Source organism: Blennius ocellaris (assembly GCF_963422515.1).
Source record: "Blennius ocellaris genome assembly, chromosome: 11".
Lineage (NCBI taxonomy): Eukaryota > Metazoa > Chordata > Actinopteri > Blenniiformes > Blenniidae > Blennius > Blennius ocellaris.
Window position 1 is genome coordinate 16,386,794 of NC_137660.1, and position 144,179 is coordinate 16,530,972.

A 144,179-nucleotide genomic window follows, 5' to 3' on the forward strand; every position below is an offset into this window, starting at 1 on the left:
TTCACCATGACATATCCTGGAGGCAGATGAGTCATAATGTGATCTAACTGTGCAGGCTGTTACAATCAGCTCAAGGTGTTGTGCTCTCCTTAGCAGCAGTACATCTCACAGAGAGATTTATTTTGATGCCGAGGTAGGCATCACTGGTTCATAATCATAAAAATAAAAAAACCTCCTCTGGTTTCCCGGGCATGGGAGGAGAAAAACAACGTGAGACGGAGGCAGACTGACAAGCTGAAAGGAAAAATATGATAAAAGGACAACATGAAAAGATCCATGTTTTGGCTACCTATTTAAATAAGAGCCCACATTTTAAGATCCCCCTTTTACAAGTCTGCACTTTTAAAGCCTTGACAGCTAAGGGTAAATATTACAGACAATCACACCGCCTGTCATGTACAACCACAGAGAGATGACAAATATGACCTTGCTTCTGTCTTTCAAAGGTTGACGAGTCACAAGAAAGCATGGATGACAGCAACTGAAGGGAAAGAAAGGCTCCTGGCAGGGAAGAGGCTCAACTATGACACTTTCTGAGAAAATATGGGTTTTTTTTACATCTTCATGCAAGAACGTAAAACCTCAACAATAAAACTGTCGAAGCACTCACAGACACTCGGCCTCGGTAGAGCAAGAAAAAAGTCTTGGCTCTAAACCCTCGGGATGACACAAATATTCACTGAACATTTTGTAATTGTTTGTCCACTGTTTGCGCTGGCGACTTGTCTGAAACAACTTTTGTGATTTAAAAAAAAATCTGAATCACTTGTTTCTTTATCTTCGTCTAACAGGTGTTTCCAATGCAACATTGATAATGTTTGCCGTTTTATCACCATGAAATGAGTTACAATGTTTTGAGAACCGGAACACAGAAATGTTCAAAATTGATATGCATTCACCTTAAAAGATCTTTTCAAATCTAAATGTGACTCTTTTATGAAATCCGTTTTATTTGGATGTTTGTTTCGGTTGGTGTTTGTTTACTATCATTTTGCCAGTTACTTCCTACTGGCCTAAAAACTGTAGAAAGGATTGCCATCAGGCTTGAGGTCAGCTTACATAACAAGTTGTTTCAACCAATGAGCCTCCACTGCTCTGACATAATACAATGTGTGTGGAGAACCGTGGGGAATGTCTAGTAGTTTTCGGTGGATGGGTAAGCTGAGCTCCAGACTGTAAGCACGTCATCGCTTAGCATGTCGACAGTTAGTAAGAAAATATGTTTGTGAGGTAAAAAAAAAAAAAAAAAAGCCTCTGTGTAGCCAATGTGCTATATGCTGAGAGCAACACAAAGAAGGGGTAGGCGACAGTGTCTGCTTTGTTTCGGTTCACTCAAGAGCCGGAGGAGATCCAGCCCTCTGGCTTGACATCGGGGCTGACATCTCTGTCAGCATCCCTGCTGATAGCTATCAGACCCTCGATGAAGAGGAGGCACACACAGGTGTTTTTTTTCCTTTTACCTGGCTCACTTGGGGAGGATCAGGTTTTGACAGCCTGTGAAGCTTCAGTCATTACAAGATGCTGTAAGACTTGGGAGTTCTTCTCTCACCTCCACAGAGAGCGTTATTCGTAGCTCAGTGGCGGCTGTGTGCGGAGGCATCTCAAGAACTAACACCACTGAAATGTTTTCTCACTTATTTCTATTCACAATATATTTTAATGTATCTGTGTGTTTTATGGAAAAAATGTAATGTGTTGAGACTTTCTGTATTTTGGATTTTCATTATCTTATAAAGAAAAACAATATATTTAAAGAATAAAAGAAAAGAAGCATGACATGTTTTAACAAAGCATAAGGACGTTATAATGCTCAAATTTTAAGAGGAAGTGAACTCCTTGGTCTGATATATTTATACACATATAGTGCCCCTGATTAAAATTGATTCTTTAAAGCATCGAGGTGACCCTGTATGAGGCGATTATGTTAGATTGTCAACGGCAGTACCTTGGTGCCCAGCTGCACTTTGACCTGCACCCTCTGTTTCTTCTGCTCCAGGATGCTCAGCAGGTACTCCTGAAACACGCCTATCCTGGTGAAGAAATGCTCGTTATGCCAGCAGCCCTCCATGTTGTCAAAGTCCACCCCGAGTCCCAGCAGAAACTTGACGCTGCGGAGGTCCAGAGCGATCTGCTGGGGTCTGCAGAGCAGCGCGCTCCGGTACCTCTCGTCCAGCACGGTCAGCTTCAGCACCTTGCCCGAGCGGACAGCGACCAGCGCGGCCGTCAGTCCCACCGGACCCGAGCCCACGATGAGCACCGAGATCCTGGCACGCCACTGCCTGAAGCCGTCCAGGCTCACTTTGACCACCACGTACACGGCCACGGCCACCAGGGTGCTCAGGGCAGTGTCGTAGGCGAGGGCGCGATACTTTTCCTCCGCGTTTTCAGCGATGTCACCAACTCCGGCGCTGCCAGTCTGAAAGTCGTTCATGCCGACGGCTGAGTCGATCCGTGCGCACGACGCCCGGGGGCCGAATCCAGCTGCTCGTTAGGCAGCAGGACGCGAGCGCACCTTGTTTGTATTATTCACTGTGGAGCGACGGCAGGGCTCGCGTCCACGCGCACAGCTGAGACGTGCCACATGCGTCCTCTTCCACTCCCTCAACATAGACACCTCTCTCTCTCTCTCTCTCTCTCTCTCTCTCTCTCTCTCTCTCTCTCTCTCTCTCTCTCTCTCTCTCTCTCTCTCTCTGTGCAGACGCAGTGACACAGAACAACCACTTTCATACACACCAACGGTGTATTTCTCTGCATACTATTACTTTTACGCTCCATCATGAAACGTTTCTCATTACACTTGAGAAACTTTCTTTCCGTTATTAGACTCACTGATGCATCACAAGTCACATTTGAATTAGTTTTTGTTATGTACCAACATGTCCGAAGTAAACTAAACTTAAAAAAACACACACACAAAAACAACCACAATGGCCGATTAGTGAGTGTGGCGCATGAAACAGATGAGATGGATGGAAAGTTTCAGGTTTTTAAAAAAAAACTCTGATGAATACTATGTAGATCATAATGCATATTTAAAAAACATATGTTAACAGTATGTTACATCAATTGAAGTATTTGGTGTCACATCAATGTAAAACATGAAGCTGGGGTAAATGGATGCCCACAATAACTTATTCCTAGGGTTGTACTTAAATGTGACACATTATAGTTTATAAACATAATTTTGTGGCGCAACATATGTGAATCTATTTATTTATTCAGTCAAATCTGTTGAAAGACAGAAAAAAAGTCATTCAAAATGTAAATAACTGCGTTGTTAATCACCACATAATGCCAAATTTATTTAAGTTTTTCACAATAGCAAACATACAGACACATTCTGATATTGAAATCTAGGACATAATAAGTCAAATTTCCTAATTCAATGATGGGTGGCCTGTATAAGATGACATAATTTGAAACAAAAAGGTGGTCACTCATTTTGCAGGGCAAGGATGGTGAGCGCCTCTCCTATCCCTGTTGAAGCTCTGCTGGACAAACGATCAGATCAGCCTGTAAACGTTTCTGAACACGGAAGATTTCTGGTGCCAAAATTGTCAAACACTCAGCGGAAAATCTATACACACTAAATTGATCTCCCACTCCTGAATTCCACTGAATGCACAAGAAAAAAAAAAAACTTCAGGGGGAGGACTATGCACTTCGGTTTTACTGTGTGAGAAAGTATTGATTTGCTGTTGCTAAAACAAGAGAGGTCGATTCTCTCTCTCTCTCTCTCTCCCTCCCTTACACACAAGGCCACTACCCCAGCAAAGCTACTGTATAACCACAAAGGAGTGGCTGCAAAGTGTTTTGCTATTTCCCAACAATGCTCTAATCAGTGTGGGGAGACACGTGCTGTAAAAACCAGACGTAAATAAATCAAACGGACTGATGAGAGTCAGTGTAAAGTTGCTTGTTTAGGTTGTGGTTGCAGAGCAAATAATATCTGTTTGTTGGAAGCTTCACATCCTCTCTAATCTGCTTTTCATCACCGCGCGCCATGTATTTCCATGTTATTAGATTAATTAAAGAAGCATGTGAATCACCGGCTGAATCTAATGTTGTGTGCCTCCAATTTTGGTGTTGTTTTCCTTTTTATCTCATTTGCAAATCAAATGAAGCGACGACTGTGAATGGAGACATTTCACCATGGTGATGGTTGTTCGCTTTGACAAACAGGAGACATGTCTCACTGGTGTTAACTCGGACATAAACTTGGTGGGGAAACAAGCAAGCTGGGTGACAAAAACTGAAAATTTAACATCACTTGGTGTCATCTTCTCTCATTAAAATCATTTCTCCTTTCTTGCATACCTGAGCGAATCCAAAGTATCACATCCATCATGTGCTTCAGCATCTTACCTAAAGCTTTTGACCTTTAAGCCTCATTGGTAGCCCTGCTACTAAGAATCGCGACATTGATGCTGACAGTGACATAAATTTACCTGAGTGGCTCTCGATATGAGCCAAAACCTTTGCAGTAGATTGACAGGTGGGCTCATTTTGTTAAATGTGTGGATATTTGAGTGTGTCTGATAGAGCGTACATTTCTACATACGTGCATATTGCCTCAGGTCCAAGCGGGGGTGTCGGGAGATAGGCAAACATGCATATAGAGAGGAGAAAGAAGGAGGCATATTGGTGTGACACACTAAAGCTCCACCGGTAATTGGTTTCCAACCTCTACACAGGTGCCTGGCAACAATCACACTGCCCGGCCAGTCCACACGAAAAGCTCGAGCTTCAGTTTGAACCTACACGCTGGCAGGGCATTTCCCTGGAAATGCGTGAAGAGAGTGGTCAATCGGAAATGAACTGATGTGCTCATATTTTCTGTAACGGTGGAATAATGATCTCTTTATGCAACACAACAGGTGTCTTCAACTCTAGTGAAAACATTTAAAGAATAGCAAAATATCAAAATATTGTATAAAAACTCATGTTTCTTGATCATACTGCAAGCATTGATTGTTTATGGATGGATTTATTTATTTTTTTACCCATAATATTAGTGATGGTAATGTACTTTATCAAACATAAGAGCTTCCATACACAATGTCCTGTGCAATAAAGGGCTAGAAAACAATTAAGCATCCAAACATTTTTGCTTTGATTTCCACATTGGGATGCAAATATATGCAGTTACACAGGGTGATGGAGATAATCCTTCCACGAAGCCCGGGGATTTGAATGTGTTAATGACACAAAACAGATCCCTCACACGTCCCACTCTGACAACAGTCCTCCCCGTGAACAAAAGGAGCACACAGAGCAGGTTCTTTTCAGCTTTCCCACATCTTGTGGACAGTAATGGGGCTATGCATAGATTGGTGGTCATTAGACAATAAAACAAGTTTGTCCCCTCTATAGTGAATACAAACCCTCATTGTTCATCAGAGTTCAGACAGAACTGCAGCAGCATATCCTCCTGCAAACAACATGTGAAGAGGCCACCTATTGGTCTGCTGTCTTTTCAAACATGTTTGAATGGTTGCAGTGATCAAGATGATCAAGAGCCAAAGACAAAAAATACACAATATGATGATTCAGTGGGTCTTGTTTTGGTTCTACAAAGATGAATTCAGAAGGACGGAGGGACACTTGCTTTAAAGGAGTGGCATGCAATTACAAAGATTATCTTTCATATCATCTAAATTGGATTAAGGCAATTGGAGGATAGAACTATTATTAGTTGATTGTCAGTTTGATATGAAATATTTACTAAAAATAAATTTTACATGTCATTTATACTTGACATGACAGAGTATTCTTTGATATTCCCATTGCACAAATACATTTCTTGCTGTTTTCAGACATGAAAAGGCCCCACAGATAATATTATTTAGGACGTGATCTCAGTCTCTGGTGTAATGGTGCTCTAGTGAAACTGAATTGGTCATTCATACAATTCAAATATATACATTCATTCAGCCATTCATTTTCTTTGCTAATCTATCCTGGGGCTGATCCTGCCGACCAAAGATAGGGTTGGTTCTGTTAAAAAAAAATATATATTTCTGTGATGTAAATTGCCAGAGCATAAATTTGATCTTTAATGATAAGAATCCATCCTACACCAGACAAATTTGATCAAAAGTGTCATTTATATGTCTGTAATTCTAATCAACATGCATGCATTTGGTATTTATATATACAAATAAACACGGTAAGAGAGTTTAAGTCATTTCAATTAATAGCTGGCACAAATTCCCTCCAAAACCAATATATTTTAAATGCTTGTTAATTGGTCCACAGGTCGGTTGTTGACCTCGTGTGCATCAGAGTTAAAGATCCTTTAGTAAACCTGCAAATCAGTAACCCACTGTGAAAAATAAGCAGGTATGCAGTAGTTTCTGTTCCTACGACACAGCCAAAGGATGAAGCATAAAAAAGCTAAGTCATTTTTCGTTGACTTCAGTTACGTAGCCTTCCTGTATAATTTTGACCTCACTTGCTTTACAAGTCAAACATGTTGGCCTTATATCCCACTGTGTCAGCTGGTGTTTTGGACAGATCAGGTCAACATCTGCACACAATGTTTTTATTTTTTTTCCCCCCAGCAGACTCCACAGCGTGCAGTCGTGCTGGGGATTTAACTCTTGCAAAGTGTACAGTATGTGAATAATAATCTAATAATCTGTGTTTTCGCTGAGGCTTGACTATCATGTTAGCGGTCATTTTTCTGCGCGCTCGACCGAGGTTCCAAGGCCTTGGCAAACATCTCTGCCGACAGTGATGCATCAGATTACCTTGGATGGATTCCAAAATATTTGGCTTACTTCATCTCAAGGACTTGTAGATAAACCCTTTCAGGCAGAAGCAATTAAAATGACGTCGGGTCAAGGTTGCGTCTTGACTTCAAAGGTTTCTGCGTAACCCGAAAAAGGACTCACACTTCTTGACTGTACGGTTGGACTGCAATGTCCTGAAAGTAGTTTCAAAGAAAATCCAGCACCAGCAACCGTGTTCCTGCTGCCAACTGTCAACCCGCCCAGCTGAGGCCTCCACCCGTGACGTGCTTTGAGCCGACCGACTGAACCTGTGGTGACGCGCTTTCGGGCAGCCGAGAACATACTATCAACCGCGAGGAGATCACATCACCATGGTTACATGTGTAATAGGGTCAGCGTATGACGCTGGATGCTACCGTCTTATCAAGCTACTGGAGGGTTTCCATCAGCGTCAGACGCTGGTCTGATTTTAGAGTGCAGTCTCGTCATGCATCGTCGGCAGAAATGGGTACACTGCCAATGAATTTGTAACACAGTGGGCAACAAAAACCCTAGTGGGAGTCTTTTATTGGAGAAATAGATTCTCTGCAGATCTAAAAACAAAAAAACAAAAAACAAAAACATTCAGCAGTCCAGCTGCACATGGTGAGAGAAAGCTCAACAAAAGCAAATCAAAAAAATGGGCTAAAAGAAGAAAGGTTTGCTTTTTATACAGAATAAAAAAAAAAAAAAAAAACAATACCAAAGGTTAGAATTTAACTAGTCTTTATTTTCTCAAATGGATGTAACACAAGGATCGCTTTTAACAGGAAATTATGTGTATTTAGAGTTGATAAGATTTCCACTTCATTCTCTTTCCTTCTCAAATAATAGTTTGCAAGCCAACAGCGTGAAAATAATGAAGGTAACACAATACAAAAGAAATGTCTTTTCACAACCCAGAACAGGAGCGATAAGAGAAGCTCAAAATTCCCTCATTCGCGTTCTCAAAAGGCGTGGGGAGAGCCGTCAGTGTTAATGGTACAAGAGTATTTGGCCGCCATCCACGGGGAAAATGCTTGTCGGACTCGAGGGCTTCTGAGTGTTCTCTGCTCAAACCTGCACTATTATTATAACACCACTATGTACATATACGCATCCCTCCCCAGTCCTGTTTGAATAAAGCATTTTCTCAGACGCCACTTTCCCAAGAAATGCAACTCCACTTGAAGGCCCTCAGTGAATCATGACGGATGCGGGATTTCAACCACAGCATTTCCAACTTTAGATTGTGTTCAGAATGAAGCAGACGGGGCCTGGCATCAGCAAACATTAAGAAACAGGTTAGAGAGCGTTGTACTCCACACACTTTGATGGATCCGTTGTGAAATGTTTCTGGCAGATAGTCATCAACCTTTTCAGCCCCTGTAAAGAGAGAGGGGGGGGAAAATCATGTTATTTATATAAGTTTATGTGTATGTATTACTTTTAAATGTCTTTTTTTTTAATGTACTTTTAATGGCTGTGGAAATTTACAGCTGTTTACAAAGGGCAACACATGTTGTATGTTCAAATCATCTTAATAACATGTTTTCATTTAAAAAAAAAAAAAAAAGAAAGTCAACCATTCACAGTTGCATGTGTACCGTAACATGCTGACGTAATCCTGATTATGTGTGCCGAAGTTATAAGATCGTTGCTTTCCAGATTATCATGAGAAACGCCGTCCTGAACACAAATCCCACTGTTACAGGAAGTCAGATCCACTTCAGTGCGTTACCTGGATATATTTCCTCTGAGTCTCGTCGTTGAGAACGTGGGCCACGTGCTTGGAGAAGATCTTTTCTCGTCCGGTACGGGCGTGGATACCCACCATGGTCACACCGATAGGCCAGGGAGCGTTACCGATGGCCATCTGCAGATACGCGTCATTCGCCTAAAACACATGATACAGAGTTGTTGGAGCTTAAACTTAATGGGCACTCTGAGAGCCCAGGCCTCCACAAACGACAATGGGACACTGTTGATCAACACTTGCAGCTCCATGTGCCTGGATACAAAGTATTTCCAAAACAAATTATAATGACTTTCTCCCCAGCCTCCCGTGGACGTTATAATTTTTGTACAAGTGCACACGGTGTCAAAACTATCCAAGTTGAAATAATGTCTGGCGGAGAGTACTGTTAAAAAGTAGTAGTTTTAACCTCTATTGGCCTCCAATGGGCTGTGGATATGGTGGTAATGCAGGATGTTTTCAGTGGTTCATTTCCTGGCTCCTTCTTTATGTGTTGAAATGTCCCTTTTGAGACAATAAACATTAAGTTTCTCCCAAACCTGTGTGAGCCTGTTGTATGGCAGCCGTTACCATTGTGTGTGCTCAGTGGTGAATATGTCTAATAATCCCAAATTATATTCGACTGCTAAAAGTAGTGAAATCATATTATTATCGTAATATACGAAGCCAAACGCTATGATGACAATAGAAACTAAATATGAAACGGATCAAGAATCTTTCCTTCTCTTGGCTCTACACATGTTCACTAAGCTCAACAAAAACTTGATTATATTTTCCCAGTGCTGAAAATATTTCTATTTTCCTCACTGTGTCTTATTGAAAAGGCAAACTGAGGACTGGGCTGCTTGGCAAATAAAAAAAATGTTACAAAAATAAAATTAAAAATTATAAGTTGCACAAACAAACCTTAACATATTCTCTCTCCAACATGAATTTAATGATGTCTGTGATCGACTCCTTGATGTCAGCTGGTAAACTCTGGAAGAAAAAATAAAGAAATTGTACGACACATTAAATCCACACTACGTGAATCGTACATTAAAGTTTTATTACTTTCTCCACTAAAGTTACCTTCTTCCTGAGCTTCCTGAACAGAGGTTTGAGGTAAGACTCGGTCTGCGAGTGTGTTGCACTGGCCAGCTTGCCCTGAACACTGCGCTTCACGTGGTCTTCTCTGCGGTTCAGGTCTTTGGCCCACACGCCAAGAAGAAACTGCAATCCAACCGGGAAACGACGGTTAAAAACAACTGGGAATGAAAACCACTGGTGACAAAGTCTTTACAGTTTATGTCCATTTCCCTACCCTAAGCAGGTAGAAGAACCCTTAACATTACATTTCAACAGTACATTCAACTCCTATACATGAATAAAGAACAAGAACATTAAAAAGAAGCTCCAGTGGTGGTTTTTTTTTTTTTAATCCAACAGCTCCCTCTAGATCAGAGATAGAGAATAATGTTCTTGCCTTACCCTCAAAAACTTGTCAATAACGTCCTGATCGCCATCATCATCTCCTGTTCCCAGGGTGTTTCCGAGAGCCTGCAAGTTAATTTGTATCATAAAATCCAAAATCAAACACTGTATTGAAAGGTGATTGAAAAAAAACAAAAACAAAAAATGATTGAACAATTGGGGCTCATGGTCGATGGTACCTCAAGTTCCTCTATAGTGGTGTTTTCTTCGTGCACTTTCAGATCGTGCTGTGTGTCCACTTCCCCCGGCTCCGTTCCTCCAACGATCTCATTCAGATACTGCTGGTCGATCTTGTCCATCGCTGCTTTCAGGTCATTCCTTAATCCCTGACAACAGACACAACAGCAAATACAGCCAAGAGTTCATACATTTATATATATATATATACATATATATATATATATATTTTTATTTTTATTTTTTATTTTTTTTAATGAAAAACATTGGGTTGATCCTGTAAAGTAACAGTTGAAAGAAAGTTTGTATGGAATTGAAATAGTATTTCATTTCCAGGCTTCAGTATTTACATTCTTCTTGGCCTTGAAACCACATGTCGCATCCCACGCTTATATGAACTCAGTCCTACCTTGTTTACTTCGGGAGTCAGAATCTCTATTTTCCTGAGTCTCTGGAAGGCGTCGTAATCAGACTCGCCAAACAATCGAATCGGTTCGCCTCGCTCTCTGAGCCGTCGAATAACCTAACGCAGGCAGAACGACATGTAAGATGCAAACAGGCAAAGGTTGAGCTGGTGACATTGGGAGAAAGGTGTGTGAGAGATGCAGATGTGTGGCGACTCACCTCCTGCCGGGACAGTGTCATTGGCAGCTTCTCTTCAGTGAGCTCCAGCTCCAACACCGGATGAGCTGAAGTGGACGGTTCATCTTTTTCATCCTTGTCAATCTTTCAACAAAACAGAGACATGCTGACATTACTAGATTGATGTGGAGCATCAGAATCGAATCAGATGGAATCACTGCTGTGCAAACAGGGCAAATGCAAAATCTCACGTTCAAGAGGCCATGTGATTAAAGACGGCGAGTGTCACTAAAATTATTTTAAAGACAAATCAAACTCCCCAATTAAAGCCTTGACATAAAGATATTCTTCAAAATGACAACAGTTAAGAAACCCATGATATCTAATACTTCATATTTTCATTTGACCGTCGATTGAAATACTCTAAGCCTCATCAGAGGGTGAATCCTTTTTTTTCTTCTTTTTTTTGAGACAAGAAAACTCAAAGTATGCCTCCCGATCATGCTCAAACGGGAACATGCATGCCAGCACTTTTAGAGTGTGCTTCACAAAGCGCACTCTAAAAGAAAATGAAACATAACAAAAAGGCTTTGAAACAATCAATGACTCTTGCTTAAATGAAAAAATAAAAAAAAAAAGAGAAAAAAAAAGAAAGAAATTATAAAGTGTCAGACTTCTGTACCAAAACAATAACTTAACAGGTTTGGTGATTAATGCTTTGAAAGGCAGTGCAGACTAGTGACACAAGACCAGGAAACATTCAAAGTTGGAGTAAATTTCAAAGCTTGTCACAAATTGCAAAAATAAGAAGCAGAGCTTGATTCCAAAAAGATGACACTTGATTTCCAATAAGAGTCCCATGCTGAAATCCACACTGCTGCTGTGTCCCACTTTGGCTTTGTAGTTTCCTTTTCTTGGTCCCTTCCTTTCAGATGACTGATTAAATCATAGCGCTGTGCAGATATTCTTTTAGTGATTGTTACATGTATACCGACAATGGTGGAGTGACTCAAGTACAACATTGTTGAGTAAATCACTGAATGCATATAATTTGAAAAATATGAATGCTTTAAAATGTAGGTTTTTTTTTTTGTTATGCTTGAATTCCAATTATTTATATATTGATTTTGTTTTTCTTTTAAATCAATTTGTTAAATATAGATTTCAACAAGCTTTGCATCCAGTTAATTTAGATTTATTCAATGACCTAATTGAGAATTTGGTTCAGAAACATCTTCTTTATAGCGTCGTTTCTTGACAACGCCAGCTGGAAAATCAAACCATGTCCACCGTGTCAGTCCTACTTTCGCCCTTCACTGAGTGAACTTTAAGGAGGGGTTCCAAGGAAACGGAAGCTTTAGGACACAGTGAGTTTTCCTTTAATCATGCATCCTGTTTGCTATTTTCACAGTGCAGTGCCATACCTGGCTCTCAGGAGGCTCTCGCTGCACCTACAGATGCAGGCAGCAAAGGCAGGTTGGGGAAAAACAGCACAGTAAACACAAATACAGACACTAATGTACACCTGAGCATCAATACCGGAACTTTCTTTCGGCTTTCTGGACGTTGAAGTGGAGTATTATTTAGGAGTCACACTAAAAATGAGGTAAACCTGAAGAAAGGCAGTGACTTATTCATGTCCAGATGCAAGAATAGAAAGAGAGAAAGAGAGAAAAGTGATGCTAACATCAACCTTATATCCACATCGTATGAAGTATTCTTCTTGTTCCTTGCGAGTGAGCTCAGATCTTTTGAAGTATTTTTTGGATTCCTGGAAAGAAGAAGAGTTCATTTGAAGTATAATCTTTTCCATTATGACAAACACATAATACTGGCAGGGAAGCCTACGTAATACAAACCATCATGTACTGTAAACTACATTATCAGCATGTGCACCTTGTTTTAATCTACAAAACTGTCAAACGATTTGTTTTCAATCAACAAATAGGTATGGTGTAAATGAAGTTAGAATAGCTTTTATTCACCCAAATAAAACCAATGTGGCTCAGTTCACAATATGGTTTCTGTTTACATTTCCTCACAAAGAAAAACAACATGCATTTGATCTTTACATTATTTAATAACACTTATATATATAGATATATAGAGATAGATATATGTGTGTGTGTGTGTGTGTGTGTGTGTGTGTGTGTGTGTGTGTGTGTGTGTGTGTGTGTGTGTGTGTGTGTGTGTGTGTGTGTGTGTGTGTGGTTGTGATCAGCTTTGTTGCTTCAACCTTATGTTAATGTCTGCTACTACGACGTATAAATATAACATTACTAAGAAGAAGAGAGGTCGCAAAACATACAATTAGAGCCTATTAGCACGTATATTTTAGTGAGAACTATTTATGACTTAGCTTTCACAGATAAAAAGATATTAGATAGCCAGATTAATTTATTTTATAAACTAGTTATGAACCGTTATTTATACAGGATGACCCGTTGAGATACGGTGTCATTTATGGATCGTTTTAGAAAGACAAAGTAGATTAAAAATGAACAATTTAATACGGACTTCCGTGAGAAACACGTTAGAATCGACGCTAGCTGAGAAGCTAACAATAATAAGAGACTTCGTCAGACACTCACGTCAACGAGATTTTGCTCCTCAAGGAGTTTCCTCTTTCTCGCAATTTCAGCTTTGAGTATGTCCATTTCAAACTCCTGAAACTGGGGATAAAGCGTTGATTGTTGCAAAAAAACACATATGCAGCGCAGATGGTAGCTAAAATGCTAACATGCAACAGGAAGTTATCCACACAAGTCGCCCGGAAGTCGGAGCTTCACTCCAAGAGTACTCCTCTACTTTTCAAAATAAGAGTAGAAACAAAAACATGAGCCGTTTGATATTATTTCCACTGAAGCACACTGGTTATGCCATTATTTTCATTTGATTTCCATTTGAAATCTTTTAATCTAATTTCCTGCCATGAAGAATAATTCCATGGCGATGGCGATGATTCATTCCTCTTTCTTTTATTTAAACATGGCATGTGGGTATTTTTTATTTAAATGTTTGGGGGATGGGATATTCAACAATTTACAATGAGCAAAATATAAAGGATGAATATTTTATGCTTCCCTTAAGTCTTTTACTGATCAGATTGATCAAAATTCGAAATTTGTCTTTGGAAGAAATTTACACATCACACACAAACTAGAACACATTCCCAAAACAGTATTGATCTTCTAATGCTGCAGATTTTTATGGACTGGTATTCTGAGAAGAAGGACTAATAAACAATGTCTCTCCCAAAACTCTTTTGAGATGTCACATTCAAAATCACAGTCGTAAATGCGTTTCTTTCAAGTTGGATAGAAGAGATAGAAGATTCAATTCAATTCAACTTTATTTATATAGCACCACATACAACACAGTGGATTCTTGGCGCTTTTAACAGAGAGAAACACAACAAGATGAATGGATGGACATCAGGCCTCACTGTTGGACAGTGTCCAGCTCTCTCTTATGTCTTGATGAAAAAAACAAACAAAAAACAATTACAAGGTACTCTTGTTCTGTATTACTTTCTGTCAGACTCTTTCCTTTTCTGAAAATCATGATTATTATTTGTTTTCTAAAGTGCTGTTTGTGAACGAGCTTGATACAACCGATATTGTAATAATGGCCGAGGGCCAGTCAAATAGAGCCTGAAGGGCCACATCAGGCCTGGGGGGCCTATGATGCCAGATCTGGTATAGAAGGTGGATGGCTTGACGTTTACATCTTCATAGTCTGAAATTAATCCTTCAATGCACTCTTGCCAGTTTCAGGTGGATATCTACTTCAGGTGTAAAGTTATGAGCTGTTTGCTACTCGCCTCATACAAATGGTTGTGGTCTCTTCTATTAGACTAGAACAGGCACCTGATGGAGTGCATCCCTCCGCCAATACCACATTTGTTTGTGGAACCAAGTTAGCATAATTGGCATGATAGCTGTTAGCTCATATTGATGGTAACTAGGTAGGACAGGTAGCTGCATCCCTGTGTGAAACACTGAGCAGGGAGCGTCGCCATGGCAACAGACGCTGATCTCTGGACCCTCTGAGGAAGGCTGCTGCTGTTGCCGAAACATTTCAGCAATGTAAAAATATTTCCCTGCATTCAAAAAGAATTCAAAGAGGTGCAGATCCTTGGATCTCCTTTGATTTATTCCACCAGATGCCTATCTCATGCTCTTTGTATGGGAAATTTTTGGTAATTTTTGTGGGATTTCTTCGGAAACAGTTGGCCATTCATGTTCCAAAAGCTAATCTGGTCTTGGATGATAGCAAATCATACCTAAACATTTATTGCAATTTGTGTGTTTTTTGCGAAAAGTTGGTCAAGTACATACACACACACACACACATACATACATACAAGTTTCGTTGGCCAAGGATGCAATCAAGTAACTCCAGGGCTCAAGTGAGAAACAATAAAAAGAAAAGTTCATGTGCTCTGTCTGAGAGATATTCTCATTACTGCTCCAGTTCAAATCCCAGTTCATTGTCTGGACAGCAAATGTGTGGCTCGACCTTTCAGATGGGAACATACCATCAGGTGGCGCAAAGGGATATGTGACGAATTTTTTAATATTAAAGTCATTAATTTATTTAGCCTACATGGAGAAAGGGAAGAACCGGGCTCCTGTTGGGGGAGAGCGCGGATAACACAGCAGCATTTATCAGATCCTTTTCAGCTCCACACGGTGAAAAGCAGCCGATGACAGGATCTGTAGTGCAGCCTGAGGAGAAATTTAACTGATTAATATTAAGGCAGACGGACAGTCATTCATTTTGTCTCTCAGGAGAGACCGGTTTTTTTTTTTCCCTTCTTCTTCTTCTTCTTCCCGGCAGCACGATTTAGTGGATAATCCCTGTGAAGATGGAGTTTGGTGAAAGGAAGAGGAGAAGGAAGTCGCAGAGCTTTAAACTGGTCACGGATGAAGGTAGGCAGCAGAGACCTTGCGAGACGCGCGTCTGTGTGTGTCTGGATGTTTGTCTGGCGCTGTGTGCCCGCAGCTCAGACGACTCTGTAAACAAAAGCGATGGCCACGACACTGCCCGGGCTCTGCCTCCATTCTTTTAATCATTCAAGTATAACATCTAAAAAAAAAAAAAAAAAGCCTTTCAGGACACGAGTGCACCCGTGGCTTATTGTAATTAGATTTTCTTTCATGCATTAAGTCAGCAAACAGTACAAATGTGGGTGAATTAGGAAAAAAAAAATGTTGCGCAGTCTGATCGTGTCACATGTAGAATTAACTGTTCACTTTTGGCTGGTATAGTGAAAGCGGCGGATCACCTCTCGTCACTACACTACTTCATACTACCTACAGGTGGTGGATTCTGCATGGGATGGGAGGGGGTTGTGCTTTGTTTGACATCACAGCTCATCACCTTGCACAAGCTTCAGTATTATAGAAACAAAGGCCGCAACATCGTTCTGTAACATCTGCCACAGTTTTTTTTTCCTGTGTGTTTTTTCTCTGTCTTTTTTTTTTTAGTCTGTTCTTTTTTTTTTGCAGATTTTGATGCTTCGTACATGATAAACTCCAGCTGTAAGGATGGCGATGGTGAACCTAAAGACGCAGCTGTACCTGATGGTATGTGTCATCTTAATGACGAAGTCCTTTAACAAATCACTGCAGAATTCACTAATTATGTCCACGTTCTTCTGCAGTTTGGCTGGAGGATGAGGGCATGGAGATCAAAAGGCAAATCACAGGAATGATGAGGCTTCTGAGCGATAAGGGCAGCAGGGTATATCACCGGGTTGGAACGGAGCAGGATGGCATAACGGTGGAGCCTCGGGAGAGACATCTGAACTGGACACATCAGCCGGCACTATTATCTCTTGTGTCAGAGGACCAGCAGAGCAACAGCTGGAACTCTGCAGGTGGCCTCGGTCCCGCGCCTTCATCTGTGTCCTCTTCTATCCTGAACGGTCCAGGCGGTGGCCAGTACAGCACCCGAGCCCAAGACTTCAGGATCCTTAACAACACAAAGGATTTAATCAAAGTGAATGAAGCTAATGGTACGTCCCCAGTGTTTGTTCAATAAGAGGGAAAACTACTGCACACTACACGGATTGTCTGTACCTGATGTTATGTAATAGAGAGCAAATTCTGGCAGACCCTGACGGATGTTAAAACATGCACACAGACACACTCCTGTTGTCAGAAGTATAGTTTTTGAAAGCAAATTGTGCTCATATAAGCATGCATGCATGAGTGAACTATTACTAACCAGCACCACCGGGTTTCCAGTGGATGTCATCCCTCCTGCTGTGCCAGAGCTCCCTTGCTGTATGTGCAACTGTAAGGGCACCTTGCAGGCTATTTTGCAGGAACTGCGCGCCATGAGGAGACTGATGCACACCCAAAAAGGTCAGTGAGTTACCAAATACACACTGTGTGACCGAAAGGGGGAAACAAAATACAATGTGTGGTGTGTCTTTCCCAGTATCTTTAGAGCGGCAGGAACAGGCAGCATCCTCCTGCCAACCTCGTCTTGGTCCGGGCCCAACCCCTTGCCGTAGGCCCCGAAAGAGGAGGCCAGTCTATAAGGTCACCCCGCTGGCAACATGCAGCACTAGAATGGCCTCTACCCCCCCGGAGGCATCATCCCATAAAACTGTACTGTCACAATCTGGAAATCAGGAGAAATGTGAAAAACAAGACTCGTCCTCCCCAAACATTCATCCAGTTGCCTCCGATGTTTCTGTGCCTCAAAAAGATCCGGTCCCTGCACCCAACACTCCAAATAATCTCCTAAGCCAACAAAGGGAATGTCAAACTTTAGAGGTAACATGTTTTCTCGCGTATGCTTACTGATGTGGGCATATTTTTACGATGCTTTCTTTTTTTTTTTTTATTATCTCTAATTTATTATTCAAGTCGACTTACCATAATAATAGTTTCTGTCATTTTAAAATGGAGTGAAAGTTTATATTTCTCATACAGTATGTGATAAATATAAATGTAGGTATAAAAACCTTTTTATGAAACAACAAAGTTCTGTCTTTGATGTCTTGAAATCTTAAAGAACATTTAAAAACCATTAGCCTCATTTGCCTTCACTAAATATCACCTTTAATGTCAACTGCCATGCTTTGAGTCTCAGGGGAAGTGTGAGACCCCGGGAGGCTGTTATGTTTTGTATATACTTCTTCATTTTAAAGTCTACAACCACCAAATCTTCATATAAAGCGAGACCTGGTGACAATGGCTTCATGCAATACTTAACACTGTGTTGTGATTATTTCACAGTCCGAGGTGCGTCTTGCAGAGGATTACGACGTGTTTATTTCAAAGGCACAGCTGGACTCCATTCTGGTCAACTATACACGCTCAGGCAGTCTGCTCTTCAGAAAACTGGTGCGTATTTATAGTTTTAAGACCAAGTTTGATATATATACTCTTGATGATAATTAATAGTTTCATATCTAATTAAAAAAGGATATCATATTTTCTAATTAAAATTTGAAGAACACATAATTGTGAGTTTTAACACAGACGGTCTATGCAAACTGGTTGATTTAGGTGTGTGCCTTCTTTGATGATACCACCCTGGCCAGCTCTTTGCCCAATGGTAAAAGGAAGAGAGGCCTCAATGATAACCGGAAGGGCTTGGACCAGAATATTGTGGGTGCCATTAAGGGTAAGGTGAAGAAAGGTGCTAAAGAGTTATAAGCAGTCCCATCTGGGACAAAGCACAACAAATACAGTCACAGTCTGTGTGGAAAGGTAATGATTGACAGTGTTCATTGTGTGTAGTGTTTACAGAGAAATACTGCACAGAGCACAGAATAGAGAAGCTGCCTGGGCCGCGAGACTGGGTTCAGATACTTCAAGATCAGATCAAACTTGCCAGGAGAAGGCTGAAAAGAGGTTTGCTGCTTACTTCGTTTATTTTTAAATGTAGTAAGACTTCAGTGTAAATAGAGCATGTATATTTTGTTTAACACAATAATCGGTTCGTAGCCGTGTCGAAAAGATAGGAGGTGTTTTTAATTTTTGCGTTTAACTACATTGTTTTGCTTGGTTCCGCAGACGCTACAGAAGCAGAAACCTCAAATGGACTCTCAATGAGTATGGCATCATAGCAGACAGGCGCGCGCACACACACACACACACACACACACACACACACACACACACACACACACACACACACACGCACACACACACACAACAAAAACCCAAGGCATTTATGAAGTTGTCTGCTTTAACTGCTCTCTGGCTGCACCTTTCTCTTCACATCAGCGCTCCAACTTACGTCTTCCCATCAGCCCCCCTCTGAGCGCACAATGGCTTTACCTCTCTTCAATTCATTGTCGCAACACACACATTCACATCAGTCGGTGTGTGCGTGTGTGTGTGTGTGCGTTGTGAAATTTTGTGTTGCGGGCTCGCTCATTGGCTCATAGGTCTTTGTCATGCTGTCACGGTGACATTTGACATTTTCACGCAGCTTCCCAAAATGTCAGCTAATTATCTTCACACCATGCACCATATCCCCTCTCTCACCTCTATATTTCACCCTGGTTGTCACAATGTGAGTTCCCGTTCTGCTGTATACAAATCAGTTACGTATTTTAAGTTTTTAATACTTTTTTTCCCCCCCACCTTATAGATGTCTTAAATGTTGTCGTTCTTTTTCATGTATTTTGTTCTTTACAGGTTGCGAATATAACAAGCCTGGGGGTGTGGAGCAGACAGTGATGAATACAAGTGGATGAATCAGCAGCTGCCACGATCATCATTCAGTGGATGGATTGATTCCCCCCCCCCCTCCAACTTGACACATGGCCACTTGTTTCTTTTACTTGACTGCTATATGCAAACTATTGTAACGGGTAAATTACAGTAACAAAGGAACCAGAAGCTTAATGACACTGCCCTGTTCCTTATATACACACATACACACTCTATATTTGTGATCTTTAAGAGTTGGATTAACATTAAAACAATGGGATGATGAACTGCACAGCTCATATGTAATAGAATAAGTCAATGACTATTGACACAATAGGCATAAGCCTTAAAAAAAAAAAAAATTCAGTTTTTGTTCAATTTATGTGAAAGGTCACAAAGCTTAAAGGAGACATAGTACTGTAACAATATAGTATTCATATATTTTGCATAAATTCCATTATACAGAGAGGTTTCCATTGTGGATTGTGCCTTTTAAGTGCCCTGTATTTCAGTGGGTTGTATGGTGCATTATTCAACTTAAAACATCACTTAAAAAGTAAAATATGTAATGCATTGCTGCAAATAATGAATTGATAGCATCCAGCTCATTGGAAATATCAAATATACAATATTTATTGATTTTTTTTTCTATTTTGTTTTGTCATTATTAGAATCCTTACGCTATGCATATCACTGCTGTTGTTATCAACTATGTCATTGGATTAAGTATATCCATTTATTTTCTGCTCGTAGTGCACATGGAATTAATAGTTGTCTCCCTAAATAAATCCAGTTTCTTGACAACTGAGCTTTTGTGTTGTTGTTATTATTATGCCATCCCAGCGGTGACCAAAGTGGCCTGTTGGACTTGTGCTGAAAATAGTGGCGAGTTCAAACAACATAATTAGAAAATATTAGTTATTTACTTTAGCAAAGAAATTACACAAATATATCCATACAAATATGTAACAGTCTGATTAAGAAAAATAACTTTGACTTCGACTTGCATGGTGGCGCACGGGTAAGCCTCAGTGTGAGAATGCTGCACGTCCAAATACTGGTCTCTCTGTGTGTGGGTACAGCATGTGAGCTCAAAAGGTGACTCTAAATTACCCATAGATGTGAGTGTGTCTGGTTGTCTGTCAGTGTGTTTTCCATACGATGGACTGGCTATTTGTCCAGGTTGCACCTGCCAGTTATCTGAGACTGGCTCCAGCACCCCACAACCCTGCACAGAACAAAGCGGTTTAGAGTATAGATGGATGGATGAACTGACTTCTAAATTTTGATCTTGAAATGTGACACAAAATTAGATGAACTCATACAATTTTGCAAGTGTTTTGAAATGACGAGTCACAGTTTTTGACTGTTAAATACTTAATTTGATTGTAAGAGTGAACAGTACTACTGTAACTCCTCAGAAAGTTTGTAAATATTAGTCTCTTGTAATACACAGTTCCTCTGAAGTAAATCTCAATTTGAAAAAGCTATGCTGAACAGACTTAACAAGACCAATACTAGTAACTTCCAGGTTACACTATTTCCTTAAATAACATTAAAAAATTGGAGGACTCTATTGGGAAACAACAGTTTCAATATATCTCCATATGTTATGCAAAGTTTATAAATAATTGGTAATAAACCTCGACCTGTTGTGGTTAATTTGTAGGGCAACAGTAAATTAAAAGTATGTCTGTTGTGATTTTGTAAGGAAACGGTATGCGCGTTGCATTTGGAGGTGCATTTGTAGGCTGAATTTTGTTACTGTAGGTGCATTTGGAGAGAAACAGTAAATAACAGATATGCAAATTGTTTAGTAGGTGCACTTGCAAACTGCATGATGTGTTCCTGTAGATACACTAAAGAGGGATCAAGTAAATTAAATATTTGCATGTTGTGGGTGTGTATGCGCACTTGCAGGCTGCATGTTGTTTATGTGGGTGCATTTGGAGGCTGCATATTGTGTTTTTGTTGGTACACTTTGGAGGGAAAGAACAGATTAAAGGAATGCACGTTGTTCCTGTATCTGCTCTTGCAGGCTGTATATTATGTTTGTAGATGCAAGTGTAGGGGGACAGTAAATTAAAGGTAGGCACATTATGTGTTTCAAGGTGCGCTTCCAGACTGCCTGCTGTGTGTTTGTAGGTGCAGTTGGAGGGAAACAGTAAATTAAAGGTACACTCCATTGTACGGATTTTGTTGCCAGACCTTGCAGCGCATTAAAGGGGATGTTGAAGCCGCCACTGTGCGGAGAAAGGACCCTTTGAGGTTTGCTCACTTTCCTCGTTGCATTATAAACTTCCTTTTGCTTTTAAAAAACTGAGATGTAACTGAATAACCAAGCCTATTGAATCGCATTTAGATCCACACAGGCGCTTTGGTTTTAGGGCTTCCAGTTCGGAGTTAAAAGAGACAAGCTTGTGCTTTTTGGTCAGGCAATATCCACGGACGCCAGTTTGTGGCCGCGGTGCATTGTGGCTCGGTCCCCACTCTTCTGTCTGGATCCGCCGCTAACGTGAAGCTGGTAAGGAGAAACTACTTAAAGGGGAAATGTAGCACGAATATAACTCCGCTTTGGTCCTAAAATCTCATCTGGGGCCGTTGTAAACACGCGTATTGCTCCGTATCAGCACAGACTTTGCACATGTGGCCAACGCGGCGTTATTTTATTGGTACTAACTCTGATGTTGCACACATCGCATGGCGAAGGGCAGGAAGGGGTTAATTTTTTCCGCCGCCGACATTTTTGTTCGGCGCTCGATTGCAACTTTTTAACTTTACGCGTGAGACCGGCCGACGCTCCGTCCGGCGGAGACGAGGCCGTGTTCGCTCGTTATGTGCACGGTGCGCGCCCGGAAGGCGCCCCGCGGGCGGCCGCCTCGGAGACTCCCGGCTCTTTGTTGCGTGGAGCCGCTTGTGCTCCTCATGTGTGGATCGGCGGCTGTTAGCCAGAGCTAGCCACTCAGCACCAAACTGCCTTTTCCACCAAAACAAACCGACCCGAGGAGGTGTAGCTGTCAGTATCGGCACATTACACATCGCAGTGGCGCTCTGAGTGGAGTGATATGCTGTACATGTTTACATCGGGTCATCACTGATGACGAGCGAGTGCCTGAGGGTTGAATGAACTTGGGATCGTTTTTCTGTCCTGAACACTACCTGGACTAAAAAACACCCCCACTCCTCTGAAAGCTCTCACCAGTTAAAACACTCATTGTTGAGCAATAAGACCCCCTGCTTCTGTCAGGTGGTGGAGCTTTTCTCGTGATGAACTTGAGCTATGAGATCAGTTCACAGCTGCCACTGAAGTGATGTGTTGCCGCTGAGAATCAAGTAGTCCCGCCCACATGTTTGCAAATAAAACTGGCTCTGTGTGCCAAATGCTTTGAGTTACAAAAAACCAAACAAAAAACACAACCTAAAACGAAATAAACCAGCTGTACATGAACTAAAATGCATTTGATCTACATGTCATAGCAGCAAGTGGTAATTTAATGTTACTGTATGAGAAGTTGTCTTGTTTAACCCTCCTGGTTTTTATAGCTCTTATTTGTTGTGTGTCGTCTTCTGTAGAAGTGCAGCTAATATGCCAACTGTTGTTGGTTTAATTTAATTTTGTGTGGAGGTCTGAAGGTGTTTCTGCCATTGCACAATGGTTAGTCAAATTATTTGACCAGATTAGCTACAGTAAATTTATATTCACATTTCCCCGGATCATCATACATATTAAAACTGGGTTGGATAGAAATAATGCCTATGCTCTTTAAATAATACCTTTACCTCTGCACAAAGTTTGCAGATATCTTTATATTGTGAATAGTAAGTAGGTACATCCTGGGAGATACACTCAGATACAAAGCAACAGCTTTATACTGTTTATAATGTTGGTTATACATAGATAAATGCAATTGTGATTAGTTCCTTGAGATTATGGGGTTTTTGTGTTACAGATGCTGTACTAATGGATTCATTGTTGTGATGTACAGCTCAGCACATATGTGTATAATGTTGTAAAACATTTCCACGCAAGTCAAATAATAGACTTCTCCATGGATCCCTTAACATGTTTCTATGTTTCTCATCACATTCCTTTGCTTTGTCCCGGTCCTTCCTGTGGCTCCAGTGGTGACGACCCAGAGTTTTTCCAGACATGTCTGTGAGGGAGTCTTTTAACCCTGAAAGCTATGAGTTGGACAAAAACTTCAGGCTCACCCGCTTCGCAGAGCTCAAGGGCACAGGCTGCAAGGTTGGTTGTGCATCTCAACACGTGCATTGCTTGCCTGATCAAACATGTTCAATAAAGACATTGTGATATTTTGTGACGACAGGTCCCTCAAGAAGTGTTGCAGAAGCTTCTAGAAACCCTACAGGAGAACCACTATCAGGAGGATGAACAGTTTCTTGGGGCAGTGATGCCTCGATTAGGTAATTATGATCTTCGTGTAGCACTATGGCAGGTGTTCATTGTTGATTTAATAACATTAACCAAGTTATGGACTACTTAAAAGACAAAAATGAGCTTGAGATAATTTTTTACTGCTTTATTAAAGCACACACGAAAAAGTAAAATCTACAACTTGTGTTTAAAATGTTTTTCTTGCATCTTGCATTTTTCTTTTTTTCCATTTTAAGGCATCGGCATGGACACATGTGTGATCCCCCTCAGACATGGAGGCCTTTCTCTTGTCCAGACAACAGATTACATCTATCCCATTGTAGATGACCCCTACATGATGGTATGGTGTCCTTCTATTCCTTGTACTTTACGTTGTTTCTCTTAATTCTCTGTGCTTGTCAGAAGGGGAAGAACAGAACTGTTGAATGACTTATCTGTGCATTTTAATTTAGGCACCATTGATACTTCCCATGAATAACATTTGGTGTTTCTATTCCGTAGGGAAGAATTGCTTGTGCCAACGTTTTAAGTGACCTGTATGCAATGGGAGTGACGGAGTGCGACAACATGTTGATGCTTTTGGGTGTCAGCAACAAAATGTCAGAGAAAGTAAGGGACATATCACTTCCATTTTCATTACTATCGACTGAGAGAGCAATTTTAATTCTGATCGGTTCTTTTACCACCTCACTGCCAGGGGATTTTTAGTTTTGCCTTCTTTTTAACCTCTCTGCCACGTATAAAGAATGTTTAAAAAAAAAAAAAAACAGCAACAAACAAACAAGATATTGAAAGAAAATAAAACGATTAAAGTGCTGACAAGGCACGTTTAATAATAATCTATCGTATTGATTCATGATTTCTATTTTTAAACATAAGTGATAAAGAAAATCAATATCATCCACTTCTAAAACCAAGGCCTCTGTTGTCCTGAAATTAAAAGGTGATGCTGCTGAGACACACTGTTATGTTGCATTATAGAAATATATGGGCTTTGTGGTTCATTCACACACATCTTCTGTGGCATATTACAAGGCTTTAAAAAAAACAAAACATATATGTATAACCAACACTTTTTTCTTAGTTATATTTTGTTCACTGAGAGTTTATCACATCACTGAAAATAATGATCAGTGCATCAATGCTGGCTCAATTCAGTGTTCAGTGCTTATTTTCATTGAGACAGAACCGAATGAAAAGAGAACTGACAAATATGTGTGCAAATGTTATTTATATGGGTCTTCTCACAGGTACGAATGACAAAGTGCTTCACAATAAGATGCAATACGACTTGTAAGCTAATTAAATCCTTCTCTTTATACAGTTCAGCTGCTTTTTATGAGTCAAATCAGTTTGTGTGTTTACAAAATTCAAAAGCTTTGAAAGAGCAATATATCTGGATGGCGTCAGCATAGAGAGGATAAGAACTGGCTTTGTTAACTTCTAGTAATTTGGCCAAGAGGGAATATGTACAGAAGGGAGAGAATCAGACCCAGGACAGATCCCTGGGGTACCCCACAGGGCAGGTCTGCCTAATCAGACATCACTTCATTTCGATAAACACCGAAATAGCTCCCAAATAGACAGGATGTAAATCATTAAAAAACAATACCAGTAATCCCACTCTGATACTTAAGCCTGTTCATCATGATATTGTGATCGATGGAATCAAAGGTAGGAAGATCCAGTAGAAGCAGAACTGTCTACGTTCCAGAATTGTCATTTAAAGTTTCTCGTGACTCGAAACTTAAAGTGAAGCAGTTTCAATGACATGCTTGGATTGTTCGATCCGGCTTTTATTAAGGAGAATACAGCAACACTTGTAGGATGAGGACACAAGCTTTTTTATTTGAGATCTTTTTTTGAAACAAATATAAAATATGTCTGACATTACAACTTTTTCTTTTTAACAGGAAAGGGACAAAGTCATGCCACTCGTCATCCAGGGGTTTAAAGACGCGTCGGAGGAGGCGGGCACATCTGTCACCGGAGGACAGACGGTATTAAATCCCTGGGTAGTGATGGGAGGAGTCGCCACAACGGTCTGCCAACCCAACGAGTTCATCATGTAGGATCGAGCTTCTGGATCACATTCCTCTCATTCGAGTGTTCGTCCATTTAACCGACACAATTTCTGACACTTCCCAGGCCAGACAACGCCGTGCCAGGCGACGTGTTAGTGTTAACCAAACCTCTCGGAACGCAAGTAGCTGTGGCGGTACACCAGTGGTTAGACATCGTAAGTGTGTCTGTACACTCGCGAGTGCATTGAGGCTTGCAGTTGTAATTTGATGACGCCTTCTAATGCCATTTGTTGTTAACCGCTCTCTGTGACTGGTCAGCCTGAGAAGTGGAACAAGATTAAGCTGGTGGTAACACAAGAAGACGTAGAGCTGGCCTACCACGAAGCCATGATGAACATGGCCCGGCTCAACAGGACAGGTAACAACATTACCGGCGTGTATGAATACAGATACACTTTCATAACTAAGCCGCATGGGTTTTTTTTTTTTTAATTTAGATTCCCTGTTAACTTTGGTAGGATGCTTCATCTTCAGCTGTTTTTAGAGTGGCGCCCTCTGCTGCAGCAAAGAAGAATTCAGCACCATTTGTGGCTGAATTCCTTCTCATAAAATTGCTGGTCTATAAAAAAACAAATTCTAATAATAATCCGGAGATGGGGTTCAAAGTGTTACTTAAATGAGTTGAAGCATTGTTTCGTAAGTGCCATTGATTTGCCTTGTTGTTTGAAGAGGCTGTTTCTTTGTGCAAATGTAGAAATCTTTATACGTTTGACTTAACGTCACCCTTGAACACACACCGGAACCAAACACCGTCCACGTCCACGCGTAAGTTTCTATTGTCTCCTTGTGTGTCTCCGTGTAGCTGCCGGTCTCATGCACACCTTCAACGCTCACGCAGCCACCGACATCACGGGGTTCGGCATCCTCGGCCACGCTCAGACGCTGGCACGACAACAGCGGAGCGAAGTGTCGTTCGTCATCCACAACCTTCCAGTACTCGCCAAAATGGCCGCCGTGTCGAAGGCCTGTGGGAACATGTTTGGACTCATGCACGGCACCTGCCCGGAAACATCCGGTATAATGTGCTCCCGCCGTTTGTCTGTTTTGCATGCAGTGGTATTCACGGTGTTTAAGGGCCGTCATACAGGCGAGCCAAATGCTCAACAGTGATACAATTAAAGCACTTGTGATTTATGAGGAAAGAAAGCGATGCAGGATGGAAATGGTTTCAAGGACAGTTCACTGTGCCGGTGATCCACCATCTCATTGTGTAGGATGAGTCTCACTCAGCTCAGTAGCGTCAGTTGAAATGAGAAACGTGATTCTTTTAGCCTTCCCCTAGTCTGGGGTTGGAAAGAAAAGAAAACACTAGAGAAAGAGAACTGAGAATTCACCAGTACTGTCACACATTTAAAAAAAAAAATCACAAGTGAAGATTCATTCACACAAACTTGTTTCATTTATTTACAGGAGGCCTGCTGATCTGTTTGCCCCGGGAGCAAGCGGCCCGCTTCTGCGCAGAGATCAAATCCCCAAAATACGGCGAGGGCCATCAAGCGTGGATCATCGGGATTGTGGAGAAAGGAAACCGCAGCGCTCGCATCATAGACAAGCCTCGAATCATAGAGGTGGCGCCGCAGGCGGCCACGCAGAACGTCAACCCAACACCCGGCGCGACTTCCTAGTGCTCCAGTGGGGCGTCACAGATCAGGAAATTAAAGCTCTACTGAGAGATTTTAGACACATAAACATCAAAACCATCCTAGAGTGTTGAAATATATACACAAAATACTATGTACACAGAAAAAAGACTGGGTTGGCGCTTTGTTCATGGAATAAAACAAACGAAATGAAAAAAAAAAAAAAAAGCCCTCCTCAGTGGCTAAGCGGGCATGTCGCCACCCAGTGGACTCAACTTGCAGTATCTCCATGATAATTGGTAAGAACTAGAGAACTCAAATTCCATTTGCCTTTGGTGTCCGTTGTATTCTGTTTTGTTAAGTGTGCTTGACTGGCAGGCAGCTTCTGATAAGAGAGTGACCTCAAGACAATAACCTGATAGTTTTGATTCATTTTGAGTCTCAGGACGTCTGGAGTCTGTTGCCTCCTCAGCTCTTTTAAAAAGAAAATTGCTCTTATCCCGCAAGCAGACGACGTATGGTGTTTTTGTTTGTTGTCTATTCACTTTGTACAGTTATAAAGCTTAGTTTTAGTTCATTACCGTAACTGATGCCTTGAAAGAAACCGAGTGTGACCAGAATGGCTTGTTTTTTTGTATTACTTTGAATTTTGTATTGTTTCCACCCAAACTAATAAATACTGAAATAGGAGAAGGTTTTGTTTTCAGTGCTTTTGAGCTGCAATTGTTTCAAAAATACTGAATCGTATTGGATATCGATTTGAACAACTTTCTAGGAGTCCTTTTAACTAGCATTAGTCATAAATCAAGGGTAACCCTCATAACACACGAATCTTAAACTATCTATTCCCAATGTGTTTAATATTTGAGGTCAAATAAAGATCAGAAAGATTGAATAATTGCATGAACATTGAGTTAGTAGCGCTCAGCAAGCTTGTTATCGGTTGCCTCTGTTGAAGACCTGATGTATTTGATTTTCATTGAATGACACCAGAGGGTGTACTGAGTAGTCTGACATGCAGCAATGAATCGTGAGAATTTAGCTCTGTGTGTGTGTGGATCCCGATAACTGGGAGGAACCTGCAAATGTTCAGAAACAAGAATCTTGTTTATCCCACCTCTTACAATAAACTTCTCTTATGATACCGTTGTTCGTGTCTGATGTATTAAAAGCATCCATTCATCTTCTATTGAACCTGGATTGGTCTTTCCCAATCACTAAATTGTGACAGAAAATCATTGTATCCTCTGACCTTCATTTCGAATGACTGGTATTCTTTAATCAGATATGGTAAACAGCCATAGATTAATGATTTCACAAGTATAATAAAGCCTTTGAAACATATAACAGAATTGTCCAAATACATATATTTACAAATTGTTTAATTCACAAACCATAAATCTCAAGTCTTTGGATTTGCTTATTTACATTTACATGTTTGTTTTTTTTCAATATGTGTCTCTGACACACACACACACACACACACACACACACACACACACACACACACACACACACACACACACACACACGCTGTCAAACAGCTTCAAAAGAAGAAAACAGAACTAAATAAAAAGAGTAATAGCTATGTGTTCTGCCTGACTAGAGAATGCCAGCTTCTGAAATATAAACAACACCCTCTTCATAGGTTCAACCTCTCATTTGCCTTTTATTCTAAACGAATACGACGTACTTCTTCCTTACAGCTCGAAAACAATGAAACCGTCTCACACCGTTGGTCATATGTGCTTCTTCCCATTTTCCACTGGCACAATCTTGACATGTTCTACTGTCTTCTTGTCATTTTCAGGCTTGAAAAGTGCTTGGATATCAAGCATGGCCTTTCGAATGTGCTGACCGAACCGGTATGAGTCCTGCGGGTCGCAAAGAGAAGCAGTTAGCGGAGACAGAAATATGAAAGAGTTTAGAAAGGCAGCATGTGCAAAGCACAGCTAGATCTTTAATGTGTGATGCTTCATCTGAAGTTCTCACAGTGTCCGGGCAGGAGAATTTGCTGGAGATGTGGAATGTGATCAGGTTTTCACCCACAATGATGTAAGACACACCGTAGCCATCGTCTGCCACCTACAGAAAAATACGGGACAACTTCATATATCGTCCCCTTGGATCGGGACAGCACAGCCTCACACCGCTAACGTGACGTGACAACAACTCACAGGGCCAAATCCACCTCCAGCACCCACGTATTTGGGGAACTTGTTGGTGTCCACCAAATTGAGCTGCTGCTGTGGCGTCTGGCTGGTGGACAGCTTCCAAGGCTCTGAGAGCACCTGATGAAGAAGAAGAGACCGGGGGGGTGGTGTCGTGAAGGAACCAGTAACTTAGAGAAGGCAACATAAGTGGGATAAGATTGTCATACTGACCTTCTTGAGAAACGGTGAATCGACACCAAGATATTTGGAGACAATGTAGAGACAGAAAAGGTGGCGGTCGATGCCGGAACCAGTCATGGCCAAACGATACATGTTTTGATGTTTATCCGAGGCCTTCCGAAACAGTGCGAGCCGCTGCGCAGTCTGGTCACACAGAACAACCAGCAAAGGGTCAGTCGCATTTCACTTATTATTGCTGAAAAAGCACAGAAGAAAGGTGTTTATGTGACATTAACATCATATCAGCATTGCTACTTTTCACACAAACGTCTCTTCCGTCACACCCGAACGCCAGATAGTTCAACGTCCAGGACAGCGTGACTGTCACACAGTCACGCTGCCTTAAGGTTGCGGTGACCAAGACCTGATCTGCACAAGGTGACCGTTCATAAAGTTAATGTGTACCATGTCTCTCGGGTTAGAAGCTTGATAGGACGCACGTTGAACAACGTACTTTTAACGAGGGTCAAATTATTATGTCAGAAAAACACTTTTTTTTTCTTTGATGCTTATTTCTTTATCCGTAGTTCAGCCTAGACAATTGTGAAAAAATAAGTTGTGTTTGTCACAAAGTCGCAGAACGTTTTTGTCAGCAGTATCTGATGGTTGCCATTTTCGCCTCACAGCGAGGGGAACCCGTGTTCAATTCCAGGCTTTTCTGTGTGTGTGTGTGTGTGTGTGTGTGTGTGTGTGTGTGTGTGTGTGTGTGTGCTCCAGTTTCCTCCAATGCAAATTATGTATTTAAATTTCCATGAAGTGTGAATGTCTTTGCCTTTTTTTTTGACCAGTGGTCAGCTGTGATCAGCCCCGACGCCACTGAATTGATGACCGAGTGTAAAAAATGAACGGATATCACGATGGACAGGAGAGTTACGTTGAACAATGTGATGGAAATGTGATATTTCTGCCTCTTGTTTGTTTTCCAGATCATTCCGGGCGTTTCTGTGATTCTGCTTACCGTCGCGCCTGCGTCTTCCATGGCTCTGACAAATGCAACAGCCTCAGAGGTGCAGGACCGCACCGTCTCCGTCCGCCCGTCTCTGAACATGCGAGTCATCGACGACTCGTACGTCAGACAGAACACACTCTGATCCTACGAAGCAGACGGTTTGTCACGGACGGACAGTGGATAACAGTGAGATGAGAATTGTGGGAAAGTGACGCGATTGTCGCCTCACTCTGAACTGCGCCAGCTGCAGTGCCAGCTGGATGAAGGCGTCGGGGCTCGTCCTGCACTTCTTGATCAGGCCTTTACCAAACTCAGCGAACAGGCAGCCATGGAAGTCAACGTCGTCGGCTATTCTCTTAGCTGATAGATAGGAAGTTTCGACGATGTCCTGGCACTAAAAGAGAGGGAAACGGTGAGTTACATAGACATTTAGAGACTTTAAAACCCGACAGGACAAATCCTATAGTCCCTGCTGGTATTGTTTTGGAGCTTGACCGCACCTCCTTTGGAATCTGCCACTGTAGTCGAGTAGGATGAGGAAGGCCTTTATTCACATCTCCTTTACAGTGTCCCTCCTCTGTGTAGCCAAGGTGGAAGCAGTCTGTGGCAAGAACATACTACCCAGACATAAAGTACAAATTTATATATATATATATATATATGAAAAACTTTGAACTGATATGTTGTCTCTCATGCAGGTTCATGACACATGTTATACCTCCCACATGTGTCCCACAATCGGTGCATCGGCCCATGAATGTTCAGCATTAACACCCATTTTTCCATTTGGATATGAGATTAAGGTGAACGATTTGTCAAACCACCTGTATGAAAAAAAAAAGAATGTTTTTGAGGGAGTCAAACACAAAACTAGGTGACTCCTGATCTTCTCAGTATACCTGTCATAACATTTTCCATGCAGGAGGGACTTGGCATAACCATCCAGTGAATTGATCTTTGTCAGGTCAAAACCCTGTGGCTCATCATCCAGAGCCAGAAAAAAAGCAGCAGACTCGATGACATCCAGGGACACTTTGTTCACTCCCTGGCAAAAATATTTGATACGTGCCCGGGCCCATGGAACTCTGAAAGTAAAAAAAACAACAACAAAAAAAACACACACACATCTAAGTAGAGGGTTTTTTTTTGTTTGTTTTTACAAGAGGAGGGTGAGTTTAGGTGTCATGGCTGTATCGTTCTTTGTCAAAACATGAAGGGGGAGGATTGCAAAGCAAGAGTGCTTAAAAAAATAATTGCACAGAGTAAATAAACAGGGGCAAGATATGTATTTCGTAACCTCCACTTATCTTCCAAACAGCTTTACATTTTTTCTCGAGTTACACTTGCTATGGTTCTTAGGGAAACTATGGAGATTACAAAATACTATCTTAACAGATTCCAGTCTGTTAAGATAGATCCTCTGTTCTTCTTCATCTCTCTTCTCCAGATAGCTCTTGATGATACGGACTGTATATTTGGGGCTTGTGTCCCTTGTTGCAGAATGAATTTGATTTGAAGCCTAACAGGGGTCTTAATGATAGTATTAATTGATGGAAAAGTGGCATTTTAACCCCACACCTGTCTGAGAGCTTTATAAAGTACTGCATGCTTGTTGTATATACTGTAGATACCTATTTCCTGCTGTCAGGGCAGCGAGTTTCAGCTCCCCTGGTTGGGGTTCTGATGTGTCATTTAGGATCCTTTGAAACTGTGTTTCAAGTTCGCTGGGTAGGAGGTGGCGTCCTCCCGTGTACAGCCACACTTGGAAGAAGCGACCCTTATGGTAGACGACCAGGTGCTTACGGTCAGTCAGGTGCTGCACAATATCTGAATGGATTATTCAAACAGACAGCAGAGTCAGACAGAGGAAACGTAAGTAGAAGAGCAGTCAGTACGGGCAGCGTGATAGTAAGTCAGTCGAGGAGAGATCTCAGTTGAAGCTGTAAAAGCTTTCAACAGCTGATGGTGAATATGTGGGATGCCTCAGCTCAATGTGACTGAGCATCAGTTTTCTCCCCTTTCTCTGTTAATTCATGAGCAATCGCTGACCTGTTTCAATGCCGGGGATGCGGGTGGTATTAAACATCCTTTCCATCTGTGTGGAACACATGGGGACGGTTCCTAAAGCCCTTAGCTGGGAGGAAGCAATAAAGTGAAGTCATGGAAAAACCAAACAAAGCCAATGAGTACTTCAAACAAACAAAAAAAATGAAATGCCGCAGTAAAGACAAACTACCGGCGCATGTTCCCCACGTTCCAGTTTGCGTCTGTACTGCAGCATGGCATGGACCACATTTCCTGCCCGTGCAGACTGGCGGTGTGTTGGGGTCACGTACAGGAGGTCCTTCAAAAGAACAAACCAAATCAATCACAAAAAAGTAAAAGTATCATCACAAAAGCCAACAGTCAATCCTAAACTCTTTTTTAACATTTAAAAATATTACAAACGTATATTTCTCTTGGAAATACCTTCACATTTGTGTTATACTTTCATTAATTGAAAGATACATTTTGTCTGGCTATAGCTAATAATACTAATGCATCACAACTCCACTGATGACATACAAAACAATCAAATCAATGTTTCTCACCATTATGTAGAAGTTGCTGTTCACCATGATAGGGCCCCGGCCCCGGAGGTAGATGTACTCCTCCCACCAGTCACTGACCTGGAAACAAACTACCTTTTATCTTTCTAATTCATGAGCATTTCAACTGTGTGTCAAATGCAAAACACTACTCACATAATTAGTCGCCCACCAGGACTTCAGGACGAGGTATCTCTGCAGCTGAGCTGCTTTGGAATCTTTGAAGTCATTGGCCAAAATCTCCATGTGGCTGTACTGCTTAGTGTCCAGCAGGGGGCGCACAGACTCAAGATACTGCAACAAGACATGTATCGTATCACAGGAACACATTGGATTCATTACTATAGCAACTGAAATTCACAAACATAATTAATAGGTCTGCAGCTGAGAAGGCATTCCAGATTTCTTTAAAACAAGTTATTTTAAAAAGGTGCAGGAAGACAAATCAAGTTGTACAGGTGATATTCTCAAAACTGTGGAATATTTTTAATACAAAATTAACCATATTGATTAAATTATTAAATGGATTTTAAGCCATATTTCTGTAAATGCCACAAATACACAATGGAAAGGACATTAAGATATCCACCACGGGTCTCCATGTTACTTATTCCTCTAAAATAATGCTTCTCCAATGTGTTGTGTGTTTCTGCGCGTGGGGTCGACACACACCCTGTGGATCGTATCGTCCACACTGGGTACAGGCAGTCTGGGTAAGGAAGCCTGGAAACTGTAAAGCAGTGGTCTGCGTCCAGATAACATCTTCACCAGGCTCTTGAGAGGGGGAACACACAATAAACGATGCACTGAAATATGTTTACAAACAGCTGACTGATATACAAGTCATAAGGGACGATGACAAAATGAGTGAAAGACAAAAAAACATACCAGCCACATTTTGGTGGATGTGCTCATTTTCCCATGGGATTCGAAAATCCATCCATGGTATGACAGCAGTGCTTTGAGTGTATATCTCAAGAGGTAGATGAGGAATAGCCACAGTGCGGTGGCAAACAGGATGGCACTCAGCACGGCTCGGGTCTGCACTGACATATAGTCTCTGCTCAGAAGAGGCACGGGTATATAACAGGTTAAAGCACGAAGTTTAAAATAGGTTGTCTTTAAATAATTACTACAAAAAAAGATTATTTTGCAGATTCAAAGATGCAGACGAATATTTGAGAATGGATGAAAATGACTCAGCGGCTCAGGGCTTTCAGGGATCACTGACCTGTGCGGCAGGTTTTCTTTCATGGCGCCGATCATTCCTAAAGAGGGATCTATGTGTGTGTACAAGGAGCTCATCATGGCGATCACAACTATCAACCAACTGAAGGGACTGGCAGGATACACCCCAGCCAAGAAGCCGTTCTGTGAGTTAAAAAAATATATATATCAAGATTCAACTAAATCCCTCATTATGATTTCTCTTGTGCTCATACAGAAAAGTAAACGTCCATAAAAGCTGTTTAACACCCGCAAAATGTGTTTTTTTTTTCACTTTCTTGAGTGACTCCACATTTGATAATCAAACATAAGACAGGCTGTACCTTGAACTGAATGGCTCTTTTCTTCCATGCTGTCACGCCCGACAGGTAGATGTTTTTGATGACCTCCTGACTGAGTTTGAGGTCAACACCGTCTGGACGCACTGTGAACTGGAATCCCACTGCCTGATGGGCCTCAGCCATCTTTGGCGACCACTGATGTAAAGAACAAATGGGAGGATCTCAATCTCCTGCACAGAGGAATGATATCGTTGATGGAAATCTATATCAGTCACAAAGTGGGCTTGGATTTCTTGCAGGCCTTTCACATTTCACCTGAAATGCTTCTTTAGTTTGTTTAAGCAGTGGAACTCTTTATGTGGAACCTCTGGACACACAATGACCAGGAGAGTAAATCTCACAGAAGGAAGAAGAAGGAACAGAGTTCAGTTAGCTGAACATCTACATCTATAACTAGAATGGGCACTAACCCACTACCTGGGTTGGTAGCACTGTGTGAAACACTGAGCAGGGAGCATCTCCATGGCAACAGACATTTCTTTGCAATTTTGCAAACGGTTAGCCGATAACTTCCAAACTAATCTAATTATCTAATTAATTGGCTTTTGGATGATGACAAATCATCCCTGAGTATTAAAAGTTGTTGCAAAAAGTTGGCAAAATACATACATACAAACCAATAATTAAAATAAATACAAGCAGACGATAACGTAATCTTCTTGGCCAACTTCGTCGGTCGCTTAACTTTCATTGGCAAAGGTATTAAACACACTGAGTCAAAACATAACCTTCCCCCAATGTTCATTGGCAAAGGCAATAAATAAATACATAGATGTTACTGATTGCTTGACGTAACGTGGCCCTGCTGCTTTTGTTCCCTCATAATATGATAAGCTGCCTAAAGACACTGATGTGGAACTTACAGACATCTGTATGGGATACAAAAAGAAAAAAGTCTTAAAGTATAAAGGCTTCAGACATTTTCTGTGTGATGATGACTTAATAATACACTCCAATAAAAATATTTGGACTTCCCACATACCCCCTGCTCTGATACGTCTAGTATTTCTTTTTCCATGTCATATGACTGAAGAGTCACTAAGTGGGACAAAGTTCAATGGCCAGATATAGTGGTAGACCGGCTGAGCATGTGCACAGGCCTCCAGTCGGCATGAAAACATAAACACAGACTACAACATGCAAAGCAGTGCCAAACTCTGCCGTTACAGACTTTTAAGAGCATATTTCAGGAATGCAAAAGTCAGCAGTCATTGTTATTGAATATTTAGTAAATTTGACAGATACTCAAAGACCTGTAATTCAGCACTTTTCCTTTTCATTCAACTTCTCCATTGTGTTCCATATGTGGTTTAACAGAATTAAAAAACACACCTAAGGAATCAATACAGGTGCATTTTGTTTTTAAATCAGAAAAGTATTCAACATAAAAATCTGTTTAGATTTTATAAAATGCAAAAAAAAGAAAAAAAAGGAGCCAGATACTTTACCTCTATCAGACCAGAGTGAATGAGAGTAATCCTCTAAGACGAGAGGAAACTGTGGCTTTGTTTTGTGTCAAACTCAGTTGTCAGGCTTCAGTACTCTGTGCCCTTGAAGTGGTTTTTTCCTCAGGTAGTGATCGGAGCTCTGGCCTCTCCTGTGCTTCACCCGCTCTCCCCCTCTCCCCCTTCCTCAGTGCCCCCTCTCTCTCCCTCTCTCACCAACTGCCCTTCCTCTTTCCCCTGTGACGTGCTCCTCCTTGTAACTGGACACCAAACACAAGAGTCTAACCTCATGTGCTGTCAAGTCTCTGCTGGGTCATTTAATCTGCTGTGTGAGAAGGTGACTGAGAGCCCTGTGGCATTTCACCTACTGGGGGTTCATAGAGGCATTGCGTAATAGGTTTGGGCTAAATATCAGGATATATATTTATTTTAGAAAAGTGAAATGTCTTCATTGTGAATAGAACAATGGATGAACGTGGCCAAATCTGCTATTGAGTTTACATTTTAGGATGTAATCCCAGATAATCCCTTTCCACAGCGAGTGGAGTTCCAAACTCCTCAGAGAAGCTATTAATCAATCGGCACGTTTCACCCTTCATCAGGCAAGCAACTATGTCTTTGGAATTTGTGAATTTGATCTCAACCAAACGTGTGCTTCGTGTCCTATGGTTGGAAAAGGTGGGAAGCTACGGTATGGCATGGTTTGGATTCCTCCTTCATTTTTCTGTGTGTTGTCCTGAATATATTACTAACAAAAGGCACAATAGATCACAAAAAAACTTGTGAAATCATTTATTTAGTTCAAGAGTAATCTGTCATGAGACACAGTCTGAACCACTGGGCTGCATGGGAGTTAAAGCACAAAAGAGAGAAATGATTAAAGAATGATTCTCTTTTGGGAAATCATCATATTAAGTTGAAGGGTGGCTTTAAAAGTGTCAACAAACTTGGTTACGAAAAAAACCAAACAAAAAACATACAAATAAAAAGACTCAGAAGTATAGATACAAGGCAGAATCGTAGCAGGTGGAGACAGGGAGGGGAGGAAGAGATCTACGGGTGAAACTTTCGAGATCCATCTGTATAATAGAGTTATGCACAATACTTGGCATCAAGACCTGATTGTCCACAATTGTCCCCTGTCCAGCAAATGCCACTTTCTCAGTCCTGTGCACCTACAAAAAACAACAAAAAACAACAAACAAATAAACACAGTATTAGTCATTAATGTAAAGGACATATTTGTGATTCAGACACACACCGGACACATATTTTTCAGAAATAGACTTGTAGACAGATGCAATCATGGCATTCTCAGCTCTACAGGAAGAATCACACTAATGCTTCCGTGATCATGAGGGGACGCACACACATGCAATTGTTTATGAGTTTGCTTTGACCACAGATACTCACTTCTCCCCACTTCTGTGACTGCACACAATAGGAAGTCACCACATTTTCGGAGTTGTTCCCACCGATAACAAGCAGCCTGTCGGTGCCCCCCAAGAAGTAAAGAGTAGGGAGGTCCACGTCTGCTCTCGTAAGGGTGGGAGACAGCTCGGACCAAGCATCTAAAAGACAAGCGGGATAACGTCTTTATTCATGTGAACTCTGAACGGAAAAGAGGGCTTTGCAGGGTTTGCATACACCAGTATGAACTTTGTGAGGTTTCACCTTGCTTTGTGTCATACTGCAGCATCAATTTCTCTCCAGTCCTTTGGATGCTCCCCAACACATAAACGCAGTGTCCAAGGCTGGTAGCGAGGGGCACGTCCTGGGACAAGGACATGGTGAACTTGAAGTCAGTGAGTGGCAGCGACGAAACAAACCTAAAACAAAATATGTACAAACAAATGAAGCACGCCACTTTGAAGAGGTAAAGACGTCCGATGAAAATGTATTCAATGAAGCGATCATCTGCATCCTGTTTCTCACTAAACACAAACGGACGCACACACACCCCCACGAGTCTTCCCATGGATCATAGCGCTCCACAGCTGTGTAAAGAGCCGTGCTGGAGTCCGGAGTCACCAGAGAGTCCAAGTACCAGCCTCCCACAGCATAAATACAGCCTTCACAGGCCACTGCACTGAAGTGCCGTCTGTGCTGTGGAAGCAACAGATGGTGATGACTTTCAATAGAGTTACATCAACAATGGATGAAGACATGAGCAGATTTAATTAGGGGTCACACAGAAAAGAGGCCCAAATACAACGTGTCAAATCCTGCATTACCTTTATCAGAGGTGACGTGGCGGCCCACGTGCGAGTGAGGGGGTTGTACCTGAAGGAAGCCATGCTGAACTCCCAGCCTCTCTTCATCCGCTGCCTGTAGCCTCCTATGATGTACAGGTAGTTATAGAGCACCACTGTAGTAAAACACCATTTGTCAGCCCTGAAGGGGAATTCTGTGATCGAATGCCAGTCTCCATTGAGCTCTGATCCCTTCAGAGTGAATACATGTCGGGCACTTTCCGTCTCCGGGTCGCTCCAAGAAGCCAAGTTCTCTTTCCGCAGACTGCAGATGCCTCGCTGTCCTCGTATCCTGAGGTGGACGACGTCCTCTTTATCCTCCTCGTTCAGACGTCTGAGATGCAAAGCAGGCTCAGAGGCACAACACACACATATTTCGTAGGTTTTGTTCAGTCGGGGATTAAAACGCTGTATACCTGATGACACGTGGCAGCTCCAGCAGGTTTCTACTCAGGTAAGTCAGAACGGTGGCCTTCATCTCAGTGCAGCAGATGTCGTGAGCGAGACTCAGGTATGACAGGCAGTTTGACGGCGTGAGCTGTTCTTCCAGGACAGACAGACACTTCAGGAGGAATTCCTCAGCGAGGAGATAGCTGCTTAGCTCCAGAGTCAGAGAGCGGAATAAAGCAGAGAATGAGATTCTGTTTATAGACACGGGTGAAAAGTCACCAACATTCGATTTCCTGTATACCTGGATGTGTGCTCCCAAGTGCTGCAGAGGGATTTTAAAATGATTATGGAAGAAGAACTCAAGGAGATTGTAGAAGGTTGACGACGACACGTGATCCAGGTGAATCAGATTTTCTGAGGTTTCTCTCATTCTGGACTGGGACAAGGCTCGGAAGTACTCGCTGCACCTGGAAAGCCTTTGGATGTCCACCTGAGAAATTAATCATTCAACCAAGTTTTTCCATCAGATTTGACTGTTGCTGTTTGATGTGCGTCGTTGAGGGAACAACATCTTTACTCACATGGAAAGAGTGTGTGCTGGTTTGAACAGTAACCTTGGTTTGGTCTTCATCTCCTAGGCAGTATGTGCGGAGCGCCTCATTGGTCTTCCACTCCTCTGAGTCGGTCTCACATGAGTGAGTCACCGTAACACCTGGGGATACTATCCAATGTTTGGCTGCTGGAAAAACACCTAAAAGTATTCTGAGACCATATTTCAGCCATAAGCTTACCCAATCTAAGAAAATAAGGAAATACCATGTCAGAGGATTCATCTCAATGACTGAGCTTTAGTTTTAAATAGGTGGTGGTGTGCATTTGAACGTTTATAGGTTAGTATTTTTAAGGTCTGATTATATCTCAGATTAGTTCAATCACACAAGCACCAAGCCCTCTCTAAAAGGAGAGCCGGTCCCTCCAAAGAATTCAAACAATCATTGCATAATGGAAAGAAATAAGAGGATAGGTTAGTAGTCAACGTAATCCATGTACTGCTGGCCTCTGTCCTTTTCCCCTTTGTCACCTACTTTTTAAAACAAACACCAAAGTAGCAGTGGAAGATTTAAGACTACATGCCAGGAGCATCAGCGTGGTGGGAGAAAAAAAAAAGAGCTTAGAAGGTCTTCAGCTTTAAACTATCCAGTTCGTTTTGCAAAAGATTCAATAGATTGTAGACCGTCCGTTCTTTTTGCTGCGCAGTCCCTTCTGCTCTATTCTTGGCTCGTAGAGGCGGGACGACTGTCAGGCCTCTGCAATCCGACACAGCCTTCACTCTGTGCTGCACCTCATCACAAACCCCTCAGATTGCTCTGCATGTGTGATAACTTCATGTTTAACAAAGACTTACCAACAGAGGTTGGAAGATCACGCAAGTCGTCCTGACCTCAACCCAGTAAAACACCTTTGGGATGAATTGGAGCCAGGCCTTCTCATCCCACATCGCTGTCTGACTGCACAAATGCCCATCTGCAAGAATGCACCCAAAATTCCCATAAACACTCCGAAACCTTGTGAAAACAGGGGCTAGATTTCTTACAGTTGCAAAACGAGGACCGACATTAAATCATATGGTTAAGAATGGGATGGCACTAAACTTCATACGCCTGTGAAGGCAAGTGAGCGACTACATTTTTGGAAAAATAGTGTGCATGAGCACAAGTACAAACATTGTCACATTATTTAAATTACAAGTAATAGATCAGCTGTGAAGATACTCAAAAAATGATTTTAAACTCATTAAAGCTGGATCATCATTTAGAATCAAAAGTGGGAGGAAAGTCACGCTCGGGGAGAATAGGCAACCTCCCCACTGAAAGCCCCCGACCAGGACCACAACCAGATATCATGCTGTGAGTGTCAATCAGTGAAATCATATCCTACCATAGGCCAACTTTGACTTCACATTAAATGTCCATATGATGCGATCCATGTTCAATGCGCATTTTTGCAGCTAAATTAAAGGAGTTGTAAAAAAACAAAACAAAAACAAATACTATTGTAATTTCTGTTGAAAACATCTGAGTATAAAACCGGACTTGTCTTAAAGAAAAAAAATACTATTAGCTACAATAAGTCATTCTTTACTTCGACCCCTGCTTACCATCCCATTTGTTTTCTAAATAAATAAAGAAGAAAACTTACAGCCAAACAGTTTCAACTCATGTTTATTAACTTATGTTTTCTAGTGCAAAAAGGACCCAAAATAATAGAGACATATTCCAACATATTTAACCGAAACAATGGTACTTTGTTCACGCGAGTCAATTGTTTGTATCCCGATGCAGCAAAGTGCAAACCAAACATGAAGAATCCTTAAATAATATTAGTACATTCAGTATAATCAAGGAAGTTGAAATAATGAGAAACGATGAGAACTTGAACCGCTTCCAAAAAATAATAATAAAAAATAATAATTAATACAAACACCTCAATTTCAAAAGCCAAAAACATGATTTCTATTGGAGCGGGATTTATGAATTTGCTTCAAATTGAATATGAAGGGACACGATTTTGCATTTTTGTATATTCAAAGCTATTGGTGAAGATAAAACAAACAAAACTTACAATACAAATAAAGAAGAAGCTTTCATCAGACAGACACTGCCAGAGGCAAACATGTGACAGGAAGTGAAGCAATAATAATATTATAATATTGTTAACAACACAATGAAAAAAAAATAAACAAATAAACACCAATAACTTTGAAACTGCCATATTCAGTAAATTGACGAATGTATAAAGCAGCATTCTATTATTTTCATGTGAATAAAACTAGTTTATAGAAATAAAATCCTTCCTTTCCTCACATACAGTTACAGTCAGCTCTTCAGGAACCCGTGCAGGACAAACGCCACAAGGGGGGAAAAGTGAGGTAGAGTAACCCAGAACACTAAAGTAACAAGTTATACAAAAATCTTCCTTTTGTTGAAGTCATCAGTATTAGTTGAGCAAACCAAAACTACACATACAGAAAGAGATACAGTGTGAAATGACGACATTCCTTCAAGCAAACGAAGAAACTGGAGCACAACGACATGAATAACATTAATGTGGTCCACAGTAATGAAGTGCATCAAAAAAATGGCTGGTTTGACTGAAAATAACTTTCACTTGACTCGACAGCTTCATCAAGACTTTACACCGAGGACATTGGAGCTTCAGAAAGAAAAAAAAAAAATCTGATCCGTTTCAAGGCTTCATCTTTAAATGTTTTTTTTTTTTTTTTGCATTTCTGAGCTCGTCATAAACTGACCTGTATAATTTCAGTAGGAAGAATAGCTGGAAAAAAGTTCCCGATAGAAAGAGAAGATAAGCTTGGAGAGCAATAACGGCACATTCTGACGAATGTTTGTGGAATTCAGGCGAAGAGCTTCTTTTGCTTGAAGTAGGCGTCGAAGCGACACTGAGCGTAGTCCTGCGAGAGCAGAGCGCACACAGATGTTAGAAAGACGACAATGAATGTGTCACCTGGGGAGACGACCGAGATCTGCTGAACCTCCAGATTCAGCTGATTTGAAGGTGAATCCAGGCAGAGGCGACAGCACGTGTCATTTATTTTAAAATCAGTAAAGTTTCCATCAGATAAAAAAAATTATATGCAGAAAACTTTGGTTTTCAAACCTAATTTGATCCTGAAGCTTGTTCTGACAACAAATTTTTCTTTTTACAAAACTATAACTATCACTGATCAATAAATCTTTTCTTCTGTACCTCAAAATAAATAATTTAAAAACATTTTCTCTCTCTAAAATTTACTACAATATAATCTGGCATGGTAACATACCCACTGACTAAAGAACAAAGTTGTTCACAAGCTTGTCTTGACTCCCCGGTCGAATATGCAAGAAGATTTCACAAGAGATACCGACAACATCAGAGAGCAGTGGAGTGGGTGTGGCTTCACTGAGGAAGGCAACAACTGAGGCGCACAGGGACGTTAACAAGCAAACCTGTCTGCAGAACGAGTTTGTGAACGGCAACCGATACATTTATAACATTATACATCAGTTTTGACTCTTTTTATTTTTACACAAGATGCTTAAAATGAGCGTTTTTACAGCATTAACAAAAACAAAACATCTGCTTACCATGTATCCAAACTCAATTTTGGATAGTTTCGCTTGAATGATGGACCACAGGCCCCAGAGGAAGTGGGATGCTAACGCATATCTACAAAGTGAAACGAAGAAGTTCAGTATATTTGCTTGACGCTGGTAAAGATTCGGCAGTTTTGGTGGATTCTGTTACCTGTTCGCTTCAATGATCATGTCCTCTTCAATTTGTCTGCTGTCAGAGTCTTTTCTGCGTTCTGCCAAGTAGCTTCTGATAAAAAGAAGCTGAAACAAAAAGAATATCTTATTCTGCTGTGGCTTATCTGCTTGATTTAATTCAGTGGTTTCAAACTCAAATGAGCTGTTGGCCGCTGCAGAGACCTCCCTCTCATTGGACGGCCTCTAAGATGTGCAAAAAATTATTTTTCTTTTTTAAACTTTGAAGTGTCCCAATGAATATAGGTGTATTTTTTTTTTGTATTTGGTAGGCACAAATTTACTCTTCTATATACTTCTCAGTGAAAAGCTTCCGTGGCTGTAATGTCTAGGTTTCGCCATTAGATGGCACTGTCTCCCACACACTACAGATAGCCCTCAGCTGTGGCTTTCAAGTTTACATATTGACTTGTGTTCAATTATCCTGTGAAATAGAAATTGAGTGAGGGCAACAGGTTAATTGAATTTAGAATTTTTTTTTTAAATTTTTTTTTGATGTAAATATTAATTCCATGATCAAGTCAATATGATTAGTTACTGTGATTGTGTCAAGGCACGAGGATGTCGACATCATGTACTTAAGCGTTGAGGGTTATTGCATATCATATCGTTACAGCGGCATTAGTCAACACTTTTTACATATTTCCCTGAAACCGTAGAGTCCTACTGTCGTTATGCAAAGACTAAATGAAAAAAACAAAACAAAAACAAATCATGCCACATTCATTGTATTTTTTTCTGAATTTGAAAAGTATTTGTTTTTGTATTGTAACTTTGCCTAATCAGCATGACATTACTTTTGACTTTCAAAGTTTTAATATTTTTGACTTTTTTGATTCGAGTTATTATCTTATCATATTTAATCCCATATTTACATTGCCAAGTTTGCAGTGTATTCAAAGGTCTTTTGATATTGATGTGTGATCTGAACCTTGGCCGCTCAGTGGTGCAATTGTTTACAATTCTGCCTTACAGTGACAATGTTCATGGCTACTCTGTTTTTTTTTCTTCTTCCCCACAGTTCAAAACCGGGCATTACTGGAATTTCCCGTAGGTGTGTGGTGCCAATGTGTGTTTTCACTGTGGCGACACAGTTGTAACGTATCCAAGTTGCAACGTGCCTTTGCCCCCACGACAGCCCTGAGGTGGATAACACATTCTAGAAGACGAATAGAGACTCTGAACTGACCTGCTGTTCTCGGCTTGGATAATTCTCTGGCGTAGCTTTGAAGAAAGGCCACTCATTGTACGTGTAGTCATACATCCATTCACAGAAGTGGTTCCCAAAGTCAAAGCCCCTACACAAGGAAGATATATAATCATTTAGTGGGATGCAAAAAGGGCACAGCGTAAACCTAAATCAACAAAAAAAATAATAAAACATACATACCAATCATGTAACACTGCATCACAAACTCTTTTTTTACCTGTAGTTGTAGCTGCTGTATTCAAAGTCGATCAGCATGAGCCTTTCTGTCGGACTGTTGTCCCTTTTGTCCAGGATGAGAATATTTCCTAGAGAAGCCCAGCAAGAGGTGAGAAAATCGTTACGGTGGACCCCGACGATGCATCGGGTTGATAAGAGAGTTGAAGCCGGCTGCAGCCGCTGATTCCGTCCATGACAGAACCAACACACAGACTCAACGCTATCCCACACCCACAACCAGGCTTACGGCCGACTGAGAGTCACCTTTTCGCCTCAGGCTGACACCCATTTACTCAGAACTGGAATCATAGAATAGCTTTAGAAGCTCTTTTTTTTCCCACTTTCAGGGTGATGCAAATGAATTTGAGCTGTTCCTATTAATATACACCACCAAGCCTGCTTCTGACTGCTGACATGCTTCTGACATAATACACTGCTCTTCTAAGAAATGTGACAACATGGCCAGAGGGCGGACCGATCAGACCATAGGAGAGGCGCGAGTCCAGGGGGCGCTCTCAGGATGGTTCAAATATTTACCTTCTTGGACATCGTTGTGGCAAAACACCACTGGTGATGGAGTTGCTGCCAGCAGTGCACTGTTGTAGAGACCAAAGCCGGATCGTAAAAAGAAAAGGGACAGGAGAGTAAATGTGTGGAATACATGCACGAGACCTCATCATAATCCAAATGATTGGCAACAGAAAGCATTGTGGACAAGAGGAGATGAAATCCTGGCGACATCATTTTAACATTTAGCAATATTATCTGGAGCAGCAAGAATAACATACAAGTACAAAAATGTGAAATCTACCGTTTCACTGCACGAGTATTGATGTGGTTACCCCAAAAATTTCTTGGATGAGATGGAAAGCACCACAATGGACTATTAAAAAAAACCAAAAAACCAGCAAAAGCAGCTCTCTGTGCTCTCAATCCTCCACATGACTGTAATCCTGATCATTCGGATCCAACGATAAAGAGGCAAGTTTAGAAAATGGCAACTTGATTACATTTATGGACTCAGGAGACTGTAAAGGACACACACCAGGTGATTTGCTTGGCAGTATCACCGCATCACTGCGATAATGCGAGTGGCGTGTCATTGATAACATGTTCATAAGCACGCGGTGTGATCCTGTGTTGGATCTAAGGTCGCACTGCTGCGGTGACTGAGCCGTGGAGCTGTGGAGGCACTGGAACAAAGGTCAGCCAGTCCACACGAAACAAAATCACAGCCACTGCTGTCCCTAATAACAAGCTCAAGTGTGCAACAGGTTTTCAGCAATGACCCCCGACTCGTGTGCTAAACAACATTCTTTTATGTACAAACACACTTTTGGGTGATAATTATAATCGTCCGATGGTGGGGACATCTTGCTCAGGTTCACATTCTTGCTTAAATTCAATAAAAAAAGGACTTATCTTGACACCATAAATGCAAGTAATCTTTAAAAAAAGCCCCGTCAGCAGGACTGCGCTGTGATCAGTGAACAGAATGATCCCTCCCTTGCTGCTGATTATCATGATCGTTCACACCTTCTTGTTGATTTTGGTGACCAAACTATAACTCTGACTAAAGTCTAAAAGAGATTTGCAGCTGGTGACGTGACACGGCTCTGACACAGCATCTCGCCGGCACCGGATTCAAGACACAGGAGGCTGGATTATGCCGATTGTTCATCTTCAAACACGGAAGGAGCAAAACTTCAGATCGCACTTTTGTAGATACCGACAAGAAGAAGATTCATATTTGAATCCTCGCATTTATAGCAACGAATAGAGGCGTGATGAACACTTGAAAAAGGGGTATAGAACGTCTGTCCCGCCTGAGGGGCCAACTCACCGCAGCCTCTGAAGCTCGGCAGGCAGGTCCAACTTCATCAGCTTACTGTACTTCTTCACATGGGCGTCACGTGTGAAATTGATTTTCATCACTTGATCCATATATCTGCGGAAGAAAACAACACGTGTCAAACACGTGCACTGGGAGGAAGACGGTACAGCTTTGGTGGAGACAACAGATTTTGTGATATGCTCTCACTTATCGATGGTCCCAAACAGCCATTTCGGCTTTTTGTTGAAAGGCATGACCATTTCGTGGAAACGTGCCATCTTGGTCGCGATCTCAGCGGAGATGGCGGGCTCTGAAAGCTGATCGGTGCGCATGCGGGTATTCTGGGATGGAAGAGACATTGAGACACCGCCACTTTAGGACAGATCCCCGAAAAAAATTGTACAATGCAATTATTTGCGACTTCAACGGTGCTCCGGCGGTTATTAAAAGTGGACGACAATATAATGGCCCTTGTGGCACAACATTTTGTTAATAAACATCGTGGATACAGCAAATGGCGTTTCTTCCTCCTCTCTTATGTGCATCTCTTTATACTGCATAGGTGGTCCCTTCTTGTCTCCATGCACAAGAGGCAAAATAAAAACATTTAAACAATGAAAAAGTTAAAGCAATAAAAACAATCAGATGGTAAAACAATAAACAAAACATAAAAAGTTAAAACAATAAAAAAAAAAATGAAGGCACTAAAACCAGAGCAGTCTTACGCTGAGGTAAAAGCCAAAGAATAAAAATGGGTTTTAAGACGAGTTTTAAAAAGCTGAACTCAACGTGTGGCATGCGTGATTTGTCGTGCGTGTCATGCCAGGTGTGCATTACACGCAGCTTTCATTCTATAAGTTATACACGCAACATATTTTTTCATTAAATGAAATGGTACAATAAAAATCTGTTTTGCAGATTTTTGAACAAGAATGTTTTAATGTAGGCATTGAATTGTCACACGAGTGTGATTGCATGCATCAAAAGCGTTGATTTCAGGCTCAGGCAAAATACTGAGATATACATCTTGATATGGCCGAAGAATATCGAGATATTGGAAGAAAAAAAAAAGGCCATATCGCCCAGCCCTAAATGGAACTAAAGCATTTAACGCACCAATAAAAATAGCAGGGCTAAGCAGAAGAGATGCACGGTTGTGTACCACTGTGTGAGCGTGTCGCTGTATATCATACCGGCATGTACTGTTCCAAGCGTCCCTCTGGGAAAATGCCATACAGTTTTGGCCCCAACGTTCGCTCTGCCAGAATGGCAAACATGACACTCTCCAGCACCAGTGAGTCCACTCCCTAAGACACAGTCACACGTGGGTTTCATTCACATAAACAATGTGGCTGCTCCTCCAGACAAACTACAATAGCAAGACATCACTCTCATCTGGTAATGAGTCAAAATGCACAGCCACACAGTCCTGCAAAAATAGAATTTGATGCAAACTCTTTCGTGGGAAAACTAACCTGTAAGATCGCTCCGTAGACTCTTAAAAGCACCTGGCGAGGTTCCTCTCCCACATTGTGCACGTAATCAGGCAAACTGCACAGGTACAGTAGGTTGCTAAGGCCGCCGCTGTAAGGACAAAACATCACACCAGTGTTAGTAAAGGTCACAACATCATTGGAGCCTGACAGAAATAAACAGAAACACAAAAAGCGAATTATACTCTGACTGTGTTCTTGTTTATCCTCGTGGCATCCTGGAGGGCAATACCACACAACTTACTCCATTGTCTCTGAACAGTGTCTGGAAATTCGAGGGTAGTTGCTGACTGAGCTTGAATCTCATACAGAAATGTGAAATGCGGAAGGAAACTTGCACAATCTGAGACTAAAATCTCCCACTGACACTAAAACAAAGTTTACACTAACACAAATCCTAGTACCTTCAAAAAAAAAAAAAAAAAACACCAGTGCAAGCGAATAAACGAGCCTTTTAAAAACGCAAACGAGCTGGTAAAAAAAAAACGGAGCATCTCAATTTCTATGAAGACATCACGAGACAACGTCTGAAGGTCTCATCAGAGGGCTTTAAGAAAGATTTGAGTAACTTTACGACTATAAACTCTGAGTTGTAACCAAGGTAGGTTTTTATTTTGCATTTAAACCCCACCCAGTGAGCAGAGCTGATGAAAACAATAGTATATCAGGGTGTGTGTTGACCATTAATGGATGAGGGTTACACCTGACGATGCTGATTTGAAAGTCACGCTCTTGGAGGGTCTTCCACGACCCGGACAAGAAGTCTCGACACCAGGCATAGGCCCTGGATCTGGTGTCCCGGTCCACCTCCTCGCTTCTCCCATCCCGGAACGCCTCCGCCTCAGAGTCGTCATCACAGTTGGCGCCGAACAGAGGACTCGGCGTCCGCAGCCTCCTCTCGCTGATGACCAGCGCGCTTTCGACTCGTTTCTTCTCCGCCGGCGGTCCCGCATCTCCAGTGGCGATGGTGGGAATGCTGCCGCCGAAGAGTAGCGGCCCCGGTGGGACCACCGCTCCGCCCGGGTCCCGCTCGCCGTGACCGCTGTCGCCGCTGCTGCTGTAGGCTACATTTCGGACGGACTGCATCGTGAGTTTCCGGGTGAAAAGTGAGGGAGTACCGCTGTGAAACGTCGGTTTGAGTCGGCGGGAGGGGCTCGCTGACACACGCAGTTCTCCGGTAAAGCCGCTTAACCGGAAAAGCCAAACATAGCCGGGTGGTCTGCAACGCATTGGGAGGCGGCTGATGGTGACTATTAAAATATTCAGAAGACTTTACGCCCGTGACCGACACGGACCATTCTTCAGCCAATCACAATTGGGCATGGCGCTCGTACGCCAGTCTGATTGGCTGATTCTGGGTCAATATGTGCGTCAATATCCTGTTTCGAGAAGGTTTCTGGGAAATGAAGTGTTCACGGCCAAGGAGGCGTCAACGTGTGTTGGCAGAGAGGCGAAAAGCGTCTGTTTTGGAAGTGAGACCGGGAAAGTCCAGTTGCGAGAAGCCATTGTTTTTCTCACTATGAAGAAGTACATTAAAACATTTGGAGTGTCTGATAGAAAACCAAGATAACCATAGGGCCCTTTTGCTCTGAAGCTTTAAAAAATATGACGTAATATTTTTTATTTTTAAGAAACAATCATATTTACACATCAGTACATATTTCAGAAAACATTACAATTTTTGTAATATTTAAATGAACTTAAATGGTCAATTAGGTTTTCAGATTAATTGTCTAATGTGTTGCCGAGCCAAAAATGCGACGCAAGGACCTAAAACAAGTGAAATAGCTATAACACAATTAAAATTAATAAAATTAAAGGTCAAACCTAATAGCTAAACCTAATAAACCCCATTCACATTAAAACACCTATGTGTTAAAGAGGCAAAATTGCTTTAAAATGAAATTAAATAATTCATTACAAAAGGTTAAAATAGAAAAAATAAAAACAGCTAAAATGGCAAAAACTGATTTAAACAATGGCAGCCAAGTTTATTAATTGCAGTTACAAAACCTCAATGGAGGTCAATGTACAGTTTTTTTAAGAGTGGAAAAACTATTCATACATATATATAACATACATAACTGCCTGGCAGGGTTGACGATGGTTTTTGGCTCCAGAAAAATGTTATTTAGCACAAAATAACAAAAATAGCTCCTTTGATTAGATTGGTTCGATCCTGCAACAAAAATAAGGTAACTGATTTTGCACACAGGTATAAGCCAGGATCAGGTAGACCATCTCAAGGGAAACTCAGAAAGAGAGAGATCATCCACACTCATATTAGTCACCAATTAGTCTCAAATGAATTATATGGACTGTGGAAGTTCAAATATGCTGTTAATCTGCAAATACTTCACAAATGGCACAATATCCGCTACTTTTGAAGCTGACAAAGTGACAGTCTTTGGAAAGCGCCATAATTAACACGGATCACAGTCCATGAGGTTTTTCTAAGCCTACAGGCATATCCATCTGGAATTAGAAATTTGAAGGTGACTCGTCTTAAGACACAAGAAGCAGTCCTTAATTTGACCTATTTTGGAAAGGAAATGTCCCACATGTTGTTCAAAGCGGTTGCACATACCAATGAACAAAAAGGACAATCGTTTGATTCCCAAAGTACAGAATTAATGCTGAAATAGGATTGTGTTTGCATAAGATCTTGATTACCAGTTTCATTTGTAAAGGTATTTATTCTGGCTACACAAGTATGTATATGTGATGCAAAGGCTTTTCATACTGCATTCCTGCACGGTAACATGGTTTTTGTAGCCATAAAAAAGTTATTGAGGGTGTGGATTGACTTAGACCAGCACAAGTGAAAGTCTGGGTTTTGGAATTTGTGGCCCACCACTGCAGTTCACAGAAACAGGCTCATAACATCATTAAGGTTTCATCTTCATGGATAAAGCTGAACATGGCTGCAGTCAAATGTTTTAAAAACTAATTCTACTTTATTTAACTCTTTGGGAAAATTCCCTTATTTTCTTTTTTTTTTTTTCATTGACCCATCCTATTTCTGGGATGTGGAGGTGCAGCCACACTACGGTGGTCCATGGAGCTGATGGGGCTCCTTTTGTGAGTAGGGGGGGGGGGGGGGGAGAGTGGTCTGTTTACGCTGTGCCCTGCCACTCTGACCAACTGCTGCAAGATATTACTGTTGACTTCTCTACAGCTGAGGAACCAGGCTATGTTAATGTAGGTTAGGAGGCTCTCTACAGCTGACTGATAACTGACTGACTGACTGTTTATTAGCAGGGGATGAGGTGGGAAAGCCTGTTTCAGCTTCCCAGGGAATAGAAACTTCACTTTGATAGCTATTTTTTCCTTTATCCAGGGATGCACTTTTCCCCCCATCAGAAATACTGTTTCAAAGTATGCTATTGCCCACTCACATATCCTATTATTATTTATGTCCTTCATTATATAGTTATTAAGGCAATCTAAAGAATACTGAAGAAATTAGTTATTAAAAAATTAATAAAACACTTGGAGGGCAATTTGAGAAACACCAGTAGTTTCAAATATGCTCAACCGGCTTTAGCAGCTTTTCTTATCTTTTATTTAATTCATAAAGCTTTATTCTGTCCATGTCATTCCACCTTCCACTTTGTAGCTCTCTTTAGGTTTTTGCAATAATAATGGTTTACCTTCCATCAGCACAATTCAGCCTTTTTTATATTCACATCCTCCTAAACTTTTTGTTTTTAATTGGGATCATCTCAATAATGTCGTACACCAATATATATTTCATCACCCAAAAAAGCACATTTGTCAGAAATAATTTGGATTGTAGTGTAGTATAAAAAACAAAAAAATTACAACACAATTCGCAAATTGAAGTTTTACTTGAAGTTCAGATAGTATTGGGAAGCATCAGGAACATGTGTTTTATAAGAATATTCTGTTTGCATGTTTTCATGCAGCTTCTTCACCAGATATGACAATCAGCCCACTGCTGGCCACAGTTGTTTCTTGTCGATAGGTTTTCTTGAGAGAACCTGCAATTTCCCTCCCTGTGTGCAAAATATGGTCATGGTCAGTTGCAGTCACATATAGCCACAAGGGTGACAAAATGTACAAACTTAAAACAAATATTATGCTGATGGTGCTTGTGTTATCACTTTACTACTTACTCTGTCTGAAGCACCGAGGCTCACAGCTATTTTCAGAAGAAGGCACGCACACACTTGTTTCACAGTGGATATATATCTGGCAATAAAAAACAGAATTTCGTTTAAAAATATGATTATATAACTTGGGTAGAAAACAATACAAATCATATACTGAATGAGATTAGTTACATGTTGGTTGAGTGGAATCACTCCCTCTGGACCCATAGGTACCATCTTCTTGCCGGCATCGGATGGATTGTTTCCGGTAGATACAAAAGTGAACATCTTGAACATAAAACGTCTGTGATGGCTTGGGAACTGCAGTCCAAATGAGTTATCCACATGGATCAGGGTTGTCTGATAACGATCATCTTGGTAAGGGCACCTATTATCACAGGATAAGGTATACAGTATAGATTGAAAATAAAGGCAACAATTTCTGCAAGTTTCTAAATCAGACAACACTTACTCTTACCCATCAACCAGCAAGTCCCACTGAGGAACACTGTGAGCGAAGGAATCAGCAGTCGCCCAGCATCTTCCAAGAGTCAAGGCAATGTTGGGATCACTCCTCTCAGCCAAGTAGACATCAACATAAACAGGACTCCTGAGCACCTTCCTGACAGGGTAATCCCCTTCCGTGTAAAAGGAGTTGTAGACCACATCGGCTGTTCCAAAACAAAAATAAAAATCAGTTGGTGACACAGTTGACTCAAATGAGGCTCACCACAGAGATCATAACTGTCACGCAAACCTTCGACACAGCCTTTCAGGAGACACTGCCCGTTGGCTAGTCTGAGCTCCACGTTCAAGGGACCAACAACTGCTACTGGTTGTGGTGCAGGAATATCACCAATATTAATGAGAATAGCTTCAACTGAATCACCAGTATATCTGCACTGGACACTCAGGCTGAAACAAGACATAAAGATGATAGTAGTCAGTAACAAAGTTGTTTTATTTAAATTTGGTTTGTAAAATATGAGGACTGATCTGTTTGATGCACTGTTTTTGCGAATTTTCAAGTAAAGTCTTTAAGAAAATTGAACCATATACCTAAAGTAGGTGTCCCTGGTGATAGTTCCAGCAGGTCCACTCTGCACTTCGTAAGTGGAGGTCATCCTGTTTTCGTAGACAATAGTACCAGCCTCCGTCTACATAATTATAACAGTATTTTAATGTGTTCATATTTCAATAAAATGCATCAAAGTAAAACTGAGGAGTGACATGAGTCCCAGCTCTCACCGTTATCTCAGTGCCACAGGCAGTAACCGGGAACTGATAGACAGCAAAAGCTGAAGTGGAGCCGGCTGGACTGCAGGATTCACTTTGAAGGAAAGAAATGGTTTCCAAATCAATGTTGGGCAGGGTGACATCTCTGGAAAGCACCACAATGAACTGGCCATCCTTGGTGCACTGAAGAGTTACTAAGACAAACAAAATAGAAAAAATACCAGGCTAAAATCACTTTTACCACCAAATTTGAGCTGTATGCTAAAAATGATAAAAAGATAGTTGTAAAACTGAAATAAAGACTAGATACTTACCACCATTCCCATAGTAGCACATTTGCCCATCGAAGCAGCAATGTAGAGCGTCACATTCTGAATGGGACGTGCCTGCTGGGCCACACTGAATCTTGTACCTCTCAGTCACTTCACAGGTGTGAAAACTTTGTGTTACCTGCGGCATTGAAGGAGATTGTGGTTTCCCAGGAGGTGGAGGAAAAGGATTATTGGGGTTCTTCGGAGGTTTTTGATTATTTGGGCGGTGAGGTTGTTGATGCCTCTGAGGTGGCTGGGGGTTCGGAAGTGGCTGAGGCCTCTGGGGTGGTTGAGGGTTCGGAAGTGGCTGAGGCCTCTGGGGTGGCTGGGGGTTCGGAAGTGGCTGAGGCTTCTTAGGGTTCAAAGGTTTCTGAGGAATAATTTGGGGAACTCTAGGGAATTTTTGGTCGTTGTTCCATTGGGCATCAGCCAGGGGGCCTAACAGGCCAACTGCCAGAAGACAACAAACGAGATTCATTCTCATGTCCTCACAGCATAGAGTGATTCTGAAGAACACCAGATGCTGTGGGATTTGGGTTGCCAATAAGCAGCTTTTTATAAGGTACAGGGAACACTGACATGTTGAAATGCCAAGTTTTATTTGCTGCCAACAGATGCCAATCAAATGTTGCTGCTGCTGGTTGGTCAGTGGTGATGGCCTGAAGAGATCAAAACAATTCCAACGAGTAAACAGTTTATTATTTATCCTGACTGGATAAATTCTATCCTGTTTGAACTATTTCAGAACACAAACAGGGTCTTGGTGACCTACACCGTGGCAGTCACACTGTGAGCAAATACCTTTTCTTATCTTTGAATTTGGCATGGTTGCTGATTCACAGCAAAATGGAGTCTGGCTCTCTTTTCTCGTGATGAGAAAAAGCAGATAATTTGTTGCTGTATCAAAACAACAATATAATTATTTACTTCATCATCAGCGCCACACAGCAACTTTGTTTTGGACTCATTGTGACATAGGTTTATATTAGCCCGAAGTGCATTGTATCATTCTGGCTTGTGAAAATCACCAAATAATGTCGGAGGTCCAAAAACATTTAGATAGTGTTAGATTTAAAAAACAAACAAACTACCTTATCCAAAAATGTATATGTATTGACTCAGTATTAGACTGTTTGCCTTTACTGTTACAAGATTTCTGGACATTTGTTAGATTATACCAAAAAGTCACTTCTTGAAAAAAAAAAAAAGAAATGGATATGGCCCACAAAAAAAAAAAAAAAAAAATGGATAGAACTTGGTTCGAACTTATTTTGTTTCATATATTTTAATAACTGAACTAAAATTTGTGTTGAATTAATGGGGAAAAAAATTCTGTAAACCCACAAGCATAGCAAACAAACCCTAATGTATATTGGGATGTTCTACTCATTGTGTTCTGCTAATTACAGAAAGCCTTACCAATACCCGGGTAAAAATGTGCTCGATTGTCAACGGTTGCCATTAATTTCACACTGGGCTCACAATGTCCAAAGAAGAGAGATTTGAATCTGGGGAATACCTCATATGAAAGAAAAACTAACTAATGACTTCATATTTTGTATATTGTGATGGAAAATTGGCTATAATGATTTTCACTCAATTTGATATTCAGCAGCTGAATCTGATCACAGGTTTACATTACATTTTACAGGATAATAATATGAATATTGACAATAATGATATATAATCATCCAAATACCACCCTATTTACATAAATTGTGGCCCTAAACATTCTGCCCCAAATGTTTTTACATGAGGCAAGGAAACTGCATGACAATATTATCAGAGGCCAAGACATTAAATACAGAAATATAAACTATGATTAAGAGCATAAGATGGCTTTGAAAACAACACTAAGGTGCTTCTATTATATGGGCGGACACTTCGTTACAAGGCATCACAACAAAAAGCTGCCTCAACACACCTCAAAACCCAAAAAAAAAAAAAAAAAAAGACATTCCCATGCTACAAGGTTGAAAGAAATGCAGACAGAACTAGAAACCATGTACATTAGACTTATTTTATCGGGCGACCAGATGCTGCGGCTTTCACCAGGTTTATTTGGACGCATTAATCAGTAAATTCAACAATAGCAACAACTAAACAAAAACAAAACAAGAAGTGAAAATAAATGACCTAAACTCTTCCATCTGCCTTGTCATCAACTGCCTCATCCATAATGTAATTACCATATCTACTAAGTTGACCTTCTGCAGTGCATCACCATTTTCCTGCATGTCAAAATGACACATGCCCTTTGTTTGGGGGTTCAGAATTGCTGAAGCCATATTGATCTGCAGTCCTTCACAGAATGTACTTTGGCAAAATACTGAGTGTGGTTTATCATCCTGCTGTATCATCAGGTCATGTAAACCTAACCCAAGGTCAACATAACCTTTATGAGCCACTATTTTCTAAATGCATTTCTGAGCTGCTTGTACATGTTTTCAAAAAGCAGAAGAAAACAACACAAGTCATTTTTCTTTCAATTTATTCTTGTCGCAAGAACGTTTGATGCCAAAACAAATACAATCTAAATCGGGTAATGTGTTACCACAGGTTGTGGTCGAGAGATGCAGTCATTTTATTGGCTGATGTTTACGGTTATCAAGTCTTTGAATAAATGGCCAACTGAAGAGGTGGGGACTGTAGATTGAGTAAACAAGATTGCTGTGTTATAAAAGTAGGTGGACATTCGCATCGTCCTTACAGCATCTCGTGAACTGTGCAGATCACTTGCTGTTGTGAAGCCATGGTGTTGAAGTGTAGCACTATTTGCCTCGTGGCACTGGGCTTGCTCGGCAGCTTCTGCCAGGCTCAGTTTTTTCACCAGAAGCCTTCCCCCCCTGAGAAAAATCCACATGTCCCTCAGCAGGAAAAGCAGACATTTGAACAACCGCTTACATGGACTTACCCCGAAGAGCCCACACCTGAAGTCATAGCCGAGGGTCCTCATGAGCAGAGACATCCTGTTCCTGCTGCAACCGTTGCCGTTGAGTGCAGAGAGCAGGAAGCTCATGTGGAAGTCCAGAAGGATTTCTTTGCAAATGGTCAGTTCATCGATCCTAGTCAGCTTTCCCTTGGACAATGCGGGGTTACTGCAGAAGATCGTATGGCTCAGGTGTTGATTTTTGATGTTGCACTGCAGGACTGTGGGAGTCAATTGTCGGTAAGCACTATCCATACTATCAATCTCAGAGAAATTAAAAGTTGATAATATTGAGTGTTGAATTCAAGTAATGGAAGAGAATCTTATTTGTCTTCATATCTTTGTTAGATGTCAGATGTCGCTCTCATCTACACCTTCGTTCTGAGCTATAGTCCCCGGTCAATGGGCAATTTACCCGTGGTGAGAACTAACCAGGCAAATGTGATTGTGCAGTGCCACTACCCAAGGTGTGTAATGAAGATGTCTGTTGAAAGAAAATGAGCACAATGCTAACATATATTTTTTTTTCTAAATATGTTTGTACAATCTGTTGCGTTTCACCTAAGCACACCCAGTACCACTGACTGAATTTAATCAGGAAATACTTTATCCATTGGCACACATTTCTGAGTGTTACTAACCAGAGAAACTAAATCTATCAAAATATTCAGAAAGCACAACGTGAGCAGCCTTTCACTGGAGCCCTTCTGGGTTCCATACGCCTCAACTAAGGTGTCAGAGGAACTGTTGTACTTCAGACTGACAATCATGACTGGTGAGTTCAAAAACAATCATTTCACGTACTTGACGTTTAATGCAACTATGATACCTAATTTGTATTTGCCAACGTTGTTGAACTCTTTTGTCCCAATATGCAGATGACTTTATGTATGCAAGGCCAAACATACAGTTTTTCATCGGACAAGTCATTAATGTGGAGGCTTCCGTCCACCAGTACTTCCATGCACCCCTCCGTGTTTTTGTGGACAACTGTGTTGCTACAGTTTCAACTGACCCTTCCTCTTCACCCAGTTATAACTTCATATCTAAAGGGTAAAGCAGCTCAATGATTTAACAGAAGTAGTTACCCACAATGATGAGGGATGGTCACAAACATTGAAACATCTACTGTTATTTGTCTGTTTCTGATCGACACAGATGCATGCTTGATGGCCGGATGACTGGCTCCAGATCAAGCTTCCTACCCCGGCAAGTAGACAACAAACTTCAGTTTCAGCTGGAAGCATTCAAATTCCAGGATCATAATAGTGGAACGGTATGCATCTCTAAAACTGAGTAACTGAGTTTGGTATGCTTTAAGTTTCACAACTAATTTGACAAAAAGTATAAACACAAACTCTTCAACATTCTCACAGATCTACATTACCTGCCAGTTGAGAGCAGCGCTTGCTTCCACTCCCATTGATGCTAACCACAGAGCTTGTTCCTACAGCAGTGGGTCAGTCTGCATGTGTACACACGTATGAATGCTGACCGCAGATTGTGAATGCATGGTACTGACAAGCTTCCATGTCCCTTTCTTTCAAGGTGGATAGAGGCCAACGGATATAATTCCGCTTGTACTACTTGTGAGTCCAGTGAATTTAATTTGCCTATGAATCCAGGAGCAGGAGGAACTGGAACAGGAAGTGGTACCACAGGAAATATGGGTACCATCTGGAATCCTTCCTCAAAGCCTTCTACTAAACGTGTCAGGAACATGCGTGAAGCAGTCAAATCTGAAGGTATGTCATTTAAAATGGACTATTTATTTAAAATTAAAATGTACAAAAATCATAAAAATGATAAAGATACAATTCCAATGGAGGGATTTTTTTTCACTGTATGCTTGCCTGTGCTGAAAGCCGACCTCAGTGTCACCTGTTGTAACATGTGCTCTGCCTTCCTTTCTCAGTTTTCGAATGGCAAGGTGAGGTCAGACTGGGCCCCTTTCAGATCGAAGAGAAGGCTATTGCTTAACTTCAGTTTCTGCACTGACCATGGTCATCAGAATAAACTTTATCATTGGTTCATAACTGTCTGTATGCTATTCACTTCAGTCTTTGTGGGAGTTAAGCAACCAGGGAGTAAACCCTCATTAAATGACATGTAATTTAAATTAGAAATATCAAAAGCCAAATAAAAGCATTGAAACAAATTAATATATTCAAGAAGCCCATTTGTAAAAGTGTTACTTCTTTTCCTTTTTGTGTAATGAAAAGTGTTACCTATGGACCCCATCTCATAAAATAAAACTCCTTCATTTTGACGGAAATAAACATTCAACTGTTTGAAAAGCTTGCGTGATTCACTGGGAACTTCTTCACATATTTATTTCGTAAACAGCGTCAACTTAATAACCCATGATTCCATGCAAGGTGAGGATGGGGGTGGGAGGGTGGCGATTAATCGGTATAGAACACTGATTCAAAAACTGAACCTACAGCCCACTTGTACACTGAAAAAAGAAAATAGTTGGATCAACTTAAGTGAATTGCTTCAATTGGTAGCGCCGTAATGAACCAAGTTCTTCAAACTTAAGTCAATGAATTAGATTAAGTTAAGTTAATAATTTTAAGTTCAACTTGATTCAGTTAATTCAATTCAATTAAGTTGGTCCAACTATTTCCAAATATTTTCCTTTTTCAGTGTCAGCCCCAATGATAAAACGTTTTCATTATTCAATTTTGTTTGTCATCCAGCCTTTTTTCTCCTAGTTTGGTTTCCTATTGGATGTTGTGACAGCCAGTAACCTTAAGCCACATCTTGCATTTGAGTCGGACATTGACATCAACGAAACATTTGTTAGGTGACATACCTTTTCTGCTTTGTGACTTCTCATAATCATATCGACATTCTCGGAATGATGAACTGTAATGTAAAACAGCACAATGATTTTGATGAGAGACATACAAACACATTTTTTGGTGCACAGAGTATGAGCAACATTGTGATTAAAGCACTGTCCAGGCTGAATTATTCTGTTTCTGGGAAACTCATCTCATCTAAATGTCATATTTTGATAAGGTCATTTAATTCTACAGTTTTACAATGGCAGGTAAAAGAGGGCTAGCGGGATGGAGCAGCCAAAATAAATAATTTCTTCTGTTTTCTGAAAAGTGCCCAAATAACGACCCTGCTAATAAGAATGGTCGCCCCCATGTGGCAGGAACAATAAACAGCAACTTTCTATTTTCAGCACCACCGGCAGTGAACAGCTCCTGCTTGACAATACCTGTGTCTTTTGAAAAATGGGTTTATGGTCAGTATGGTCAGGTTAATAAAATCGCATTGAACAATAAGGACAATGCTAAAATATTTGATAGCATAGTTAGGGAGCCTAATCAATTACATATTATTATTTTTTCCTACTTTACTCTTTGTTTCTCATTGACGAAGTTTGTGTGGTTTATTTATCCAAAAATGTTTTGATGGTATGTCACATGATAAAACAAGGTTTAGTTTATATAGATTACAGAAAATGTACTTGTTACTTTTGTGGTAGATAATCAATATACAAAATCAATAAATAGTCCCAAAATTAAAGACTGGATAATGACCGCTGGATACACATTGAAATCTCTTTTATGGGTATTGAAAAGGTTACTGGAGGTTATGGTATTTGTCGATTCTTTTTTTAAAGTACGTCTGAGTTGTTGATACACACATTTTGTAACTATATTACAGCAGTGTTGCTGTGACACACATCAGCACTGTAATTCACTCATTAAAGTTCAGTTGAGTTTGTGTGGGTCTGGATGTTAGCATATTGAAAGAATTGCTCACATCCACATTTCTTCCTGTATGTAAGTTTAAAACTATGATAAGTTCATTAAGGCAGGGCTGGATATTGAGGTCGGTATATAACTAATGCAAGATTTCTCAAAATGTGTGAGTTATTTGAATATGACTGGGAATCCACACTCCTCATATCAAACACTGTTGTTTTGTTCCTCCTTCACCAGATTTGATGATATGTGATGTGATGTGCACATAATAATAGTTGCAGCATGTCCATTTTCAATGCAAAAAATATAGTTCACGCTGTTTATATTCTAAATAGCACATTATCTAGTCATCTGACCTGTATTGAAATGAGTCAATTACTGCTTTGTCTTCCTTTCAGCTGAAACGCTAATAGTTCTTCAATGAGGAATAGTCATGTTGTTTAGTCGCTCTGGTTTTAATATAATTTCACTGAATTCGTCAAATAAAAAGCGACAAACTAGTTTTAAGTTGATTTTTACCTAAAGGAGTGTTACACCACTTATTTCAAGGCATTCCTCGCTTTTCAAGAGCCACAATATTTTTTTCTAATTTCAAGAAATCTTACCGAGTGAATCATTTGACTGCACTGGCAGTTTACTTTTTCATAGTGTGAATCCTGTCGAAACAAGCATTATTATTATTATTATTATTTCTTATATTTTAATCCAAAGCTGTCTGCACACACACACACACACACACACACACACACACACACACACACACACACACACACACACACACACACACACACACACACACACACACACACACACACACACACACACACACTGGGGCGTTTCGGCTCCACCTGCATCCCAGCGGCGCTGACGTTATACGGTCCCTGCTCCACCCCTCCCCTTTTCCTCCTCTCCTCCTCCTCCTCTCCTCCCCTCCTCCTCCTCTCCTCCTCCTCCTCCTCTGCTTGTCTCCGCACTGCTGGCCTGTATCTCTTGTGTGTCACAGGCAGCAGCAGCAGCAGCAGTAGCAGCAGCAGCATCCCAGCAGCCGAGCCGACATTTGGCGAGCGGAGCGCGGCGGCCGACTGCGGGCACGGAGTGCGCTCTTCGTGCGTCGTGCGGACGTTTCGGGGTTAAAACGCGCGGCTTGCAGCGTCGCTGCGCGCTGCCCCCCCCTCTGGACATCGTTTCGTGGCCCGGCACCCGTCCGGTCCTGTTCCTGTGGATCGTTGGCTGCAGATTTGATGGTGCTGAGGAGGCTCGTCTGATTGAAGGGCTTGCGGCCAGGGGGACATTCTTGGGGCCGCAGAGAGCGAGAGCGAGAGCGAGAGCGAGAGCGAGAGAGAGAGAGAGAGAGAGAGAGAGAGAGAGAGAGAGAGAGAGAGAGAGAGAGAGAGAGAGAGAGAGAGAGAGAGAGAGAGAGGAAGAGAGACACCTCTGTCCACGACTACGTCCGTCCTCTGCCCTGTGCTTGTGAATGGACTGCGCTCCCTCCGTGATTCTCTGCAGTCCCTCTGAGTCATTTGTGGAAGAAGATGGCGGACAGGGCTGAGATGTTTTCCCTCTCCACTTTCCATTCCCTCTCTCCTCCTGGATGCAGGTAAGAGCTGGCGCCTGTGCCGGGCGACAGTCGCGGTGCGCGGATAAACGATGCGCACGGCTGACGGGGATGTGGCGGGCGGGGAGGGACATCCGTGGAAGGAAGAAACATGTCTTGCTGCTTTGTTTTGATGACTGCAGTAAAACGCACGTTCCCAGCATGGGTAGTATTGGTTATTTTGATCAGACCTGCTGGGCCTGCTGCTGCCGCCTGCCTGCGTGTCCGCGGATGAGCAGTGTTGATTGTTTATAATAAAAGTCATGGATGGAACACACCACCTCTTTAAGATTTGTATTATTTTATTTTATTTTTTAAGAAAAATGTGGACATGCAATGGATAAAATACACGCCAAATGATCTTAATCTGTCGCGACAGTCACCCGCTTTGCGCATTCTCAGTGCAAGGCCCACGCCCTGTTGAGTCCAACCCAACCAAGGGCAAGATGCTGAACAATGATTTACGGAAGTCCGATTGATACTGATGTGATTTCAAACACTCCTAATGTCACCTCTGCTACGAATCCGCCTGCTTTTTCTTCCTGCCTTAAGCACAATCGTGGGTGGTATTACAATGACACTTGCCAGAGATCATCCAGTTGATGCAGAATAACTGATAATGTAACAGTATTCTCTGTTAGGTTTGTCTGTTGGAAAGGAATAGCATAGCTTTGCTTCTTGAGATGAATTTAGACTTGGTAAGAGTGAAACACTGACATGCTGTGAATGAAATTGTGTACGGAGGTGTGATACAGAAGCATAATCTTCAATGTTTTCAAAAATATTTTCAATTGAATTACCTTTGTAAGTTGTTGTAATATTGTATTTTGTGGTTTTGCTGTAAGATCTGCAACAAACAGCAGAATTAATGCTCAGGGAAACTTTATATCAACAGAATTACTTGGGATTGAGCTGCCTGGTATTCACTGCTGTATGTGGGAACTTTAACACAAAGAACAATAGAACGAACTACACAACAACCATATTTTATGCCTTCATCAGTATAATAGACACTCATTGGACAAATTGATTTAATGCAACAGTATTTCTTCATCACTGTATCTGCCGCCACATGGCCCTTGTCCTACAGAGGCAATCACATTAGAGAGGGGGTTATGTTGGATTTTATATCCACAACGTGAGCTCATGCGGGATCTAGTCTAATCTCATGGATAGATAACATCCAATCAATAACCTGATTTTTATTTTTCGCTATGACCACCAATGACCTTTGTCCAGATCGCAGTGCCAAGCTCAGGTCAAGACGTCAATACTGCAAATTTACAGCACTGGCTAATGGCCAGGGCAAGCTAATCTTACTGGTACCACAGGGATAATGTTACTCACTCATCTTTATGCACTAAATAGACCCGATTAAAGTTTCTGTCACTATTCCTAGAGTATCAGTCCTCGTCCAAGAAAATGTTACAGGCAAACTGAACATGGATAGTGTAGAAATCTGCATCTGCATTACAGTTTTCAGGAAATGTTCCCTGTCATTTTGCTATGAAGTAGGTTCTGTTTAACATAGTTCAGTTGTTTAAGTTTTACCTTCTCAAAAATACGATAGAAAATAATAGAATAGAACAGAATATTATTGGTCCCTGTGGCGAATTGTTGACATGGCATTAGAAGTATTTGAAGTATCTTTTTTTTGCATGGAATTTGCATAAATAAGTACCTATTTGTAATTGTTTGTGTTTTTAGGGGTGTGCATCCTTCTCTGTGTGACTGATTCATAGATGAAGCCACCAGTGGTGTGATGCTGTAGTACTGTAATCTGCCTTATGTAACCTTAACAGTCTCCAGTTGGCAACATAATCCGTAAAAAGCAACAATTTCCTCCCCTGAGCAATACAGATTTATGCCACATTTCCCCTGGACTGAGGGAGAACCCTCTCTTTTTTTAAATTTAAAGAAGAGAAAATGGTCACATTCCCTACATTGTTTATGTCCCTCATTTAATCCCATTGAGCTTCTTAAAAGATCCAGTGAACTCAATCAGATACTTTCATGATGCTTCATGAGATGTTTACTGGCCTGGTTTGATGAATGCTGTGAATAAACTTATTCTGTAACATGATAATTAGGGTCTGAGCACTGACGTGTGTGGTGACCTAATAAAACCGCAGGGATTATTATTGATTCCTCTTTTCTGAGAGGGGCTCAGCTGTTTTTGTCAGATCTGCTGGGACAGCGGTCTCAAATGTCATCTGGACTTCTGCTTACCATTTGAATCCAATGATTCAAATAGGCATAAAAACTATGAAGCTTAGAGCAACACCTTTCTGTTCATCAATTGCATTTCCAATGTAGCTTCTCATTGTGATTGATGCCAACTACAACATTCTTCTGTTGACTATTTAGTCTTTTTGGATGGGTGTAAAACAAATCACAACAAGTGAGGAGACAAACATGTGCAGTAGCCATGAATTAGAATAATTAATCTAACACATTTCACATTGAACAAGATGATTTGGTAGTGTATTAAAATCTAAATTGACTCAGCTGTGTTCCATAGTTGAACATGGATATTTTCAAAATGGTATTTTCAGTAAGCATGCTCCAGCTTTGCCCCTCTCTTATCCCTCGCCCTGTGAATCTCCTGTTTACCAGTCGATGTTCTACTTTTGCTTCCAACTCTTTGAAGGCGGTTGCAGACGGCAGAGAGGAGGGTGAGGGGGTTGTTGTGGGTATGGTTACCATGGGGTAAGAGGCTTAAATCAAACACTGATTCATTTTAGCTTAAGCACCCCCCCCCCCCCCCCTCTCTCTCTCTGGATAAAATATAAGATTGTATTTATGTACCTCTAATTTAAGTAGTCACGTTTGAAAAGTCATCGGTAATAGCTTTGTTTACCATGCATGTGACAGCAGTGAATGATTGATGCCAAACAGCAGCATTCACTTTTTATTCATGCACATCCGGACAAAAGGGTGAGATGAAATCATCAGCTTGGCTCACAGCAAATCGATGCATCATCATAACCTTTAGTTTGGAAATGGTGTGATCTTCACGTTCGGATCTGAGACAGACAACTTACAGTTCATCATTAGGATAAATGCAGTGTGTGTGTGTGTGTGTGTGTGTGTGTGTGTGTGTGTGTGTGTGTGTGTGTGTGTGTGTGTGTGTGTGTGTGTGTGTGTGTGTGTGTGTGTGTGTGTGTGTGTGTGTGTGTGTCATTAATGAGTCAGAAGCCACAGTCTCTGGCTTTTAAAGATGATGTCATTGTGAAGCAGGTGCTCATGTTTAAAAGGCAGCTTAATTACAGTGTAGAACCCCCAACCCACTTACCCCCCCCCCCCCCATTTTCTCTTTACATCTATATTCAGTCCAATACTCGTATTAGCACATCTCTGTTTCTTAATTTTGTCCTCTTTCATTTTTTTTTTTTTTTTTTTTTAATTTTAAATGGCTATTAATGTGTGCAATAGACATTTCTTGCAAACTCCTTTTAAGAATAAATTAATATTGTCTGGATCATAAATCTGATGAATGGGATCAATATTTACACCCATTTCGAACGTGTCTGAATTGTAGGAAACTATAGTCATTAAGTTTAACATATGAAATCAAAAGCTCATTTTGATATCTCTGTGATTTGTAAGATTTAAAAGAAAGAAAAACCCTAACATACTGTGTGAATAAGTGGACGCCACATACCAAAGACATAGCATATTAGAAGATGTGAAATAAACAAACCAGAGGTGGAAAATTGCAATTTAAGAGGCATAGAAAGGAGAAGCTGAGAAGCGTGAGATGGGAACATTCTGGGAGGGCTGGTGAGTGAGCGTCATGGCTTCTGATAACGTTATGCCAGTTCCTCATCTTGATTTTCTCACGTCGCGTCACAATCAAGAATAAGGAGGGACAGGGCATGACAAGTGGTGAATTGTCTGAAGAAATATGAGATCCTCATTAACAGAAACAGGTCCAGCAATGTTAGATGAGGCAGTAGAAACAGAGGGCGTTAGTAACCCAAAGGGTGGAAGTGGGAAAAAAAAAATGAAACAAAAACTGCTACTAATATGAAAGTAAAGGTGGACTAAATATGAAGAATGTCACACTTTGGAGCAGAAAGCTCATGATGTGACAGGCACTGCGCAGTCAGGGATTCTGAGATGGGTTGTGAAATTCAGACATTTAGGATTTAGGATTTTAGTTTGCACCATTTGTATTAAAGCGTAGGGATATTTTTTTTTTCATGGACGTTAATCAGTGTCTGCAGCTTTTCCAGATACACTGCTGGAATTCTGCAGTTGTAGGGAAATAGTGACATGCTTTGCTGTGAAAAGACAAACAGATGAGCACGCTGACAAAATGGAGTCAAACACAAGAGAATGGAAAATAAAGGAGGAGATTTGAAAAGAGAGAAAAATAGACACACAACAAACAATTACAAGGGTATAAGTTATCCAGATGGATTGCTGTTGTCATGAAGATTTTTACTTGTTAGATTTTACAACCTGAACCAATTTAATAACAAAACAACACTGCTTTTGCCACTATAGTCAGCTGGGATCGGCTCCAGCCCCCTTAAGGTGGAATGGAAGCGGAAAAGATGGAGTTCAGCATGTTAATCCAAACGTCGCTTTCATTTTCAAATATTGTTCTTTTTATACTCGGGAAACATGGCTGTTTTTAGAAATATGTGTTTAAGTCAAAAGTGATTGGTGTTATTATTACCGGGTTACTTTCTTTTCTTATTTCCAAGCTACACTCAATTTGTCCTCTAAACCCTCCTCACTATCCACCTACTTTATTCGACAGTCTCCTTCAGTTTTACTAAAGGCTTATCTGAAGACTTCCCACTAGTGATGATGATGATGATGATGATGACGCCAATGGCCTTGGATACAGCTACACTGACAGTGTTTTTCCTCTGTGACCTCCCCACACATACAGTCGCTATGCTTACAGGGGATTCCCCAAGGAGCTTATTCATGACTTAATTCAAATAGATTTGCTGAATGCACATTAATTTTTACTGGATTTCTTCATGGAGGAAATTATGCCACACATTCTGAAACTCGTTGTTTCATGTGATCGGTCCACCATTCAACAGTATAGAAAGTATGTGCTGTCATTGTGTAGTTTAAACACGAGCTTGGGCATTTTTATATAACAAAAAGTACAGTAACTTAACAACAAGAACAGAATACATTATTTTTATGAAAAAATAAGAATAGAATTGGATAGAAAGCCTTTATTAGAATGATACAATGAACAATAAAAATGTAAAGTTTCATAAAATATGTTCATTTATTGATTGGCGAATTATTTGAATAACTTGTGTATAATCTCCCCCTATACGCCACCTTATGCCTTCATTTCTAAACATGTCTAAGATTTTTTTTAATGCTGTGTTTACACAAAGGCAAGGCACTTTACAAATATAATTTTTCCGTCACTTCCGTCACATTCTTAGTGTGACATTTCGCATCTGAAGGTCACATTAAGACTGTTTGGAATGTGCCACAAATGAGGAAAAATTATATTTGTAATGCATCTTGCCTATGTGTAAACGCAGCATTACACAGCTCTAATATGAGTTCAGTTTGTGTTAATTTATCATGCAAAGGATTTTCAATAACCGATCATTTGTTAAGGATCTTTTTTCCTCCTCAGTTCATTCATCAAGTCGTCTCCTTGCTGTCATCAGTCGTTCCAGGCTTATTCAGTCTGAATGCAAAAGATACTGACAGCCACATAATCCACAATGTTCGTTTCAATGGACACTCACCACATGAGAAGTTAGGCAAGCTGAAATAAGCAGTTGATTTCAAGCTTATTCTCTCAGTAGCACAACATGAGGTTGATGACAAAAGAATGTGGAAAGACATAGTGAGAATAGCTATACAACAATTACATTTCTGTACATTTTATTCAGCAGCTTTTGATGAGATTTTGTTTCCATGATTATGAGGCAGCTTAAATAAGTCCAACCAGGAAACTGTAGGAAATATTACATCTGATATATCTGACAGGCTTTTAACTAGAGATTTGTTGGGATGTGAAGACCAGTCAATGCATGTTTACTCCTAAGTCTTTTCACTCCCGAAGCGTGAAAGTCAATTTGGTCTTCAAATAAATTGATATAAAGAGTAAAAACACAAACACTTTCATAGTCCAAGCCAAAGGACAAACAACTCCATTAATGTCCCTCCCCACAGAGCATGTGTCCCTATGACATTATAATAGCTGTTCCTTTTGCAAAATTGAATATTAAAGTCCTCCCAGGGAGCATTATTACATTTTATATTTCACTGTCATTCACAGTGGGCAAATTTCACTTCATTCCTTTTTCAGTAATACAGTGAATTTCCAAATCTGCAGACACCAATTTAAAATAGTTTCTATAGTTTCAAATATTTTATTATGGTTCACAGTTAAAAAATAAATACAGCCCTGCCTTGTCCAAAATGGCTGTTTTTAAAAATTCTGGAGAAAAATGTGAAATATACATCACCACAGACTCTCGGGAGGTATTATGGGATTTATGCTCAAGCAAAGTCGATGACTTTTAGACAGCTATGTCATACGCAGATTGGTTATTAGTGTGGTCATAGATGGAGTAAAGTCAAAGAGAAACACGTCTTTTACTGTACTATCCATGAGGGGAGGCCAATTTAAGATGGGAGGTGGTCGTCTTTGTTCATTTTGGTTCAGAGTTGGCAAGAGGAAATTTGTATCATTGGATTGGCATGCGTACTCAAACGCAAAAAAAAAAAGTAAAAAAGCAGTAAAAAAGGGTTAAAGCAGCTCAATGAAAATTCATGCAATAATGTACCTGAATGATGAAAACGGAAGGAGGCAAAGGGAAGGACACTTTGCTGATGACAAAGCTAAACGTGGGCAAGTCCTTGGCCTCACTGCAATCCACCATAAAACTGAGATCAATAAAACAAAGATATACTGACGGCAACAACAACAACAAAAAGTTCCGTTTGTGCATTGCCTTAATGTAGTTGATGTAGAGGTAAACTTTGTTATCTTCAATGACCTGCAAATCGTGATTTTCATTTCTATGTAAAGGTTTATCAGTTTCTCTTTTTAATGGAGTAACACAGAAGCTGGTCTCCAGTCAAACAAAGCACAAATCTTACCCTGCGTATCATTCCATACCTATTCCAATATAAACCTCATCTGCAACATTTTCATGGCAGAACATTTCTTTTAAGACAAGTACTATACTGTAGATATTCTGCATGCCATTGGATATCCAGCCTCAGAGGTTATTCTCTTTCCTGAAACCTTCTGATTAGCGACCATGATGCCAATGAGAAATAGCACGCTAAACCAGCAAAAATGATTTATTATATTAACTGCAGACAGTCTCACCATTAAAAGATAGATTTCAGAAATTTCCTATCAATAGCATTCATTTTCAGTATCTTTGTCATTGAAAGGACACACTTTCCCCACAATCAAACCGACTGCCTGATCTTCAATGCTTCGTAAATTTGGCTGCATCTTTCTTTCTTGATGCTCACAGTGTGAACGTTTTATTCAAATGAACATGAAGACAAAAATCTATTTCTTGCCTGCGCTCAGAATTGATCTGGCCCAGATCAGTCACGTTGGCTTGAAGTGAATCCAAGTAAAGGTGACAACGAAAAATGCCAGTATGTTTTTTTGGGGGGGTTTATCTAATTGGACTCACATGGCTTCTGTCGACACAGACTCTATACAGACTCCTAACAGCGTAGGGCAGGTAGAGATTCTGCTGTTTTGTCGTGGAGAACAGATGCTGGTTTTAACATCTTGTCTGTAAACGTGATCAGTCACGATTACTTCCGGAGCCCTTTCTGTGTCTTTTCCTTTCAAAGTCTTTTGACAGAGGGACACAATCTTTTGATTCTGAAAGTCACCAGCTGAATTTCAACAAGCACAGCAGCAGATGCCTCCCAGTGATCCAAACACACTGAAGTCTAAACCCTAAGTACGCACAATGTGTAATCGTTTGGAAACCAGATGAAAAGCTGCAGTTGCTGCATGTGTAGACTATATATCCGCTTTAAGTCCTCTTTAGATGTTTTTCAATTGCAAATATATTTTGAAGGCCCTGACGGATGAAAGGATCAGTCAGAGACTCTTTTGATTGACTTTAATGCAACCTCTATAATTTAATATCGATACCAAATAAATTATATCTATATCTGTATCTATAGCACGTGATTTACTTATATTTATATTTATTTTAACTGTAAAGGCAAGACACATGTTGTTTTATTCTTATTGTCCAGAGCTGTGGGTTCACCTTTGTGTTATGAATTCATTTCAGATATTTATAACCACTTTCTGCTCCTTTCGCCAAAGTCCTAAAGACACTGTTGAAAATCCTTCAGATGCTGGTTGATTCTAATTTTATACATGAAAGCATCTTACAATGTTGTGGAAAAACTTGCAATTTTCCTGGATGGAAATTATTTGCGTTTCATGAATGACAGTTTTATCAAAACATTTTTTTAGTTTTACTTTTGGGATTGACTTTTTTTCTCTCTCATAAAGTCTATTTATGGATCTTCACCTGCATGATACACCGAGTGAAACATTGATTTACTTACTTCACTTCGAATTCGAATTCGAAGTATCTTAAAGAATGTGGAGTTTTCTTCAAACACTTAAAAGTACAATTCAGAGCATGCACTCAAATTGACCATTGTTGACATGAAAACACAAGCCCTTCTATATACATGTGTAATTACATGCAATAGACACTGTTATTAAATGCTGTTACAAAGTTCCTAATCAACTAATAACTAACACATTGCGCAATTTTCAGGAATAGTACCAGTATTTACTCGAGTAGTACGTGAGAGCTGTACCTTTTCTGGTCATACAATACAACATGAGCAATTCAACATTAGTTTTCAGACTTGAGCTCCCGTTCTACGTCTGTGCATTCAATTACCTGACTCGAATTCTCTTTGAACATCTTTAAATATGTCAGGCGTGAGCATCTTTGTGTTTTGCGCATTAATCAGTATCATGGGGTCACAGCACTTTTTCATGGCCGCTCCAGTTTTTACTTTTGATGCCTCAGCATGTCCTCATTTGGTCAGTGGGACCAGTGACATTGTGTTGACAAGACCCCTGCATGACTGTGTGATGTAAGCTTGCATCCATACATAATCATTAGAGTGTCCTTTTCTTACCGAGAGCACTGCAATGCAGCATTTCCTTTCGACATATGGTAAGGCGGCCGATGTTGAATCGGGAGCCCTGCTGAAAATAATGTAGCAAAGACGAGATAGATCCTAATCATGAAAACTTGCAGCGCCATGGCTCATTACAGGGACGTGGTGCTGTTTCCCTCTCGAGTGGAAAAAAAAGTTCAGAATCCCTGTTGTAAGAAGAAACCATTTAGCCGCCTCTTATTCCGCTTGCAGCAGTCACAGCTCATATATCGTATACTTGACATCAAATTTACTTTGCAATTGTATCTGTTGCAGCACTGATGGAGTGTTAAACATGATAAAAGAAGTGAATGTAGCAACTCTTTGTCGCTGCCTGTGTCTAGTGTCCAGACTCTGACAGCAGGCTTCCACTTGAACAGGGTTCAATGTGAGCAATCAAAGAGAAATGTCCTTTCTATTGTGTGCATGGATTAAAGAGACACATTGCAGGCATCACTTGTTTTTCCCGCAGCATGTTGTGAGTGTAATGTCTCTCATGTATTCCCAGGCCAGCCCATGATATCAGCCTGGAGGAGTTTGATGACGAAGATCTTTCTGAAATCACTGACGACTGTGGGATCGGCCTCAACTATGACTCTGATCCATATGAAAAGGTGAGGCTCTGTTTCTTTGTTATTCAACTCAATGCTGTGTCCACAGATACAGTGATAACTTTATTAACTTTTCATTCGTGTGTGACTGCTGCATGTGGTCAAACATACTGAGGTGTTTGACTTTTTATCTTTCTTTATAACTTTAAAATCTTGAAAAGTACTCGGTATGCATTTGTCAAATTAGTTTGCAAAATAAGCCACTGCCTCTTTTTTCCCTGGTAATTTAAGCTTTTCTGGAAATGTATATATGCATGTTTTAGACTTTACATGTTACTTATGTGAGACAGTAGTGGGAATAACGGCAATAATAATTAGTATCTGGAAACCAGGCTCAATTTCCATGTCTTCTGGTAGTTTTTATATTGATGCACATCATAAATAGTCAAAGTTAATGGATATGAGAAATGTGCCAAATCCTGCCAGTCATTAAAGGCTAAGAATGTGAGTTAAACTATAGTGGTGACACAAACCAGATAATGAACAGGACATTTGTTGTTTCTTGGTTGTTAAAACAAAAACTATTCATCTATGTTAAATACTCATTGCCAATGTGAGCCTTGACGTTGTGCAGGAAAACCTTGGGAGTCTATTGTCTGTACTGTATTTTGAGAACCTTGTCTAAGACCGGAGACTCTGAGCCACTGTTTGGTGCAAAAACGCTAATACCAGTCAGAGGGGTGGTCCTGCTGACCTTTGTTCACATCCCTCGGATACATTATTTTTTGTGTGTTTGTGTTGCAATGGATTATGGTGGATGTGTTCAATTGGGCCTTCAATCCAGACCTGTACGTCTTCAGAGATCCTACAAGCATCGCATTTCTCCAGACAACATAGCGCTAGAGATCTCTATCGCTGTTCCACCACAAGGCCATGATCAAGGAAGGGATTAGCAGTCGTAGGAAACAAAAATATTGTTGCCCATGGCTCATTAGGTCTTTGTTAAAAGGCTTGATTGAAAGACATGTACATTTTTTGACAATTCTGTTTTTAAGTGATGTGCAGGAGCGCTACATATGTGGGTTTCCCCACATGAAAAGTTGTCCAAGCATTTTCTGCCACAGATAAACAGTTACAGCAAAAAAAACAAAAACAAAAAAAACAAATGGTAGAACACAAAAGGTCCTTGTTTTTCGAGCTTAGTTCATATACCTTCACAGAATCAGAAAGTTGCAGACTGACCTGTTGTATTACATTTGAGTGTTGCACTGCTCATTTGCATTAGGCTGCCTTACGTAATCACTTCAAGAGGTTTGATTTATTATTTGTTTTTAATGCTACCTGGCTTACCAGCTTTGCAGTCACTATAGTAATGACCAGATCACTCCATATACAAATACAAGAGTTTACTGCATGAGTTTGAAAGTGAGTCAGTGATCATGTGAGAGAAACGGATATGTCATTCAGATCTTCTTGCCTCATACTTACCGGATTTGACATTCATTTATTGAACTTGAAAGCGTGTAATAGGACCTCTAACAAGCTCTTTCACTCAGGATCATATCCAAGTGACTCTTCTATGAAGTACATGCAAATTAATAGAGCCATGATCTATATCATCCCACATGTCTGACCAGCTTATAGTCTAATTACAAATTTTTTCAGAGCTAATATCCTATGCCCAATCTCTCTTTTCCTCTCTGTCCGTTCTGTGGGATATAAATGTTTTATGCTTGTGGCGTTGAGCCATGGCTGCAGCAGAGGGTGAGTGACCCAGTGCAGTTTGCTGCTATGCAGAGACAACCTCCTTTTTCTGCCTCCATCTTTCTCTCCCTCCCTCCCTCCCTCCCTCCCTCCCTCCCTCCCTCTCAAGTGTCCCCCCACCTCCCAATGCAGTGTTGCTAAGAGACAGAGCTCACATTCCCTCTTCGCTCTCTGCCTCCATTCCACTCCTTTTCCCCTTTTAAAGTTTTCCTGGTTTCAGGTTCTCCTTCTCTCGCCCTCTCTATTCTTTGCCGAGGTGACATAGAATCACGATTCAGCTCGGGGATGGTTGGTCCTGAGGGTTAAGCTCTTCCATAAATCTGTGCTGGATATCTGTGCCTCCTCCACTTTAATCCACCAACAAAACACATTACGGAGAGCAGGCAAAGCCCTCCTGTGATGGAGCTGCTTTCGCATAACACATGAAAAAACATCCAGAAAAAAAAGGGGACTTCACTAAATGTATACGTTTCTTGTGCTGAAGGGGGTCACACAGGCGTCGGTGTCCTTTTTGTGCCCCCTCACATGTGTTTGAACACACAGACATCAGCTGAAGCCCTGACTGCTCACTTCATAAACAAACACGCACAGGGCAGAGGCGGCGTCGGTCCTCGTTATGTTACATCATTGCCCAGAGGAAGTAATCTTGCTGACATAGGGATGGATAGGACACACACGCCTGCACTCACTCACGCACACACACACACACACACACGCAACCATGCTCTGAGTGTATGTGTTCAAAAACGTGAGAAAGAAAGGCAAGACGGGAGATTTCATGCAGTGTACTTCACATGGTGTTTGATTTTGCCTGCATCAGGAGGGAATGTGACACTTTGTCAGCTCATCAGCAGCAGCAACAGTCTCTCCCTCGTGCATCATAGTGATGCTGATGAGAGGAGCTTCTGGTTTTCATGTCAGTGTGATTTGGTCATATCGGGCAGAATGCCTTTGATGTGTAGGAAGAACAGCCAATCTAAACAGTGAGATTATCCTTTGGCCTCAATCCCCAGCTCTGATTATTCTAATTCGTTATGGGGTTCAGGTCTTAATCTGCATAACCCTTTAGATTAGTCGTTTGCCTTTCTGACATGGGGACACAAATATATGTGACACTCGTGATGTCTCAAAGTAGCTTATTCTGTCTATTTGACACTGAGCTTTAGCCAAGCAATTAAAGACAAATGTTTGATTTTCTATCTCAGAGAAAATAATGATTAGGGACCAAATGTTCTGTGCTGGAGCACCTCTAAAACAAATGTTCATTTTTAAAATTAATTATAATGTCACTGGGCTTCTTTAGGTTTGGCTATGTGTTTTCGAGGATGGTTTACTTTTGTCTTTGTCTTCTTTGATGGTACACACACACACACACACACACACACACACACACACACACACACACACACACACACACACACACACACACACACACACACACACACACACACACACACACACACACACACACACACACACACACACACACACACACACACACACACACACACACACACTCTGCCCCTAAATCTTTGCTTCCCTTCTCTCTAATAGCCATGTTTCTCTCTAGAGTCCTGATTGAACGGCATGAGTGCATGCATAATTCAGCATCTGACAGAGCAATGGTGTCTGTGTCTCAGCTGTGGTGCTACGATGAGTTTAAGTGTGGACATTTACAGATGTGCAGATAGATGGAGGCCATTATTCAGGCAGTTACCCTCCATGGAATATCCATAATGGAAGACTAATTGACATCCGTCACACTGTACATAAAGACATAAATCAGATAATGAGCTGTCTTTGGGAAATGGTCTTTACAAAGGCAGAGTTACACAAGTCACTACTTTTGTAAACATTAAAAATAAATGATCAATTGTTCCAATTATTTTGAAAAACGATTGACAATGATGACGTTAGACATACCAGAAGGTTATATGGAGCAACAGAGAATTTTCCAATTTGGGGCTACACTCCCAAAACTTAAATAAAACATATGAACATAACATAAGCTGGTAAGCTGTGTGTGTGTGTGTGTGTGTGTGTGTGTGTGTGTGTGTGTGTGTGTGTGTGTGTGTGTGTGTGTGTGTGTGTGTGTGTGTGTGTGTGTGTGTGTGTGTGTGTGCGGGCATGCGTGCGTGCGTGCGTGTGTGTGTGTTACATATCTGTTTCCTCCAGGTCTTTGTCATTTTCACTAAACCCCCTCCTGTTGTCGGTTCCCCCTCTTCAAAAATAAATCTCCAAAGCCACTTGATTCTTAACGTCCACTTCTCTTTCTCGACAGTAATGAGTCCCAGGCGTCTTCTTCATTAAACGCTGTGTTTTCATTTCAAGATCACGTCCTCACTTTCTCCATCAGCTGGTCAATGTGGCACGCTGCAAAACCTGAAGAGTTAGTTGAACTTTAACCATTTGACAAAATATGATGAAAATCAATTGAAATGTTATTGGATAATTGTAAGTCTTAAAACAATAATAAAAATAAAACACATATTTCTTTTCAGGAAGTGAAATGCATGGACATAATTCTGTCCAGGTTTTCTAAAAGATCAAGCTGCATTCACTCCGTTTGCCTTTTTGAGATACAGTATGTTGTTAGCTTTTGCACTGCAGTAGAAGAAGCTGAAGCTGCTGTGCTGTGCTGTTGTATTATGGAGCCGCCATCGCTGCCAGACCCCTAATGTGCATCAGCAGAGTCTGTCAGTATAGAATTAGCTGTGCTGAACAAGCATGTTGTTGTCTAATGAGAGATCAAAAAGGTTGCACAGCCTTGAACTGTCATACCTCTGTGTGCTAACTGCTGTTGAAGAGCACAAATTGGTTATGTGTGTTTGCAGCTGTCGGTCAAAAGCGAAAAGGGCTGAGGTTGTAAATAATTCAGATTTGTGACTGCTAACCAGTACGACACGTGCTTCAGTGTGTCTGTGTGTAAATGCAAGGCATCCCCTTTATAGCCACTCTGAAATAGATTGCTGCTATTTTGAAGTAGATACTAGTAAGAACATAAAAAAAGGCCACATTTATTCACTCACTTTCCCTGTTAGGAGGTGAACATCATGCTGCTGGATGACAGAAACAGTCACAGGGCTGAATGGGATGTCCTTGGGAACCGGAGAGCACGATCGATTGTTGCCGATGCTCGACTATTATTTATAGTTTTACTTTTTTTTCCTTTCACCTGTCAGGTAGCCTTGCAAAGGGATTTTTCCTGACAGTGCAGATTATCCACCTGGCCAATGTGGCATTTCTACAGCCCACTGATTGATCTCTTGATTTCACACTGTCATACGTCGTATTTCCCTCAGTGATAGATTATAGTGGGTCGATGTAGAGAAAGATTAAAAAAATTTTTTTTTTTTAGTTTTAACAGTATTTGAGTAGTGAGAGTACATTTGATGTTTGAATTACATTTTTTCTTCAGTTCAAGGCAGTTTGTCCTTTAATTCTCCACCCCATTTGAATGTACAAAAGGAGAAACGATTGCAAGATCATTGTTAGAGATGAGCATACAACATGAGCGCTTTCTGAGCATGAGACTTTGTGTTGACCTCTCTGGCTTTGGATTAAAGTGGATGCATCAGACGTCAGCAGAATTGTGTGTGGTGGATGGACAAAGCAGGCTGGCTTTGATTCTCCCATTAAACAGACGGTGCTGAGAAGTGGAGAAAGTGCTGTGCTGTTCAAACTGAAACCCCCCCCCCAAACAACAAATAAATCAATCCTCAAATCTTTGAGTTGCACTGTCAAATACAAGGAAGGAAATAACTCATCATGTCATGTAATGTCAGCGTTATGTTAACATTGACATGAAGACCACCTGTCATGAAACGCTTCAGGTTTATTTATGAATAAGATATTTGGATGTTTGGATATTTGTTCATTTCATTGTAGGCGCTCAGGCAGAATATAGAAGACAGCCTATCAGTATCTTTCAGGGTGGTTATGACTTTTTACCTGATTAATGTTATAGTGAACATACTGTACATAAAGCAGTTGTTCACATCTCTCCTTCTGCTTTGTTGAGCACACAGTGTGACATTTATGACATTACCTACTTTATGGGCCTCTCTTCATCAACATACACTTTACACAGGCAAATGTGCACAAGAATACACAGGCCTGGATGCACGCACACACACCCACACAAATCAGTTGAGTGCACAGCCTTCCAGTAAACCTGTTGAAACCTGAGAGATGTCTGATTGATCCACTCTCATTTCATCTCCTCCCATCTTTGTTCTTTACATACACTCTCTCTGTTTTTCCTTTCCTAACAGTCCAGCTACGAGCCTAGTCCATTGTGCAATGTTCATCACATTCATCTACAGCCATACTGATGATTATAATGCAAAAACCATTATCTTCATTAAATACGTTGATCACAAAACTGCATTTTATATTTGCATATCTTAGGATTTTGACATTTGGTGTGAGACATGTTGTTGCACAAGTATAGTACACTATGTTTAAGTTAGTATTTTCTTTATCATGCACAATGTATTATAAAAAAAACAATACATCATGTGATTTTATCAGGGTACCTCCGAAATGACAGAACTTCCAAGCAGGAGTTTTCTTCCTCAGGCTCTAAACTAAGACCATGGCTGGAAGAAGAAGAAGAGGGTACATTTAACTCCATCTTAAATATGAAGCATAGATTAGCATTATCCACTTTGTTATTTCATGGAAGCTTAGGTTATCTAATACTTTATGCTCTCCATAAGATAGATTGGTCTGTACACTGTTGGTATGCTGTGACGTTGTGAACCACACAAAAAGAATGACAATTAAAAAAAAAAAACCTGAGGTTAAGAAAAATATACATCAGTAGAATGCAGTAATTTTGTTGTACAGTTGATAAATTTGCTGTGCTCTGATCTGTGTATATGAGTTTGCCTGTGTCTGTATTTCATGTAACATGACATGTTACAGTCCATCTGCTCTCCAAGTTTCATTCATCTTTCTCAGAGGCTGGTTCTTTTGTTGTTACCTCCTCTGTTGTCAGAACAGAGTGTGCTTTAATTAATGTGGCTATTATCTTGACTGTGTTGAGTGTGTGACAATGTAAACAAGTGTTCATTTCATTCTGAATTTTCAATAAGAGGCTCTTTCCTCCCCTCCTCCCTCCCTCTCTTCTGGCCACAGGACTCCCTTATTCTGGAGAAAAGTGACATCCACCATCCAGTCTGCTCCTTCCAAGATGACTTCCAGGAGTTTGAGATGATTGACGATGAAGATGAGGAGGAGGAGGAGGAGGAGGAAGATGACGAGGATGAAGACATTGATCCCGATGCACCCCCATCTCCCTCAGCATCCCCGCCTCCCTCTCCTACCATTGGCACTCTAAAGAGCAGACCCACCACACTGAATCTCACTACTGCTGTGTCACAGGTAGGAAGGACAACAATCTGGCCTTAAACAGGATGCAAACACTGACTCTGTAATGCATTTTGTGGGGAAATAATGCATTATTTAGTTTTGATAAATTAAGACACTGACTGATGACAATGTCACTCTTGCTGTTCTCGTCAGGATTCACTAAACAACAACAGTAGTCTCTCCCCAAAGAAAGGAAGCTGGCAGGACTCCTTACGCAATCCAACCTCCCAGGGTGAATACATTTCTTAAAACCACTATTATTTGTTTTTTCATTTGTATGTGTATGAATAAGTCTGTCCATTGTCTTTACTGCTAAAACGTATGTATTTTTTTATCACTACATCACTACACCACAAGAATTTTTGGAAAAATTATCATTCACATAAGATAACGAACTGTTCGACTGTGACATTGTCACTTCCCATAACTTTGATAAAATGCTTTTCCTGTTTCATTTGGGGTAAAATTCCATTTAGTTACGCAATAGCAAATGTGTTTTGGTGTTGTGATTATATTCACTCTCTCGTGTTCTTGTATATAGAGTATATATTGAGTGTTTAGAGATGGCTTTTTTCTCCCATTTATTAGGCTTGTCTTTAGATCATCTTTGATAATATAGTTATAGGCTAGGCACTCTTTATGGTGCTTGACCCTGAAATAAAGAAAATCAAATTGATTCATATAACAATCAGGTATAGTCAACTTTACATATGACACACCAATGTAAATGAAATATGGGCTGTACCTGCAGGCCGTCTGTCTCCGACCCACACATGTCTGGAGGATGGTAGCCACGTGACAGGCCAGTGCCCGGCCTCTCCCGTTTCCCAGGTCCCGGGGTCACAGAGCAAAGGTACTCCACCAAAACAGGCAGGGGAGGGCGGGAACCCCCAGTCTCCTCATAGGCCCCTCCTCTGCGACATGGAGGGCAACAGGCGAGAGAGGCCCGAATACGGTAACAAGAAGGCCAGCCCCTCATGCTTAGAGCTCATCCCATTGACATCAGTGTTATGTAGTGCTGTGATGTGGGATAATGTGATGTGAATTCAACTTCAGTGATTTATAAGTTCAGCAAAGTGCTGTCATATTTACAAACAATTTGCATTTGTATTTCATTTGAAGAGTCAAATTTGTATGTTTTTAAAAAAAGGAGTTTGCTGAACTTGCTCATCCTGCATCCTGTTTTTAGATATTTATGAACAAGATATATATTTCTTCTTTTTAGTCCTTTATCTATTTGGTTTTGTTATACCTTTTTTTTTCTGTTGTTCCTTCAGCCTTCACTCTTCCTCCTATCGATCTTCTTTTCTGTCCCCAATGCTACACTCAAGTGTCTGAGTCTCATTCGCTTTCCCTTTTCTCCGTATTTCTTATCTTTACAGGATCATTTGGCCAACACAAGTCTCACACATGCACTGGGGATATCATCGATTCAAAAGCAGATCCTTCAATTCAGAAGTCCAGAGTACCATCTGTCGACGAACACTCCCAGTGCTCAGACACAGAGGTGGATCATGACCTCAACAGTGACCACAACCACAAACACTCAAACCGCCGTGCCACTGACACCTACACAATCACCAGCGAGTCGGGTATGGAGCCAGAAAATGACCTCGACCCAGATGGAACTAGTCGCTGTTTGTCATCCACGGCACCCATGGGGGCAAATGATGGTGCTGATACACCCTTGTCTGACGAGGAGCTCGAGAAGGACTTTGAAGTGGAGTTCATGTGCAAGGAGACCTATGACATAGTGTGTAAGGGGAATCAGTCGTCGTATGTGGAATTCCCCTCCATTGAACCGTCTGACCCTGCGTCGTTCTCTAGCTATCTGTCGTCTAGCCGTTCGGAGGCTCTTAACTCGTCCAGCGTTTGTCATACTAGTTCAGCTGTGGAGGCAACAGCTAATGACTCCACCTCCCCATCCTCAGACCCAGGGATCGCTGATATGAACCAGCGGGGTTATGTGACTTCTGACCAGGACAAGGACCTCAGCTCTCCGGGCTCTGACTCTGACATTGAAGGGGAACTGCAAGCCGGCTTTGCATGTGGAGGTCCTGTGGTGTCCAACATGATCTCCTCTATCTCAGAAACAGAACTAGACCTGACCAGTGATGACAGTAGCAGTGGACGCTCGTCTCACCTCACCAATTCCATTGAAGAAGCTAGCTCACCAACATCAGACCAGGAACTGGACCCTGATACAGAGTTAGAGCAGGACAGTGGAATTGTTGGACTGAAAGCATCTTTATTTCTGGGTCAGCCTGATCCAATCAAAGAAGGCTCTCCTCTGCCCTCTCCTTCTCCTCTACCTTCGCCTACCATTGCTACACCGTCCCCGCTTGATTCTCCTATCTTCCCCCCTGAGTCTTATGGTGATGGCTTGGCACTGATGGGGCTGCAGAGTGTTGATGATGAGCTGTCTGGTGAACACCAGGCTGACCCAGATGAAACGTTGCCTCCAGCTCAGTTGTGTGAGGACAGCCTGTCCAGGCAGATGGTGCTCCAGATAGAACCCGACCACAGCCTGGAGAGCTTCAAACGCTCCTTCTACCTTCCAGTGGGACCTAGGCTAATGCCAAGTGCAGACGAATACGATGGAACAAGTGAGGGAGACTCTGAATCAGAAAGTGAAGATGACCTGAGTGAGAACTCAGACTCCCCATGGCTACTCAGCAATTTGGTCAACAGGATGATTTCAGAGGGCTCGTACCCAATAAGCTGTCCTGAGGAGTGCTTCAAGAGGAAGGTATCCATGTCTGACACCATCTCACCCTCATCAGACATTGGAGAAGGAGATAGCTTCAACGATGAGGACCAAGAGAAGAAACTCGAGATGGAGGGATTAGTGGAAGGCGAAAAAGAAAGTGATAGCTACAGAGGAGTAATGGTGGAACCAGTTGCAAGGGGTAGAAGTGTTGAGCCTTCAAAAGAAACAACAGTAAAAAATACCCGGCTCTATATGAGCAACTGCACTGGTGACACCATAACTTTAGAACGTAATCCAAACAGCGAGAGAGGAACCACAGAGCTCAACTCCTTGTATACGAATAAAGACTGTGACAAGAATTTCTCAGACAAACCATCTAAGAACGCTAAGAGACAGCAGGAAGACAATGAGCCGAATAATGACTTGATGATGATGAATGGAAGAAGGGATCTGGACTCACCCAGCCTCAGTGAGAGTGTAGTCAGTGACAAGGACGAAGGTCGAGAGACTGAGCCCAGGCCGACGAGTCGTTCCTCAGCCTCTCTCGAGCGTATCACCGAAGTAAAACAAAGCCTGACACTCGACATACCTACTGCTCAGACAAACCGCTGCTTCAGCCTCACCTACTCCACAGACAACGATGAAGAGGAGGATGACGGTGACTCCTACCCATTCATGGGAGGCTTAAGTAAGCAGTCCTACAGGGGCAGCGACTTAGAGTTGGACAGTTGCCCACCCATTGATTCCAGTGTGCAAGATCATTCCTTACCTGACCATGACCTCCCACTGTGCGAGAAAGACCTGGCACTCAGGCCGTCAAATGAAGACGATGGACTGGCCTATGACTCCATGAAGTACACCTTAGTGGTAGATGAGAATACTACACTGGAACTAGTCAGCCTCAGAAGGTATTCACTTTTGATAGGTTTTTCCTTTAAAATATTGATAACATAATTATTTTATGTTATTTCATTACTTGTATTTTTGTGTTTTACTTGCTCCCAGCATGCCTTAAATTGGTATTAAACTGTTTTGTACCCTCAGGTGCACCTCCGTACTGAGTGATGACAGTGAGCTTTCGACCCTGTGTGACGAGGAGCCTTTGGGACCGGGTGACGTTGGCTACGGACGTGACGATGAAGAAGTGAGGCCTGAACTTCTCAGCTCTTCGGAGGACTCGTCTCCAGAGGCCGATCTCCCATTCTCCAAGAAGTTCTTAAACGTATTTGTCAACAGTACCTCCCGCTCCTCGAGTAAGTCGCAAACTCTCTCACATTTCTGAAAAATTGCTTTAGACTTTTTTTTTTTTGAGTAGATGCAAACACTGTGGAACCTTTGCAAATATAGGACAACCCTGGCACTATCTTGAAAGTTTTTTTTTTGTTTTTTTACTCAGGCAAAATCTTGCTGACACTATCCTATCATAGTCCCTGGAATGATTGTCTTTACTTGCCATTGGCCACATGATACATGAATGTGTGATCTAAATATAGTAAAGTGCACACACAGCCTACAGGAGGTCTCTGTTTCCTATTCCATATCGATCACTCTTCCAGATTCATATCTCTAATGAAGGGTGATTTGCATAATGAAAGGCTCATTATAAAGGCATTCATTTCCATTTCTTTTTGTATGAGCCAGTTCGCTATTGTTTCAATTTTTTACATGGAGTTCACAAGTGCTACGTCTCTCAGCAGAAAAAAAAAAAAAGTTTTTCAGTGCATGTTGTACTGTATCATTTTTTGCTCTGGAGTTTGCTTTCTGAGCAAAAGCGTTATAGTGTCTGACATGTACTTGTCCAATTTGTAGGCACAGAGTCATTCGGACTTTTCTCCTGCACCATCAATGGAGAGGAGAGGGACCAGACACACAGGGCAGTCTACAGGTAAGACCGTAGCACACAACACTGCAAGGAGCTTTATGTTATGTATGAAATGGAAAGACTTCCACACCGAAATGGAACAATGCAGTAAGGTTGATGTGAGCACTTTACATCCATTCACTCTGAAAGCCTGAATGACATTTTAAATGGAAACAAATGCTGACTGAATAAAAAAGAAAACCAAAACTTTAATTTATGGTTTTTTTATTAGTGTTCTCTGGTGGTTGTGTGCCGGCAGTATTGCTAATTGTATTAGAGAGGCAGACAAATGTTCTAGTTCTAGCTGGACTTAAGAGCTGCAGGGTGGTCACTATAATCATATTACCCATCACCTTTATCTCTGAGCCCACACACACACACACACACACACACACACACACACACACACACACACACACACGCACACACGCACGCACGCACACACGCACGCACGCACGCACACACGCACGCACGCACGCACGCACGCACGCACGCGAGCAAGAGAGAGAGAGAGAGAGATGAGCAGCAGTAAAAGTTAGAATTCAGATGTCTTGACAACAATTGTTTATCTCAAGCGATTTTCTCCCTCTGCCTCCCATGTTATATTTCTTTTACAGCTGCTTCATTCAGTTTTTTCCTTTCTGCAAGCTGTCAAATGGTCTCTAGGTCCAGAAATGCCACATGAGGACACAACCTTGAAACGAAGGTTTTATACCGTTTCCGTCGCCTCTTTGCTGCCCTCTGCAGGTTTATTCCAAGACATGCAGATGAGCTGGAGCTGGATGTGGATGATCCTTTATACGTGGAGGAAGAAGAGGACGACTACTGGTACAGAGGGTATAACATGCGGACGGGAGAGAGGGGGATATTTCCTGCTTTTTATGCCCATGAGGTCATCGGGCAGACCAAAGAGTTGCTGGGTGAGTGAAGAGATGCATCTACCGCTCTTATTCCATGCTACTTAGAATCACTGAAGAGTCACAGCTTCTATAATGTGTCACACTTTGTAGGAATGAAGAGGAATCCAGCATGGATTGAGACTTACAATGTTCAATTTTTGGGGTCCGTTGAGGTACCGTACCATCAAGGCAATGGTATTCTCTGTGCCGCTATGCAGAAGGTGAATGGAAAACTCTTGATAATCCATGCACAACCATACAAAAAAAATTAAAATTTTCATGTGTAGATACACAGCATGTTGGAACACAAAGACATTTTTTCCTGTCTGCTAGATTGCGCTATCGAGGAAGCGAACAGTACACGTGCGACCTCCCTCCCTGTGTGAGCTAGAGATCAGTTTGCAAGGAGTCAAGCTAATCATGAGCCTGGAGGATGAATATGATATCCTTGATGAGGTATAAACAAATCACTTAAACCAACTAACTGCTTTAGTATAGTCTTTTTTTTTGCAGTGCTGCTTCAGTTATTTTCTGTCTTTTGTCCTTTCGCAGTATGACAGATGTAGTCACTTCTTCCAGATGAAGAACATCTCATTCTGTGGATGCCATCCAAGAAACAACTGGTAAACAAACACGTCCCTCCATTTGGCTGTTCCTTTATTGGTATACAGTGTAGCATATGGCTGAATATTTACATCATATTGTTGTCTTCTCTCTGCAGCTACTTTGGCTTCATCACTAAGCATCCAATGCTGAACCGATTTGCTTGCCATGTGTTTGTATCCCAGGAGTCCATGCGACCTGTAGCCGAGAGTGTTGGGTATGCACAAATTATAATCAGTAGAGGCCAACACCAACAATAAGTACCTGTGTGTATTTCAACGCTGTAGTGTTATGTGAAGATTTGTGATTGTCATCAGATCTCAAAACCTGTAGTGCTATGGAATATGTATGCTGTGACTTAGGTTAATTTAGTCGGCTTGCCTAAAATAGTATGTGTATCGATGTGTGTGATGCTGCTTGATATCTTACTTAGCCATAATGGGTTTGAATAATTAATGATGCCAACAGCCCATTGCAGATTTAGAGTGGGCAGATAGTACCACATGGGCAAAATAGTTTCTTGTCCTGTTCTTTCCTAAGGGTTTATCCACATCAGCAGAAGTTATGAAAAAGCACTTTCACTCCCTTGTGGCTCTGATGACTTTTTAACATTATGTATTATTATTACTGTTATTATTATCGTATTTTCCTTATTGGTTGACACTCATACCTCTGGAAAAATTGTCGATATCCTCTTTTGAAGAGATTGTTCTTGTCCCCCTCCCAACTGTATAATATAGTGTCTTGGGACAAGTCTCTGTGACTTAAGCTCTTTTATCACCCCTAAATCTCAATATTATTTGTTTCTCGATATCAAATATGCTACATTTAGTTGAGTTTTTCTTTTTCTTTTTTCGACTTACGTAATTAGGTAAAAAGTGTGACAATGTACTCCATGTGCAGTTACTTATTTTTCCTCAAAGTGTAATATAAACACGTCCACTGCTAGCTTCTAGATGCATCTTTAACTTCCGTGCGTCTGTCTCCCCTGCAGACGAGCCTTTCAGGAGTACTATCAAGAACATCTGGAGTATGCCTGCCCCACCGAGGACATCTACCTGGAGTGAGAAGAGTCACCATGGCAACCTTCTTCTTCTACAGCTTGTGTATGTTCATCAAGTTTGCCACCAGAGGGTGCCATCAGTGGGGTCTTTTTTCACTCCATTGTAAAATACTCCTCTTTGTCCCTCTTAAAACAGGGATCATCACTTCTACAATATGCTAGGCATTTGACTGATTCCATTCATTCATCACTCTCTCTTTGTTTATTTCCATGATCTCAATGGATTGATTGCCTGTTTATTTAATCTTTTTCTATGATATAAAACTAAGACCCTAAGCACCTGTTTATTTAAAGGTTCCTATTTTGAATGAAAATACAAACAAACAAAAAAAAAAAAACAAATATACCTACTACAGCTGTATCACTTTTCAATGCATGGCTAGTAGGGTTAATGCACACAGACACACCGAGGAACATGCATACTCAAGTGAATGGCAAGCAGCTCAACAATCAGTTCAGGAGTGGTGTAGAATCAAGAGGTTGGCACTTAAATGACCTGTAAATATGTTTTTGTTCGATACTGACAAACAGCTCATTTGATTTCTACTGATAGTGACATTGGAGTGAAGTAGAGAGAGTACAGTGAGCGGTCCTTGGTTCAAGCTTACCCCTGTGTCGCGTACAAACTGTTGTGTGTGTTGTAAATACTTGTATAGAAAGTAGACATACAGGCACCTCATGTGGATCGATTAGGAAACGTTCATAGTTGAGATTAACTGTAAGGGTTTTGCTCATAACTCTTTGATGTGCAAGAGAAGAGCTCAGAGGTCTTGACTTCGACGAACGAACTTTGAATGTCATTAGCTCCGCAGATATTTTATTCAGCTCGGGATAGTTGCAGTAAATGTCAGCAGATTTAAATGATAAACGCAGTACCATTTTACTGTTGTCCACTCCTCAAAGTTGCACTGCTTGTTGACCTCTTACCATGGGAAGCTTTCACAGCTAACCGTTCAACTGTTAATCTTGCAAATTGTAGATCACTGTATGCTTTGTTATGAATGATGTGAATTTTAGGTCAAAGGAAGCAAAGGCTCTCTGACAAGCCATATTCCCACATCTCTGACTGTTGAACTTTGTTTTTCCAGTGATGTACTCGTCTCCATTTTCTTTTGACTTGGCAGTTTCAACGAGGGAAAAGGAATGACGAGAGTGGCCAGTTGTTGCACAGCACAGTGCTTACCGTACGGCGAGTGTCCTAATAATTCTTGATTCTGGTATCACAGTGGAATCGAACCTTCAACAAAGCATTCAAAATGAGGTTTTATAGTTATGGTTTCACTTTGGTCTCATTCAGTCACACGGTGGCGAGAAGGATCGTCTCATTTACCCACAATATATTTTTATTGGTTTCTGTCCAATCCAAGGTTAAAGCATCACTCACATTACACAATGACCTTTGGTAGCTACAATAGCTTACGGTCTAGCACCTTATGTAGATAAAGGATTCAATTTAAAACAGTTACTCGTCATCTGCTATCTGAAGTGTTAATCCCTAATGTTTACTGCACCCAACCATTCCTATCATTGTTTGAGACACTGTTGAGCATCTTGTTGTGCTGCGTTCAGTCACAGTCCACCAGAACAACCAGATCTGGAGGATTTCAGTGCTAAAAGCTAACTGGAAGTAAATGTGTCAGGAGAAGAGGGTGTTAGCTACATATGTATCGCTGTCAGTTAGATCATGTATATACAATAGCAAATCTAAGATAGTGCTGTGTCCTTTATGTTGAGTATGTTATTGAGATGAATATGTACATTATTAGAAAATACATTTCTTAAAAATAAACAACCACATCACAACCAGACGAAAATCCCCCCCTAAAGAAGACAAAACAACATAAAATACCTGCAATCTGCAATAATTTAAGTTACTTAACATCTCACGTGTCGACACGCACTGTTTATCTCAATCTGTCACACAGGTGACACTTGGGTTCCTGCCAGCTCCGTACCTGTTGACGAATCGACATCAGCAGCACATTTAGGGAACATTTGTGAGATGTGACATTGGTAGTGTGGGAAAGAAATACAAGACTACTGAGCAATCTGCTTTTAGAGCTGAATAATGACCACGCCATCAGCCACTGGAAAACTATTATTGCGTCTTGCCTATTATAACAATCGCCTTCGAGTTCCAACAGTGTGACCCATCTCTTATCTGTACCTTTGCTTCTGGTTATGTTTTCCCAACTTGTTGCAGCCGAGTTAAAATCCTCGTTTTCACACAGCTACACAGAATCCACCCCGATGATCAAGTCCCATATAGCCGCTGAGAAATACATTAACCGTTAAGCCAACTTTTGACCTTATTACTTTAACAAGATTCTTCACTCTATACCGACAACAAAACAGTATGCGACGGAACAAACATATCCTATCTTGTATCTTTGAAAACAAGGACTTGTAAACTTCAAGGGAAAACAAAGAAAAAAAAACGACAAAAAAAAATCACTCTGCCTTGTCATGGGTTTGGTCTTATGAATAAAATATATGCTTGATGTCCGAAAACCTTTTTGTTGTCTTTGTTGTTTATGTCTACGATTGGTTGCGTGGTTCATACAGGTACCAAAACATTTAAAGGTAGAAAACTGATTAAGGTTCTGATAAAAAAAAAAAAAAAGAAAAAAGATGGGATTACAAAATCTGAAGCGGGAAAAAAAGATGTTGAAAGCAAATAATAAAAACAGAATAATATTGAAATGATTAAAATATTCACTACATGAGAAATAAGGAGTCTATGGAGTTGGAAATTCAACAGTAAATAGATTCCCAATAAAAGTTTATTCAAATGTTCACAGTTGTGGTGAAACGACGGGTTGATCTGGTTGTTTTTTTTTTTTAACCTATCACCCTGTCTTCAGATTGAATGTGGGTGAAACCCTTCTGATGGTGTCAGCAGCCTGCAGAACATCAGCAAGGAGTGCCTTGTGAAATTTTATTGTTGTCATGATTATACTGTCAACAAAGACAAGGCCAGACACGTTTCAGGTCAGGTTGGCAGCTTTTACTGTATGTTGCCCAGTAAACAAACTCCTGCTTTGTCTCTGTTACACTTCACATTATCAATTTGAGAAAGTTTAGATTATATTGCAACAAAAAGTTATGCACATAAACCTACATACCACATTACACTCCATGAACAAGCATTTCACAAGATATTCTGGTTAAACCACATAACTGTATAAAGGCCACTCCCTTGCAGTAATCCTCCCATCACTTCACAAGACTACCCTGGCGTGCGGCTCACCCTTTGTCGCTGGCATTGGTTGCAAGTCGAACACAATTTTTTAAAACATACACATATTTAAAGACACTACAAAAGTTCTAGTTCATAGAGGACTAAAGAGGACTCAAATGTCCCAGCCTGTTATGTGTCAGTGTTTGTTAGGTGCTACTAGTGCAGTTAAGAGGATCCTGATTGCAGTGTGCTGACCTGTTTGATGGTTTCTGACCTGGAGGCGATGGCTGACTCTCTCTCATGCCTCCCCCACAGGTGGTGCCTTTGGCACATGGACACTTTTACCTCCAAGAGACCTGCGTATTAATTCAGGCCTAAAGTCACTGAAATAAAACAAACAAAAAAAAAACATTTCATAAATCACAATTAAAGCAAAATTATAGAAAAGCAAAAATTTGGTGGGGAAAAGAAACTAAACAAAACTAACTTTTTTAGCAAACGTAAATGACAAATATTGAAAACTTTCACAAGTTATCAATCAACTGTTGTCGTTACTCACACGGGCTGGATGGTCGATGAAGAAAGGTTGGGTTTCCTTGGCCGACGTGGTGATGAAATCTACCGCAAAGCCACTGTAATCTCTTTCCAGATCAAAGACGTTTACTGGCTGGTACTTAATGCCCCTGTTGTGTTTAAGTGGCTCTAGTGCTGTGCTGAAACAGCAGAAAACGCTTAACATCTGGAGGGAAGCGAGTCGGGTTCATACAAGGACCCTAATAGGAAAACTTAGAGAAAGAGGACCGAATACTTCATCTCAATCCATTAATTTATCTTCTATGACTGTTTGATTTTGTTGCCGGGAGTTGGAATTGTTCCCAGCAGACAAGCTTAGACTCTGGAGAGAGACAGAATAATAGTGACATGGAATGGTTAAATATCAGAGTGAGCAAGTAGAGAAGAGTAGCACATTGCAGTAATGTCTCCCAGCAGTCTAAACCCATAGCAGCTTCACTAGAAAATGGACGAGGGTGGCCAGAAAGTCCTAATTGTATTTTTACTAAATAAGATGGTTTTTATGCCTCATCTAGCCTCGGAGTAGGAGCTGGTTCCACATAAGGGGAGATTGACAGCAATGAAATCTCGGATCTTTCCTGCTACTTCCTGTCAGTAGGACTATAGCAGCATTTTCAATTAATTGCAGAATTAATGGGCATAGTGGGAGTTAACCACAGGGGTGAAATTAAACCAGGCACTCAAGGATTATTTACAAATCAGAAGAATATTAAAATATGTATTTCACGTTTATGTACAGTCAAGACATAAACCATTATTCTAGTCGAGTCAGCACAAATCAATTAGGCATCCACGCATCCTTGTAAGTTGTTGAGAACATAAAAATAACATTGTTATTTGAAAAATCACAACCCAGAAGTAGGAGGAGAATCACTCCTCTGAACCTCTACCTGGATGAGTTATCCAGTTATTTAAAATGTGGACTGTGGTGCAGCCAATCACAGTTTGAACTGAAACTATACCATCGTCTGTTGACCAAAGAGTGCAATCCCCAAATGTAATTCAAAGTCAAATCGATTTAAAAATCAAAACACACAACAATAACATGGTGACCTGCATCAAGTTTGAACCAAGTTGTGTCAATTGGAAGAATTAACAGTGGCAGCAGGTGGGTCTGGGGCTGCACTGAGAGTTGCAGCAAGGCTCGAGGTTCGGATCGGTTCCTTTTGATATTTCGCTCTGTCCAAACACCATGGAGGCTTCAAAGTCCAACCTTGATTTCTTAATCTGCTCCAGCACAGCTTGGAGGTCAGGCCTCCCCTTCAAGCTGAGAGGATAGTTCTCCGAGGGGTCGGCCTCCAGGTCAAAAAGCAGAGGGGGGTCATAGGCAGTGAGGACTGCGGTAGGGGGGCAGTCCTTGTCTGGAGTGGTGGCGCTGTGTGTGGAACCTGGTGCAAAGACATCAAAGCGCAGGAGTTAAAGCCACCTGTGATCTAACCGTGGGATCAGCGCCGTCGTATATTCTGATTATGAAGAGTACTACCGTGTGTATAGAAGTGAGCTTTGTATTTGCCCATCCTGAGAGCAAACAGCCCATATTTTTCAGATGGAGCTGTGGGGTAGAACATCATTGTCTCCCTTTTACTCTGGAAAATAAGGAGATTAAAGTTAAATCAGCTTGGTTTTCTCGTTTCCGTCTCGACACAATGTGCAGCACGGCGTGTCTACCTTTTCTTGGTGGACGAGGAGTTCCGTCATATCGACCCCATCCAGCACCACCTCAGGTAGTTTGGCTCCTGCCAGGCTCGCGATGGTGGGGAGGACATCGAGAGTGCTGGCAAGCTCATGTGTCACGCCTTAAGAAATAAATGCAAAAAAAAAAAAGGAAGAAAAGAAAGACAGCTGATATGAATAAAAGCTTATTAGGGAGTTATTCTTCAGTCAATTCACTGTTGTGTTTTCATGTTCGTTCTTAAATGGATAAAAGGCTCATTGATTTTTGGGACGGGTCAAAAAGATGTGACAGTTCTCCACAAACAAGTTTGATTGTCTCATTCGCTACCTGATTGCTGGTTGGAAAGCAGATCGGATTTGAGCCATAATAAAAAAAAAAATTTTTTTTAAAAGAAAAATCAAAGTACAAGTTCACATAGCTAACCATGCAATTTCGGTTGTAATGAGGAGTGAGATAAAACATATAAATACAGATAAAACATTATGCAACATCACAGCTGACGGCTGCTGAGTAAAGTCTGAACACATGATCAGGTGAGTCCGGTGTGTGGGCGGAACTTCAATACCACAGTTCCACTTCTCAATTACTACTGTGCAGAATGTGGTTGACAACAACACGTGAACAAGATGACAGCTATTCAAGCCAAGGGTGACATTTGCCATCGCCTTTGATTAGTAGGAGGAAGCAAAAGCTGTACTGTCTATTTATGGACTTATTTACTGTTTATAATAACGTCTGTGTACCTGAATACAGGCCGGCAGATCTGGGATGGGTCAGTGATATTTCTGGAGAGCCATGGCGACTGCAGGCAGCCCATCTAAATTGCCCATATTTCTCCCTAATTGACAAGACAAGAGGTACCCCAACAAGAAAGGCAGCTGCTGACAGTTGCAGGTGATGTTCTATATGCTGCGAGAGCTTGAATTAGCTTCAGACGACTGCAATGTGCTGACCTGGTTTGATTGTCCCTGGCCAGTAGGCGATGGCTGGCTCTCTCATGCCTCCCTCATATGTGGTACCTTTGCCACATTTTAGAGGGCCGGCGTTTCCTCCACGAGACATGCGCATTAGTTCAGGCCTAGAGATGAAGATAAAGAAATGATCGATTAATCTTAATTATTGGTATTGTAGGATGCGATATAGTAGCCGAGTAGTGGGCAGAAAATAATTTCTGTGGTGCTGCATTTGTGTATGAAGAAAAAATATTGGTAAGAAATCAACCTTTTTAATGGATCAAATGGAAGAAATAAACTGAATACAAAGAGATTAAACCAGTGATGAGTAACAGATCATTATATGATTACTGCTTCAATAAAATATATGAAATAAATGTCTTCGTCAGTCATGCACGTTGTAATATTGTACTGTTACTGTGACACATTAACTTAGCAGTTCGCACTGCCAGGGTCAGTCTGATTCACTCATTAAGTTCATCTGAAGTCTCACCAGTGTCTGAAGTAATTGGATTTTAGAGGTTCTTAAAAGATTTATCACACTAATTAAAAGGAATAGATTTTTTTTCTGACTGACAGTCACACATTTTATGTCTCCAACAGTCGACTGAAAGAGAAGGAGAGGGAGACAGCAGCGATGCAAGTACTTCCAAAAGTGATGAGCCTAATGCTAATTACACAACAGTCAAGCAGTGGTGTTAAAGTAACCCGTTACAACAACACTGCAGTACTGCGCATTCAGTAGGACTATTAAAGCTATAGAACCAACCCATTGTCAGCTGTGAAGAAGACCAGCGTATTGTTGGCCACTCCCATTTTCTCCAGCGTTGCCAGCAAGTTTCCTATCGTGTTGTCCAACTCCAACAGAGCATCTCCAAATCGACCCCTTAAAGATTTCCCAGCTGCTCCCAGACCCGCATACTGGGGATAGTGGGTGTGCTGGAGGAGGGAAAAAAAACAATAGTGCTGTTATTGGATCATTCCCGCCTGGTTACAAAGTATTTAAAACATAAGTGAAGGAGCCATTTTATGTTCTATATGTTGTCCATTCACGTTTTTTTTGTGTTGTTCCCTTGCAGACTGGCCGAGAAGAAGTTTATTTGGTTTGTTGAAATTAGGAACTCAGTCGTGGGCTGAGTAAACAATGATAGGCATCGACAGTGGAAACTGAATACAAATAAATGGATTGCCATATCCAAAACAAGCTGAACAATGGAATTTGATTGACCATTGCCCACCAGTCACCTGTTCTCAACAGAGCGGGCTTTAAATAGGTTAAAGTGCTTACATGGGCTGGATAGTAGAGGAAAAAAGGTTGCTTCTTCTTCACTGATGCAGTGATGAAATCCACTGCAAAGTCACTGTAAGCCTTTTCCAGGTCGAGGAAGTTGACTGGCTGCTGTTTGATGTTCTCATTGTGCATTAGCGGCACAAACACCGTTCCCATATCACAAAATCCAAAGCACTTAATATCTGGTGGGAAGCAAGTCAGGTTCCCACAAGGACCCTGGGGGGAAGAGACAGAGATGGAGGAATAGATCATGCACCTCATTCCATCCCCATTTATTAAGTCTGAGTGACAACTCATAGAAAACCCATGAAATATATGAAAAAAGTAGATATTCATCAGTCTCAAAAGCTGATAATAAGAAACAGAAAGGAAAGAGGAACTAGAGACTAACAGATATGCACGGAGAAAAAAGAGCCATGTGGGTTTGTTCTTGTTTTTCTCTCTATGAACACACACACACACACACACACACACACACACACACACACACACACACACACACACACACACACACACACACACACACACACACACACACACACACACACACACACACACACACACACACACACACACACACACACACACACACACACACACACACACACATATATATTGAATTCAACCCAAACTGACCATGTCGTGAGAGTATGGGATCCCCAGGTACTGGTCAAAGCCCTGCTTGGTTGGTAGATAAGTCCCATTGGCTCCAAATCCTAAATGCCACTTCCCGACCACGGCAGTTGCATAACCCAGCGGTTTCAGGACTTCGGCGATGGTGGTCTCATTCAGAGGAAGCCCACCTCTGGAGCCTGGATACAACACACCTGGGTAGACACCTGAGCGGGTTTGATAGCGACCCGTCAACAACGACGCCCTGCGAAACAAACATTACAAACAAGGCTGTTAATTCATGCATACATGTTCCTGTTTCATGTGTTCCGGGACAGATACCTTGACGGGCTGCAGACGGGACTGGTGCAATAAAAATCCGTGAAGCGAAGCCCCCCCGCTGCCATGCGGTCCAGGTTGGGGGTGATTGAACTGGGGTGTCCATAACAGCCCAAGTCCCCGAAACCCAGATCGTCCGCGAAGAGGAGGACGAAGTTCGGCGGAGAAGCCGAGCAGCCGCAGAGCAGGAAAACGCTGAACAGGACGAGTCGGCTGTAATCCATCCTGTGTTCTTTCATGGCAGAGAAGAGACAAAAACTGTCAGGTGCATCGTCAACAAGGAACCAAAACATCCGCAGGTCACGTGCTGCCCACCGACAGTGTCGCTCACTAAATACGTCACACGAGCGACCAGGAAATGGAGTTCCTTCCCATACTATGGACTACAAAATGTCAACAAATTCTCTGTTCGGCACTCTGCCAGCCTTTTTCTTCGCTCAGCAAGTGTAAATATATTTTAGAAACCTGGACTGGTGTGTAAAGGCAACAGTTACGTTTTTTGCTGTGTGGGAAACAATAAGAAAATAGTTTGGTCCCATCGAAATCACACTTGTAAGTGAATGATTCACAACACAACAACCGACGTAATAATATTAATTTGTTTGGATTATAAAAGAAAATGGCAGAAAACGCTTACAAAAGGGTACACAGGTACAAAAGTTTGGCAGACTATTATGAGCATCCTAAATGCAACTCAGATGTTATTGTGTATATTGTGTACTGGTTGCTGTGCATAGTCCCAGTCCCTTGCAGCTCCAGTAAGGATAAAGCAGCTTCAGAAGATGGATGGATGTTTTCTGCTCAGGATTGCCAATTGCACAATGTAGGACTGTCAGCAGCACAGCCAACTTCAGGTGAGAATATTGCCATGAACTGTGTATGTTTGTCCATTGTGTGTGTGTTGTGTGTGTGTGTGTGTGTGTGTGTGTGTGTGTGTGTGTGTGTGTGTGTGTGTGTGTGTGTGTGTGTGTGTGTGTGTGTGTGTGTGTTGTCTGATCACCCTGAAGACATGCTTTTTCTTGTTTTTAAGTTTAGATGGTTGTCTGTCTTTCTGTGTTAGGCTTATAGTTTATTGGTTTATGATTCAACCAGAGCAGTCCTATAAACTCTAACTATTTCTAAGTCACCCTATAACTTCCTAATTTTTAAAGGGAGTTAGGTTGGCTTGGGGCTTGTAGGTAGATATAACAAAATCACACAGAAGGACCTCATCTCCCTGTTTAGTAGTCCTCCGTAGTTTTCAATAAATCTGTCAGTAGGTTGCATCTAGATTGCACCTTGCATCCAGTCTGTGAGATTTTGGCCTTTTATACTAAAGATCAGCAAATCAGACCAAAAATGCTCAGCTGAAACTGAAGTTGTAAGTAAAGTGTTTTTGTCCTCAACTTGCATCATCCACAGCAAATATTTGGTCTGCCCCTTGACGTTGAGGACCTGTGGCTTGGTTTTTGTCCTCTTTTGCAACCTTGGTTTTTGCCACTGATTTGATCTGACACACAGTCAATTATGCAAACAAGCGGAGAAATAAATCACTGGTGTATCCCTGCAGAGTATGAGTAGAAATAGGTGTCACAGCTGATTTGGAAATGTGGTGAGAGTGCCAGGCCTATTTACTCACAAATTCTCAAAGCCATTGTTTGGTTAGATGGTCAGAGGAAGAAACAGAGGGCCAGATCTGGATTTCATTTTGGTATTGTGTGCAAAGGAGTGGGATGGATCACAGATACAATGACAACATCTTTAATAGAAACACCATTCAGTGCCTGTAATTGTAAATTTCAACAATGTAAAGGAAATTAACAAGTTTAACCCAAAACCATGTTTCACTGTTTGTCGTGGGTGTGCTATTGGAGCTAGATGCGGTTAAAATTAGTATGAATCACCTACAAATATAAAGGAGTCATTTTCACATCTCTGAAGTCCTGAAGACAACCCTGGGTGTGAGCGAATACGTATGGCGATGTGCTGTCCAACTCTATTGTTTTAGCCGTGGGGAAACAGATACTTTTGATTTACTATTCACTTTCACATCTCTCTACAGTACTGACCTACATTCAGCAGTCACTCTGTGTGCGCATGTGTGTTTGATAGTGCGAGAGGGAGAAAACAGAGTGAAGTAAAATATAGGATATGAAAAAGCAGATGTTTCTCAACTATTGAGGCAATGTTGTCAGCTGTTGTCTGTGCTGCTCGGCAGTTATTACACTTGTTTTATTTTTTATGGGGTGTCAAACCCATCCATCCGTCCAACGATGAGGTAAATCAACGCTAATCCTGCAGCTGACATATTAGAAATGTATGCATAATGGTGTTTGCAGTTTGTCACACGTGTTTACAGTACTTGACCCATTCAACAGAACACAGCAAATACATGATTGCACATACGCACACATCAAATACATGCATTAAAGAAGCTGTTGCTTTTGAAGAACCATCTCACTGCAGGAGCTCCTCTCATCTAATTTTCTGAAACACTGAGCATCTCGGCTGGGTACAACATGCTCCTTCAGCCTCGGAGGCCCTGCTTTTGCACAACAAGAAAAGAGCATCTCTTTTCGAATTCAAGACTACAGATCTTTTCAAGGCATCTTTACCATTCAGGTAAACAATGAATCAATCATTAGTTCAGAGTTAAACGTAACAGAATCCATAAGCTCTAAATATTTACAGCAAATACTTGAGAATGACCCTACAGCTTGTTGTGCTATCACTAATGGCTTGTTTCGCAGACAGGCCATGTAACAGTTTCACATGAGAAGAGCCACTGAGAATAAATGGCAATGTAAGTGCTACACAGTCTATCTGTACCGTGATTCAATAAAATGTGACTACTCTGACCTTTTACTGGCAGTAAATGAAAGCTGATGTTGATGACAAACACAGACGATGGTGCTTGAGGTAACTTAGGCTTCAACAAGGTGAGGCCTGTGTGAAGGTGCGTGTGAAATCAAGAGTACACTGGCTGAGCATCAATGAGTATGTTTGACAGTTGACAGTTAATGTTGTCTGTGACTGTTTCCTTGGGATGGTTTTTATGCTTTTGTTTGGCATTGAGATTGGGGAAATTTTTTTATATAAAATGTCCAGCAAAGAAAAAGGAATTCATTTGAATTAATGTTTCGTGACCCTTTGCGTGCATACTTGTGTGCGTGCGTGTGTGTGTGTGTGTGTGTGTGAGAGAGAGAGAGAGAGAGAGCTTTTTGCTTGGAACATCTGCCGTTCCAGCCTGTGGGAGGTGTGTCAGTGTTTTTGAGCGTGCTCTTAAAAAAGAGAGTGCATTTGTATGTAATGCAAGTGCTTCAGGCAGATGGAGGTGTGGTGCACAACAGCCCTGTCGAGCTGATGGTGGAAATGAATCCCACTGTCCATTGTCATCCCTCAGGATAAAAAAACAAGCCGGAAAGGGAATCAGCTTCGACATCCCATCTCCTCACCTCCTTCTTTTCTTCCTGAAAATAGGATCTGCTCTGTGATCGTTGCACACTCTTCTGGCTTATTGTGCTTCACGGGAAGCACAGCAGGTATTAACTGGTTCTCGAGCCAGCGGTAAACAAGCCATTGTGAAAAAAGAGTGTCATCTTCTTTGCGCTGTTTGTCATTTCACACAATATTAACAGTCGGAACCTGTAAGTTAAACTGTGAAGTCTGCTGCATCACCGTTTGGAAACCACCAGTCATTGTACATCAGGATCACAAGGTGCAGGGGACCAGTTTTAGCACTAGTGGGCGCCATCAGATCACACTTGCCATGACGCCTTGAACTTATTGATGAGTGTGTCTGAAAGGATGAAGAACATTTTCAATTAGTTCCACAGGCAATCTCTGTCAAATCTGATCTCTTAGCCTTGGATGTGCACTAAAGGAGCCTTTGGGAGATTATTTGTGACTGTGGAACATGTCCAATCGGAATTTAGCTGTTTGACATTAAGGGTGCTTTTCTCCACGTCTCAATGCAGCTTCCTCATATCAGCCTCTACAATTCTGTTTCAGATGCATAGATGGATAGATAGATAGATGGGGGTGTAGAAAGAGAGGAAACTGTGAAGATCATGGAGTACATAAATCAAGACCATGCTCTTAAAACGTACGTAGATTTATCTCTGCATTGACAGCCAAACATTACTAAATGGCTGTGCCCTCTGTTATCGTGTCATCGTGCAAATGTGTTTTGAGCAGCCTACAACGAAGCATCTTTGAAGATGCTCTGAAAGAAAAAGATGTGGGGATAGTGAGGGATACAGGCAGCAAAGTCAATACCACCAGTATTTCACATTCTGTGGTTTCTCAATATAGACTTCACATGATAACACTGATTCATGGTGATACACGAGTTACTGTCCACATTGTCAGTAATACGAGATCACAGAAGTTTAATTTAGCTTTAATATCAAGATTGCATTCAGTTCACTGTGAAATCAAGGCAGTTGTGCGAGCTCATTTCATAACAATCTCTTGTATGAGTTGGGATCAACCAGTGCTTTGGATGATAAAAAGTCATTGTTATTCTGGCTTGAGAGCTGAGGGAACAGTGATAGAAAACATCCTGGCAAATAAACAGAGGTTCATTGGCACAATAGAGGCAGGAACAGAGCGCAGAATTATGCAATGAAATCTAACAGGCCTCCGTGGAGCAACACGAGCTGAAGAACTCATAAATGTTTGAGGACCTGCCGGGGTAATATGGGCTTTTGTCGACGTTCTCGGCTCACACGCCGAAGCTCTCATTGTACTAAACATAGAGTGAATGTTCTCTTCGCGTCACCTGTGCACACAACACAGGAGAGACGTTGCGGTTAAAATGAACGTGGCTGTCAAGTTTGTGTTTGCTCTTCTATTTCATTCAAACACATACAAACATGCTCTCGCGTTTCAACAGACAGGCCAAAAAAGAAAAAGAAAAAAAGGCAACCGCAGCACCGAAACTTAGTGTTTCCCTCTTCCGCCCCATATTGGTAATTATGACCTGCTTGTACATTAGTTCCCTCTACAACTCACTGGCAATACTATGAAGAAAAGCAGGTCTGATTGGCACTCATGCCTGTTGCCCTCCTCCAGCTACCCTCTGGCTGTCATCTGCTGCCATGCTACAAAGCTGCTTCCATAAGTGATTTATTCTTTTTCGGGCTGAGTCCCGGATCGCCGCTGCTCTAGTCAGGCAGATGGACTGACTTAAGGTGGACACAGAGAAGACTCAAGGGGAAGGTCGGCTCAAAATGTAGATCTCGCTGCTTTTGTTGGATTACGAAAATAAAGTATAATTAGCAGTGGGTAAAAAAAAGGCACGTTTCATGAGATGAATGCCAAAATGCGCTTTATCGTCCCAAGTCCTCCAATGTTCCACTCACCTTGAGCTATGCTTTGGCTTGGCTTGTCCTTAGGGACAGGAAAACTCTCTGCTTTGATTGTAAACAACTGTGTCTGAATTTATTATCGTCTGCCAAGAGAGTATAATCGCAGAGACGAGCTCCTCGTGTTTAATTCCAAATTCATGCAAATGCTGCTGTCGAAAAAGAATGCTAATTTCTGTCATTTTCTGATTTGTATTTTGCATTGTCATCACTTCTAATTGGAACAGACACAGTCAGACCACTTTTGAGCCAGCCTCCTTCCTCAGCTTCTTGTGATAAAGAAACACTCGTCCTCTTTGCATTTTCCCATTAGGGGTTGCCACAGTGGATCATCTTCTTCCAATAACCGCTCTCTCCTGTATCCTCCCTCTACACACCAATCACCTGCCCTCCGTCACTGCCTCCATGAACTCTTCACTTCCATCCTCATCATCATTTTTCACTCCATCCTCTCTCATAAATACATGACCAAACTAGGGCTCCACTATATTGATAATGTGAGATATGCATAAATATTGCAATCTCACTGTGACTTTGGGATAAATAAACACTTAAGTATATGCTGTTGACGTTTTTTGTACGTTGGAATTTTTACTCCCAAATAACCAGTGCGGCCGAGGTCCTCCTCGTGTCAGGAGCTATTGACACTTTGCTCCCGTCGGCGCCACAAGCAGCATCCTGCTGTCTCTTCTCATAACAGTGCTCGTTTTCTTCTCAGACCCCATTTTAACCAGATTCAACTGTGCTGTGTTTGTTTTCCTTTTTTATATTGATCGCGCGCGCGTCCGCAGTCTCCACCAGGAGTTTTTCAGAGACTGAGCAGCTTGTTGATTTTGTTGTTTTCAGTCATTCTTCCTTGATTTTCTTTGTACTTCTGAATTTTGGTCTGTTGCAGCCAGATATGATGTAATGTTGAAATATTGACATGGACTCACATGCACAGCACAAATGCACCGTGCATTCAGAGACATAATTTATTGCAGATTACTTAGTCCTTTGTGATATCTACTAGATGTTGTGAATGTTGATATTGTAATGATGGAAGAACTTGCAGGATGCGGTTGTGATCACTGTCACCTCCTAGCGAGAAGTTTGTTGGATTAAATACAGGCCAAACCTTCATGTGGGGATTTTGCATGTTCCTGTGCTGTTTTTTTCTGAATATTCAGGTTTCCTCACACAGTCCACAACGTGCATGCGAGGTAGTGAATGTCCTGTTAACTGGAATTGACTTCAGCACCCTGAGACCCTGAACAGGATAAAGGCGTTATAGAATGAATTAATGAATGTATATAGTAGCAGTTTATCATGCAGCCCTGGACTCAACCTCTGTTCTTTCTCAACCATTTCACTTTCCAACACCATAATGTGCTAAGCTGTCTGGGACTAAACATTTCAGTTTAATGATGCTCAGGTTTACAGATAAAAAAAAAAAAAAGCAACTAAAAAAAAATAGAAAATTAGATTAGAAAACATACTGAAACTATATAGTATTTGTATGTACAATGCTTCTTTACACACAGCAAACTGAAATCAGATCCTGAGTAATGTGATTTGAACATCCTTCACAGGAGCAGGTGTAAACAAGACTGTGAAGCTCTTTATTAGCTACTTTGGTTCTTTCCTGCATTACAATACGCGACCAGATCAGTCCTAATGACTTTGCAGCCACAAACAGTAATGAATGCAAAACGCATGAGCTGCCTTGATGATTATTTTCCCATTTGAAAGTGTATCTTGATCAACTGTCGGCAGCCTGTGGCTTCCTGCGCAGCATAACCATGGTACAAGGAGAATCTGATAAAGGTAAGTGCTGATAATATGCAAAGAGAAAGGTTACATGCTTTAAAGACAAGTAATTTTGGATGTATGAGCAGCAGGGTGTAGGGTCAAAGTATGTGTCCTTATCAGTTTCACTTTCAGGTTTCTGCTTTCATCTAGAGTATGTTTACACTTAAAAATAGAATTTTACAAAATAAACATAATTATAAGAGGTAGTTGACCTAAGAAACCCTGATAGAGACAGTCACTCACATTTGCAGCCCTGTGACCGAGCTGTGGGACATTCCTATGAAAGTGTTTAGTGCACTTTAAAGTAATATAAACATGTTCAACTAAAATTCACCATTCATCATGCTATCCTCTACCCACCCGTGTCACCTCGCAACACAGCTGCTGAGGTTCTTATGCAAGTGATTTTTCCTAATAAAGTACGCTATTGATAACCCCAACACTACTAATTGATCACATACTGCTATTACCAACAGGTGTTAATGTGAAGTTGCATTAATTTTGTGTTAATGTTTCTCAACAGCATGATGGGACTCACCAGTTCTGTGCTGACTCCAAGGACATTCAGTATAGTGATGCTCATCAACCTTGTTTTCACTTCCAGTGAGCTGTAATCACTTGAATTCATCTGGCAAGGAAGCAGTAAAGGCATGTCAATGAATTAACAAGTATGGTGAGACAAAGTGTCTAATTACAGTTTTGACGATGGATTTGCATGACAAGCAACGTGTCACGTCATTTGTTTTAAAGAGGGACTTCACAGTGTTGACTCTCAATTCTTGTCGGATGGATATTTAAGCTATCACACTGCTTCCATCAGCTCCCGTAGAACAACGTTCCCGTGGTTCGCCTCAAACCAGATCCAGACCTCGAATCAATTACCACTCCAATGCTCCTAAACCCAGATCCCATTTCTCTGCGTCACGCTCGATAAAAGCCATTCCCCGTCTCTCCACATTGTCCATTTCTCAGTGCTCTCGCTGCTTTTTCATTTGTTTCATATATCTTTAAAGTGTTGCCCATTTCACATTTTTGTGAAGTTACTCAGAGCTCTCAATAGAGTAAGACAAGTCCTGCAGGTGTGAATGTCACACTTTTGTTTTTGCCTTATGTTTTTGCCTTTATATGACATGGCACTCACAAGTTGAACCCGCCTTCTATTTTTCCACAAAAAAGATGTCCAGCTGTCAAAATAATTAGATTTTAGATGCTCCACAGACTCTTATTTCCCACCACACTTTACCAGTCTCACGCACGGCAGATGCATTCGGAATGCTCACTGGTATTTTTATGTTTCATTCTTGTACACTTTATAATCCTGGAAATCCTGCCGCTTTATCTTTGCACTGCCATTGATGCTTTCCCATGAAGTCAGAGTCTGTTCTCAAAATTAATCTTAGGATGCCCTTTTTTTAACTTAAAATAAATTGCCTTTTTTTTAAGTACAAAATCCCCATCTCGCCAAATATGCAGATTTGCAATGATTTCAAACAAGGGATCATCAATATCTGTCATTCTTATTGTTAACACGACAGTTAGTGAACACACAAAAAGAGACCTACATCTCATTTCTGTTAGAGGAATGTCCAATGTTTTCCTTGATGAAAATTCAGTTTTGAGCTTCAGTGACAACAAAGACCTACGTTGTCCCCAGTGAGACGGATGGACATCAGGTGTCCATCTTCAATAGAACACTGTCAAATATAATAACGTTCAAAAATGAACAGGAGGGTGATGCTGTGGTATTACAAAAAAAGCACACATCAAAGTGGTCTATTGAGAGTGCTGAGGTAAATGGTGCACTGGTTTAAAGTGGATTAAGGGCAGACAACGCAGAAATAACAATATCAAGTCTCAGTGGCGCATTGAAGAAACCTGCACACAGTACTTCAATTTGGACGCTTTTTTCATCGGGCAATTACGTTATTTCCTCCCTCATCCCCTCCTGGTAAATGCCCCCCCCCCCCCCCCCCCCCTGCTCTCGTTGACTCATCCCCTCTTCTGCTCAATTATTTTCATAGTGTGGGGGGATAAAATCCATCTCTGTCTTCCATTGACAACAGCCAGAAGGTGGGACAAAACACATCATATAAAGATACTTTTAAGTGAAGCTGCCAACTCTCACAAAGCGAGAATGAAAGTCAAGCTACAAACTTTAATGGCACATATAGTCCTAATATTATTAATATCATAGTCAGCTGGGATTAGGTCCAGCACCCACAACCTCGGCTGGATAAAGTGTTGTAGACGGATATGCACGCACACACCAATAATGTAATTCGTGCCAAAAATGTAATAACTTTGGCTTATCTTCAATGTAATAAAGCCCATAGTATGATAACAATGTGCACTGATACGCTATTAGATCCATTATTGTAATTGTATTTTGCAAATAGTGTAATAGAGTGTTTTGTAATTAAAATTCTTTCCAAATGTATTATCTTTAGTCAGTATTGTAATAAAACATAAATACGGCTGCATTTCTTATACAATATGAATGTTGTTTTGTAGGCTTTATGCAGTTTACTTATCAAAAATAGGATAATGTGCAGTAGTATCGTAGGAATAGTATATATACCCTGCAAAACCCATGGTTATAATTTTTTTAAATTTTATTTATTATATTAGCCACAAGTTATTATGTTATTGGTCTTATTACATTCAGAATGGTCAAAATCTTTATATAATTGGCAGGTGTTGTGTTATTAGCCATTGTTGCATTATTGCTTTTCATAATCTGTGGCGTTCACACCTGTTTCACTTCGCTGTTCACTAGCTTTTTATATTTCATTAAGTGTATGAAAAATGTGTTTTGTTTAAAATAATTATGTAGTATTTAAAGTGTGCGTTTCTTTTTTTGTAGTCATGATTCCTTGTTGAAAAATGAAGCAAAGAAAAAAAACGACACATTGAAGAAAATGTAACAATGTAAAAACAGCACAATACTAATACTAAAACTATAATAATAATACTATTTTTCACTCTTTTGGTTGAGGGCTACTGTACATACAGCATGCACATATTTTTCCACATCAACGGCAGACAACTTTCAGTCTTTCACGCGGTGGAATTAACATAATATTATGCCTACTCTTATCGTGACAGCCCTCTGGCAGATGGAGACTGAAAATACAATGCTTTTCAAAATACACTCAGTCACTGGGGCAAAGAAGAAAAACCACTTCACTCCTGAGGTTATGTAAAACATGACATATGTATTACTGTGCAATGTTTCCTTTCAAATAGATAGGTTGCAGCCATTCTACATAACCAAGAATTGATGAAGCACTCCCTGGCAGAATCCTGTCATATTTAGACTTAATTAGGACGTAATTTGATCTGCTTATTGGCAAAGATCTTTCATGTTAACCCTACTAATAACCTGATTTTTTTCTGCATCATCTTATAAAAACATTAGTTTTGATGCCGGCTGTGTGTTGACATCCCATTAACTTTTCTCCCTGGGCCTTCCGCCGTCTTATATGGACAATGCTTGATGCTGATCAGCTGAAATCAGAGGCAGCTTTCCTTGAAGGTGACCCTCATCAGATTAAGTCAGCATTGTTCTGTTTCACCATGAATATGTAAATTGTCTTCTTTTGGCTCCGTTTAAGATGAGATCAATTTGAAGCTGAAGTGGATTGACTTGTGGACTGTTAAATACCCAGACATCTCATTGACATGAGTGACAGCCCCTGCCCTTCTCAGGTGGGAGAGTGAGAGGAATATTAGGACAGTTGAGTAAGCATCTGTGAATGTGTGAGGGGGAGCCCCGAGTGTGTAAAGTGAAGTAACTGCATGGATACTGATACTACGCTGCAAGTTGAGGTTCGTATGTATCAGAAGTAAATCTTCCTTCCCTTAATTTAAATCTGCTAAATGGCCAACCAGCAAAACAGAATTCTGCTGACTTTAAGAGTGGAGAAAACACAGGGTACAAATATTTACTGCACAGTACAGCTAAACAATGTCTAGATCCCTCTCAGGCATGCACACAGAGCATTCCTCAATTATTAATGCAGGTGTGGATTACCTCTGCACAGAGAGAGAGTTTACACTTTGATAAAAAAAAGTGATCTTTTTCACCCTATCTATCCCATTTCCTATCCCCACTTTCATCTCCATCAGACCCCCTCAGCCATATCAGCCCTTTTGACCCCATAAGAGGACCTTTTAATCTGCCTCATGATGAAGCATGCACACGCTCACACAAACACACTGACAGCTAATGGCTGGCCAGTTGTTGAAAGGCTTGTCTCCTTCCTCTCCTCACAGAGGAGGCATTCAGTCCCCCCACACCGCCACCCCCCACCCCCTAAATCTCTGGGTGGTTTGTCCTCGCCGGGCTCAGCGTGACTCAGTGAAGGAGTTAAGGCTGTTCATCTCCTTTTGAATGGTAACATATTGTTTCACTAGCTGGGATCCTCTTACCACAGGCAACAAAGAGAGGCCGTCATGCCAACCACACACACACACACACACACACACACACACACACACACACACACACACACACACACACACACACACACACACACACACACACACACACACACACACACACACACACACACACACACACGCAGACATACGGAGTAGTTGGGTCGACAGTCTGAGAGCAGCAGTCTGGTGTCTGCCTCAAAACTGCCTCTGGGACTCGCACAGGTGTAGACTGGTTTTAGTTACGGCAAATGGAGTTTGTTGCATTTTCCTGACAGAATCATGAAGAGCTTCCGTCCATATCGGCAACATACGTGAATTTGTCGGTGGGAGTCGGCAGTGTTTTCCCCTCCTGCTCTTTGGGGGTGCCTCTTCAGGTAAGAAAGACCAAAACATTGAGTGCTGTTGTTGCAGTTGTTTATTATCACAATTGTGCATTCAAACAATCACCATTCAGCATTGACTGACTCGCATTGTTTAAGTAATGTTGAAATATACTGCTTTTAATTGGATGCACTCCACATTAAGCCATTTATATATAGAGTAATTAGCACACAGCCCTATTACATAATTTTACATTTTCAACAAAGGTTCAGTGGGATATTTCAAATGAGCACTTACATTTGTTTTGTAATATTGCTACTACATGCAAAAGTAAAAAAAGAAAAAGAAAAAGCAGCTTCAATAAAGGAAGCAGTCTAATAATAATGATAACTGCACCAGAAAAAAAGTCACAATCCCCTCAAAAATAGCAATATCCCAATGTTACTATTAGATCAGGGATTAAATAATGAAGAGGCATGGGGAGCTGAATGAGAACTCAGCTTTGTTTTCTTTGGAATGAGTTTGAAAAACCAACATATGAAACAGAACAAGATGCTGCTCCATCAACTTGTAGATTTTTTTTAAAGAAAATATTAACTTTAGAACCCATAAAAAAAAGCAACTGATTGAAACTACTTGTCAACGCACACAAAAACAATGATCAGAATTAGTTTTCATGAACTTAAACAAGGCTGCACATTATCATGATGAATCGTCATGTATAAAAAAAAACTGGTTGTATGCAGGTGAAAACATGGAAATCACAGAAGAATGTATTACCATTACAAGAGAGCAAATGCATTTTGCTACTTGCTAAATTCATAGTAAAACACTTAATTTAACATCATGTTGAACTTATTTAAAACTGATTATGATGATAATTATGAATATTTTCTATTTTAAATCGAGACATATTTTGAAGCCATAAAAAACATGTTTTGTTTTTTTTATCCATACATTAAAGCAAAAACATTTCTTTTTTACATCATGTACAAAAGATTTCTGGCTATCTACTGATGAGTTTATGACCCTGTCTATTATAATTAGTGCAGACAGCAGAGTTGATGTGAGAAAAACAATGGAAAAAAGGAAATAAAAACTGTATTTAAAGCAGCGAAGGATGAAGCCCAACAAACAAATGTCCCTAAAAAAAAAAGAAAAAGTAATTCACATTCAAAAACTTAAAAGTTGACACAGAAAGTAGGGAATGGCTGAGATTACAAAGCATTGTGAAGTAAAATACTGTCAAATTGTTCAAAAACCTTGAAGTAAAAACATTTGATACAATCATTACCCTGAAATTGTGACAGAAAGAATGACATGAGGGTAAACAAAAAAAGACAATACAAAGAACTTAAAACAGGTTTGCTTGAGGAGCTGATAGAGTGGTTTGTGCGCTGTCCTCACAGAAGAAAATGAAAAATCTCTCTCTCTCTCTCTCTCTCTCTCTCTCTCTCTCTCTCTCTCTCTCTCTCTCTCTCTCTCTCTCTCTCTCTCTCTCTCTCTCTCTCTCTCTCTCTCTCTCTCTCTCTCCCCTAACCCTGTGATTGATGGGCAACTTTTCAAGAGTCATGCAGATTTAACTTATAATCACCTAGGTTCAGGTCTTGACCCTTGTGACCCTGAACTCAATACGGCGATATAGTAGACGCATGGATGGCCCAGGGTAACCTGGGTAGACTCTGCATAAACAAAATTAACAATGCAGGTGTATGCATTTTGTGAGTTCCTTACCTTTAGAGCATCACTTATAAATGAATAATAATAATACATACATACATACATACATACATACATACATACATACATACATACATACATACATACATACATACATACATACATACATACACTGAAATAAACGATAGTAATCACTGTCAGAGCTCTTTTACCATTTTGTGATCAAAAAGTGTATTCAGTGTGACAAAGTGTCCTTCATTCGTTTGTTTATGCGGGCAGAAAAAGTGAGCCTCTCTGCGTTCCCCCCCCCCCCCCCCGAGTCTCCCAACATGGTCCGTACCTCTTTTCTCCTTTCATCACAGATGCCCTGAGGGCTCCCCTCACCCTCCTCGGCTCCTCCATCCGTTTCAATTAGCCAAAGTGTAGGGTGGAGCGCAGAGGTCGATCACACGGGCACAGAGCTGCAGGGGCACCGACAGTATAACACACAGCAGAACTGAGCCCGTTCAGAGGTACATTGCCACAGGTGAGAGTTTGAGGCTGGCAGTACTATAAAGGTGCTGCCAGGAGCATTTGTGGGAAGCTGGGATCATTTGGGCACACGGAGACTGGCAGTGAGTGACAAACAGCCAACAAAACACACAGGCATTTGCCACCCTCCCACCCTCACCTCTTCTCTTGTACTTATCTCTTCAGGCCTGACTCGGCTCCGTCTCACACATGCTGAACTTCATTTGTGCGTCAGGATTTCTGCTGTGTTCATATGACAGCGTGTCCGTGCATCTCTTCAGCTTGAACAGCTGTGAATATGCCTCCCTGAGGTTTATTCTGATGTTCCTGTGCCGCTGAATGACAAATACCTTGATAAGAGTTCTGGGAAATATTGCTGACTATTTACACAGTTTTGTCTGGTGAGTGAGTTGACCTTGTACTGCTTTTTTTTAGCATGCGTATGTTCCTGTGCTGCATGTTGTGCTGGTGTGTTGTAATGTTAGATATATTGTCTTTGGTGGGTTTTTTTTTTTTTTTTTTGCACTAAGACAGATGGCTTTAACACTGCAGTTTTTGTAGATACATAGTATGCAGGTCTTTTGGTCATACATTGGACATTCTATGAAGATGTTGAACATCAGTGTGGTTTTCCAGCTACAGTAGATGAACAAGCGAATACATGTTGTCTATCACTGTCAAAACCTTTCAAGCCTGAACATTATCTCGATTTGAAAGTCCAGAAGCTGACTGTTTAGTATTTGTGCACTTCAAACATTCTGACATCACTCTTTCATAAGGAACCATGAGGAAATAATATGTGGCAATACAGTTCACAGCAGAGTAAATTACACTTATTTGCTTTCTTTCCTGGAGAGATATGGGATAAGATTAATGTCTATCTGCTAAATATGCAGTCACAGCCAGGAGGCAGTTAGCTTTGCATTGCGTGACGACTGGAAATGGAGAAACAGCTGGCCAGAACCCTGAAGTCTGAGGGTTTGTTTTCATTATAGCAGCATGTAGAAAGTGTTTGCAAACTAGCAGCTGGTCACAACAGGAAAGATTTGATTCGACTCCCAATTACATCTCTCACTGTCAGACAACACATCCAACTTACTCATGAGGTAAAACAAACTTTGCCTTGAAGAGATGGTGCATGGAAGGACTTTCTGTCCATCATTGAGGGTCCTAAACATGGCTTATGCTTTTACATTGTGAAAGGAGAAATAACTGACATATAGAAATTATATCAATTGGGTCAGAACAATGAGTTGCACTGGAAAGCACTCTCATCTCACAGTACAAAGATCAATGATTCATGTTATGCTCTACACTGTTTTTGTGGTATATTTGCATTTTTCTCTGTGCACACAGGGGTTTTCTGCTCATTGCGATCAGCTGTGTCTCAGCAGGGAGACGTGCAAAACATGCAGGGCTGCGGCCCTCGAGGACCGGCGTTCGACACGTGCTCTATGATTGACCATGGGAGACAATGCCTCTGTCCTGTGATGGACTGGCGTCTTTGACCAAGTTGCACCCTGCCTCTCGCTGTAGTCAGCTTCAGCTCCACCACAACCTTAAATCAACCCCCAGATAAAGCAGCTTCAAAGATGGATGGATAGATGCTCGAAGTTGATTTACTATTAAATCATTGGACTAGAAAACGATGAAACTAAAATAAGAAATGTGCAGGCCCTGATGTCTGCCAGTACACGTTCCTACCACCACACAAGAACAAATCATTGTCTTTTCAGGTTCGCAGGTTATTGGCAATGCTGTCATGAAAGTGATCAAAAACCTTTAGATCCAAACAGCTGTATGCTCTGCAAATACTGCCCACAATGAAACAAGGGCCGTCTTTGAACCCCTTGCACCGCCACTGAAATAAATCCGAGGACCTCTATAGTTGTTGAAAATCCTAACCAATGGCAGACAGGTCAACCAATGGCACCAGACTATTGAGGGCCTTGAGGAATGAGTGATAGAGGATGTGATGCGGGCAGAACAGACGCAGATGCTCTTTTGACTCTCTGTCAGATGCACAGAGAAATGCTAATGACATTCTCCCCGAAGTGCTGAAGGGATACAGACAGTGGTCACTAGCAGGCCAGCAGGCAGCTTATTAATTCTCATAACAGACCAACAAGATGTCAAGAGGGCTTAAAGGCAGAAAATGTTGAGCAATTAATAGCATGAGCTAAATTAACAACGTTTATGACATCAATATGGAAGAAAAAAAACTGCACTGAGGCGATTCCACCAGTCTGCAAGAACACAGATTAAAACAGTATGTTATGAACAGTAACTCGACACTTGTGTACATCTCAAAGAAGTTGATTTAATGCTTTTAGAAATCTTGTTTTGTACATAAGTACAACTTTACATGGGAATTGATATAAATAGCTCATGTGAAAACACCCCAGATAACCTGTAAATATTACTAACATCCTGGGCATCCTTCTTTTATCTGTTTACAGTGAAGAAATGACCAACCGTGACATTACGTGACATTTATACTCGACTATCTTTTAGTCCGTTGTAAGCATATGCTTCCTGCAGTCTCGACTGGTTGCCTAGAAACATTTCTGAAGCCTTTATATGAAGCTAACTGTAACTTCATATTGTTTTATTGATCTTCTCATCGCAGCAAGAAAGAGTCCCTGCATGTATTTTTGAAAAATAAATTTTTTTGACATGACGTACTGCAGTGTAAATTCTACTTGTGTTGTTTTGTGGTTCAACAAAGGGGTATTTTTTTTACAACGTTTGTGACCACCCCCCTCCCCAACCCTAACCCCTACACGCCCTAAATTAATATCTGTCATCATTAGTGGCATAATCCAGAATAATTGGTTATATTACATTCTGCTCCTCAGAGAATCCTTCCAGGACTGAAGAAATCATCGAATCCATCGGGTGATACAGATCAGTTCCTGAAAAGTTGCTTGAGTTGTGTGACATGCTCTTCTTCAAGAACATGTAATTTCCTATAAACTGAAAACTTGAATGGACTATAATCTATACCAGAGATATGTCTTCACTTAAATGTTTTGGACACGTGTATATTGTATTTGTTTATAACTGTATTTTCTTCAGTGTGACAACCATCCATGGTTGTCCACATGTGGTGTTTCAGTCAGATTCAGTCCCAAAATCTTAACTTGAAAACTTCATCCTAAAACAACATGTTGAGTCTTAAAAATAGTATGTTCAGCATTTTGTGTGGGCCAAAATACTGTGTTCAGCATTTTTGTCCACACAAAGTATATTGGCCACACACACACACACACACACACACACACACACACACACACACACACACACACACACACACACACACACACACACACACACACACACACACACACACACACACACACACACACACACACACACAGCTAGTTTAACCTCCGACAGTGATTGACCGGGGGTTCACTGACCTGTGTGTTTTTCTCACTTGCCACATTTTTAACATCACTGAACTATGTGTAAGAGAGAACGAAACAGGGGGTCTGGATGTGACAGATGAGTCCAACTCGAGCCTCAAGTCTTCATCTCATACTGGATGGAGGGTTGGAGACAAACCTTCAATCATCCTCTGCTCCCCCTACTGGTAACACCAATGAAGAATGAGGGGCATCTTTAGAATTCACCTCTCATGGGGCGAGAAACACATTATATAAAAAACCACAAACAGACTCGATGTGGAGTCCAAAAGTCTCGCAACACTGTCGGAATGCTTAATGACACAAAGGGACAAATTTACTAAAATCCTACAAAAACTGTGTATTTGATCAACTAAGAATAAAACCAGAAGTGACTTCACATATAAACATGAGTATGTTGAAATGAATGAAGGTTTTGCATACAGTCATATACAGTATATGAGAGTGATTCTGTGTTTCTTTGCTTGCGTCTGCAACGGAGTGACTGAATGGGGTGCTGAAAGTCACAATAAGTATGATATACCATGGAGGTGGAGCTGTTGCCGTATAGTATATGCAAGTATCTGGAAATTAAAAGGAAAAAAAGAGACAAATATTTTAAAAAGGAACCATAGAATCAATGATACAAATGACAATATATCTTATAATAAAGTCTTCAAATACAAGTTGCGGCACGCCAGCCGAGGAAATCGCCACAATAATATCATCAACTTTGGGCACAATGTTATGTTTGCACCCATTTTTTTTAAAGGCATAGGTTTGTGCTATAGGTTTATAGTGGATAAAGCCTAACGTTAATAAAATGTTTAAGGTCTGGATGTGATTTGAAGGCAAAGTTCACAGATAGGTTGAGTTTTGAGAGAGTGGCAGATTCAAACTCTATTGTGTGTTTGGCATTGTTGTAGTTGAAGTCACAATCATGGTGTGAAATCAGTTGTGAATGACAACTGAAAGAATTTGAATGTTTAAGAAGGTACATTTGCTCATCCTGTTTTTGTACTGTGATGGTTGGCCGACTGGTGGAGGAAGCACACAGTGAGGCATGAATGTTGTTGGTGTTTTATCTCAGAGGATATGAAAATAATTCAGGTTGGTTTGCATGATGACTTTACCAGCATTCCCTACGGAGCCTCTGCATATACCTGTCGCCCCTTCCCTGCAACAAAATAGTATTAACAGAATTAACATATGTTACTTTGTGGTGCTACACATTTACTCACCAGAACATCCACCCACAACAGCAATCTCCTCGCAAGCTTACAGTTTCACCAAAGTCAGGAAAATCCAGGGAAATCAAAGAGTTTACAAATTGTACAAATATTTCAGTGGGTGGGAAAATGATCAAATGGACATGTTGTGCGAGCAGGTCAAAGCCTGTTCTCTTTTACCATCACTCCAACCCAACACCAGACCCAGAGCCTGAGAAGAAAGGCAAGAACGTCTCCCCGCTCAAAGGGCACAGGCGACCACTGTGACGCGTACTATGTCTGAAAAGAAACTGTGAGTGATCTTGAGAGAAGCGTGTCATAGTGTCTACTTGTCACCTTGACTTATATGGCCTTTAAATAAATCGTATAATACTTGATTCAGCTTAAATTTAATGAGTTTATGGTCAGTATTTTCATTTGATATTATATAAATTGAAGGTGGGACAAATCCTTAAAAACACTGAGAGATGGCCTCTTGTAATATGGTCTGTATAGACTCAGTACTTTCATGAGTTGACTCATATAAAAAGGAACGAGCATTGGAAGTAAATAATTACAAATACTCATATTACTTTGATCAAGTCGTACCAAAGTGTGTAAATTTAATCATACTGAAGTACAATTTACAATACATGATGTATTTAATTATTTAAGAAATCATAAGTGATAGTTTCAATTTGCAACTGAAACATTTCTGTCTGTATTTTCATCAAAGGTTTATTCTCAAAATAGAGAAAATCCATGCTTCATACATTTCTTCACCATAGTGCCACTTTGATCTGCTTTATTGTTTGTCATTTGTTGCCGTACTTTCACTTGATCACAGTTTTTTTTTAGTACTCAATCCACCTCTATGAATTGTTGACTTCTGTATGCAACAGAATGGTCCGTGTGTTTTATATATCATTTAATATTTCATTTTATTGTGTTGAGTGCAAATATGGAATATAATCTATTTTTTCCATCTATCAGCTAAACGCATTATGTAAAATAGTTCTCACTAAAATGTGCTGTTATACAAGCATGAAGTAGCAGCAAATGGGATTACTGAGGCAAACCCGTATTTATTTCACAGTTTCACTTAACTACAGTGCTTGGATAGCGGCTTAGTGGCTGAGAGGTGGTCTGAGACGGGAGAGTCAGGGTGTGAATCTCACTTGCCGATGGGTCACCGCTGTGGACATCAAATCTTGACCTTGAACACTGAGGAATCCAATTCTTCAATTCTGTTGCATAACTTACAAGCACAGCCCTGCACAGTTCAAACGGGCAGACAGTATTTTAATCTCAGGCATCAATAAACATCACCAAAACTAAAAACACACCTATCATGCACTCAATAAATTTGATCTTTTCATTGTGACATAATTGCTCCACTGTGTTTAGTCGACTATCAAACAGTGCAGAGTCGTTAGACTTCAGATGACACTGTTGATTATCAGGTCATTATGCTGTATATACATAATTGGTTCATTAGTGTGACAGGGTCACATGATTACTGTTTTGGTTAGAGCATGAATGTCACATCAAACCTCTCGAAAGTGTAGTGAGCTTCTTAGTGTCTCTGCTCCCTGGTTCACCCCTCCCGCTGATGTAATCGTCATTGTAATGGCAGCATTGACTTTGCCGCTGGCTTCCATGCGTCTCGTTTTCACTGTCATTTCATTTCTTCATCTCTTTCAGTTATGTGTCTACTCTTCATGGTTCCTTCAGCTTCAACTGATTTGGCATTTAATATTTGAATGACCTCAGAAATACACTTAAGTGAACTGCCACTTTTCTTCAATTCTTTTTAACTCTCAATTTTCTTTCAAATGTGAAAAATCCAACAAAACAAATGTTACAATATATCGTCTGTGTGCACAAATGATGAGAATAAGAATAAGAATAAGAATAATAGCCAATAATTTTCTAAAAGACACGGCTTTGTTTTTCATTACAGCACATAAAATCCAAGTAGTACGCAGAGCTTTATCAAATAGAGCCTGATAACTAATATTAAACACATTGTATTTATTTCAAAATTTCCCTGGCAACTGAAAAGAGGCTGTCACCGAAGTAAGGCTTTCCTCGCAGGGTTGTACGAAGACAACCTGTAGTTTAAAAAAATTCTATGAACTCTTTTACTGACGCAAGGATACAAAAAAATATGATATATTGCCAACAAAGAGCTGCAATGACACAAATCAATGAATTCATTTAGCAATTCAGTTAAAATATAAAATGCACATAATAGTAGAGCGAGAAATATTAAATATACTTCTTAATACACAATAAGTGGACAAAAGCAGACTAAAAAAGATAGTGTTTTATTGTTGAAAAGTTGTCAAAGACGAACTGGAATGTGGAGACGTTTTGGCAAAGCTCATGTTTTCTGGAAAATAATGAAGGTACTTGACACTGTGACTGAATGAATGAATGAATGAATGAATGACTGCAGACCTGCTGGGTGCATGCAGCCCTCACCTGTTGTCAGTTGGGATCAGGTCCATGTGCTCTGGGACTCTTTGTTGGGTAAAGCTGGACAGAAGATGGATGAATGCATAAACATACCTCTGATTTACTCCTGCAAATTGACTAAACGTCAGTGATGCAGCATTTCTCTCATAGGAAATGCTTCATGTGAGATATTGTTTCCAAATTGCATTTAAAATATTAATAATAACGATTAGTGACATAGATTGATGAGAACAGTAGGTCAAAGAATAGACTCCTGAGGCATGACAGTACAGAAGAGCAACGTCTCTGACTGCTGTTGATTAAAAATATAGAATTTGTTCTTATTATTTAAGGTGGAGATGACGGGAGGCTTCTTTCCATTGCCATTGTAGGTTTGCACCTGAATAATAGTTTTCTTTTTCTTTCAAGAGGTTGGAATTAAAAAAAAAAAGAAACTGAGTTTGAAATTTTACAAATTCTGAAACGTGCTCAGGTTTATACAACATAAGTTCTTTATAAAATGTGGATTTTTCTCCATTGTCATTTGAAATGTAGCCTGTCAGCCTATAAACATTTGTGGCATACTGCATAATAATATTTTTGCTGCTGCCTGAATGTGGCAAACTGACTCATTCAACCTTGATGAAAAACATGGAGAGGCGAGGTTTGCTCACATCTAATATTTTTACATGTAAATCAATAAAACACAGGCTTTAATAAAGTCATGCATCATTTTAAAATGCAATTACTATTTCTTTGCAACAGCCGGCAGCATTACATGTCACTCGGATCATCACACAACAATGCGATTGAACATCTGTTTTCTGAGAACTCGAGGCTGTTGTCATGGCGAACACTTCAAATGTAATTGAAAGCGATGTAGTTCGTCAAAGAACTCGTACATGACTCATGTTATTGAGAGGTATGGCAGACATTTTTCCATGGTTGGGTTGTAGTATAAAAGTAAATTAACATGTTTTGTGCCTCAAGGCTTATCAAAGCTTGAAAGAAGAAAGGTTGCACCATGATGGGAGTTACATGAGTAGAAAGGGTCTAAAATAATCCATGCCGGTGGTATGTTGTTTTAATGTTAAGATCTCTGAGGTAAATGTATGGGGGTTTTTTGGGCGGGGGGGATCCACTTCAGAGGAAATGCATATACAATGTAATGCAAGCTAATGTAATTTAGTAAAAGACTTCTTTCCTGGATTCCTAACATATTGAGATATGTTTCCAATAGTCTGCTTCGTTTGCACATGTTGGTGAGGTGGCAACACTATAACTGCACACTATTATCTTTGTAAAACCACGACTGTTGTACTGGATCACATCATAAATTCAGTGTATCAACAAGTACTTGGTTTTACACTGAGTTAACACTTTTTAACTGGCAGTGGTCCAAACACTAACCCATAAAGAAATGACACCAACACGTACAGATTGTAGGAAATGCTCCTGCACTCTGATCTGGAGTCTACAGTGAATGGAGGAGCTGTCAGGCCTGTATTCAAAGCACAACTTTGCATTCGCTGCTATGAAAGCAGCAGAACGTAAGCTGTACCTTAAGCCAGGGGAATAGATGGGCTGCTGCGCTATCACCCTCCTGCAGTATGCAATGGTATTTCACAGTCTGTTGAGCTTCAGTAGTTCACTCAGTATAATATCTGTGTACTGCATTGTGTCGGTACAGCCCAGCTGACACTCCTGATATTGACCAGTGCTTGAGGTGGGAGTTGGTTTCAGGGTTAAACGGCACCGAGACGTGTGGTTTGCGGGCGGTGTTCTGTCAGCGGCTGTTGGTGTGTTTTTGGTTTGTTTTATTTTTTAATACCAGATTGTTGGTGCAGAGTGAATGTTTATTATATATCTGAACATCTGCATTTGAGACCAGCAACATTTTTTCTTCCAAGACTTTTGGATTATGAGTCCGATTCTTCAAAACGCGTTAGCTTGTCTTATGTTGGCCAGTTTCGTTTGATTGTTTCCATATTTTACTTACGAACTTGCATGTTAGAGGGTTTCTTTTCTGAGTTTTCTTTCTTTTTTTTCCCCTAGGAGTGGTTGCATGATTACATTTGCTGAAACCAGTAAACTTAGCAATCGGTTGTGTGGCCATGATTATGCTACAGAGGACATAAACACTTTTGGGTCAGGGTTCTTAAATTTCAGCGACAATATGTATCTCCTTTTGGTTTAACATATTTAATGTCTTCATCGATCTATTACAGTCTTATTAGTTGCCTCGAGCACTCAGCAGTAGTTTACTCGATTAAGGGGCTCCATTATAATCAGTGAGAGCTGGAATCGCAATAATAGGCAGCCCAGTTGAAGGCCAAGTTGCTGCCATAAACTGTTGTTTACATTCTAAAGAAACTCATTGGCCTCGGTATGATTGGGCTTGGATATGAAAAACGCACAGTTGGACATTGATTGAGTGGCTGCAATTTACATGCTGCAGAGAAGCTAAACAGGTTCTGCATGAATCTCGCGGCTCCTGGCCTAGAGAAACAGGATTGAGAGTATTTTCCTTCTGGGTTTGCAAGAAACATGCCACATCCATTAAATGAGGAGGTCCCATGTACCTGACAGGACATCAGACATATAGCATTTGTGATTGAATATGCATGCAAATGACCAGAGAATAAAATAAATGAGATTACAGAGAGCTATAGGGAAGCACGGAGAGCAATGTGATAATTCGACTTTCACTCTTTCAACAATGCTTGGGCTTTTCAAATGAATGAATGTGACATTAGTGAAATGAATTTGACAATTGCTGCCTGTATCTGATTGAAAAAATAGTGTTTTGTTCATATAAAATGACCTTACTTAATTAACAGCGTTGAAGCTGAGTTCTGAGGGTTTGTCTTTGAAGTCTCGCCCTCTGCATGGACTTTAAAAAAATGTGACTCTTCTGTACACCCCCCCCCCCCCCCCCCCCCCCTCAGCGCCTTGGTAGCGCTTTCACTCTGATCACGATTCAGCTGTTGGCCAAAAACAAAGAAAACACAGAAACTCATTACTGCTCTTCTGGCATTCCAGTTGGAATTTTGTTCTTCAGGGTGGAAGCTGCAAAAATATATTTCCTGCAAAAAGAAAGAAGTAAAACCTTTGTCATTGACTCTATCTGTCTGCCTGTACAACCCAGTTATCCACAGTCGCTATCTCAAGGGATGATGGGGCTGTGCACACATTTGTGATTCAAGATTTCATTGTACAGTTTTAATTAACAATGAAACTTTTAAATTAACTATTTCGTTTTTAACAATTCAGTCTTGATACTGTATCTTGATGTGGTCAAGATTTACACACAAACACATATACGTACATATTTACAACATCAAGTCAGACATGTCAAACATGATAAAAAAACAACAACCAAAAAACTAAGAAATAAATACGCTGAACTACTAAGTCATAGATTAGTGGAGCAGTATAGGTATAGAAGAAACTTTCATCTTGCAGATCTGCTCATAGATACTATGAGTTTGCTAATTTACTGTCAAAAATGAGTGGTCTATGGGACTTGGAACAATAAAACGAGATGACGCGTCTTTATGGATGTTTATATTCACCTGATTTTATCCTTCATAATTGCAGATTTCTCTTCATTATTCTCTTCATTCACAGACTGCTCTGTCTCTGCAGTGTTATCTCCATGCATTTGTCATTTCAGCGGTTTAATCAACAATCACATGCTGAATCAATGTTTTTTTTTTTTAGAGCCTAAAAATGGGCTCCCAGAAGTTCCATTGTCTTAAATCATGAAATCTATATTTGAACTCGGCAACCAGCCTGATTAATGTGAGACTGTCACATCTCTCAGATGTATCTTTCTATCTATCTGTCTCTTTATCAGATCTGAGCCCAAGTTGCGTCCCCACTGTCTGATTTTGATTTTCCAGAAGTGACCCACTGGACAGACACAGGCAGGTTGAGCTGCTATAGCCTCTCATCTCATAGTCAGGAAAAGGTCCCATCGATCTCTTCAGAGGCAGCATATTGTTGTCTTTCCTCTCCTAACACTCAGTGACTCAACACCACCAAACAGGGGAGACTGAGTAATTTGTGCTAAGCTCAATGCTTTGGTGTTATTCTCTTGGTGTGTGTCAGGCAAAGAAAAAACTGGAAGAGCGGGAAAGAAAGGAGGGGCAGTGTAAACAACAAATACAAGGAGAGATTCGTCCTTGTGAAGTCATCGTGCCCCACAACAGTGAGAAAACCATGAAGCGATCGCATGTGCGGATGGTTTTCCAGACCTCATTAGCGAAATGGTTTCCCATGAGGTAAAGGTTATGAATCAAAATTCAGACCCGGATGTCCTCAAGGGTGTGTGTAGCGGTTATCGAGGCTGTGAGAGTTGAGAAAGTAAACGCGTAAATGTGAATGAAAAAAGGAAATCCTCCAGTGTGTGTGTGTGTGTGTGTGTGTGTGTGTGTGTGTGTGTGTGTGTGTGTGTGTGTGTGTGTGCGCCTGTGTGTGTGTGTGTGCGCCTGTGTGTGTGCGCCTGTGTGTGTGCGCCTGTGTGTGTGTGCCTGTGTGTGTGTGCGTGCATTCAACCCGTCTGTCTTCCTACCAACTGACCTCAGTATGCTGCTTTGCTTTCTGAACAGATGTTCCTTGAAAAGTTTAGGCGTGTGTGTGTGTGTGTGTGTGTGTAGGTCAGCGCTCACTGTGTCTTCATTAAGTGTGTCTCTCAGTCTGATTCTGTCCTCTGAATGTCCTGAACTGCGTTTGTTGCGAAGTGACAGCATTGGACATTGAGGTCAAAACACAACGGCCACGGATAACTTCCTGCTGATGAAAACTTTATGAACTTCAACAGTCGCATAGGACTAATTATACTTGGTGATGCGATTTGCCAGAGTCATGGTGATCTTTGGTGGTTTTAATCCCTAGGACACATGCAAACATATAAATTTAACAAAGACTGAGCCCCTCTTTTCAGACAGTGATATAATAAAATACATTATATTTAATTTACATTTTGCTTCTTTCAGAGTGTCTATTTCTTGCATTGTTTGCTGTTGTCAATCGCAGTACCAGAAAATGTGTAATAATTGTCATTTTGAGCAAGGTTGTGAAAATACTTTTGCACAAAGCATTTCCACTTGTTAAATCAGAAAATCTCCAATCTTGGATTTTCGTTATAATTTTGTCTTTACGAAATAGGTTTTCAATCAAAATAAGCCTTGATTTTTCCATAATAAAATCAATTGTGCCTCAATGATGCAAGAAAAAAAAAAGGATTTCGACAGCATTTAATGTACCCATCCTCACCTTGTGCTAAAAATCCTTTCTTCTTTTTTTGTAAAGTTGTGTATTAACCACTACCAGACACACTGAGTCAAATCCTTCATTTTCTATATGGAGTTACAGAGACCTGTAGTCATCCAGTAAATAGAAATTGCACTTTGTTACAACACAGTTAGGGACAATAAGGTCACTGGGCTTCAAGGGAAGTGAGGCACGAGGCGTTTGATTTCCCTCTTGTAGAGGAGACCCTCGAGAAGCCTTCACTCTGGAAAACCAGTGAGGAGAAGCGCCTTAATAATCACACTGTGATTGGAGCTCTACTCCCCAAACATCTGACACAATTACACCTATTATCACAGGTAATTAAACTCATAAAAGGGCACAGACATGCCTCTCTAACCGTATCTGTGGTGTACGTTTGGGACTCGATGGCTTTCTCTTGGTAACATTTGGTGTTTTCCTAAAGATAAAAGTAAATGTTGTTTATTGATTTGCTACAAAAGGGTTCAGATACATTTGATCTATAGGAAATAGTTTTTAAAAGCTCCTTAATGACACAACATCTGGCAACTACACAAAGAATTAATCCACTTTGTGGAATAGGTGAAAGGTGAGGAAGATGAATTCTGCACCTGTTTGAACTCGGCGGTGGATTCAGGTGGATTATGGACGGCCTCCCAAGCCTTTCATATCAAGCCTATCATACCGTGGGGACACGGTGGGAGGACAGAGTGATGGGCAGGAAAGAAAAAGGAGGAAATGGAGAAGGGAGGAATGTCAGATCTGGTGCATTGGAAAGTGATCTTGGCAGGAAACCTTAGTTACCATAGCGACCTGGTGAAAGCGCTGCAGCAAGAGGCGATAGAAAGAAAGAGAAAAACCTAACGGCGGGAAGTGAGACCTTGAGGTATTGTGTCTCGTACTTTAACGCTTCTGCTGTGCAAGAGTTTAAGCATGTGCATTACTTCTATTACCGTATAAAGATAAGAGATGCTTTTCACTGGGTGCACGGTCGATGATCAGTACTGATGAATACCCACTAACCGCATTCATGGAGTGTTTAATATTATGGGAACTCAGGTTTCAACTGTTACTTTGTCTCCTTCATTAGTGTGGCCCGGCCAGGTTCATCAAAGTCCTGTTAGGCTCATCAGTGCACAGCTCCATAGCCTGGCAATTGGTGCTTGAAAGGATATGAAGCAGAACTACACATCCTTTTACATCAGTACAGGCTTTGCATTGTGGATAGTAATTGGTAGTCTTTGATGAGCACGGCTGCTAGGACCAATGCCTTTAATAAGCTTATTCACCAGCATGAAGATTCAGATAGGGGTTCAGCAGTAGACAACCAAGGGGATAAGTGAATCCGTATGCAGGCACACTCACACAACCGTGTTTCCATCACTTCAGTGCATCTACTCTTTCTCAAGGCTAAAACCACTACTTGCCAAATTGTAATTCTGGCCCTAACATTAAACGGAACTAGACCTCAAAACAGTCCTTCACCTTAAATGTAATAATTGACCTCCTTCTCGTTTCAATATCATACATTTTTACAATTACAGTGCCAGTGTATAAATACACAGTTATGTGAACTTAACACAGCTATAAAATCATATGGCAAGGAGCAGTAATGTCAACCCACGAGCACAAACACACATTTCTACAGACACTCAAAAGAATATGTCTGGGGATATGTTTATCCATCTGAGTAATAGGACCTGCTCAAAATACTCAAATCCTGATATCCACCTCCCGTGAGATGCAACAATAGATGTACACCTGGCGGAGGAAGATTACTGAAGATGCCATAACTCTTATTCATCTTATAAATGACCTTGCATATATAGTAATATCTGCTATCGCAGCAGGTTGGGACCATGTCAACACATAAAATAGTTTTTTTTTTAAAGTAAATACTGTTGACATATTGACGCACCGCATGTATTATTTCGTTTTAACAGGTTTTTTGTTTTTTTTTATAAATTCATCTTCAGAATGGTTTCATTGTGTTCAAAATATTGATTGAGATATTAATAGTATCTTTTGGTTTAAAATTTGTGAGCAACAGCAAGTTAATCTAACAATATTATACTCTAATATCAAGATATCCATTTAGTTTTAGCACTTGCAGTTAAGGGCAACATTAAAAAATAAAAGTACAGTACTTAGGTTCAACCTCTGGTTTATCCTTCACCCTGTTGTTGTATTCATGCGTGCCTGTGTTTGGATGTCTGGCCCTCTCCACGACTACGTGTTGGAAAACATGCCTCAAGGGTTAATTTGTTTGTATGTTCTGGAGAGACTTTGGAAATGTCATTCAAACTCAAGTTTGCATAACATGACTTTTCTGCTGTCACGTTTTCTCTCCAGCAACATGAAGTCCTCTTTTTTTTTTTTTTTTAGCAGTTATGGACGGACAATAACACTGTGTGTGTGTGTGTGTGTGTGTGTGTGTGTGTGTGTGTGTGTGTGTGTGTGTGTGTGTGTGTGTGTGTGTGTGTGTGTGTGTGTGTGTGTGTGTGTGTGTGTGTGTGTGTGTGTGTGTGTGTGTGTGTGTGTGTGTGTGTGTGTGTGCTGCGTCATCTGGCACCACGTGTGAAAGAGATTAAACATTTCCCTCAGAACTCTCATTTCTCTCCTGGACTCCTTTCCCATGTATTTGTCGCCATCGCAACAAATCAAACACGGCTGTTCGAAGTCCCAGGGAGAGGATCCAGTCCAGGCTGTGCCGATGTGCTTCTGTATGTGTGTGCCTTGCTGAGAAATATCCTTCAAATCCTTGTGAAACATTTAGTGGAACACCAAACAACGATAGGACAGCATCGAAATATTCAGTCAGTGGCCGTCATCAAGTTCAGACGCTTGAGTGTCACACTGGGCGACCAAACATGTTGTTTTGTCTAGAGATGTCCACCTTTCATGTCCTGTTCACGTATTTAAAATTGAGTGGCACTTTGGCCAAACTACTACAGTATCGTGTGTGACATAATCCCCAAGGGTCTGCCTTATGGACGGCTCCATTGTGGCCACATTAGAGAGCGAGCAGACGGAGCAGCGTTGCAATCTGAACTGGGAATGCCGATGTGCTGCTTTTCAATATTAACTGAAGAAAAAACACCTTGATATCAACTGTGTGCAGCATTTATTTATTTATTTATTTATTTATTTATTTATTTGTCCAGTTAGACTTGAAAAGAGAGATTTTGTTTTATTGATGTAGTTCGATTTACTGACACTGATTTTGAGGTTATGTTTGTATGGTTTAAGAGAGATTGTGCGAGGCAGCCATATTTTCAATACACTAATAGTATAAGGTATGTTTCAAGTCAGTAATATTGTCAATTTTACTATAGCAGTGAGCAGAAAAGAAAACAGTGAGGAGACTCTGGGTTAAAACCATAATGGGTATCTCGTTTTCGTGCTGCATAGATGTTCGGGGCTGGACTACTTATTCCCAACCCACTACGATAATAGAGTGTGTGTGTGTGTGTGTGTGTGTGTGTGCGTGTGTGTGTGTGTGTGTGTGTGTGTGTGTGTGTGTGTGTGTGTGTGTGTGTGTGTGTGTGTGTGTGTGTGTGTGTGTGTGTGTGTGTGTGTGTGTGTGTTTACAGTGCACACTCTTGCTCACACAGAGCAATGTCGTAGGATCTCCATGCCGACCAGCAGGAATTCTTCCTTCTATTATTTTCAGTAGAGCAAGATTCTCCCAAGTGTGTAAATCAAGAAAAACAAACAGTATTTGATACACTGACCTATACCAACAGCATGTCTGAGTGGGTTTTTCACTCTGCCAGAAATTGTCCCTTGTTTGCACTATTTTCTTTGTCTTGTTTTAGTATATTTAAACTGTTCCATCTGCATTTTTTTTTGCCATCTTAAAAAAAAAAGGATCAGCCATGCACCTTTGCACATTTGTCAAGTCACACTTCACTGCTGCCAACTAACCAATTACACTATGAAATTATATGTGTGTGTGTGTGTGTGTGTGTGTGTGTGTGTGTGTGTGTGTGTGTGTGTGTGTGTGTGTGTGTGTGTGTGTGTGTGTGTGTGTGTGTGTGTGTGTGTGTGTGTGTGTGTGTGTGTGTGTGAATATATATATATATATATATATATATATATATATATATATATACTTTTATTTTTTCAAACTAGTTACTTATTTCTCAAAGCTGTGAGGGAATCATTGCTACTTGTACAGATGTGATCATGAATGAAGTGTGAGGGAGATCAGCAAATTTAAATTGAATGAAGGATTCATACAAACCATGAATCATCCATCAGTTGGAATTGATACACACCCACACACACGCACGCACGCACGCACGCACGCGCACACACACGCACACACACACACACAGCGGAACACAAAAGAGGGGGTGGAGACAGTAGATTACTTGCAGTTTCTTCTTCATGAGCAAGTGTTTGTTTTTATGTCAATTAACACAACAAGGGTTCAGTGTAATGAGGCTAATGAGGAAGCACCTAATTTAGCTCCGCTAGTTTAACAGTCTGCCAGCAGAGAAACAAAAACCCACATACATATGGATGCACACTTTCTACACACCGGCATGCAATAAGAATTTACAGTGCAATATTTTTACATTTTAATGATAGCTTCAAAAATATTGAAACTCGAATGTGAAATAATTCAGATTCAGAGTAAACACTTGAAATGGTTACAAGAGAATCACATTTAAGACAAAGAAAGTAATTGTAATCCTCATCGGCTGATCAACTTGATTATTTAAATTATTAATCAGCCCAAGTCATCATAACTAATAATGACTGTAATCAGAGTTTATTTCATGGCTGATGATGAGGACTCTCCATTTCCATTATCGTCATCCTGGGTATGGTTGTCTGTGTAATCTATATCCCGTAGTGATGCGTTGAAGTCTGATGATGCTGATAAGGCTGATAAGGCTAATCAGTAGTTATTACTGGTTGGAGAGAGAGGGAGGGAGAGAGAGAGAGAGAGAGAGAGAGAGAGAGAGAGAGCGAGAGAGAGAGAGAGAGAGAGAGCGAGAGAGAGAGAGAGAGACAGCGAGCATACTTGTATGTAAATTAATGTGCTATCGTGCATTTGAATTACTGAATCAAATGGTGAACCAGTAAACGTTAGTTAGGAAGTTATGCTCTGACCAGCGCCATCACAGAAAAAAACTTATTTTTTTTCTTTTTAGTGGTGATCTCTCTCAGGTTTAATCCAAATCACAAACAACAACCCTGGCCTGAGGGTTGCCTCGGTGCCCCACAAGTTGTGACTTTGCCCCTCTCTTTCCCCCTCTAAAGTAAGCTCAAAATGTCTGTCAGTGCACGTGTGGGTGCTTATTTGAGAGAGAAGCAGGCCCTGCATTACAGGTTTTGGAACTCCTGAAAATACAAACTACGCCTGGAAGACAGACACATGCGTACTTTGCCTACTAATACACGAAGAAGGTGTATTAAGCAAAGATGGCTTCTAAGTCCAGCGAGTTCCCTCAAGATGTAACAGCCTTTCATGTGCAAATGGTTAAAAAAACAACAACAAAACTTCAAGTGCTTAGTACTTTTTGACACATTTACAGACGTTCCAGTTATGTTTCCGGTTCATTTATGTTCCATCAACTTTACATCCCCACACAATGTAGTTGCTGTTTGCTTTGAGCAAAGTGACATGAAATGTAGAGCTGAGGACGATTCAGTGATGCAAAACCCCATTTTCTCTCGGTTACACACATTTGAACAAAAGATATATTTCTTTCTCAGTAACCCAGTAAAAATCCAACACATTTCACTGGACTATAATTTTGTTATTAAAATGCAATTTACAAATACAAGTCCCGGGAGCCGTTCTTGTTGGTGATTCATTTATTAAAGCAGAAAGAGGACTACGCTACACAGTTGTTCGTAATACAGCTTGGAATTGTTAAAAGTCCCTTTATCTGGTATTTGATAAACCAGCAGCGTTTTAACTGTGTGTTCTTCTGCAATGGCTAACTATACACCCGTACTGCAACATCTATTGACATAGCAATCCTCGATGTAGGCTCCAGACTGCAGCCCAGGCAAATGAGTGATAGGAGGTGAAGTCAGTGGTGTTTTTTTTTTCCTGCCTCTGTGTTCTACATGACTGAACACTGAGCCTCATGGCAGCATGTGTGTCATGTGCACACACACACGCAAACAGAGCAGCTGGGGTTATTTACGTCGCCAGCTGTTCAAAAACCATCAAAACTGGATAATATAAACACTGTAATATGGCCGCTACAAGGTGGGCACATTGTAGGGCTTCATTTCAACTAGTTAATTGACTTGAAACATGAATATGACAAGAAGCCAGACCAAGAACTGTTGTTAAGCAATGTCTAATCTCATCCAACTATAAATGGTTAACTTGGCCCCGCTCGCCACACAGCAACAGTTGTGATAGTGGCCACTTTGTCCAGGTTTGACCTTCATTTATCAGGTTGTTTATTCACTCTGGATTACACACATTCCAGCCTGGCAGCAGAGATGTGGGAACAGTTGATGATGGATTAACAGAGGAAGACACTTGGATTGGTTTAAAGCCGGGAGATGAACTCTGTGATTTGGTTCGTTATGCTTCATTCCCAAAACCTTCTTTTCTTTTTCTGCACTGTCTCACACTCTCTGACATGCCATCCTTCAGCCCGTTCTTATTTTCCAAACATTAAGTGGCACATTTTTCACATTTATCAGCCTTTTTATTTGCATCTAACACCACATTTGATGAGAATCTGGTGCGCTACAGGCCTCGTAGTCCTCACAGTCATTTTAACTATTCTTTTAGTAATGTTAAATCTTGTATCTGTTAAATCTTATTTTTTCCAACCTCACAAACAATTAATCAATCTTACCCTCATATATATTTCTCTGTCGCTCCACCTTTTCTTCCTCATCTGCATGCTGGTCTTTTCTTTAAGCTCTCTCTCTTTTTCCCCATTCATTAATTCCTTCTCTGGGTCTGTTTCTTCAGTGGCTGTGTGTAGAATATAAACTTCCCGCAGAGAGGATGCAGTGCGATACCGTGTTTCCCCTGTTTGCTGTGATCGATGTGTCTTGTTATCTTGCATATGCTTGCTTCTACCGAGAAGACAAGAATTGATTGATAGCCTTGGTATAGGCACTCATCACTAACACTATCCTTCCCAGTGCCCACGTTCACACAGATCAAGACCAGTGATCCCACTTTATTTGCATCCAGATAATTTACTGAGTGACTCATAAAGAGAATAACTCCTAATAATCCTTTGTAAATATGCTCCAACTGCACCTCACCAGTGGACAATTATGTCCTCAAACCTTTTAGAATTTGACAGTGTCCAAATTAGAGACCCAGGCTGTAATCCAAATGGTTTTGGAGGGGCAGAACCTCCATTAAAATTACAGGCCTGAAATTTGTTGTGCAGATTGTCGAGAGAAGGAGGGAAATCTGCTGGAACAGAGTGGATTTTTTACTATAGCTCATTTTGTTTTAATATGGCTATTTACTAAATGACACATAAAATGAACTTGCCTAAACAGTATGTCAATATAATTCAAACATATATGTCTAATCAACAAAAAAGCAAAGGCAAAACAATTTCTTTTTGGGTCTTTTTTGCTGACTAATATACTCATGTCACAAGGACTTTATACCTCGACTGATGGTCCCAAGATCAGGGTAGCCCTTCTATCGCAACACGCTGTTCGAGGACAGCAAAGAGAAATGTCTGTGCTCCTGGCTGTATTCACAGAGAACTGATTAAACAGGATCACATGAGAGGGAGTGCTGTTTTACTGATTAAAAGCCTCACATTGGTGATATTCGGTACAGCAGCACAACCTCATGTTTGACATTGCACCCATGCCTTTTGCTGATACACAGCAATAAAAGTCGAACTTCTGATTTACTGAAATGTTTCATACCATTTGTTTTGTGTTCATCAACTACAACAGCGCTCCCACATCCAATTAAGGATTGCAGGGCTTCCTGAGTCGACCCCAGCTGGCAATGGGCAAAGCCAGGGTACACCCATAACAGGTCGCCACTCAATCACAGGCAAAACATTCAGATACAGACAATCCCACTCTACACGCCTCAGAGCCATGTCTTGGACTGTAGAAACTGTGGAGTTCACTGGGAAAACTCATGCATGCAGAGGGAGAATACGCACACTCACCCACACCGATGGCCTTGCAATGAGGTGGGAGTCCTCACTGCTACACCACCGTCAACAATTCAGTGGTTGTTGATGAACAACACAGTCATTTTCCCACATTTCTACTGATTACAGTTCTATTTCAATATTAACATAGGCTTTTGTCCCTTTCAGGCATGTCATGCGTTTATTTGTGCATTTATATTCCATGTGTTGGAAAAAAACAACAGAACTTCATTGGTGTTTTGCCAGTGAGCCAGAGTTCCATTATTAGCGTTATTAAAAACATTTGAAACAGAGTTGAAGCAGAGCGATACAGCTGAGTGATGTCAAAGAATGTCTTTTTATCTATATGCCATAAACCTCGAGGGTCCTAACTTTCTTGATATTTCATCAACATTTAGAGATCAGTGAGTACACAAAGGCTCCAGATATACGTAATTCATCATTGACACTTCGGTTTCATTTCTCAGCACGCTTTTGTTTGTCTTTAGATTCATTCAAGCAATAATTTTCCTCTCAGAGAGTGACAAGGTGATTACTAAAATGTATGCTATTAGCTAAAGCAGATGGTACCTCTACTTATTTCGACATAACCGTGGAGGATTACTCCTTTGAGCTTTTGTCTCATAAGCCAATCCATGCAACTCTACAAGTATTGTTTAGCACCATCACTTTCCTTTACTACTTTTGTTTTGACATCTGCTATAATCTAACCTTCTAATACTGCATCGACTTCATTTTCACCTTCAAATTTAGTTTTAAAAGAGACTTTGCTCTGCCTGCTGGGTGGCAATGGGGAAAGACAGTGAGAAGTTAGGAGAAAAGAGGAAGTGAACTGGATTGAGGTTCCTTCCTGCAAAAGCAGAAAGGGGGAACGTTTGTTTCTGTGTTGTTATGTGTCAACTTTTCTGTCTGTGGGAACAAGCAGGAGAGGAACATTTTTGCTGCATCACGGATCTATTGTCGAGGCGCCGCCGCAAGGCTAACGGCGGGACCTGGCAGCCCTCTGTCTTCATATACTGACCTCTTGGTTAGCAGCTAACCACTCAAAGAGCCAGCCTCTCTGCCTTCAGCTGCTTCTTCATGCAGCCGGAGTTTAAGCTGAGGACTAAACTCATGATACGCCATATAACGGAGTGCAATTCAATCATTTCAACAGCGACGAGCTGCTTGAGAGGGCAGCGTGTGTCTTGTCATTATTGTGTTCAAATGGCATCATATTCTACGGTAGCCGTCCTCATTACAGGCTGCCTTCAGACCCAAGGAGAATTATAATCAAAGGCAGAATCGAGCCCATACTTTATACACGACCCTTCAGTAACCCACTGTCCACATCATCTTAGTCAAGGGCAGCCGTCCTCATTGTTCTGCTCCGGTAGACAGGAATTAAAGGCACGGCATCGGCCTTTCCTTTAGCATGTTTTGAGCGGGGCACATTATGTCGTACAGGGTGGTGCTGCTGGAGTTATTATTAACACATTGCTTCAGCTTGTATCAATAATAATTAGTGTTTTTACAGCAGATAAATATCATGTTATTGTTGACAGTTTGCAACTTATTTCATGATTGTTTGTGAAGTTAATGCATTCTCATCTTCGGAGTGTCCTCTTTGTTTATGTATTAAACAATGCACAGGTGACTCCTAGTACAAGTTGACATTGGCATCAACTTACCCCCCCCCCCCCCCCCCCCCCCCCCCCAAAAGAAAAATGCATCCTTTCCCATCATGCAAGTGTTTTTTTGTTTTGTTTTGTTTTAGTTTGTTGCACCCTAAAACAAGTACATATGCACAAACATGACATGCAGCCTGATGCAATATAATGCATTCAGGAACACCCTCTGGAGCTTTGTACATTAGTGTTGTTCTAAGTGGGTCTCTTTGATCTGACAGAGGATTGAAAGGGAGCAGATAACTTAATGGAGCTGGAGGATTTACTGCAGCTTTTTCATTTCTTGGTGAAAGTTCTGTTTATGAATCTTTTAGAGCGAACTACCTTCAACCAGAGGGGAAACAGACTACTGAAACAGGATACAAAGATCAATTTCCTCAACTTTATTCCTTTTTTGTGTGTGATTGTTCTGTCAAACTCGCCCACGCTGCAGCACTCCAGACTAAAGTGACTTTTCATGGATCCGATTTTGATGAATAAGGGGATATTTGTGTTTATATGCTGTGCAGAGAGAATGTGGTGAGGGAACCTCAAATGGCTTTATCTGAGTCAGTGTCACGATCGCCATCATCCATCCATCCAATCCATCCAATCCATCCATCCATCCATCCATCCATCCATCCATCCAGTCCTCGATAAAGTCTACATCATGATCTAAGATTCTTAATTATAATACACATGGGTCTTTATCATATTTGAAATATAGTTATGGTGTTAATTTAAACCATAACAAACTTGATTATTCATATTTATGTGAACTTACATGTTTTTTTTTCAGTTGTGTGTCTTTTGAGCTATGTTTTTCTACCTCTGTTACTTCTAATGGAAAGCTGGGTAAGACATAAAATGTCACAGTCTCTTGACTTGTACTCGAGTACATCATGTGGCATCTATTCATGTCTTGATCTTAGCTTATTTTTGTTTGTGAGCCAAAATACCAGAATCAACGCACTTAACTCATCCTATTATTTTCTGTGACTTACAATGGGTCATCAAATCTAATGGTTAATCAAATATTATAGGTCAGATGAACAATGGTGCAGAGCAGACGATTGTTTGTGATCTTTTTGAAATCAACACTAAAAGGTGTGATATTTGAAAAGAAAGACATAAATAAAAAGATCATGCTTCCTACAAAAAGAGTTATTGTCTTCATCAATGCAATTGTAATTGTCAATAACAAATCTTGGTGAACACAAAAAAAATCTAGATTTAAAGTAATACTCATCAAATTGAATTATCTGAAAACAGCTTGTGAAAAACGTAACAAAGATAAAGTAAACTTTAGTGTCAGCCAGGAAATATTTTTTAGTAGGTGTAATGTGAGAATACTTTACTTAGATTTGAAGATACATTTTAGTCTGTGTTTGTTCTGCATTGGAACGCTAACTTTTTCTAGTTAAGAGAATTGGTTTCCCAGCTCCTCTTAATTTGTGATTTAAGCTTGACTGTTAATGGGACAATTTAACTGTTAAGAAGCTTCAAAAAACAAACAAAGATTACAAGAAACTTTATGATAATGTCAGCATTTAAAGGTGATGTGTATTACATCTGCGTAGCTCACAAAACTTCTATTTTTAACTAGGAATGACAACTTTTAATATGTAATATTAATATGTGGCTAATATGAACTTATAAGAGTTGATCTTTACAGGTGGGTGGCATAACAATTCAACACACCTGTTATTAATCATGGAAATGGCTGCATACCATTTTGGCGTAACGCTGTGGTCATATAGTGGTTTTTCATGAGGGCTTGCCCAGCAGCTTAATGGAACAGTTCCATTAATTAAGCAGATTTATTAGTTATAGATGTGATTTCTTTGATTTGGCTCATTGAAGCCAAAGAAGACTAAATCCGCACAGCCATGCGTAGCCGTGCTTGCCAGATAAAAACTTGGTGCCAAAGTGGTACACTGAATTAATTGCTAAAATATAACTATTAAAACGTCTCCCTCTACCAGAGGTTTAGATAATTAATGATTGGTTACACTTGAGGATGTTCTTCTTTTTTTTTTTTTTTTTTTTTTTACATTTTTAAATTTTAATAGTTTTGCATTAGAGCCAAGATTTCCTCAGATGCTTTACATTCAGCTCATGTGGCTGAAGTATGCAAATCAACAGTAGAGCTGTCAGCGAGTCTGTGAGGTGACACTCCTCAAACTTGTCAGATCCATCCAAGACATAGTCCATGCTTCGCCTCCCAAACAGTGACAACATTTACCACTTTTCTATTCAACGTGATGATGAGAATAATACTTTTTTTTGTTTTTTTGATAATACGTTCTGAGAAAATAAAAAGTTTCATTTTATTTTGGAAATACAACTACAGTTTAATGAGTTTAATGTTCGCTTGAACATATTTTCATCCAGAAATGATTTTGATGCACAAATGGCCTCTTTTGTGCAAATGTATACCTTAGTGCTGCCTGGTGGATCTTACTGTGCCAGAAAGTCTTGTGTTTTGTTGCTGAATTTGTCTCAGCTGGGTTGTTGGTTTGATTGTCGGGTACTGTGTTTCCCTCCTCCAATACAGCCAGATTAAGTGATAATTGCATCCTCGCAAGGCACAAGTTCAACGGTGAACACTTTTGCATAACCATGGAAATCTTATATCTGAGAGTATTCAGAGACCATTTTAATAATAAGGTACATTTACATTCACAAATGTGTTCTATGAAAATCTATGGTTTACATGTTTCAATCCTTTATTGGATTTCTTTGTAGGAGTTAATGCACATTTGTTGCTTTTATATGATTCAACATGAAATTTGTCTCCTTGTCACTTTGTGGCTATTTATCTACTTTTGGCTGCTGCATGCTGTGTTTGTATATGTATTTTTCCACACATTTAGAGGGAAATAAAATCTGATTAAAGGCTATCCATGCACTGAGGCATGGGAGTACTGGGGAGGAATATTTGTGTGTTAATTGGATGCCGTTATCTCATAAACCATGTCACATTAATCAGTTTACTTAATGACTTGAATCGTTTGATAACACCGGATTGTCATCTTAATTCTAGTGTGCATGTGTGACGACTACAACTTTCTTTCTCCTTTGACTGGTTGGGAGGTAGAAAGACTTGCAACGCAAACAATTTTACATTTGCTATACTAACATGATATTTTATGGGAATGCAGTTTCATTGGAACTTTCTCCAATTTAAAGGAGACCCCAAAAAGAGTGGGAACTTAATTTGTAAAGGCAATATGCAATGTTTTCCTTGTGCATGGGATGATAAATCCAAAAATGTCCCAGTTGAAGTCAGCCATATTAATAATCATTAAAATCATTGGAATCATTGATGAATTATTTCACATTATGTGAATGGTATGGACATTACTTCACTGCCTAATAGAGTTGTTTTGTTATTACTGAACTGATGAAGACATTGTAAGCAAATATGCTCTTGATTAATCATGAAGGTTCAAACCGGTATATATTAACATATGAGGTGTAAGAGCATATGGATCAATGATGTAAGTGATACAATGATACGGGAAATATAGTTCATTGTTGGATTTCAAGAAAAATGTGCTGTGGGAGGAAACCTAATGGCACAATCAATCAGAACAACACAGTCGGTGTATTTTCAATCTCAGATTCAGGAAGTTTTAATGACATCATTGGACAGTCAAGTGACTCTCAAATCCTTAAAGTACGTTCGCTTAGTTATATGGTCATCATGAGACTATTGAATAAAACTCGTCTTTCTAATCAGATGTTGTGTCCTGTGGCAGCCCCTGTCACAAATCAGTGGAATACAACAGCATTGAAGTACAGTGCAGCATGCTGCCTCTCGATGTCTTATTAAATGGCTCGGTGCTGTGCCGTGTGTTTCTGAGCTCTCCTCTGTGTTTGATATCTAATTTGGCATTCCCTCTGTGCGCACCCCTCGTTATCGTATTCCTATGGAGTGCACTGGCATTTGACATGCAGACACCAAAGACTCAGCAGCATTGCGGTTCAACTGCCTCTCTCTCTCACTCTCTCCCTCTCTCTCTCTTTCTCTCTCTCTCTGTCTCCAACACTTCAAACTGGTAATGGACCTCAGGGACAGGAGTTGTCACTTGTTTAAGCTTTAATTTGATTTTTAATCAGATGGCGGTGTGTGATGTTCGAGGTGTGTCTATCTATGTTACGCCGTTGAGTGTGACAGTGAGAAGAGATTTGCATGCAGCTGTTCAGAAGTGAGCTGCTTGACATTTCAGATTTTTTTCTCTCATTTGTGTACTTTGATGACATCTATTTTTGCAGATGAGCGTGAGCAGGACATGACTCTGAAAGCTTACGAATTTCTGCTGAAAATCGACTATTTCCACAGCCATTATGGGAATTCCACACCTTTTTCAATCAGGTTTACATTTTCTGTCTCTTCAGGTCTTTGTACATTTCTATCATATTCAGTGCTTAAGACAATTTGAAGCTAAAAAAAAATATTGTCAATTTGAATTAATTGGAGAAGAGGCTTAATCAAAGAAAACAATTCAAAATCAACTTAATGCAATTTATGTCGCCAAAAGAACAGATATATTTTATGGAAAAATCTTAGAGGCTTTTTATGTACAGCTTTCACTGACAGTAGAGTGTAGGGTTCTCCTGCCCTGCAGGGTTTAGCTCTCTCCCAGTTGCAGCACACCTGATTGCAATGAGGGGCTGGTTATTCGGCTTTTTCACAACTTTGGTGATGACATCCTCATCATTAGATTCAGGTAAGCTGAAGCAGAGAGAGAACTAAAACATGGAGGACAGGGGCCCTTGAGGACCAGAGTCTGAGACCCCTGCAGACACCCTAGAAAAGTCCTGACTGGTTAGGAAATGGGACAGAAATGTCCTATTCTCAGGACATCAGATATAAACAGACTTTTTCCATCACAGTTGTAATGAACAATTTAGACACATCATTGTGTTAATGAACTGAATTTAAACTATTCAAGAATGGTCACTTTAAAATAAATCACATTTGTTTTATTTGTGTTTAATGATCACATGGAATTGTATTAGAGTGGGGACAGAATTAGAAAATCAGCAGCATTAACTGTTAAGATGTTATTTTTAGCCTGTGGCGTGTCTTGGGACGAGGCCAGATGGACGTCTGTGATCCTATTACCTGTTACTTCTCGCGGTTGTGGGTCTGCCTCCAGATCCTGCATTTCCACAGTGGACTGTAGTACACATGGACAACAGAGGTGTTTTCTGTTCATTAACTCAGAGAAGACCTTTGCGTTCGCCTCCTGTTCATTCAAAAAGCAGGACTGAGATTGTTGCCTGGTAAGTGTTTATCACGGGTCGATAATGTAATGAGTTACTTCTGGTGGTACATTATTCTCTGATTCTCTGCTGTAAAAACTGTATTTCCTATAGATGTTGAATCAAAGTGTGTTTTGATATTCGTAAAAAAAATTTGTTGTATCAACACATGGCACATGGCAACTTCAGACTAGTTGCACACGGCTTCTAAAATCGAGAAATATTTCTGTGACAATCGCATTTTGTATTTTTAAGGTTTGAGGGGAGAGAAAATAACTTCAGAACATTGACTTGTACAGTATGAAAGGCTGATGCAGGTCATCCATGTGTCACACAGTGCTGACGAGTGGAGTGAACATGACTCTGCACCAATTTAATGTAGGACTGCATCATCAATGGTATATCCCAGATGTTCTGATAAGTATATTCATCAGTATATCAGATCAGTATAATTTTGCAGCACTCCACACTAAATGCTCCACAAATGATAGACACTCAGCACCTTAAATGAAAAGATGGGAATCATTTTCTTGTAGTACTTCTATATGTGCATATCTTTAGCCTGAAATCGCAGCACCTGCAATGAAAAATGACACAGAGGGAAGTATTTAAAAATTAATGATGAATGACGGAAAAAACTAAACATTGTAATTATTGTTGAAATGGCTGTCTACAAAACGGCACAGATTGCCATGAGAATGTGTTCACATTTGAGGCTTTTTATCACACCCCTTTTAAATATGCATGATGACTTTTCCCATAGTCTGTTTCATGTTGTTCTTTGGTGGGTGGATTGGGAAATGTGGTAAGATGAAGGATCAACTATGATATCTTAATTTTAAAAAAAAATTTCACAGGCAGGCTGAAAAAGAGCAGGGAAAGTAATGGACAATTTCTAATGATTATTTGTTTTCCTTACATTTGTTTAAGGCGGAAATGTTGCATAAATTGACTTGTTTTTGTGTCAGTGGACATTGTTAGTTTTTTTTTTTTCTCAGGCCATACAATTGGCTCATTCGCAATTATAGTAATTCAGAAATATCGACAGAGCAACTTAACATGTCTTTTGGTGACTTTGAATAAACGTCTGACCATGACATGTTAATTTAAATCCGTCAAGTGCATCAGCTGATTCATTTCTATTTCAAATACAGGTTTGTATGCTTGACTAGCTGTTTTCGACTTTACATTAAGGAGAGCACAGTGTTATTTAGTTGTGATTCTTAGCAGAAGCCTTGTGCTCATTATAGCTGTTAATAGTGTAAAAGTGAAATATATGCTTGCGGATGAGGCGCTTCACCAGAGGCAACACCACTTAATTGTTCCCAGGCGAGATTGAATGTTGGAAATGAGATGTAATGTGTTCAAACAGCGAATATCAGTTATACCTTTAGAATCAATATGCCTTTTACGACATAAATACACTCCTAAATTGCATTGATCGTGTCCACCGTGGAAGCCTGTGGGATTGGCGATATGGACCGAACTCTGAGGCTGCATGAGGTTTCAAGGATATGCTAATTTATCTTCAGATAAAGAAGTTTCTAAATCATTTACATTCACATAAACACTACTGGAATGTTGAATGCAAAATTGTTGTTATTTATGAGGGACTGTATACAGTATTACATTTAAATGATGCAATTTAATATCTCAAGCCAGAGTTGAATAAAGGAAAATCTTTCATCCTCTGCAGTCACCTGTAATGTGATATCATTGTGTCTGCTGTACAACAGTTTATGAGTAAAAGCTATGAACATACATCTATTTATATGAGGTGAACAAAGTAATTGCTCCCAACGTACTTCATCTCTCATCATCTAAACCAGTTTATCCAGTTGGGAAGTGAAGGGCAATGACAGGGTTACGCCATGAACCAGTCTCAACTTACATTAATCGGCAATTTTGCATCAGCATTTAACCTCACTGTGAAGAATTGCTTTTATATTTAACAAAGATATTAATGCACAGAAGAGCAGAGCGAAAAATAACCAAAAAGCAGTAAAAAATCTATATCTGAATGGACTACATTGATTTTTTTCATCTTGTCTTCGAGTGACGACCTGAAAAAATGGATAGATACCTGTTTGTAATTCAGTTTAAAACGTTTCCACACTTTTCTCTGTTCAACAGTTGCGTTAATAAGTTTCTTCTAGAACAGGCAAATTGAAGCACAATCTTGCAGACTTCTACAAAACAATTATAGAAGGGCTACTTTCCATTTTGCCTGGTTTACCATTTCACAAGCACCTCTGCTTGAGAGGCTGGCCGCTTCCCCAGACTCATGATCCCTTTTTTGTGTCTGGCCAGCTGGTTTCAAAGTAATTTGCTGAGGTTTTGATGTTAAAGAGCCATTTCTTTTTCCATGCTGGTGTAAAATCACCATCTGTCTCAGTGTCTGCTCTGATTTGAGTGGTCTCTCTGCCGGAGCGACCTGGAGATACACTCAAGCCAAGCTTCACACCCTGTCACGTTGTACAATTTTACACAGTGTGTGTATTGTTAAAAAAAACAAAGCAAAACAACAACCAAGAATTCCTTCAGAAGAAATATTCCTTTTAATATTTTCAATAAGAGTGGCATTTCTAACAAACTAGAATCAAATGAAAATGTATCTGAAACCTTTTAAAGGAGGGTTTTTGATTTGTGTTTTTTTTTTTTCTAAGGACTTTAGCTGCTGGGTTTTCTTTCTCTGGTTCTCTTCATGATCAGATCTATCGCCAGATGTAATCCCCGATTATCTTGGTGATTTTGAGATCACGGCTCCATGAGATCTATACCATTTGCTTTTTTTTCTCAATGAGAACAAAAAAATGTTTTCATGACTGTAGAATGGATTTCAGACCCATTAGAGCTTTAACAATGCAGATAGTGGTGCGACCATTACACACATGCATTCACACTGACAGGCAGCAGTTAATCACATGTTTTTGGACTGTGGTAGGAAACTGAAAATACCTGGAGAAAACCCATGCACACACAAAGAGAACATGCAAACAATAAACCAGAATTGCTGGTTCATCTGTTTGACCTCCTGTCGGTCATTTTATGAAAAGTGTATTGATTTTTCAGATGTGCTCATATTAGATCTTTAATTAATGTACATTTTGTAGTTTCAGACATATTTTTCTGTCCCTGTACTGAATCTAATTGTGTATCTGTATGTGTTTTAAAGATCACAGATACACAGAAAAAAAAAATCAATTGCTGTTGTATATTGTCCCAGCAGCAGAGGAAAGGCGAGATTAGCATGATCAGGATTACCATATTTTTAAAAGAGAGGAAAGAGAAGCCTTTCCTGTGGTAATTAATTGACTTTATTTCAAATGAACTCTCTCTCTCTCTCTCTCTCTCTCTCTCTCTCTCTCTCTCTCTCTTGTCCCCCCCTTCCTTTCTTCATCCCTTTTTCACACTGTTTTCTGCCGGGCTGAATTAATGAGAGATCAGTGAAAGGAGGTTTACAAGATTAACACATGCCTCAACACTTAGTCTGTGTATGCAAGTGTCACTGGGGGTCTGCGTTGTCCCAAAAGACTGTAAGGATTACACCAGCACACTGTTCACCAGATACAAATCAGTTATTAGAGCAGCTGTAAACACTACAATACTCATACAATGATAATGTATGTATTATGTAACACCAGAAATTTTGAAAATCATTTAGAGACCGTGACATTTTCCCATACTGTATTCTTTCTTTACATGTCCGTCCCGTTACTTTACTAGCATTTCTGTGTTGTCTGCACAGTCACAGTAAAATATCTACACACGCATGCACGCACGCACACACACACACACGCACACACACACACACACACACACACACACACACACACACACACACACACACACACACACACACACACAAAAGAGTGGCAGGTAATTTCCATTGTCGACAGGAATTGACACTATTTAAGAAGTGATGTGTGGTGATACTCCACCAAATTATTCCTAATTAGTTTTTCTTATAGACCTGTGGTAGCAGTGAGTGTGTTTAATGAACTTTACATGTATGTGTGTATGTGAGCGTTGAATGTAATGTAATTTGTGTGTGAGAGAGATGCAGCTGTGTTGTTTGCCTCCCGGCTCCAAAGGGAAAGCGGTTGCAGCTGTCGCTGTCTTGCAGAAAGGCATCTTCAAAAGCCTGTAGCGAGCTGAAGGAGCACATTATTTGCTAAAGGTTACATTTTAAACAGACTTTAGATGCCTTTGAAAACTGAATTAGCCCCAAATTTTTCCCAACTAACTGTGTTGTGATTGTATTTTTGTCTTTTTCTTTTTTGCCTCATGGCTTTCAGCAAACTGTTGTGTCAACGTTGAGTATGAACATTTTACACGGCTGCTAGTATCCCTGGATAACAGGCATCAACACATTCAGGTCCACCTGGAAATGATTTTGAACTCGTTCTCCACTTGGTATACCATCCTACATTATGGTTAATATAAAAGGTTACTTCCAAGACAGGCAAGGACACTCATTAGTTACTGTCTATTTAGATCAACCTTTGAGATAATAGTGGAGTCGCGCCCAACTCTGAAACACAAGCCCCGAACCTCTCATGGGGTTATGTCTCCATAACAACCAATCTGACTTGCATATTCCTTTCCAAAAAAGATATATGTTAAAGAAGGAGTTTTAAACGATGTGTCTGAGTGGATTAGAGGTGTCGGATAAAGCTGAGAACACACAGGAGAGGTATGCAGATGGGAATGTTTGAAATAAAAGTCAGAATGCAAGGACTGTTAACTTACCCCACACACTTTAAGTTATGATTTAAAGACAAACATGGAAGTTAATTCATGACTTTAAACAGTGATGAACTGAATCATGTATTTTAAGTGAGGAGACCTTTTGTTAATTTTGAGATAGCAGCATTACTTAGTATTTTAGATACTTTATTCACAGTTTGTTGCCCGAAAAGAGCATTTTGAGCATTCTCACTTTTAAATTAACACAACAATCAATACTTGACTCATTACAAGTACCTTTTAGACTGCATGTTGTGAGACACTGCAGTATTCCTGATAAATTATGCAGACTACAATTCGTGTCTTCTGATGCGGTGATGGTGTGGCATCAAAAACAGGCGTTTGATATTTTTTACTGCACGCACCGAGAGCCTGAAGAACTCTACTTAAAGATTAGTACTGATTTCTCTCTTGCGCTCTCTCTCTCTCTCTCTCTCTCTCTCTCTCTCTCTCTCTCTCTCTCTCTCTCTCTCTCTCTTTCTTTCTCTCTCTGTGAGTTTATATGTATCAGTGCATTCTTAACCAAACAGTTTTTCCATATATCTTATCGTCCCTGCAATAGCACTCCTGCACATGGTCAGACATTTATGTGGTAAACGTTTGTTTCAGGGCTCGTGGAAACAACACGACAAGGTGAAGGATTTGTGCTTTGCTTTTTTTCTTGCATTACACAGACACGTTTATCTACCCTGTTACCTTTCGATGGTTTTGTCCTGTCCCGAGACACGGTGTGTTTTGTGAAGCAGAAAAAAAGGCAATGGATGCAACAGCTCTGAATTTGTTGCCCCCGAGAAAGAAAATAATCATTTTTCTCTGTTTGCTGTTGGGCTGAAGAGCCCCAATTTCACATGCATGCAAATGCATACACAATTGGGCACAAAAGCGTAGAGGTGTGAGGTCATTATTGTCACTTTGGAGAAATGAACACTTCATCTTCACCTCTTTTCGGAGGCTGTTGGTTAACCTTATTCTCGCCGAATGTCAGGTTATAGTCTCCCTCAGGAAACGGACACAAAATGGGAATATGCACTTTTCTGTATTTAACGTCCATATTTTTGAAGTTCAGCTTCTTCAGACAGCACAGGTCAAGCTGGTAAAAGCACCACTGTTAAGAAATACACATATCTATGTGCTAAATTACTGAATACGATCAGACAAAATCAGTTTCTTTATTTGACTTCCTACGTGTATATCCTCGAGGTGCATGCGAGGACACGATTATGTATTGACAAAAAAACTCACTTCTGCATGCTGACTTGCCCATAATATTACACAAGCTCATAGATTCTCTTCTGAAGTGGTGCTTGAAATATTTCAGTAGAAGTATAGGAGGGTGGTTACCTCCACAACTTTCCCTGGTGATTTACTCTGCTTTCATCCCTACAATCTTGATAATGCTTTATGATGTAACCCCACCTACTTGTACTGTTTGAGCCGCATGGTCCTCTCTTGTCACACTCAGCCCGTTTTGCATACGTCACTATCGCCACAGAGCTGCATTCGATGATAAAGTAATCTAAACCACGTCTATTATTCCGACCATCATAAACTATCCACTACTCTGGGCCGACTGCCAGTGCTGTCATTGTGGTGTAATAGGTGATACATCAGCAAGTGTGTGCGTCTGCTTGTGGCTGAGTTTGTGTGTCACTGGGAGACATCTCAGCATTTCAGACGTAAGGTGGCAATGAAGGAGTCGAGGGCCACTAGGTGTTTCCCACTGCTCATCATTTTTTTTGTCTGTGGGGCACACGTAATCTATGCGCTGTACAAATAATATTTTCAAAAGGGTTTCAGTGTGTGTATCACATTTATTAACTCTCATGACACGAGCGGAAATGAGGACTAATAGTTATGGTCTGATAGATTTGGGATGCAGCAGCCAACAGTTCTGAGAGTGGGTTTTTACACCCGATGCCCTGTGCAGTCATGTTTGATATGCTGCTTTCCTCCCCGTTGCTCAACTCCTACCGCTGTACTGTAATTACTGCGCTTGGCAGACAGTCACGACACATCGACAACAGACACATTTGGATTGGATGGGAAAAAGAAATGGGAAGAAGGGAGTTGCGGGGGTGGGGAAGGCCATATATTTAGTTTTGCAACTCCTTACAGAAAAATGACGTTGCAGTGAGGACTTTAGTCGCAGAATAAGCTGTTGACAGGTGGACATATGTTTGCAGCTGAGTGCCAGTGTGTGCCTGTGTCTGTGTCTGATGTGATATGGTACAGTGGCTTTTCTTTTGATAATTAGCTACTTTCAGTGGTGGTGTTTGTGTCTGATATTTCCCAAGATCCTTTTTTACCAGGGATACATCAGTAGATTATAGTGGTGAGGCTGTTTTGTTCTGCGGAAATGAACAATGAAGAAATCCCTCACCATAGATACCTTGTCATGATTGGAAATGTGACAAGCTGAACATCTTTCAATGCTCTTTTGAATTACTATGAAAGCACATTTAATGAGATGATAGTCCCCCCCCCCCCCCACCCCCACCCGTGTCTGTTTAACATCACATGATTTTAAACAGACACTGTACAAACAGACACTTTAGCACGTTTTGTTGTGTTGTATAATATATGAATAGATGAATAGATGTGTCATTGATTCACACTCAATAGTCCAGCATTATACTTGTGAAAACAGTCTTTAAAATTGTTTTAGATTTCTAAAGTTTCAAATTTAAAAAAGCTACCATTTTCTTTACAAAAGTCGTCAGCTGCTGGTGACTAATTGGACTGCAAAATTTATTGTGAATTTATTGTTATCTCAATGTTATATATATATATATATATATATATATATATATATATTCACAAAAGACTGACTGATCTGGTTTGATTGGGTTTTTTTCATGATTTGCATGTCAACATATTCAACTCAACAGCTGCACTAGATGCTCACCCACTGTAAGTTCAGAAAATGTGAGCCTCACGAAGTTGGGGGAAACACGGATGAGCGAAGTGTCAATCACAGATAAGAGAAAGAGCACTATTATTTAGAAGAACAAATCTCAAAGAACAAAGACCTTACTATTTTCTACTTGTTAATCACAAATCATATCACAATCACAATACTCACTACCATTATCACATATTGCATGTTCACTTGATATCTTGCAGTGCTCATGATCAAGCCATAAGCCAAGTCCAATAATATCCAGCAGAACGTCAGTGGTCCTCTGTAGAACCAAGAAAACCTGTCTAGAAGGAGACCCGACTGTGGCAGGACTCCATCTGCA

The 144,179-nt window shown here is 40.6% G+C and overlaps 10 protein-coding genes across 12 annotated transcripts; 4 read left to right on the forward strand and 6 right to left on the reverse strand.

Annotated features, from left to right (window-relative positions):
- Positions 1-7,314: 7,314 nt before the first annotated feature.
- On the reverse strand, positions 7,315-13,491 carry prpf18 (PRP18 pre-mRNA processing factor 18 homolog (yeast)). 3 transcript variants are annotated; one of them, XM_080504339.1, is made up of 11 exons: positions 13,332-13,491; positions 12,434-12,511; positions 12,165-12,191; positions 10,783-10,884; positions 10,568-10,681; positions 10,161-10,307; positions 9,979-10,047; positions 9,580-9,720; positions 9,415-9,486; positions 8,494-8,649; positions 7,315-8,138 (listed from the first exon to the last, which is right to left on the reverse strand). In XM_080504339.1, the coding sequence occupies exons 1-11, from the start codon at positions 13,395-13,397 to the stop codon at positions 8,058-8,060; spliced, it is 1,053 nt and encodes a 350-aa protein (XP_080360465.1). In that variant the 5' UTR covers positions 13,398-13,491; the 3' UTR covers positions 7,315-8,057. The 3 variants fall into 3 exon arrangements, with proteins under 3 accessions (XP_080360465.1, XP_080360467.1, XP_080360466.1); XM_080504341.1 differs by lacking the exon at positions 12,165-12,191; XM_080504340.1 differs by lacking the exon at positions 12,165-12,191 and having other exon boundaries at positions 12,428-12,511.
- Positions 13,492-15,610: 2,119 nt separating this feature from the next.
- Positions 15,611-19,468, forward strand: bend7 (BEN domain containing 7; the record flags this gene model as incomplete). The annotated part of the gene is made up of 9 exons (XM_080505572.1): positions 15,611-15,674; positions 16,254-16,331; positions 16,409-16,762; positions 16,995-17,114; positions 17,191-17,531; positions 17,997-18,104; positions 18,270-18,387; positions 18,504-18,617; positions 19,410-19,468. The coding sequence occupies 9 exons, from the start codon at positions 15,611-15,613 to the stop codon at positions 19,466-19,468; spliced, it is 1,356 nt and encodes a 451-aa protein (XP_080361698.1).
- A 2,456-nt stretch (positions 19,469-21,924) lies between these two features.
- sephs1 (selenophosphate synthetase 1) lies at positions 21,925-28,534 on the forward strand. The gene is made up of 10 exons (XM_080505353.1): positions 21,925-21,948; positions 23,548-23,670; positions 23,753-23,849; positions 24,057-24,160; positions 24,322-24,429; positions 25,734-25,888; positions 25,969-26,059; positions 26,163-26,262; positions 26,707-26,919; positions 27,315-28,534. The coding sequence occupies exons 2-10, from the start codon at positions 23,575-23,577 to the stop codon at positions 27,527-27,529; spliced, it is 1,179 nt and encodes a 392-aa protein (XP_080361479.1). The 5' UTR covers positions 21,925-21,948; positions 23,548-23,574; the 3' UTR covers positions 27,530-28,534.
- Positions 28,535-28,864: 330 nt separating this feature from the next.
- Positions 28,865-36,594, reverse strand: cpt1b (carnitine palmitoyltransferase 1B (muscle)). The gene is made up of 19 exons (XM_080505380.1): positions 36,431-36,594; positions 34,965-35,117; positions 34,646-34,785; positions 34,303-34,474; positions 34,087-34,188; positions 33,571-33,708; positions 33,418-33,495; positions 33,063-33,170; positions 32,876-32,960; positions 32,458-32,653; positions 31,726-31,911; positions 31,545-31,650; positions 31,327-31,443; positions 31,056-31,220; positions 30,836-30,970; positions 29,869-30,021; positions 29,662-29,775; positions 29,477-29,569; positions 28,865-29,358 (listed from the first exon to the last, which is right to left on the reverse strand). The coding sequence occupies exons 2-19, from the start codon at positions 35,103-35,105 to the stop codon at positions 29,224-29,226; spliced, it is 2,364 nt and encodes a 787-aa protein (XP_080361506.1). The 5' UTR covers positions 35,106-35,117; positions 36,431-36,594; the 3' UTR covers positions 28,865-29,223.
- A 758-nt stretch (positions 36,595-37,352) lies between these two features.
- On the reverse strand, positions 37,353-40,084 carry LOC308136848 (kelch-like protein 15). Its single transcript, XM_080505378.1, has 8 exons — positions 39,651-40,084; positions 39,371-39,559; positions 39,096-39,280; positions 38,662-39,013; positions 38,388-38,533; positions 38,102-38,256; positions 37,841-37,998; positions 37,353-37,602 (listed from the first exon to the last, which is right to left on the reverse strand). The coding sequence occupies exons 1-8, from the start codon at positions 39,900-39,902 to the stop codon at positions 37,420-37,422; spliced, it is 1,620 nt and encodes a 539-aa protein (XP_080361504.1). The 5' UTR covers positions 39,903-40,084; the 3' UTR covers positions 37,353-37,419.
- Positions 40,085-41,319: 1,235 nt separating this feature from the next.
- Positions 41,320-49,377, reverse strand: chkb (choline kinase beta; the record flags this gene model as incomplete). Its single annotated transcript, XM_080505451.1, has 11 exons — positions 41,320-42,541; positions 43,215-43,296; positions 43,375-43,463; positions 44,584-44,692; positions 44,822-44,909; positions 45,358-45,416; positions 46,664-46,768; positions 46,862-46,995; positions 47,848-47,961; positions 48,130-48,238; positions 48,851-49,377. The coding sequence occupies 11 exons, from the start codon at positions 49,375-49,377 to the stop codon at positions 42,485-42,487; spliced, it is 1,473 nt and encodes a 490-aa protein (XP_080361577.1). The 3' UTR covers positions 41,320-42,484.
- Positions 49,378-52,097: 2,720 nt separating this feature from the next.
- LOC308137017 (zona pellucida sperm-binding protein 4-like) lies at positions 52,098-54,635 on the reverse strand (the record flags this gene model as incomplete). Its single annotated transcript, XM_080505573.1, has 8 exons — positions 52,098-52,166; positions 52,497-52,650; positions 52,741-52,933; positions 53,020-53,177; positions 53,322-53,419; positions 53,511-53,692; positions 53,813-54,259; positions 54,611-54,635. 8 exons carry the CDS (start codon positions 54,633-54,635, stop codon positions 52,098-52,100), a joined length of 1,326 nt encoding a protein of 441 aa, XP_080361699.1.
- Positions 54,636-56,561: 1,926 nt separating this feature from the next.
- LOC308137018 (zona pellucida sperm-binding protein 3-like) lies at positions 56,562-61,600 on the forward strand (the record flags this gene model as incomplete). Its single annotated transcript, XM_080505574.1, has 9 exons — positions 56,562-56,978; positions 57,087-57,205; positions 57,410-57,513; positions 57,617-57,791; positions 57,897-58,014; positions 58,115-58,197; positions 58,287-58,483; positions 58,654-58,668; positions 61,470-61,600. 9 exons carry the CDS (start codon positions 56,562-56,564, stop codon positions 61,598-61,600), a joined length of 1,359 nt encoding a protein of 452 aa, XP_080361700.1.
- Positions 61,601-61,998: 398 nt separating this feature from the next.
- Positions 61,999-86,071, forward strand: mapk8ip2 (mitogen-activated protein kinase 8 interacting protein 2; the record flags this gene model as incomplete). Its single annotated transcript, XM_080504870.1, has 15 exons — positions 61,999-62,063; positions 71,749-71,854; positions 78,698-78,943; positions 79,085-79,163; positions 79,683-79,886; positions 80,314-81,840; positions 81,988-82,549; positions 82,686-82,894; positions 83,451-83,526; positions 84,250-84,422; positions 84,513-84,622; positions 84,735-84,857; positions 84,954-85,024; positions 85,123-85,221; positions 85,999-86,071. The coding sequence occupies 15 exons, from the start codon at positions 61,999-62,001 to the stop codon at positions 86,069-86,071; spliced, it is 3,723 nt and encodes a 1,240-aa protein (XP_080360996.1).
- Positions 86,072-90,586: 4,515 nt separating this feature from the next.
- Positions 90,587-94,951, reverse strand: arsa (arylsulfatase A). The gene is made up of 8 exons (XM_080504907.1): positions 94,695-94,951; positions 94,377-94,617; positions 93,738-93,956; positions 93,219-93,388; positions 92,450-92,574; positions 91,490-91,617; positions 91,305-91,407; positions 90,587-91,209 (listed from the first exon to the last, which is right to left on the reverse strand). Exons 1-8 carry the CDS (start codon positions 94,928-94,930, stop codon positions 90,914-90,916), a joined length of 1,518 nt encoding a protein of 505 aa, XP_080361033.1. The 5' UTR covers positions 94,931-94,951; the 3' UTR covers positions 90,587-90,913.
- Positions 94,952-144,179: the final 49,228 nt, after the last annotated feature.

Excerpts from the sequence above, each read along its gene's own strand:
- prpf18 (XM_080504339.1), bottom strand. The coding sequence starts at position 13,397 with ATGGACATACTCAAAGCTGAAATTGCGAGAAAGAGGAAACTCCTTGAG. Across the intron at positions 12,512-13,331 it reads AGGAGCAAAATCTCGTTGAC|GAATCCAAAAAATACTTCAA; the intron begins GTGAGTGTCTGA and ends TCTTCTTTCCAG. Across the intron at positions 12,192-12,433 it reads TCATACGATGTGGATATAAG|GTGCAGCGAGAGCCTCCTGA; the intron begins GTTGATGTTAGC and ends CTGCATCTGTAG.
- arsa (XM_080504907.1), bottom strand. The coding sequence starts at position 94,930 with ATGAAAGAACACAGGATGGATTACAGCCGACTCGTCCTGTTCAGCGTT. Across the intron at positions 93,389-93,737 it reads TCCTCTACTATCCAGCCCAT|CACACCCACTATCCCCAGTA; the intron begins GTAAGCACTTTA and ends TCCCTCCTCCAG. Across the intron at positions 91,408-91,489 it reads TCCTCGTCCACCAAGAAAAG|AGTAAAAGGGAGACAATGAT; the intron begins GTAGACACGCCG and ends CTTATTTTCCAG.
- sephs1 (XM_080505353.1), top strand. The coding sequence starts at position 23,575 with ATGTCTGTGAGGGAGTCTTTTAACCCTGAAAGCTATGAGTTGGACAAA. Across the intron at positions 23,671-23,752 it reads TCAAGGGCACAGGCTGCAAG|GTCCCTCAAGAAGTGTTGCA; the intron begins GTTGGTTGTGCA and ends TTGTGACGACAG. Across the intron at positions 24,161-24,321 it reads TAGATGACCCCTACATGATG|GGAAGAATTGCTTGTGCCAA; the intron begins GTATGGTGTCCT and ends TCTATTCCGTAG.
- LOC308136848 (XM_080505378.1), bottom strand. The coding sequence starts at position 39,902 with ATGAATCCTCTGACATGGTATTTCCTTATTTTCTTAGATTGGGTAAGC. Across the intron at positions 39,560-39,650 it reads CCAGCACACACTCTTTCCAT|GTGGACATCCAAAGGCTTTC; the intron begins GTGAGTAAAGAT and ends TTAATTTCTCAG. Across the intron at positions 39,281-39,370 it reads ACTTGGGAGCACACATCCAG|CTAAGCAGCTATCTCCTCGC; the intron begins GTATACAGGAAA and ends CTGACTCTGGAG.
- cpt1b (XM_080505380.1), bottom strand. The coding sequence starts at position 35,105 with ATGGCTGAGGCCCATCAGGCAGTGGGATTCCAGTTCACAGTGCGTCCA. Across the intron at positions 34,189-34,302 it reads CATCCACCAAAATGTGGCTG|AGCCTGGTGAAGATGTTATC; the intron begins GTATGTTTTTTT and ends CCCCCTCTCAAG. Across the intron at positions 29,359-29,476 it reads AATTCTCCTGCCCGGACACT|GACTCATACCGGTTCGGTCA; the intron begins GTGAGAACTTCA and ends TGCGACCCGCAG.